General features: G+C 44.1%; 3 protein-coding genes and 1 pseudogene across 3 annotated transcripts in view; 2 read left to right on the top strand and 2 right to left on the bottom strand.

The window, feature by feature from the left end:
• Positions 1 to 1,541: 1,541 nt before the first annotated feature.
• KDSR (3-ketodihydrosphingosine reductase) lies at positions 1,542 to 35,056 on the bottom strand. The gene is made up of 10 exons (XM_037508439.2): positions 34,940 to 35,056; positions 30,270 to 30,359; positions 28,322 to 28,378; positions 23,435 to 23,500; positions 23,147 to 23,242; positions 13,279 to 13,470; positions 7,485 to 7,568; positions 4,515 to 4,598; positions 3,976 to 4,077; positions 1,542 to 1,988 (listed from the first exon to the last, which is right to left on the bottom strand). Exons 1-10 carry the CDS (start codon positions 35,045 to 35,047, stop codon positions 1,869 to 1,871), a joined length of 999 nt encoding a protein of 332 aa, XP_037364336.1. The 5' UTR covers positions 35,048 to 35,056; the 3' UTR covers positions 1,542 to 1,868.
• An 11,500-nt stretch (positions 35,057 to 46,556) lies between these two features.
• VPS4B (vacuolar protein sorting 4 homolog B) lies at positions 46,557 to 74,083 on the bottom strand. Its single transcript, XM_037508438.2, has 11 exons — positions 73,833 to 74,083; positions 67,733 to 67,844; positions 66,822 to 66,978; positions 64,612 to 64,679; positions 61,765 to 61,884; positions 59,092 to 59,248; positions 58,600 to 58,748; positions 58,021 to 58,102; positions 55,897 to 56,116; positions 52,876 to 53,016; positions 46,557 to 51,821 (listed from the first exon to the last, which is right to left on the bottom strand). The coding sequence occupies exons 1-11, from the start codon at positions 73,857 to 73,859 to the stop codon at positions 51,720 to 51,722; spliced, it is 1,335 nt and encodes a 444-aa protein (XP_037364335.1). The 5' UTR covers positions 73,860 to 74,083; the 3' UTR covers positions 46,557 to 51,719.
• LOC119243741 (nucleoside diphosphate kinase homolog 5-like) lies at positions 48,790 to 49,822 on the top strand (annotated as a pseudogene).
• Positions 74,084 to 118,304: 44,221 nt separating the features above from the next.
• Positions 118,305 to 121,896, top strand: part of SERPINB5 (serpin family B member 5) — a 13,955-nt gene continuing 10,363 nt past the window's right edge. The window contains exons 1-3 of the mRNA XM_037509697.1: positions 118,305 to 118,334; positions 118,583 to 118,756; positions 121,192 to 121,329. Of these exons, the coding sequence (XP_037365594.1) occupies positions 118,589 to 118,756; positions 121,192 to 121,329 (306 nt within the window). The 5' untranslated portion in view covers positions 118,305 to 118,334; positions 118,583 to 118,588. The remainder of the gene's footprint in view (positions 118,335 to 118,582; positions 118,757 to 121,191; positions 121,330 to 121,896) is intronic.

Here is a 121,896-nt window from a genome sequence, read left to right as displayed (position 1 = left end):
CCAACATTCAAGCAACGCTTATGAGGAAAGAATAAGATTGGGAAACATCCAGATAATGATGTAACTGTTTTCTGCAACTTAGGGAACTGCAGCCATCACTCCGTGTTGGAGACTGAGACCCCGCGTGGCCAGCAAATGGAGACGAAAGATGCAAGAGACCACGGTGGCATCAACCCATCACATACACTGCCACGAGGTCACTTCGATATGAAGGAACGGCTTCTTGTCTGTTTTTAAAATATGCCGCTCTCAGATCTTGATTAAAGACACCAGGGATTTAAAATCATGAGACACCTTGCTTCTTAAAAATGAAGTCATTTTTAAAGTGAAGAGGTGCAAAGTCTCAAGAGCAAAATGGTTTGGTATCGTTTCTAGGTCTCAGTCTTTTGCAGAATTTTTTTAAACAATAAAAAAGCCCCCTTTTCAAAAGTAGTGTTTTTTTTTTTCTCACCAAAGTGAGCTGGAATGTGCTCCTGTGTCTGGGGGGGTGAGGAAAGGGAGGGTTAAGATAAGGGTGACCGTCCTGAGGCCGTGGGGCACACAGGACAGACGAGAGGACAAAGCAGGTGACAGTGGCTAATGCTCCCGGTAGGCACTTACTGTGGAACCCCACTAACCAAACCACACCCTGTAATCTGGAAACATTTGTGGGGCCAAGAGGACTTCCCCAGCTGTGCTGGGGCTGCAGCGCCCAGAGGATGTCTCGGGTAGGTGGGGGTGTCACAGAAAGAACGGCCAGGGTGGGGGAGTGACCATTTCATTTCAGAAAATGAGCATCTTCAAAATTGACCTGGTCGCCCTACATTTTTCTCACTGAGTAAAATTTAAATAGACTCGTCAACCTTTCCTAAAAGCTACATATATGCTACGAGAAGGTCACACTTTAAAGTTTTTCATTTGTTTAATTCATTCGTGAATTTAAAAAGTCAAAAAAGCAGAATGGGTATTATTTTCTTTTTTCTTTTCTTTTCTTTTTTTTTTTTTACAAAAATATCATAGCAGATAAGCAAAACTAGAATGGAAGAGACGGGGGAAAAAAAACTGGAGATGCCATCAGGGAATGCAGGAGCCTAGCTCGTCATGGCCATGGAAGAAATTGTAAACTTTTAAGCTTCTAAGATTTTATTTCTCTTCAGAAAACATTTTCGGAGGCTGCCTTCCCCCGCGGATGGAAAATAAAAAGTGCCCTAGCGTTTGTGTCTAGAGCAGACAAGAAAGCATTATTCTCTTTCCTCCTGGTGAAGACGTCACTCCCTCCCTCCACGGCTTGCCGCTCTCATCCCCCGGGGAGTTTCATGGGATCAAAGAGAGAGAGAAGACAGGAGGGCCCACCCGAGCCAGGGACATTATTGTGCATTCAGGCTCACTGGTATTGTATTAAACTCATCTGGAATAAAATACACCATGTTTTGTTTTGTTTAAAAAAAAAAAAAAAGCCCAGAAACCCATCAACTGCCTTTCATGGAATGTTAAAAAAAAAAAAAATCCTCAAAACCTCGGATGAGTCATAAAGTGCATTTCTGCACTTGATCTCTGGGGGGGGGGGGGGGGGGTTGTGATATACAGGAATAAATAGCAAAAATCTAAATGACAACTCTGGAATTCTGCTCTTCACCCCGCGCACAAACCATCCTCACGTCTCCGGCTCAGAGCCGAGGACCCCGCGCGCCGTCCGCGTTTGCATAGTGTTAGTGACAGTGTCTGGGAAGGAGCCCCACCCCGCTCGCAGCCAGGTCTCTGCAGAGACTGGTCCCATCTCACGTATTCACAAGTATCACATAAGTGTCTGTAGGTCAAAAAAACTGGGTCCCAGGTAGCAGCAAGCTGTTCAACTTATTTTGACACAGTCTTTCTCCAAGGGATAAGAATTAGGCCGTTTTGTCTGCAATTTCGGATTTTGCTCTCTGCATCATGCAGCGACGGACTATGCTGTCGAAGCTTCCCAGGTAAAACAGGGCGATGGTTCGGAAGAGGCCCATGGTGACCACCTGCAAGACAGACAGACCTTTGAGCTCATGCACCAGCACAATAGTTCGTGTCAAGGGATTTTCGATATGTCTCTCTCTAACAAACAGCTTCTGAGGCAAACTGCTGATCAGCTCTGACGACAAGCATAAGGGAAACTGTCACCATTAACACCGACTCGGAACCTGTTGCTCTGTCCCTCACACACAGAGACCAGACGGGAGGCCGGGGGTCAGTCTGATTCATCGATTCAAATGACACAAGACAGATACTCTTTTTTTTTTTTTTTCCTGTGTAGATGAACTGGGGTGCAGGCCAGAGGTGCGGAGAGCAAGAGGATCCACCAGAGACAGAGTGGGGAGCAGAACAGGCAGATCCACTGAGATACGCTGCTGAGGGGAGCAGCGGGCAAAACAGGAGAGGTCTGCTGCACCCTATGGGGTCAGCTCCCTGGCTGGGGACTGAACCCAGGCCATAGTGGTGATAACGCTGGGACTCAATCCCCAGGTCACCAGGGAGGCCCTGAAGACAGGTATTCATAAGAGACAGGGACACAGCAGGGGAGAAGATGTGCTCCAGCATCTCGAGTACCAAACACCAGTCAAGGCTCTTGGTTTAAAATGAACGTGATCAGATCCTGTAACAGGTGCTAAGAACATGGACGGTCCCGACTCAGATGGTTCGACTGAATGATGTTTTGACTTTACAAGGTGCAAGAGGGACGCTCATTCAGGGGGAACTGAACTTCAGGTTTGGAATGTTGATCATTTCCCAGGCCGACCTGCCCCAGGGGAGGAGGAGCTGGGGCCAGCCGCGCACCAGACCAGGAAGCCGGTTCTGGCGGGAGGTCGGGCGGCTCAGGAGGAACTCCCTGCAGAAGGTGAAGCTGACGGTGTCTGGTATCTCTGAGCAGGGACGAAGACAGTCGTCATTAATAATACATACAATAGGTCGATAATAGTTTCAGGGAGGATAAGAGGGTGCACGAGGAGGAAATATTAATTACGTGTATTACCTCGTTTGGCGGAACAGCACTGAAAGAGCCGTATAATGATCCGCTCGGCTGTGGACCTCGCCCAAACCGCAAGACAACTAAGGAGGAAGGGAGCGTGGAGGGCAGGCGGGAGGAGGGGCAGGAGAGCTGAACCTGCATCTTTCACAGGCGCTGTCATCGCCTGATCCCCAACCCAGCAGAGCCAGCAAAGAGCCTTCTCAGCGTTTCATCCGGCGACGGGAGGCAGGCAGGGGAAACGCTGAGGGCAGAGTGTGCGGCTGCTTCCGAGCAGAGCAGGTGGGACGGGAGGTGGCGCGTGAGGCTGCTGTTTGTGACAACGAGCCTTGGAAACAACCTGATTCTCTGAAACGTGTGCAAGGAGAACTCTGAGAACTGCAAAAGCCTAAGGGAAGGTGGAAAAGACGAAACTCTGGAGGCTGCAGAGAGCTGGGTAACCACCCGCCAGGGCGCGGCAGGAGGCAGGGAGGGATGAACAGCCGAGCACAGGTGAATTTGGGCGCGGTGGACATTCTGGGGCACACAGTACAAGTGGGTACATGTCGCCGCACTTTTGTCTAAACCCACTGGATGGATGACCACCACCAAGGTGGTCTAACATAAGCCACGACCTCAGGGAATAGCGTGTCTCCACTGGCTCTTCAGCAGTGACAACCGGCCATGAGTAGGCAGCGTGATAACAAGAAGTGGGGGAGGTCACACATTGGGGGGACGCCCGTAACCCTAAAGCCACTTAAAAAGAAAAACAAAAGGGGGGGACCTCAAGAGAAAGCAATTATAATGCAGCTTAATGAAGTGCCGACACAGGGTTAGTACAAGGCATTTTACTAACTAATTTTTTAATGCAGTCTTGGCATTTTCTGGAAAAAGCAACACGGAAGGTGAGAGCTATAGGAAGATCAGAAATTGGTCAGAGCGACGCCGGGGCTGGAGGGACACCCATAGCTACAGAGGGAGAGGAGGCGCCCAGGGGCCGAGGGATGCCTGAGCCGGCTTACCTGCTGGAGCCCTTCAGTGATAGAAGTTACTGGAGCCATCCCACAGGTCAGAGCCGAGAGCATGTACCCATCTGAGCCAATAGAACTGTTGAAATTTCCTTGCTGAATAGAAGGAAGAGAAAAGAAAGAGGTAAAGGCAATAATGTGGCGTCAAGTCAACACCCCAGTGAGCGCAGGAGTTTTAGGGGGAACAGGGCTGCAGGGCTCACCAGCTGGCACGGCCCTGGCAGACGGGCTGAACGGCCGGAGGGACCAGGCTCTAAATGTGGGTCCACAAACCCTGGGGGTCCAGAGGCCATTTCAGGTGGTCCAATCTGCTCCTAAGACTAGGAACTATTATTGGTTTTCAGGAGCCTCCAACTTAACAGGGGATCAAGAGCATCCAAGGGAAGAAAAGTAAAATCAAGTATAAGGTGCAACGCATCTGAGGGACGTAACACTGGTCTTTATGTTTGGGAATCAGTCCTGGGACAAATGTCTTTTCAGAAACATGGTGCTACAAGCACGCACCCCGAAAACAAAACAAGGATTGTACTTACTATGGCATCTTTCACAATTTGTTTGGCCACCTGTTCTGGTTTGCAAACAGACGTGGTCTCAGAAATAAGACGAGTCTCCAAAGGCTAAAAGTGGGAAAACATGGACTTATCGGTACCATCATTGATTGTCACATTTAGAAATAAGTAACTCTGACAGCCCCCTCTCGGTTATAAGCAATTCCAGTTTCCATCTTTGAGAAGATGCCTATTTTAGAATCCACCTGGAGTCTAAGTTCATGTCTACCTGGTGACTGTATAAAATGCAGCCCAGCCGCTAACGTGAGGGGCCCTGGCCACTCTGCAGGACGTGGTCCTCCATGGTCTTAGCTCCAGGGAGGCCCAGAGGGCTGGAGTGAGAACACCACACCACCAGCTGAATCCTTGGTGCTGGAGTCACCTGCCTGGGGGTGCTCGCAGACCCCACAGCCTGCCCACACCTGCTGAGCAGGTGCTCTTATGGCCAGGATCTCCAAAGGGGCCTGCAGAGGCCAGGAGAGAGAGAAGGAAGAGGAGACACCAAGAGGGCCCCGGCCCGGCTCCGTGTCTGCTGCAGGCCAAAGCGTCAGACCCCAAATCTGGGCCTTTGTTCTTCAAAAGTTGTCCAAGGTCCCTCTCGGTGGTTACTTAGCTCAAAACGCCTCCCCTGAATGCTGAACTGGCAATAATTTCTCTCTCCCTTCTCTGAACATCCCTGCCTGTCTGCTTATTTGCATTTTATTTGCGCATTTGCTATTTTTTTCTTTTTTCTTTTTTTGCTATTTGCATTTTACTCCTAATGTCTTGGCGGGTGGGGTCTTTCTCCATTTACTTTTGCATCTTCTTGCTGGTGATGTGCACACATGTGCCCCAAAATTCCTGAAGACGGGGTTTCAATGAGAAGTTTCAAAATGAAAGTCTTAAACTGCACAAAACCATACATTTGATTCACCATGTAGGCGTGAAGAAATTAAATGAAATAAAAACCAGAATGTGCTTTCTTAAAATAGAAAAGCAGCACACTTCATAAAAATCAGACCGCTCTTGATGAACCTGAATTAAGAGAAAGGCCCTCTTGAAGGTGCCACCACCTAAGTCTTCCCGAACACCAGCTGGCGCAACGGGACGGGGCCAGACACGCAGCAGACTCAAAAGCCCGTGTGCGCCCCCTATGTGGCTCCCAGACCAAGGCCACCTTCTGTTTACTGGAAGAGTCTCCCACACTTGACTGGAGGGGAAAAACCCAACTCAACAACAGAATGCAGTCCTCGCAGGGAAATCACCCCCTTTGTCAGCTTTGGCTTCTAACTAAAGGACAGCTTAGCAAATGTCATGAGTCTGTGTACCAGATCCCTGCTTACTCCAAGGCAGGACATTTGGCTTAAATTTATTTCTTTGAGACAGCAGTAATTTTAAAAGCGGTCCAGTCAAAGTAAAACAGGAAGGAGGTAAAACTTCCAAGTCACACACATCTCTCTGCAAGCATACAGCCCAGAGCGAATGAAGTCCTGATTCTTACATCACTGTGATTCACAATTATGAAGCAATACTGTCAGAACAAAAGCAATCAAAGCCCGTGCTGGGGGGAGCAAGTTCTGACCCATTCCTTTCTCCCCCACTTCTGTGTCCGTTTGCTCAGACACTACTTGTGACAAGGTAGAAAGGGCCCCTGTGAACAAAGTGCAAAGCTTGTTGGGCTCCGGATGACTGACAACCCCCCCGACATGTAATGTGAAGGTCCAGTGGTGACAAGACCAGGGAGAAAAGGGAAGCCACAGAAGGGGATAGTGAGCAACCGGGCAGTGCTACTGGAGACACAGAGGGCCAGGGGTGTCCTGCGGCGATGTCCAGGCAGAGATGGAAACATGAGCTCGAGGAGCAGAAGGGACGAGACTGAGCAGAAGACATGTGGGCAGGTGGCCACAGGGGACCTTGGACACCTCCAGATGCTGTTCTAAGCCACTTTCTTTGCTTTTTGTTTTTTACTGTCATTTTGAAACTCCTAATTAAGGAATTTTTGAGCACATGTGTGTATGTCACCAGCAAAAAGATGTGAAAGTAAGTGAAAATCTTAGGAAATACAATGCAAATAGCAAAACAGTAGTATTTCCCACAGCAGGACACACAGCCACTACCAATTCGTTTTCAATTAGTTAAAACCGAACATAATTTAATATTCCATGTCTCAGTCCCACTAGCCAGGTTTCCAATGTGGTCACCACATTGGAGAGTACAGAGACAGAATGTTGCTTTCACTCCAGAACATTCTATTGCACTGGTTTTGGGTCTATGGGGGTGTTTTTGTTTTACACAAAAGGGTTTTGACCAGGCAGGTGACATGATCCAACTTAGGCTTTTAAAGGTTCACTAGCTACTTTAGGAAGAAGAGACCCCTGAGGCTGTAAACAAAAGCAGGTCATTTGAAGGCTTCAGTGGTGGTTCAGGTAAAAATACCAGTGACTCTTGCCAGGAGGGTGGTAGTAACACGTGCAGTTAAAGAAATGAAAGGCAGGACTGGAAATGTGTTCTGAGATGGAGCCAGGAAGATCTATAGGTCAGCTGGGTGTGTGGTGTGAGGGATGGGATCAGGACCAGCCTTCAAGGCCTGCTGTCTGGGGTGCCCCTTAAACCACCCAGTGGAGACAATCAACCAGTAGCCAGGTACTTCAGTTCAAGGGAGAGAATGCTATTTTTCAAGAATATCATGGCACTAATTAAAAACTGTACCCTCGATCAGAAAAAAAAAAACCCTAATTAATTAAATAAGGTTTCAATGATAGTAGCAAAAAGCATATTCTTTGAAAATAGGGCTGCATTCCCCAAGATTTCAAATGAATGTTCCAGAAAGTTTAGAGGCCTCCAGTTAGTACACAAATTGACAGGAACTCGGTTGCTGACTTATGAAAAATAAGATGGGCTGGCAGCTGGAAAGACAAATTCAGAAGAGGGGTTCACCATACAGAGACTCAAAATGGGGTGCAGAGGAATGCTCACCTTTGTCTTGTTTTCTTCTGCAAAACCAGGGGTGTCGGTGTCTGGCGGGTAGGCAACTGTGATGTAGACATTATATGGCTTCACCTGCAGTGCAGAAAGGACACGCGCCGCTTCAGTGACAGAGGCAATCCTGCACCCTCCCTTACCAACTTGCACTGGCGGCTGGCATCCCTCATAGACACTGGCCTGGTTTTCTCAAGCGGTAACGAGGCCAATGTGAACCGCCACTGACTGAGTCGGCAAACTCCTGCCCCAGAAGATTATTTAGAAGAAGGCAACAAAGTTCAGCCAGCCTCCACTCCAGAAAACAGCTGACCCCAGGAATGAAATCCCCCTCCTGTGTTTCTCCCACTGCCACTGGCCGGGCGGAGACCCTGGGAGCTGTCCAGGAGGAAAGCAGACAGGGCTTAGGGCCTTCTGTCTCTTTTCCCACCCACTGTGCCCCAGTCGGGTGTTCAGGGCAAAGGGAGGGCCGCCTCTCCACCCTCAGACCATGCATCAAGCTTTTCTGATGATTTTAGCCACGAGTATTGAGATCACCCAACCCCTGCCCCCGCCCTGGCTGTGCCTCCCCAAACCCAGGCACAGAATTACACCTTGCACCAAGATGTCTGCCTATTCTGCAATTCCTTATGGAGCCAATGCCATAGGGAGTCAGGAGAGATTCCTTCTGCAGAACCCACAAACAGGATTCTGCCCCTGGGCCGGAACCCCCAATCACACCACCAGGGAAGCACATCCCCTGCAGACAAACTCAATCCTTATTTACATGGGAAAACTGGCCCCCACCCCCTGCCCCTGCTTCTCTTCACATCTCCCTCCCCTCTCTGGAACTCCACCTGCTTCTCCAAGTGTAAGAACAGGTGCTGAGACCTGTTTACCTCACCACCAGGCCCCACACTTAACTGTCCTGCCATAAACACACCCCCAAGAATTCCATAAGAGTCACCTGCTGATCAACCAAGACACACCACCCTTCCCACGGTCCCCATGTTGGAGCGGCTCTGCTCCCTGCTCTAATCCTGCCCTGATTGCTCACGACACTAAACAGTTGGAAACAACGTAAATGCCCCAAACAGACAAATGGATCAAGAAGACGTGGTATGTTTGCATGGTGGAATATAACTCAGCAATCAAAAAAGATAAAGTCATGCCATTTGTGGCCACATGGATGGCGCTGGGAGGGACTAAGTGAAAGAAGTGAGAAGGAAGAAGAAAAATATCAGATGGTCTCACTTACAGGGGGAATATAGGGAAGCCAAAGGATCACGAAAAAGACAAAACTTGCAGGCAAACTGTAGCTGTGAGGCATTCAGCAGAGGAGGGAGAGCGAGAGGTGTCAAAACAGAGGAGAGACAAGCACAAAATGGTCACAGGTGTTAGGGTGATGGCAAAATTCTGGGGACTACACATGAGGGGAGAAATCAAACACTGTCCAAAAATAAACAATTAAAAAAAAGATTAAAAGCATTATAATTCCTTTTTTAAAAACCCAGGTGTGGACCTGTACCCCCAAATCATATACAGAGTTATAGACCAACGTTACCTCAATTAAAAAAGAAAATACAAGGGGGGAGGGTAAAAAAAAAATACAATAAGATAAGGGAATAAAATCTCTGCCATGACTTTGGTTGGCTATTGGCCTCCTGTTCAGACTCCATGAAGAAGTCCTGGGAGAGGGAAGTGACAGGCAGTGGGGGCACCAAGAGCCGGCAGAGGACTCCTGCTCCCTCACCCACAGCCAGAGTGGCCTGGGCACCCTCGATGACAGCCTTCTCTCCCCAATCCCTCTGGGATGAGCAATTGTGCCCGGGGGGAGGGGTGTCAGAGGCACCTGAGCAGAAGTTCCTGGAAGGTGCACTGCTGTTTGGGGCTGGCGTGAGAGCTCCCCAACTTGGCACCTACGGGCATGTAGCTTCAAGGTCCAGCTCTGCTCATGAACAGCCGGGACTGGGGCCAGGGAGGCTGATGAGCAAGCACTTTCTCTTCCACTTGCTTTTGAGATGGTAACTTTAAAAACTGACCCCCCACCCCCCGACCCCGGCCTGCGCAGCGGTTGAGCGCTGGGTTGCGAAGCTGCCCGCAGCCTCTGTAGCTGGTTCGATCCCCGGCTGCCGGTGAGGGTCCCACATGGCGCGCAGACCTCTCCTGCCGCCTGCTGCTCCCCTCAGCAGTGTACTTCGGTCCTTCTGCCTGCTCTGCTCCCAGCTCTGGCTCTGGTGAATTCTCTCACCCTCCCGCGCTTCTGACTGTACCCAGTGTTTGTATAAATAAATAAATAAATCTTTTAAAAAAGAAACCATCAAAAAAAAAAAAAAAACAGTTCCCCCCATAGGCCTGCCCTCTGTTGTGCAGAGACCCGAGGAAAACAGCAGCAAGAAAAGCCTAAGAGGCCGGCCAGGGGAGGCCTGAGCAGACTCCTCAGACACGGTGGTTTCTGTGCCGCGCCCCTATCCCAGGTCCCCATTAAGTGAGGACTCAGAACAATCTTCTCCTGGGCTGAGAACACAGGCGGTTGGGGTTGGGGTTGGGGGAAACCAGGCTGGGAGCCTCTGTGCAATCATGAACCCAAATAATCATCTCAGCCTATGTTCAGGTGGCCCCAGGTGAGCAGCCTGACCGTCTCAGCTGTTCATCCCAAGACACTTACCCAGGGACTGCGTGTGCCAGTACCCTCCCAAGAATAAAGCAGAAGGAAGTGAACTAAACAGAATCCCCGCCGTCCCGAAGCTTAAGGTCTTTGGAAACTCTTGGCCAAATAATTTGCTGCGATCTAAATACACTAAACTATCTTCACCTTCCTTTAAGCTACCGATCCCCTAACGCCAGAAGAGGAAGCGAGGTTGGCTTCGCCTGTCCTCGCCCAAGACAACGCCGGCTTCCAGCCAGCCCCACTCTCCCGGGGCCATGCGACCCAGGGCTTCCTGCCCTGCCTGCCCCTCGGTGGCCCTGTGGGGCCCATTCTCTGCCCACTCCCTCCCGGTGTCCTCTCCGTCATCTGGCTCGCCCTCAATCAGGAAGATGACCACTGGCTTATGAACTGATCTGTCATCAAAATAACCCCAAGGTAGATGTGTCTTCCTCACCCACTGGACGGGAGGGGGCTGGAGAGCTCAGAGCCGGAGACAGAAGGCTCCCGAATGCAAGCTCTTTCAGACCAAGCTGGGAAAGATGGAGGGGGCGCGGGATCAGGACTGGAGGGGTAGAAAGGAGACCACCGAGTTTTCTTTTGTCTGCGCTACCAAATCTTCAGCAACCACCCACCTCAAAAGTCCACTGTCCAAAATGATTAACTTTAAAATTCTTTTGATGATATAGTTGCACCTAAAAAGCCTCAGCTGAAAAAAAAATGCCAACAAAGCATCCCTTCAAAGTTACTCATTGTACATAACCCGCTTCTAGGGTCCTGCTTGTAGTGCGGGGGCACTGGGTGGGGAAGACAGGAAGACTTAAGAGCTAATTAAACCGAAAAGGATTACGAAAGGGACTTAGCTCTGGAGCAATTCTATTAGCGACTCCATTGTGAAAACACAATCGCTTTGCCCAAACAGACTGGCTTCCCCGGGCTTCAGAAACACAACACCCTCAGCTTGGAGGGAAACAAGGACTGTCGCTTCTACCAAGAACACACTCGACTTTGGTTATTGAATTTACTTGCCCCAAAACCTATTTTTCATGGTTCTTGTTCATTTTAGTTGTTGCTTACAGGGGGACATTTTTAATGGCTGCCGAGCTTGGAGCCACGTCTGGCCGGCCCGGGCTTCCTGCGGCTGCAAATCACCTCGTGACCAGGAGGCTTCGGGGCTGTCTGCACCGGCAGCGCCTTCCCTCCCCTTCTCTGTTAACATCTCTGGTGACCCAAGTGGAGCAGGCCGCCCAGGTCACGCGCTGCGCCCCAACCAGCGACTCCTGAAGTGGTTGTGCAGGATCAGACGCAGGGAGAAAAAAACCCTAATGAGCAGATTTGCCCTTCCCTAAGGACCTCTGGACCGACCAGGTTTTAAGGCCAAAGTGAAGGGCTAGGGCGAGCAGCCAGATGGATCAAGCACATCCTGACCTGAATTAAGGTCACTCCTCGGGCGGCACAAGAGAGGAGCAAGTCGAGGAACTCGTGGAAAACTGAGCTTTATGACCTGCAAGGTGGCATCACAACATCTGCCTCCCATCTCTCGAGTTGTTATAAAAATAAAAATGGCGATGCACATCGGAGCTTTGCAAGGGAAAAATGACAGAAGACACACAGGCGTTCTCATCTGAGATTTCATATCCTTGCCGAGCTGGCTGAGCCCGCCTGGGGTGACCTGCCAGCGAGGAAGACGACGGGCGAGCTGATGGGAAGGACATGTACAGCCGGGTCCTGTCGGGATGAGAAGGTCCCCCGTCTGCCGGTCCCCAGGTGGCACATCAGGAGTCTGCCTCTGGCCTGAGCACCCTCTGGACCCCGAAACTCGCCCAGCATCTGGACAGCTGTGCCAGTGCCACATACCACTGGCGCTTCTCCAGGGGATTTTCAAAAGCAAGGGCAGCAAACTATCGTGCAGAGGCCAAGTCTGGCCATCTACCTGCTTTTTCTTTTTTAATTTTTTTCCCAAGATTTATTTATTTATGCATACAAGAACTGGGGTACAGGCCAGAGGTGTGGGGGGTGAGATGACTCACCAGAGACAGAGTGGGGAACAGAACAGGTGAATCTACTGAAATACACTGCTGAGGGGAGCAGCGGGCAAGGCAGGAGAGGTCTGCTGTGCCGTGTGGGTTGCTCCCTGGCCGGGGATCAAACACATGCTTCAGTGGCTGCGGACAGCTTCATAGGTTGCATCTTAACCCCTTAAGCCACCAGGGAGGCCCTGCTTTTTCTTTTCTTATTAATAAATTTTTCTTGGCGTAATACTGGTCTATAACATAAATTGACATCTGTGCATTCTACAGCATGATCACGCCACCAAGGTCTAGTTCCCATCCATAATGACATGGCGGACCCCTCACCCATCCATCTCTCTCTCTCTCTCTCTCTCTCTCTCTCTCTCTCACACACACACACACACACACACACACACACACATCCTCTTCCTCTCTGGTCGCCTCCCCCGCACAGCCACACAGCCTCACCTGTTCATTTACCTGTGGCATGTGGCCGCCTCCCTGCCACCAGGGGAGTCGTGAGTTATTGTGAGAGACACTGTCTGGCCCTCAAAGACTGAAATATTTACTATTTTCCTTTACAGAAATTTTTTTTTCCTGACCTTTTATCTAAGTCCCCAACAGGACCCCAGACCACACACTTCCCGTAAGACAGATCTTGAACTGAATTCTCTCCTGGGCTTGCAACATCACCGTGCAGTGTCCAGCTTCCCGCAGTGTATACAGCAACTGAAAGAACGTTCCCTTGCCCTTTGCAGCATGTGATTCTGGATACATATGAGGCTCTCTAAGCACCCCCAGTGTGACAAGATGCCCACCTCGCAGCACACGGAGAAAACACCTCTACTGAACAAAGCACCCGGTAAACCTCACGCATACTCACACGGCGTCAGTCCGACAGCACTATGAAGCTACTAACAGCACTTTGTATATTAAACAAGCAAATCCCTCACGACCATTCTGCATCTGTCATAACTATCACCGTTCTACCACGACAAATGGAAACTAAACGCAGAGGGTGGGTCAATTCACTTTCACTAATGTCGAAGCACAAATCTCTGATTTAACACGACACGTGTAAAGGAGCTACCCGCAAAAGAGGCGTCTACTGTCGAGTGGAGAGAAATAAATAAAAAACTGAACAGAGCTTTACCTCCATCTGCAAAGCTTCGGCCAAGCCCCTGATGGCAAACTTGGAGGACGAGTAGGCTGTGAACCCGAACAGCCCCAGCTGCCCTGCCTGGGAGGACACAAACACGATCCGCCCCACTCGGCGCTCCTTCATGGTGGTGATCACGGCCCGGCTGGGGTACACGCTGCCCAGGTAGTTGACGCTCATCAGTCTCTGCAGGGAAAGAAAGGCCACAAGTGTGAGCAAGACCCCAGCCCCGCTCATGGGGATTCTGCTTTCCAGACCTGAGTTCTTCCAAGGAAGCCCCGAACTGCCTGCTCTATGAATCTGAGTGACTGAATGACCACAGGCTCCCAGCAGCACCGTGATGAAGCCTATTTCGTCCTGCATTCTCTGAGGGGCCGTGGTATAGAGATGCTGAAACAGGTCAGAATCAGTTTTCTGCTGCTAAGAAGTATATGTGCATTGCAGAGAATGCTTTTTTGCAAGGCAATTTCCAAATAGTTCCAGTCCTATTTGTTCTAAGCTAAAGAAAGACCACAAAGAGACTAGCACAGCGGTTAACAGCCTTGGCTCCAGCTTTTGCTGTGACACCGATGCCTTATCGAAGACGGGTGCATTCTGAGAAAGGCATGGCTTGGACAACCTCACCCTGTGGGAATGCACACCTAGGCCACCTGGCTGATGGCGCCTGGGTCAAAAGCCTGCACATCCTGTTACTGAACAGTGCGGGCAACTGTAACACAAAGAGATCTGGGTATCGAAACAGATGGAAAAGGCCAGAAGAAAAAAAAAAAAAAGAGTATAAAAGATAAAAATGATGCACCTGTACAGGGCGCTCAACATAAATGAAGCTTATAGAACTGGGCGTTGCTGGGTGAGGGAGAGGGTGAGAAGGCCGAGGACCGGAGTGGACACTACATATTCTATAAACACTGGATACTTAGGCAACACAACTAAAAAGATTTCTTTCTTCAACAACAAATTAACCTTAGCTTACCGTAACTTCTTGTACTTGAGAAACTTCTTACTATTTAAGCCTTCTGACTCTTCTGTAATAACACACAGCTTAAAACACAAACACGTACAGCTTTACAAAAATATTTTTTGTGCATAGCCTTATAGTCTCTAAGTTCTTCCTACTAAAATTATCAGACATTATTTTACTTAATTTTCTGTGTGTTAAAAACTAAGACACCCACACACGCAGCCCAGGCCCACGCAGGGTGGGGTTAATATCACCATGTCCACCTCCACACCTCCTCCTGCGGGAGGGTCTTCTTTGGCAGTAACCTGCATGGAGGTCTCATCACCATGGAAACGAAGCCTTCTTCTGGAACACATCTGAAGGACCTGCCTGAGGCTCTTTTAGAGTCATCATGTTTTCCAGAAGCATATTCATGATGATCTTCTTGGCTAGTTCCTCTTTTTTCATCATACATTTGCTTGTACGCCATGAACATTTTAACTTTTTACTTGTACGCCATGAACATTTTAACTCTATTAAAAAAAAAAAAAACTTTTGGGGGCCTCCCTGGTGGCGCAAGGGGTTAAGCACCTCACTATGAAGCAATCCGTAGCCTCTGCAGCACAAGTTCGATCCCCAGCTGGCCAGGGAGCTACCCATATGGCGCAGCAGAGCTCTTCTGTCTTGCCCGCTGCTCCCCTCAGCAGTGTATTTCAGTCAGTCTGCCGATTCTGCTCCCCACTCTGTCTCTGGTGAATCCAATCACACCCCCACGCCTCTGGCCTGTACCCCAGTTCTTGTATGTATAAATAAATCTTTAAAAAAAAAAAAAAAACTTTTGATGTTAGGGGCCCACATTTCCAGACTTTTTAAGGGACCTGTTGAGGCCTGCAAAGGCTCTGTTAACCCCCTCGCTGTGAATTTTTCTTGGGGTTCTTTCCCTTCCCCTGCATCTGCCTTGGCTCTCGCCTTTCCCTCAGCAATGCCTTCCTGTCCCTCATCGTCTGTTCCCCAGGAACCTCCTGCAGGTGCTCCTCAATGTCCTCCTCACCCCAAGGGGTGGAAGGTGCTTGCTATCTCCGCAGGCCTTGATGATTTCTGCGTCACCCCATCCTCAGCAAACCCTTTGACGTCACGGACAAACACGTTGAGTGTCTTCTCCAGATGTTGTTCCCACACTCATTGGTGAGCTCACCCCAAGTCCAAGCTAGGATCTGGATGCACATGATGATGTCATCCTTCCGGAACTGCATCAGAGTCATCCTCAGCTGCCCAGTAGGCCGGGCAAAGGTCGTCCCAGGTCATAGGCCTTAGCAGTAGCTATCCGTCCTCAAAATGCTCATCATCACTTTCAACAAGGAAGATGAAAGTCAAAACCCCAGGGAGATGGCATCTCACACCCATGAGAATGGTGTTCATTAAAAAGACCTCCAGTAATAAGTGCTGGAGCAGATGCAAAAAAGAGGAGCTTTAACTCAGGCTGGTGGGAATGTGAACTGGAGCAGCCATCTGGCAAAGTGGTCTGGACTTACCTTAAAAAATCTAAAAATGTACAAGAATAAGCTGCAATGCACATGTAAGAACCACCCTCCCTGCCAAACCATTTCCTCTACAGGAAAACACCAATGACATAGTCTAGGTCGCTAAAAAAAATCAGGTCTCCAAGTTTGTTTGTTTTTTTTTTAATCAGACTTTATGGCACACTCTCCCTGTGCTAATTGCAGCCTCCAAGTGTTTGGGTGCCAATTGCTGGAGGCAAAAGCCAGTTCTAGCTATGCGATTTGTGCCTTCATTTTCCTTGTTCTCTCTTCCTCCCAAATGTTGAGCCCTTTGCTTGTGGATGCAAGTCCAGTCCCCATCCAGGTCTCTAAGTTTAATTCAAAGCATCGATGTTGTTGCCATTAAAGCTGATGTTTGCATTTAAAAAATAAAACTAAAAATGGATGTTTGGGGGTGTCTATCTGAGGAATATGCAACCATCTACTCTAAAATGTTTCTGCTCCATGATGCTTACAACAAGCATTAGTTACAACAGGCAGGACGTGGAAGCAACCTACGTACCCACCGACGGGGCTGGGTTAGGAAGGTGTGTCTATCCACACGAGGTGAAGTGACTCAGCTACAAGGAGAATGAGATGTGGCCATTTACGACAAGATGGCAGGAGCTGGAGGGAATGACACGGCGCAGACCAAGTCAGAAAGATGAAGACAGCTACTGGACAAGTTCACGTATCTGAGCAAGGTAAGAAATCAAAGCAGATGGAACTGATAAAGCAAAATAATTATAAACGAGCAGACACTGCAAGGGAAGCAGAGTTTCCGAGTTTAAGAGGCAGGTGGGTAAGTGGTGGAAAGAAATATTTTGAAATTAAACATTAAGATCCCAGACACTTGACACCTGGCCACTTCCCGTGAACAACGGGCCGACCGCACAGAAGCCAGGGTCACGGGGTCACCCCGCCTGATCTCCCCTAGAAACACAGGCGCAGAACAGGAGACTCTGACCTCAGCCTGACTGGGGACTGGAGCTGTGGGTTATTTCCTCTCTCCCAGTCCCACCCTTACCTGCCACCTTTTCTTCACTTGAAAGGTGCCGGATGGGTCTTTGTGTTCTCCTGAGCACCTTTGAGTCCCTGGACCCCAGAGGATTCAGTGGATGGGTGATCCTTTCCAGGGGAACTTGGGGATGGGGAAAGAGGGGGTCTCCAACAGGTCAAGCATCTACACCTTTCTCACGGTATCCTCTTATGGAGGAGGAAAGTGCTGGGTTTTCCTGATTACGTTCCATGTCACTGGCACCTACTGCAGGGTTTATATATTTTAAAAAAGCTGCCATAACTCCTTGTCCATTGGTTGAATCAAAGAGGCAGTGTTTGGAGAAACACTTCTTTCTAATTGGGATGAAGCTCACTGATAAAAAGATGTCCAAGAGCATTATCAATAATAAGCACTACTTTCCGCTCTTCTTTGCTGGCATAGCAATTCAGGAGGGCGTCTCGGAAGGAGCCGGGTCCCCACGACTTGTTACGGCTCCTGCAGTGTGCCGACAGCGGTGCTGACCGACAGGCCTGAAAGCCTCGGGGTTCACTGTACCAGATCCTTTGCAGCCTGCAGTTTTCACCTGCAGCCTGCAACATGGCGCCTGGGCAAGACTGCCCTCCTTAAAGTCTTAAAACCTGGCATTCACTTGATCTTAAGGATGGAAGTCTTTCCAGATATCTCTTTCCTTAACAGGAGGGTTTCATCCATGTTGAAGACTTGTTCTGGCAAGTAATGTCCCTCCACAATCAGTTCATTTAATTTCCCAGAATTTTTCAGGTGCCTTTCCACAGTACTACTAGCAGTGCCACTCACTCTCGTTATGCAGTAATGATTCCCGCATGGTTTAAACCACTCAAAGGTTGCATTAAATTCAACATGGCAGTTGGGTCCAGCCTTCTCTTTCAACATTGAAAACAAACTTCGTGCTTGGTGGTGGTTGTCATGGTGCTGAGGGAGGTGCTTCTGAGTCTAGGCCCACCCAGGCCATTGCAAGTTTCTGCACAGCTGACACAGGCCCTTCTTGCATTTGTGCTTGTTGCTTTGACAGAGGCAGAATCTTTAACAGCTTCCAGCCACTTTGTTCTTGTTCTAAGGGATGACAGCTCTGATGAGAAGGGACATGCTGGGCTTTGAGCCGCACCCTCACTGCTTTTCTACTCCCTAGTCCCTTATCACTTTTAACTTCACTGCCAGGTCAGTCATTCAACCTGCACTCTTACCTGCACAGCAGCACTGGATTTTGTTAGGTTTGGAGGCCACGATGACACAGGTGTTTGAGGCTGCTGGAGTCAAAAGCTCTGACCTCACGGCAGCTATGACATCACCAGGTGGCAGGGACCTGGGGACCACAGTGTCATCTTGGGGCATGTGACTGCATGACCCAGGATGATGCCAAGTGACACACTCTACTCATCTTCAGTTGAAAAGGGTTAACACTGGAGCTCGCACAAGCCTGCAGCAAGGACTGAAACAGGCGAGGCAGGAAACCCAGGCCTCTGACCCACAGCAATTCTCCACCACTGTCGGCTCTCATTTAATGATGGAGAAGAGCTTTTCAGGTGCCAAGGATGTATTTTTCCCTCGCCCTTCATGTTTTCACTTGAACATCCAAGAATCTTTAAAATGTTTATATATTAAAAATCTTGCAAAAGTATTAGCTTGATTTTCATGTAAAACAAACAATTCCTTAAGGACTTTGAGTCAACCATGAAATGTCCATGCACTAGACAGAACATTCAGTGACTTTCAGAAAGGATGATCAGAAATACTAGGAGCAACGGGGAGAAATATTTATCTGAAAATCTAGAAAAAGCAGAGAACACACTGTATTTGTACTATGGTGGAACTATTTCAAATATTAAATCAAAGTACATGTGCACAGGTGCAAAGCCAAGGAAACAGCAAATTGCAAGTGACTGGGCTAGGCTCGGCCATTTATTTTCGAAATGTCTGCTAATCTCATTGTATTCTTTTGATACTAAATAAAAATGCCCTAAAATTTTGAAAAAGGATGGCATGCCAAATGCACACGTTTACCTCAGCTCCCTGCAGAGACCCCCCTCAGTAGAGAAATCATTCCTTAAGTCAACAACCCACAAGAACAAAGAAAATAACAGCATGGACACTTTGGAAATGGAAGAACAGTGCTAATTCTCAGAAAAGCTGAATGCTTAGCAAGAGGCAGAGCAACTGAAAAGCAGGGTTAGAACTCAGAATGCCCCAAAAGCTCAAGTAGCGCCAAGAACCTCTAGGGGCAGGAGGGTGGGCTTGGGCTAACAGCAGGACTGCTGACTAAGAGTCTGTATTAAACAGAGAGACAAATCCAGTTATCATCAGAGGTTCCAATGTCCCCCTTTCAACAATTGCTAGAAAGTGTGAAGACAAAAGCAGCAAGACTGGAGCGGCGCTTCGGTCAGCAAGGTGATGGCACGCACAGGACACTCCACCCCACACAGCAGCTGTCAGGTGTGGTGGGCTGGTTACAGCACAGACCATGTTCTGGGCCGTGAAACAGATCTCAACAGAGTTACAGGGACTCAGCCCCACAAAGTATGCCAGCTCACCCCAACGGTTATTAAATTGGTAATCTATAGGAGAAAGATTTCTGGAAAGTCACCCAAATACTTGAAAATGAAACCACCCAGCTCCCAAAACCCAAGGGTTAAAGCAGAAAATAAAAAGGTGGTAAGTATTTTTAACTGGATGAAACAAAAAGAAAAGAGAAAGAAAACTTCACAAAGATGGCACAGAATGTGAAGGAGGAAGCCCCTACCCTGCCCAAAGCAGAAGCCAAAGCAAAAGCTTTAAAGGCCAAGAAAGTGGTGCTAAAAAATGTAGGAAAAAAGTCTGCATGTCACCCAGCTTCCATCACCCTCTGTCCACCACCCGCCCCTTTCAATGGTGTAAGACACTTAGACTCCAAAGGCAACCCAAGAAGCAGGCTTGACCCCTACACCATCATCAAGGTCCCTCTGGCCACTGCTTAGCCATGGAGAAGACAGAAGACAACAAACTTGTGTTCTTGGTAGAAGTCAAGGCCAACAGGCACCAGACCACACAGGTTGGAGAGAAGCTCCATGACACTCATGTGGCCAAGGTCTTCGCCCCGGTCAGACCTGAAGGCGGCGTGTTCCAGGGCTCCTGACTGGGATGCTCTGGGTGTTACCAACGCAGTCGAGAGCATGTAAACTCAGTCCAGCTGGCTCAGACTAACTGCATTTTTTCACCATTAAAAGAAAACTACAGCGACCACCATACTTACTGGTGAAAGACTGTACGCCCCTCCCTAAACTCGGGAGCAAGACAAGGATGATTGTTTTCAGCAACTCTAGTCAACACCAGACTGCAAAGTCGAGTCTGTGCAATAAGGGCCTCCAGATGGGAACGAAAGAAGCAAAACTTGCAGATGACATGGTCTGGGATGTAGAAAATCCAATGAGCAGTAGCAGATTTAACAGAGTTCAGCAAGATCCAAGGCCCCCAACTCAAATGACTTCTCTGCATGCGCCATGAGCACTGTGCGGTTAAAATGGAAAAAAAAAAAAAGACACTGGCCTCAAAAAATATGAACAAGTGAAAAAAAAGATGTGGGAGCCCCACACACTGAAAACTACACAACACTGGCTGAGAGAAACGCAAGAACAGCTAGGCAAAGGGAGACAGATGTCTGCAGAGCGCCTGCCGTCCCCATCGAAACCGTAAATACCCTCACCAACACCCACGGGAAGACACAAGACGGGGCTCCGGGAGCCGCGGAGAAAGCCATGCTACAGGAAGGGAAGGGCAGCGCGTGCTCGTGACCACGTCTACTGTGGTGAAGGGACACGGGGCGGCTCCACCAGGGCCACAGCTCCGGGTCCAAGCGCAGAGGGAGCCGGCGCCGGGCTCTCCGTGGCCTCACCCTCCTGCGGCCCGACAGGAGACGCGTGGGCCCGGCCAGGCCCTGCCGACCGCATCTTAGGCACGCGTGGACGCTGATGAAAGGAAAATAAGAAACCAATAAAAACACGTAACGGAGGGAAAATCCATTCCAGGCAGAAGCGAGGTCTTCAGGGGACCGGCCCGCAGCCTCCCGGGCGGGCGGACACGCAGATCCCAGACGGGCACGGCGGTCGGAAGGAGAGCTGAGGAGGAGCCGATGAGGAAAGGATGATTTCCCTAAACTGACGCTGCTAGTGAACTGGGAGGAGAAACCATGAGCGCTAAGACGGAAGCAGATTTATTCTCATGCCAAAGTCCGCCTTCCCCTGCCCCGGCCCTCGCTGCCAGAAACAGGGCGAGAGACAGGCTCCGGGGCGCGCCCCGCGGTGCAGAGGCGCTGGCACTGGAGCCAAGGCCACAAACTGAGACTACTTTGATTGCACACGTATGTATTCTGTTAATGAAAGAGAGGACACAGCGTGAATGGGAGACGGAAGGCTGAGAGTAAAGGGAGTTTCTTCAAGATTCCAATTACGCTTCTTCTCTGTTCTGACTTCTTCCTGCATCTCACCTGCCTGGCGTTTTCTCCTCTTAGCAATACTCACATATATTCACCTGCCGTGACATATTTACTTAGTTCCTGTGGTCTGTGCTCACAGTATATGCCCCACAAATCCCTGCTCCCCAAGGTCCTAGCTTGACAACCTTGCATTTACTGATCAGAACATGCAACCACTTGTACCTCATTCCTCTTTGTCCTCCACATTCGGTCAAGGTGAGTCTATCATCTACACACACACAGCGCTATTTTCCTGCCACCCCATTAAGTCATTTATGCATTTCATGCCTAGAATGCTACTATTTTCCCCAATTGATTCTCTACACAAATCACCTCCTTCTGTTACCTAGAGGTGGGCAGGTCAAGACGACACCCCTTTATGTCTGGTTGATAAAGGGTCTGCAGGTACGCAAGGCCCAGGTAAGTCACCATTATTCCATCGACCTCCGTACTCCCCTGGCTTGACCTTAAATTAGTGAAGGGCACTTTCCTACCATCTTCCAAAAGCAAAAAATAAACACAGGTCCAGCAGTCTCCTTTCGCACAACAGAGGCACAGCTGAACTTCACAGAGTCAAACACCAAAAGCCGTGACTACAATAAAGGACCCATCGACCGTAAAGAAACAGATGGTGGAGGCAACACCAACTGAGAAAAAGTGTTTGGTACTTAAAGATTTCAAACCAGATGCCTGTTTCTTTTTCTTTTTAATAGACACACACAATCTTTTCAAATAGTCGTACAACATCCTATTGAAGGGACACATGATAACTTACTTAACCCATCTCCTATTGAGGAGAATTACTGTTTTTATTTTGACTGTCACTGACATCTTGTACGTACAGTCATGAGCAGCTCAAGGACATTTTGACAACGACAGCCCAGGCTGCACCGTAGCCCCGGTGGCAGGTGGCTTCACTACACAGGCTTCCCACAAGATGCAACCACCCTAGGACATTTTCATTTCTTCAGGGCTGAAAAGACTCACAGCAGTTCCACAGCAAACTTGTTTAACAATATAAATACAGGGCCTCCCAGGGTGGCGCGGCGGTTGAGCGCTGGGTTGCGAGGCTGCCCGCAGCCTCTGCAGCGCCGGTTCGATCCCCGGCCACAGGCGAGGGTCCCACAGTAAATAAATAAATAAATACAATATAAATACAATTTATATTGAACAAGAAAACTCTTTGACTTTCTTAGGTTTTTTTGTTTGTTAAAAGTACTAATACTGGACACGAAAACCCAGCATCCCCTGGCTTACAAAAATCTCTCTTAAATTTATTACCTCCGCGGTATCTTACATCTCGGCTCTCTGTCAGACTGGAGAGTTCATTGCCTTTTTTTTTTAACTGATGGGCCACTGGTTCACACTGAGTGTTAGGAGTACAGCTATATACACTCACAACTATATATTCCACACCAAGCCCCCCACCAAAGGGCCTCATCAGAAAGACAAGAAAGAAGTGCCAGAGGTACCAGGTCCAAGGCCAGTGGGACCAGGTGCTCCGCCTGGCGAGCAAGTGGGGAAAGGGGAATCCTCGTTCGTTGGCGGTGGGAAGGCCGACTGGTGAGCTCTCGGTGGAAAACAGTGGGGCGGTTGCTCAAAAAATTAAAAATGGAAATACCATAGGATCCAGCAATTCCACTTCTAGAATCTGCTCAAAGAAGATGGAAGCACTAATCCAACTGATACCAGCCCCGATGGTCACTGAAGCACCACTGGCTCCCATTTTACAGCTGGGGAAATCACAGCCCAGAAGCTGGCATCAACTCCTAGGCTGACTGGCCACAGCACTGGCACCAAAACCTTATCCCATAAGCAGGTTTATAAAGCCTGTGCCCGTGGCCTTATTGTACCGCCAGTGTTATGTTCACCCAACGCACAAGAACCAACTTTTCACTTACTTCAAAACTACTAACTTCGAGGTCTTCAAATTTTCCTGAAACTGACATTCCTGCACAGTTCACAAGCATGTCCACAGGGCCCAGCTTCTCTTGTGCCTGGAAAAATTGATTACAGAAGGCATTAAGAGAGAGAGAAGAAAACTCACTCAGGCAAATGAATGCCAATCAACCAAACCTATAAAATGATCAAACTTACAGGGAAGATTTACCAACGCCAAGGCACACAGCACAATGGTTACGAACCAATCAAAAGGCAGGTGAGCTCCTTGCTGTCAGCCCAGCTCTTACCTGTTTTATGACATTCTCCACTTGGCTGTAGTCTTGCGATATATCGACTGATATGCAGAGCACCACCTGGGAGAGGGAGAACAGTGATTGAAGCCAGATAGGCGCCTAGGACTTTTATGAAAGACTTCCTTTATTTTTTTTTTTAATTAAAGGTATTGTTTCCCATGGATAAGGAATGTGAATTTGGACGTATAGATTAGTTTTAAAAATCTGAGGACAGAGCAATTAGTAGAGTCATTTTTCGACAGTTTTCACAGGAAGCTCCTTTAAGCCAAGTCAAGGGAGTGTTTTAAGAAATGCTGATCAGGGCCTCCCCAGTGGCGCAGCGGTTGAGCGCTGGGTTGAGAAGCTGCCCGCGGCCTCTGCAGTGCCGGTTTGATCCCCGGCTGCTCCCCGGCCACCGGAAGAGGGTCCCGCAAGGCGCGCAGACCTCTCCTGCCGCCCGCTGCTCCCCTCAGCAGTGTGCTTCGGTCCTTCTGCCTGCTCTGCTCCCCGCTCTGGCTCTGGTGAATTCTTTCACCTTCCCATGCTTCTGACTGTACCCAGCGCTTGTCTAAATAAATAAATAAATAAATAGATAAATAAATAAAATAAATAAATAAATAAATCTTAAAAAAAGAAATGCTGATCAAAGGGTAGAAACTTTCAGGTGTAAGATGAGTATATTCTGGGGATCGAAGTGTCCAGCATGGTGACTGTCATCAATAATACCGCACTGTATACTTGAAATTTGTGAAAGGAGTTACCTAGGATCCACCTAAGTGTTTTCCACACCAAACAGAAATGGTTACTAGGTGGGGCGATGAGTATGCTGATCACCTGACTGTGGCAAGCATCCCCAATGCATATATACACTAACCCATCACACTGTACAGCCGAAATACATGTAATTGCCATTTGTCAATTACACCTCCATAAAGCTGCAAAAATGCTCCTTCTGAAATGTCCCTGATCTGTAAGGGCATAAAGAAGATCAAGGATCGTGAGCAGCCGGGGAGAGGGAAGGATGGACTGAGGGGGGCAAAGGCTCCCTGGGGTGATGGAAAAGTTGCTTCTGGATTTTGGTGGTGGTTTCACCATCTCACATATGTCAGAGCCACTGAACTGTAATCTTTAAATGGCTCTGGTTTCCTGCACATAAATTACATCTCAAGTTGTTCAAAAGAATACTTAAATTACATAAAGAACAGACCGATTAGAGCTCAGCTTTGCTAATGCATAAATTCAGCTGTTAAAAAGAATAACAACAAACCTAATAAACACAATTAAAAACTACTCCCCATGGTGTCACGGCAGAGCCGTGACTGTCCTCCCGAGAGTCAGTATCAGTGAGCTAGTGGAGCGGCAAGATAAGCCGGCAGCAGGACTGGCAGAGGAGGCCCCAGGGAGGGCCTCTGCCCTGAGCCAGGTGTGACAGTATCTCACCAGGCCAAGGGGTAATCTTAGATGGGAGCTGAGCCATCAGCCAAGTCACATTCGGATCTCTCTGAGGTTTACCTGTCGTCCCCAATTCTGGACCGAGAGGCCACTCACTGATTCTCCAGATGAGGGGTCACAAGTCCAGCCCAGAGCCCAGCCAGCAGGCACCTGGCCAAGGTCAGGGGTTCACAGCACAGAGCAGGTGGCGTCGAGGCCACAGCCTGTGCTTCACCCCCCAAAACAACTGCATTTAGTCTTGGAAAAGAAAAAAGGAAGGGAAGAAGAAAAAAATGGGGGAAAGCACCTATTTGGGGGCTTAATTTGAGAGATATTTATGAAACAGAACAGTATTATCTTAAAGTTCCTTTTTGGGGTATTGCTCCTAAATCCAGGGCTTGGGCCTCTGACAGAGGAATGTTCTACGTTCCAAGAGAAGCTGCTGAGAGAAAGAGAAAGGTCTTCTCCATTTCTCTGTCTTTCCACCAATTCTGCCCTCCTGGGGCTGGCCCCCAAGTGATGGGGCAGGATGTGTGTATACGAAGCCACGTGAGAAATGAAGCCACAGCATGTGAGGTCAGAGGTTACATAAAAAGATCCCACTGCAGGGCCTCCCTCGTGCGCAGCGGTTGAGCGCTGGGTTGCGAAGCTGCCCTCAGCCTCTGCAGTGCCGGTTCGATCCCCGGCAGCTCCCCGGCCACCGGAGGAGGGTCCCACATGGCGCGCAGACCTCTCCTGCCGCCCGCTGCTCCCCTCAGCAGTGTACTTCGGTCCTTCTGCCTGCTCTGCTCCCCGCTCTGGCTCTGGTGAATTCTCTCACCCTCCTGCGCTTCTGACTGTACCCAGTGCTTGTATAAATATATAAATTAATTTAATAAATCTTTAAAAAAAAAAAAAAAAGATCCCACTGCCCAGAAATTGATGCACAGGGCAGGACGCGTTATCTGAGGCAAGAAGGAAGCCCATGCAAAAGACTGACATTCCTGTGAAATAGAAACCACCCATTCGAACATAACCTGACATTGTCCAGGGTAGGCAGGTTACCTGGGGTTTCCTCCCCACCTCATCAGACAGAAAACATTTTTCAAAGGGAGTAGGAATGACAGGATTCATTTCTGAACATGCCTTTGTATAAAGCAATAAATCATTTACTGTAAATAAAATCTATACCAGGGACAAGCGAAATTTCAAACAAGTCAACACATTACCAGGAAAAAAATGCCACAGGGTTCTGCTCACATGATCCTGGAACCAGCAGGATCAAGCTCCCTCTTGCCCAGCCCCAGCCCAGATTATCTTCCCCTCCCGAGATGCAGATGAAGTTAAGAACTTCCCCCAGGACCTAAAGCCTTTTGCTAGACAAGAGGGGACTGGGGGTTGGGGGTGACGATGGAGGCCAGATGAAATGGAGCTGGTGGCGCGGAACAAAGGATTCAGCCACGGGCATTCAGGCACTGTGGTTCAGACCTTAAGTTACACACACTGGCAGCTTCCCAGTGTTTGTGGATTTCAGAGAACTGAAAGCGTGGCAGAGGCCGTGGTACCAGAGAAAAACTCCCATATGCATGCCAGCAAATGCATGGAGCTGCGCCCTGCAGCACAGAATCAACAGCCACAACTGGAAACTGATGAAGACACTCAGGCGCCAACAGGAACGTAGAACATTTCTCTGTCAGAGGCCCAAACCCTGGATTTAGGAGCAATACCCAGCAGCTTAACACAATGAGGCAGATGTATTTTTATTGACTGGGAAACATCCCTGACATAATCCAGAGAGGAGGGAAAGGAGGCAATTTAAACTATGATGAAAAGCTCTTTAAAACCCAAAGGAAAGGTAAAAATTAGAAAGTCTGCCAATACCAAGTGCTGGCAAGAATGTGGGGGTAACCCAAGTCAAAGTGAGTACCCACTTTGATGAGATGGGAGTTTGGGGTACCCTCACCTCAGATTTTCGCTTTCTGGGATATTATTCCCTTCTTGCCCATGGGCACAGAGACAAGATTTACTAACAGCAAATAAAATAAAATAAAATAAAATAAAATAAAATAAAATAAAATAAAAAGACAAAACAATGAAAACAAAAACCCAAAACTACCTGTGTCCACTTACAATAGAATTGATGAGCAAGAGGAAGTCTATACACATAAGAAAATTCTATGTAGCAGTAAAAAACATAAACTTTATGCAGCAACATGGTGGAATTCTTTTTTTTAATAATTTTTTTTTAAAAATAAATCTTTATTTTTTTTTCAAAGATTTATTTATTTATACAAGCACTGGGTACAGTCAGAAGCGCGGGAGGGTGAGAGAATTCACCAGCGCCAGAGCGGGGAGCAGAGCAGGCAGAAGGACCGAAGCACACTGCTGAGGGGAGCAGCGGGCGGCAGGAGAGGTCTGCGCGCCATGCGGGACCCTCCTCCGGTGGCTGGGGAGCAGCCGGGGATCGAACCGGCGCTGCAGAGGCTGCGGGCAGCTTTGCAACCCAGTGCTCAACCGCTGCGTCACCGGGGAGGCCCGCATGGTGGAATTTTTAAAGAGAGTAAAGAAATCAAGTTGCAGATGAAGGGACAGAGAACTAGACACGGGAGTGGATGGGGGGCTGGGAGCGGAGGGGAGAGGGTGGGGTAAGGGAGGAACTGCCGTTGGCTGTGAACACCCTTTATGAGATGATGAAAATGTTTTAAAACTGATTCTGGGGAGAGCCGTGCAACTCTGGATATACTGAAAACCACTGAACTGTACACTTGAAATAGGTCCACTGGGTGGAATCTGAATTTTATCTCAATAAAGCTGTCCAAAAAAATGATGGCATAAAATTCAAAAAGCAGCAGAAGTAGACAATACAGGAGTTGGGGCTGCATGCATATTTACAGTCAAATTATAAAGAAAAGCAGAAAAATCAGCCTGGGGGCTGTCTCTCGGGTGAGACATGAGATGGGGCTAATGGGGCTCACAGAGGGGGCTCTGGGGACCTGGGGAAAGCCACTGCTTAAGCTGGGTGATAAGTGTGCAAATATTAATTTGTTATTATGCTTTGTACTGAAATACACATTAAATATATATACCATTTTATTCATCAAAAACTTCTATAACCAAAAAAAGAGTTTAATACTGCACTCCCTTGAGTATTTGCATGAAATTAATTTAAATAAATCAGTAAAGCCATTTTCTACTAAAGCAGAAATTTAATTTAGATTTAATTTTAATTTTAATTTAAATAAATCAGTAAAGCCATTTTCTACTCTGTTATTTGATCACTTGTGTGTGGTCTATATATGTAATTTTGTAATAACCTGGACTCCTAGACAATTCAAACCATTTCACCATTTTGAAAACAGTCTAATATGTATTGTAATTAGGAAAATCCTACATGCTTTCAATGAAGGATTCATAGCGGAAGTACTCTTGCTTCCTTGATACAAATACTCTGATTAGTAAGGAAAATATTTTCTGAAAAGACAGTGACTTTACCTGTTTGTCATTAATAGAGTGTTTCTCAATTTCTTTCTTTGCCTGCAGCAGCTTCTCCTAAAAGCAACAGGGAACAATTAGTTCTGGGGATTGTCTATCTGAAGGCTTGTTTGTTTAAAAAGGTAAGAGAAACAATTATTTGCATAAGTATTTATTAAATTCTAAAAACACACAAGACAGCATCTGTATTGCATAGCTGTGGGCCACAGTCTCTGAGAGAAGTTTTAAAGCATGTTAAGTTATGACTAAGAGGAGGCAAATTTTTAAATCCAGTGCAGAGAAAGAAAATGGGAAACTAAATGAACTTCAGATTCTAACCACTAGTACTAATTGCTCGTGATCACATTTTCAATTCTTTTTGGTTTTCTCTTTTTGGTTACTTTTTACTTCTTTACCTTTTCTGTATTTTTTCTTTATTGTTTTTCCCCTATACCTCATCAGCTCTCATAAATGCTTTGATCGGATATTTGACTATAATACAAAACAACAGTCATACGAACATGCAATGCTTCCCAAACTTAAAGGCACATGGGATTCCACGCCCAGAACGCTTTTGATAGAATTCTGCAGACATTTCCTCCTCTACTGTAAAAGCAAATCTAGTAGAAATCACTGTTCAGGTGGACTGGGTAAACCTGGGCCTGACTATTTCCAATAATTAAGACGAGTAAACCCTCCCAGTAATTGAATAATTCCTCCCAGGTCTCAATTTTGCTTGTTTTACTCATTCTGAATGTCTTGATTCACTATAAAAGTTGTAATTTAAATACTTCCTAATGGCAGAAAGCAGAGCGAGTGGGGAAGGATGGAATCCCCCTGGGAGATGGGTCAGTTTTCCAAACAAGAATGTGTCTGTAACAAAATAACACTATTTTTAGTAGCAGACTCGCAACTTGACTTTGTCAAAATGGGAACTAAAACCTTCTATTAGAAAATAAAGGATTTTCTGAGGCCTGAGGCTCGTACGTTCACACACCTGCAGTCACACAAGGACCACAGAATGAGACATCGCGCAGCTGGGACCCTCCCCAGACTCTGTGATCTGTCTCATGGCAAATATGGGCAACGCTTCAATCACACAGGTGCCATTTTCCTGAAGTTGTGTTGTCGATCACATAAGGTGACTGCAATGCCAAAGCAAGTTTGTCACTGGAGAAGCCGGGGTGTAAAGGATACTAAGCAAATCCTGCCTTTCTTGATTTTTAAAAGAAACTAAGGCCATCCAAAGCCAACTCTGTGTCATTATTGAAGCACTTGCTCCCTGCCTCCCACCCCCCAAGACTTCCAGAGACTGCCTTTCCCGCCAGAGCCTGTTAAAACTGTGGGACCCCCAGGCCATTCCCCACACTAATGCCTTCTCTTGCACAGGTGAGTCCCCACTCCCCCAGCGATGATGCCCACATGAAAACAACTTCAGCCATAACATACTCTGAAACACAAGACAAAACATCTTGTGTTGACGGGACACAGAAAAACACATTTTGCAAAACTCTGGAGAGAATGGATTCCTCTCGGGGGTCCAGGTTTCACTGAGACATGTATCTCATCATAAGCAAGTTCCAGCAAAACACCTACACGTCCTGCAGGGTAGGTATCCTGCCACCCACCTCTGCCGGCACCTGGCAGTGGAGGCCCCTCCCCAGCTGCCCACAGTCAGGTGAGCAACTTAACTCTGTCTTCACCAATCCCACCAAGAGTTGCAGGGTCTACATGCCACCTAGGAGTCGCTGGCACTAAATATATATTTGCAGAGCTGACCTGACTTCCAAAGAAGTCTTTGCCTTGATTGTGAGAAATAAGCAGTGAGTGGTTGGGGAACTGCACCCCTAAACCAGAGAGGTGAGCCACTTCCAGCACAGGTACGGAAGCTCGGCCCTGTTGGGGAGTCTGGACCGTGTCTCTGAACAGGTTAAGCGCGCGAGCGAGCGGCCACGTGCCAAGGACTTACCTCGTTGCGCGCCACCAGAGTGATGAACGCGCCCTGTCTGTAGCACTCGATGGCGATGCACTTGCCGATGCCGCTGGAGCCTCCTGTGACCTGAACACGAACACAAGAGAATCGTCTGGCTCGAGGTGTCCCTGCTCTGCGAAGGAAGTTTGCTTCCCCTACAAGCCCACCCACAAGAGCTGCATTTTCAGCTACAAGCACCCGCTTCTCCATGCCAGAGGACCACGGAAAACCACAAATGCCAACGATTATGCCCCGGCTGGGCCTGCTGCTCAGGCTGTTTTCAGACTGAACAAGAAACTGCACTAATATTTTTCTTAGTTCGTGGGGAGGGAAGTGCCCTATCAATCTGGCTGAAAACTAATACATTGGTCAACCTCTGAGTGAAAATCCAAACACGTCTTATTTCCTTGCTGCACACCTCTTATGCACGACCAGCTCTACAAGAGATGAAAAGTCACCAGCATCTACCTTGATATTTTATTTTAAATCACTGCTTATTATAAAAGGAACATCAGAGCCCACGGAAACGCCACAGAGCAAAGCTTCTCTTCATGCCCTCTTCTGTCCCTCCCCAGCAATAGCTCACATACCCAGAGATGCACACCTGGCATCTCTGGGTTACACACTCCCTCCAACCTCAGCCCCTCCAACCTTTTGTACATTCTACTTGCCCTGCCAGGAGCACCTGGTCCCCTCTTTTCATCGAGCTGGTGCCTACTCACCCACTAACTCTGACCAGCACTTCCTCAGGGAAATCTTGACCACCTCTGTCCCCCTATCAACCCACTTTTCAGCCCTGCATCCTTTCATTCTCTATTGGATGGCATTCACCTAATCAAACCACCATGCACTTATCTGCGAGCTGATAGGATTTACAACCATCCTATCACTGCCCCACAAAGTCCATAAAAACACCAACTCTATTTTTGCTTCCCACTCTATTCCTAGCACTTAGCACAGTGTCTGGCATACAGGAAAGACTCAACATATGTTTAATTTAGTAAGACAAATGCAACATTATCTTTCTAGTCATTTTTTTAAAAATATTTATTTATGCATACAAGAGCTGGGGTACAGGCTAGAGATGCGGGGGGGTGAGAGGATCCACCAGAGACAGAGTGGGGAACAGAACAGGCAGAATGAGTGAAATACACTGCTGAGGGGAGCAGCGGGCGAGACAGGAGAGGTCTGCTGCACCATATGGATTGCTCCCTGGCCAGCCAGGGATTGAACTCGTGATGCAGAGGCCTCAGATTGCTTCATAGTGCAGTGCATAAGCCCCTGCGCCACTAGGGAGGCCCTCTTTCTAGTCATTTTCCCTAAGCAAATTATATAACATGGGGTGGGAACCCAGGGGAAGGGCTTGTGGAATTGTGGGAGAGATATCCATCCTTCAGTGGTAATATATACTACTTATAAAAATGGTACCATAATGTGTTATGTCAAAAAACTAGAAGACTTTGCAATAGTGCATTAAACAGCTACACCAAAACTTAGTGAAACATTTCCCTATAGTCGTTTAGATTATGCTAAATATTTTACGGACTATAAATCATTGTGTAATGAACATCTCTGACCCATGCCATGGTTTTAAGATCATCATGATCTATTTCCTTTTGTGCAAATAACTGGGGTGTAGGCCAGAGGCGGGGGTGGGGGTGAGAGGATTCACCAGAGACAGAGTGGGAAGCAGAACAGACGGATCTACTGAAATACACTCCGGAGCAACAGGCAAGACAGGAGAGGTCTGCTGCACCATGTGGGTCAGCTCCCTGGCCGGGGATGGAACTCAGGCGGTAGCACTGACAGGGCTGAGACTTAACCCCTAGGCCACCAGGAAGGCCCCAAGATCATCATGAGCTTTAAGATTGGTGTATAGTGTATCAATCTCCAGGGAACGCTGAGGTATCCAATTTCTCTTTATCTTTAAGGTCCCACCCTTGAATAAAAGTCTTTGGTTGATAATTAACCAATTATCTACAGAAAGTTACTCTAAGAACATACCAGTTGCCTAGGTGAACAGCTGCCATGGAAGAGGTCTTTTTATCTGGATAGCTCACAAATTGAGTAGATTTATTAATTTCCACCAGATATTCCAATTCCATAGCAATAAGCTGGACCCCTCAAAATGCCCCTGGTTATTTCATGATCTTGTTCCTGCTGCCTAGATGTCCCCACACCTCCATTGCATGCGCATTTCCAAGTCCTACCTGTACGACAGAGGCCAATTCCAAAGTCTCCTCTGTCAAAAAGCTTCTCCTGACTCCATCACTCAGTTCTGTCCTTTCCATGTCACCCTCCAGCCAGTGCGTGCAATAGCTCCCCTGCTGAGCCTAAGTTCTTTGAGAATGAGTATCAAGCTCAACATACCGCACTCATTTCCAGCACAGTACCTTGCATTAAGTAGTAGCTACATAAACATTTTCCTTTATTAGTTTGCAAAATGGTGGATGATGCCATCTCTCCAAAAAAAATATGATGCCAAAATAAAAAAAGCTTCCAAGTAAAATTCCCCATTTGTATTAATGGAAGCGAAAGTTGTGAAGTTAATGTGAAAACTTGTATGTTCTGAAGTGCTGTGTAGCTAAAGTAGCTACTGTTATTACTGCTATATTTTTCCTATACTTTGGTAAGCCAGCTGTGTAAATTACTGCTCAGCAAAGAACAAGGTCCAACCCAAGCACTTATAAACTGTGTCCCTAAGAATAAGAGTAAGACTTCAACTGTGAGTCCCTGGTTCCCAGAAAACTAGCCTTCCAGTCAATTCAACTAATTCTCAGGACTCTAAGAATATTTTAAGTCAATTTTAGGCTATGTTATTCTTGAATGTTATAAGAAAATATAACAGGTTTTCACAATGACCTGATAATTCATACACTGCACCTAAACTGGGAACACTAAAGACAACAGGTTAATTTCTTATCTTTATCACTCCCTCCTCCTGTTCACTGCCAACATTGTTTACAGGTTAATATCTCCTTAATCACATCACACACCTCTCACGGAAGGCAAGAGAGTGGGGCTGGCTTGTAGCAACGAGAACAGCTCCCAGCCACCTCCAAAAGGGAAGGACTTGATTTTCCAGTCTCATCAAGTTCATCAGTTTTTTTTTTTTTTTAAAAAGCTAATTTATGTAAGAATACACCCTGTTAGACTTGATGCACAGTTTTACCACTGTGATTACGGAGCTAACACTAGATTTGTTCCTTAAAAGAAAAAAAAAGGAATGCTGCTCATGCTTCCACATAAACAGATAATCTAAACCACAGCGCTCGCTCCCCACATCACCATTCAGCTCTAAGAAAATCTCAAGATAGGTGATTACACCTTCACTCCTCTTACATTAAAAAAGCAGACAGAGAGTGACATCATGTGAATTATTCATGTCACCCTCACATTATTTATAGTGGTGTATTAAAACGGGGTGCTGAAAACAAGGCGTTCTTGGTCGATGGCAGCAGACCTGTTTTATTATTATCTCACCGATGGCTGCAGCATGATGGGGAGGAAGATGCGCTTAAGTAAAACTCCCCTGGAAATACGGAATCAAAATGTTCACGACATCATTTCCCAAGTTATGCTCTGCAACCATAAATGCTGCAAGAATCTGACTTTCAGAGCCAGGGTTTGGTGGCAGAAGTTCACTTACCAATGTGACACTTTCAGAATTTAGCCTGATGGTAAAGAGTAGCTTCTCCCTCTCTTTGTAAAGGAGTTTGCACTCACTGACTTGTCTGCCTTCCACAGCAGGAACAGCAGGAGTCGGAAACAGAGTGAGTCCTACAAAGCAGCTATTAAAGAAAGAACGCTTTGGCACTGACCACCTGTCGTCCAGAAGCTCACCAAGAGAAAGGCCCACCCTCCCCTGTCACAGCTCGCGGGAGGCTCGGACCCCAGCAATGATGGGGTCCCCTGGAGGATGTGTGCAACCAAGTGCAAAACTGACTCTACCTAGAACCTCAGTGTGCCCCAGAGTTGTGCGTCCAGCTGGGCACAGAGGAGGGGAGCAGGAGTCCCCGCACAGGCTGAAGATGGGGCGCAGGTAAGGACCGTGCGCTCCGGCTCCAGAAAGGGCAGTTTTGAGACAGGACCTTCCGGCAAGAACAGCACAGCCGTCCCTTCCCTCCCTCCCCTCGCCCCGGGGCTCCAGCCAGGCGCCGACAGGCTGGCCAAGGGCTGCTCCGAAAGGCCACCAGCCGGGCTCAGGCCGAGCTCAGCGCGCCCAGGAGCAGACCAGGCAGACGCGCCCCCAGCCGCGAGGCAGGGCTACTCGGGGTTCGGCGCAATTCCCCCCAGGGGGGCCCTTCCCGGGTCCTGGGCAGCTGCTCCCTCGGCCACCGCAGGGGTCACCGCGGCGGGTCCCGGGGCCCCGGCCCTCCCCGGCCCCCCGCGCCCCGCCGGCCCCCCCCGCGGCGTCCTCGGCGCAGAAGTTCCCCGGCCTCTCGGCTCCCGGGGCGCCTCCTCGGGAAGACGCGGCGCCCGAACCTCCCGGCGCCGGCGAGGCCCGGTCCCCCGCGGCCCGGCGGAGCCCCTGGCGGCGGCGGCGGGTGCCCGCGGCCTCGGGGGGCGCCGGCCAGGACGCGGCCGGGGGACCCTCCCGGGCGCCGGGGCGCGCGGCCGGCGGGCGGGCGGCGGGGGCGGGGGCGCAGCAACAGGAGGCCACTCACCACCACATGCGCGCCGGGCAGCGCGAGCGGCTTGGGGCTGATGAGCGGCGACACCATGTAGAGCAGCAGCACGAACGCCACGAGGAGGGCGGCCGCCAGCAGCAGCATCGCGGGGGCCCCGCGGGCGGCGGCGCGGGCTCGGGCGCGCGGGGCTCGGCGGCGGCGCGGGGCGGTCACGCGCGGAGCGGGGCTGCTGGGGCCGCGGGCGGGGCGCGGCGAGGGGAAGAGGCGGAGCCGGGAGGGCGCGGGGCGGGCGGCGCTTCCAGGGCGCGGGGCCGGGCGGCGCTTCCAGGGCGCGGGGCCGGGCGGGGCTTCCAGGGCGCGGGGCCGGGCGCGCGGGGCCGGGCGGGGCTTCCAGGGCGCGGGGCCGGGCGGGGCTTCCAGGGCGCGGGGCCGGGCGCGCGGGGCGGGCGGGGCTTCCAGGGCGCGCGGGGCGGGCGGCGCTTCCAGGGCGCGGGGCCGGGCGGGGCTTCCAGGGCGCGGGGCCGGGCGGGGCCTCCAGGGCGCGGGGCCGGGCGCGCGGGGCCGGGCGGGGCTTCCAGGGCGCGGGGCCGGGCGCGCGGGGCCGGGCGGGGCTTCCAGGGCGCGGGGCGGGGCGCGCGGGGCGGGGCTCTGCAGCCTCCTCCCGGGCGCTGGGGCTCCCCTATCGCGCCGCAGGTGGGCCCGGGCGAGGCCCGTGACGCCCCCGGCGGCGGCTCGGGTGCTGCCCAGGCCCGCGGGGAGCACGAACCCCCCCCAACCCCGGGCCCCGGGCCGCGCGTGGGGTCGGAGCCGCCGGCGACTCGGGGTCCCGCCCCCTTCCCGGCCGCGGCGCGCTGGGCAGCCTGAGCGCCGGCCTCGGACCGCCCCGAAGCCCTGCGCTCCCGGCTCCATTTCATATTTTCTTGGCCTGCTTAGAAAATGGGCACGGCCCGCATTCGCCTTTCGGGGGACCAGGGGCGCTTTAACAAGGGGTTTTGTACTGTTTTGTTTTTTAATCCCTTCGAGAATTCAGATTCGTGGCGCGCCAAGTTCACCTTTTTTACCCAGGCGGGGTTAGAAACAGGTGTGTTGAGATCCACTTTCCTCGCCGGGCATGTCACGGCCTTGACATGCTGATAGGTGCGTTTTGGCACAGCCCGTGTGACCCTCTCCACGATCAGTGATAGGCGTGAATACATTTTAATACACGCCCCCCCCTCAGGAAAATCAGGTTCCCTATTAACTCTGCCTACCCATGTCCTCCCAAACCCTGCCCCACGCTAGGCGATCACTGATCTTTCTGTCCCTGCAGATCTGTCTATTCTAGGTATTTAATATATTACATGCAATATGTGGTCGCGGATCTGGCTTCTTTGATTTAGCTTTTTTTTACCCCCACAGGCTCATCCATGTCTACACGATAGCAGAACTTCAGACCTTTTATCCCAGACCTTTTATCCATTCCATTGTGTGGCTATGACACATTTGATGCTTCCGTTCATCATCTGGTGGCTGTTAGGTTATTTCCACATTCTGGCCATTAGAATAATGCCTCTGGGATCCTTCCTGTACAAGTGTGGGGGTGTGTTTTCATTTCTTTCTAGTAAACACGTAGGAGTAGGAGGGCTGGCTCTCACGTAATTTTGTATTTAACCATAGCTACCTGCCTCTGCCAAAGTAGCTGTGCCAGTTTATGTTTCCACCAACAATAGGAACGTAAGTTTCTCCACCTCTTCACCAACACTTATTATCATCCACTTTTTTTTGATTATGTATTATCAATTTTCCTGGAGATGGCATTCATCTATGTGGGCAATGAATTGAGCCTATATACTGAAGCCCTAATAAAAATTCTGAACACACATGAGCTGCCCTGATTGGCAATACTTCTATGCCTACTGTCCTGGGGGATGCGAAATCACATTTTCCTGTGGTTTTGATTTAAGGCACATACTTTTGTTTGCTTGCTTGCTTTTCATTTTTGTTGTTTTTAGAAATTCTAAGACGCTCAGAAATAAAGGACTTGACCTGAGTTATTCTTCTTTCTTCACTTGTTGCCCAGAGCTAGCCAAATTGCAAGGTTCAAGGGCACAGCCCCCAAGATTTTTGACCCAGTTGCAATTTTGAGAGGTTTCCAAACCACCCTCAGGTGGACAATCCATTGGAAGGACTCATACAATTCGTGGAGTGTTGAACTCATGGTTATGGTTTATTACAGGGGAAGGATACAGATAAGGTCAGTCACAGGAAGAGGAACATAAGGCATTCTGGAGGCTATCAAGAGCAAAGCTTGTGTCCTCATTTCCATGGTGACAGATGTGTGACACCCCTCCTGCTCCCCGGCATTGATGAGTGACAGTAGGCATAGAAGTATTGCCAATCAGGGCAGCTCATGTGTGTTCAGAATTTTTATTAGGGCTTCAGTATATAGGCTCAATTCATTGCCCACATAGATGAATGCCATCTCCAGGAAAATTGATAATACATGATACAACACTTCCACTTAATTCACATGGTTATCCCCCACCCTAAAACCCACTTTGGCGATCCCTTATCTAAACAAAGACTATGAGATATGACAGAGGTTACCCTCTTCCCCCACAAGTCAAAGCCAAAGGCCAGACCTTCTCTTTGGAGAAGATCAAATTCCTTACAATCCAAATCACCACCTGGCCTTTGATTAAAGCTCTCCTACAGCAAAGCAAAAATGCCCAACATCTGGAGGAGGCAGTGTGGAATCAGATGGAGGCTTTTAGATCAATTACCCAGTCGATTCAATTATTGTATAATATTAATATAAGTATTGCAATATTGATGATGAGACAATAGCAGTATTATACCACACTGTAGTATGTGTAGTAAACATGATCTGATATGTTCACTGGGAAATATAAGTATTTTACCAGATTGTAAAGAGCAGAGTAAACACAACCTGAAAAATAAGGGACAAGAGATAGTGGCACAATATCAGAGTTCCGTGTACAGGGGAGGGAACGTGGACACACAAGCATTGAACTTTTTCTACTGTTAGGCAAAACTATTAATAGGTAGGGGATGTTTTGCCCAGACACAAAACCCATCCCCATAGTAGATTCACCACTTCACACAGAGATGCAACCACTTCAGAGTCTGTTCAAACATTCCAACTGACATGCAAATTTTGTCCTTAATTCCATCAACCATTGCAGCACCTATGCTACCAGCTAAACAGTCCCTGTCAGTTCTTTGCCAACAAGTTTGGGAACCACAGTGTATGTGTATGGGCGTCCCAGTAATGTCTGTTCTCCATCCCTCTCCATTTTCCCTCCTCATCTGCATATGGCCATGGGTACCTGGAGTTTGGGCCAAGAGACCCAAGTACTGCTTTTAGTCTTTAGCTGGATTAGATTCCAGAATCATCTCCCCAATTGATTGACCATTGTATTTCTCTTTGTCATCTTTGCCTTGTTCCTTTTTATACTGGAATCAATAAAGCAGACGTATTTAGGGTCCTTCAATGTTGGGGAAACAGCATGGGCTTCCACTGGTTGCTGTAAGGACACCATCACTCTCTGCCTTATTCATCCTGTTTTTTTTATGTCCAGACCAAGATTTCTACCCATTCCTCTTTCCTTGCCTTTTGCCACTTCCCTTGGAAATCAGGCTGTGAATTTTCTTTGCTACTGTTTTAGCATAACTTTTCCCTTTGGATGTAGCACTGAGGTTAGGAGCTATTGCTCAAACCAGCCAGGATCCATGCTTGACCCAGCCTCAGGAGCTGCGAACTCTCTCCCTTACTTTCATTTTAGCTATCATAGATATCAATATCAAGTAATCACATATCCGGCTTTTTCTTGGTACTTTGAATTTATTTTGGCATTGAATAAGCCAACTCCCCAGGAGTTAGAGCTATCAATTTTAATTCCTTTGGTAAATCTTGTGTATCATGCTCTTGTATAATAAATAAGCTCTGTGATCAATGGGGGTTTGTTCCAGAGATGCCAGACTAGTTCAATATTTGAAATTCAGTAAGTATAACCCACCATATTAGCAGGCCAAAGCAGATAAAACACATCAGCATATTACTCAATTCAGAAAAAGTATTTGGCAAAATATGACACCTATTCATAATTACCATACTTAGAAAAATAGGAATAGAAGGAAACTTCCTCGACTTGATAAAGGACTACTACCCCCCCAAAAAAATGCAGCAAACATTATACTTGATGGTGGAGGTTGAATAATTTTACCCTAAGACAGAACTAAGGCCCATGCCTGTTTTCACCACTCTTATTCTACATGTACTAAAGTCTATCCAGCACAATAAGGCAAGAAAAGAAACAAAATTATACAGATTAAATAAGCATAAATAAAACAGTTCTTATCTGCAGATAATATGATTGATAAATATAGACAACCCTGGGAGTCTATAAAAAAAAAAAAAAACCCTTTGAAAACAAGTGAGCAGATTGCAGGACCCAAGGTAAACATATAAAAATAAAATGCATTTCTATACAGTTGCCATGAACTTGTGGATATGGAAATTAAAACTATAATCTAAAGTATAATTGCTCAAAAAAAATATTTAAGTGCAAATCTAACAGAAGTAGTACAGAATCTGTATGCAGAAAACTACACAATGCTGATGAAAGAAATAGTAAGTCTCGGGCCTCCCTGGTGGCACAAGAGTTAAGATGCAACCTATGAAACTATCTGCAGCCCCAGCCAGGGAGCTACCCACATGGCACAGCAGACCTCTCCTGACTCACCTGCTGCTCCCTCAGCAGTATATTTCAGTCAATCTGCCTGTTCTGTTCCCCACTCTCTCTGGTGAATCCTCTCAACCCCCCTACACTTCTGGCCTATACCCCGCTCCTGTATGCATAAATAAATAAATCTTAAAAAAATAAAAATAAAAAATAAAAAACTTTGGAAACCTATATAGTCACAAGCAAAAGGATGACGTTTGACCCTTGTCTCATACCATACATAAAAATCAAGTCAAAATGGATTAAAGACTTAAACAATACCTGAAACCACAAAACTCAGAGAGGATAACACAGGGGAAAAGCCATGTGCCACTGTTCTTCACAGTGATTTTTTTGGACCTGACACTAAAAGCATAGACAATAGAAACTAAAAATAATAAATGGGATGACATCAATCTGAAATACCATCATGCTGGGCATTAGGATTTAAGATGAATTTGGGGGGCCAGAAAGATTATAGAGCAACTATAGGAGGAACTTCAACCAGACAAAAGATGAGCAGGGGAAGTAAGGTAAGAGGACGGTCTTTTGAGAGTTTGAGAAATGAGCATATGGAACAGAGCAGGATTAGAGGGGATGAAGGCTCTAAGGAAAAGACAGGTATGCAAATATCACACAGCTGAACAATGTAAGAAATGTCAAGGAACGGGGCCTCCCCTCGTGGCGCAGCAGTTGAGCACTGGGCTGCGAAGCTGCCCGCAGCCTCTGCAGCACCGGCTTGATCCCCGGCCACCAGCGAGGGTCCCACATGGCACGCAGACCTCTCCTGCCGCCCGCGGCTTCCCCTTAGCAGTGTATTTCGTCAGTCTGCCTGTTCTGCTCCCCGCTCCGGTTCTGGTGAGTTTTCTCACCTTCCTGTGCTTCTGCCTGTACCCAGTGCTTGTATAAATAGATAAATTGATTTAAAAAAAAAGAAATGTCAAGGAAAGACTTGGGGAGGGAAGGAGGAAAATATGGGAGGTAGAGTGACATTATGTCATTGTAACTGAGGTCCAAGAATAACATTTAAAGTTGACAAGTCAAGTTGTAAACATTTAACACTCCAAAGCTAAATATTAAATAAATTATTGACTCAGCTGAGTTGGGAAGGAAGAGAAAGATACTGTTTTTTTTTTTTTTTTAAAGATTTATTTATTTATTTATACATGCACTGGGTCCAGTCAGAAGCGCGGGAGGGTGAGAGAATTCACCAGAGCCAGAGCGGGGAACAGAGCAGGCAGAAGGACCGAAGTACACTGCTGAGGGGAGCAGCGGGCGGCAGGAGAGGTCTGCGCGCCATGTGGGACCCTCCTCTGGTGGCCGGGGAGCAGCCGGGGATCGAACTGGCATCGCAGAGGCCGTGGGCAGCTTCGCAACCCAGCGCTCAACTGCTGCGCCACCGGGGAGGCCCAGAGAAAGATACTGTTAAAAAAATAGATAGGGTTTTAAATAAGGTGTCATTATACAGGCAAGCAGAACAATAATACAAACTTTCCTAATGAGTGGTATTTAAAATACAGAAGAGGGCGAGGATGTGGAGAAAAAGAAACCCTCTTACACTGCTGGTAGAAATGGAGACTGGTCCAGTCCCTAATGGAAAACAGTACGGAGGTTTCTCAATGCAGTAAACATATAGCTTCCCTATGATCCAGCAGTTCCATGCCTGGGTATCTATCTGAAAAATGCAAAACATTAATTTGAAGGGACTTATGCCTTCCTGTTCACTGTAGCACCATTTACAATAGCTAAGCTATGGAGACACCCTAAGTGCCCAACACCAGAGGGGTTGGGCAGGAGGATGTGGTATATACACAGCAGCCTTAAAACAGGATGAACTCTTGCCATTTGTTACAATATGGATGCAAGTGGAGGGGTTTATGCTAAGTAAGTCAGAAGGTGAAAGAAACACTGGATGATTTCACTCACAGGTGGAATGTAAAGAAAGCGATGTGCTCTTTTATTGTGACCTTGGCACTCTGTTGAGTGATTGGTCTATATCTCCTGCCCTTGAACACGGATGGCCTTTGTGACTGCCTGACTTATGGCCTGTGGCAAAAGTCACATTTCAGGACTTAACGACAGGACGGCAAAGGCCATGTAGCTTCTTCCTGGTTTTCTTGGGAAACTCAAGACGCTGAAATTAATGCAGTGTCTTTTGAGTAAGATCAATCAGTCTGTGGTGAAGTTCATTTGAAGAAACACTGAGGCAATCAGCACATAATCCCCGTTGAGCTCCCAGTCCATAACTCACACCAACTTATTTGCCAGGTGACTGAGCCATTTTGAAAGTGCATCTTCCAATCCTTATTGCATGATGAGCCACCCTTGATCCCTGATCAAACTGTAGATTCATGACCCAAATAAATGATTGTTGTCTTTTTTTAAAAGAAGATTTATTTATTTATGCATACAAGAACGGGGTACAGACCAGAGGTGTGTGTAGAGGGGGAGGTGAGAGGATTTACTAGAGACACAGCAGAACACGAGGGAACAGGCAGACTGACTGAAATACACTGCTGAGGGGAGCAGCGGGTGAGTCTGGAGAGGTCTGCTGTGCCATGTGGGCCACCTCCCTGGTCGGGGATTGAACTCATGCTGCAGTGACTGTGGATAGCTTCATAGGTTGTGACTTAAGCCCTTGCACCACCAGGGAGGCCCTAAATGGTTGTTATCTTAAGCCACTGAGTTTTGGAGTTAAACTTGTTATTAAGCAACAGACAACTGAAACACTGTTACAATGGTAATGTCATGTTTCTCTTATTTTGCTTTTGTAACCAAAAAAAAAAGTTAACCAACAATTCATTATATTACATGCCTATAATTACACTTTGAATGAACATGTATACGTAGAGTTGTAATTTAGAATTGAGTTTGTTTCTTGTTAATTTATCTCATGTTGGGTTATCAATAATGGAACTCTCAAAGCAATGTAAATGCTTTGTTCGAACATATTCCCACTAAAAATCCCAGGGATTTGGTGCCAGGAAAAGAAGAAATTTTAAAGCAATTTCATAACACTTATTAACTTTATCCAAATGCTTTATTTCAAAATTCATCTTAATCATTCATATGTTATGATTTCCAATGATTTAGTCTGAAGTTATGTTTAAATATAAATTACCTTTCGATGAAATAAATGGATTCCAAATCCATGAATTTCATATGAGAGGGCCTTTGGATGAAAAATAACTTTCAAAACATTCCATCAAGTTCTTAATGGGTTCGATGCTAAGTTTTCACAGAATCGCAGAGTCCCGTTCATCACTCACTTCGCTGGTGACTGGTTCAACTGTAAAATGTATTACAGTTTGTGGACACTCGGTCCTCCCAAGCCTTTCACTTTGGCTTTGCCCCTTCACTGCTCATCAGACCCAGAAAAACACATGGTATACTTACTTCTTGCATGGAAGGTAATTCAGATAATTAAAATTCCAAAGAAATCAGAACAATGGTCAACTTCAGCTGTGCAATTCACAGCTTTTGAAAAATTTGGTCCAAACTGGTTTACAATGTTGACGTTTTTCTTCTCAACAACCATATTTTCTCAGCCTGTGAGAGCGTGCCAAGAAAACTTCCTTGTGGGGAGTTTCAATGTTCCATGCCATCCATTATGGAGAAGTGTGCCCGCCCCCATATTCATACGTTGAAGCCCTAACCTCCAATGTGACTGTACTTGGAGTAAGGACGTAATTAAGGTTGAAGAGGTTTTAATCGTGGGACTCTTGTCTGATAGGATGTGCATCCTTAGAAGAGGAGACACCAGAATTTGCTAGCTCTGCCTCTGCCCCTCCGGCTAACACCCCACTCACCAAATCTCCGACTCCCTTCACAATGTGAGAATGCAGCAAAAACGCAGTCATCTGAAACCCGGGAAAGAGAACTCTCACCAGAAACCGAGTCTGGTGCACCTTGATCTTGGACTTTCCAGCCTCCAGAACTATTGAAATAAATTTCTATTGCTTACATCACTCAATCTATGGCATTTTGTTACGACTGCTGCTCTATCTGACAAAGACGCCATCCAACTAACTCATTTCAAAATTCAATTTATAAACATATTGGGACCCACATATTTTACTGCTCCACTAAGCACATACTTTAGTTCAGTTGGTATTTTTCATAGTCAGAAGGAAGCGATGCATCAATTTACATTTTGGCACAAGCTCCTTAACCAAAGTAACTATTCCAGAATTTTTTCCAGACATTGTAGCTGCCCTATTAGAACACATTCCTGCATAAAACTCAAGCAACAAGCCAAATGTGTTGACAAAGAAATCGTTCATAGTTTCATAAAGCTCAGAGTTGTGTTTGTCAGCAGGGAAATAGAAAATAAAGAATTTTTCCTTCATATCATCATGAAATAAATTGCATATATAAAAAGTTGACATCACTAAAGTCATTTTAAAATAGGGTCAGTGTAAGCCAGTGCAGAAAAAAACTGCTTTACTGGGTCAAATGCCTAGAGTGGGGCCTAACTGCCAACATTTTGAGTCAGTAAGAACAAGAATGTTTAAGAGGATAAAGAGAATTTTTAACTACTTCGGGGGTAGAAAGGGAGGTTACTGGGAAGGCACAAGGCACAGTAGACAAGAGTATGCAGATTTAAGTTCTGCCTTCTCCATTGAAAAGAGAATGAACTTAGGTATCCCAGGGGAGGTCCTTGGACAAATTTACATGCAAGTATCTTTTTCAAACCTTCACCCAGCCTTCAGACTCCTTCTCATGAAACCAACATTTTGCCAAAAGGACTTAATGGGGGGGGGCAGATTTTTGCTCCCCTACACTATCATGTGCACCATCATTTTACAATAAAAGTAGTTTGCTTCACTGGTCCTATGAATTGGAATTGTTTCTTTATATGCTCAGTTGTGTGGGTCACTAGACAACAGCCCTTATCTCTTTTTTTTTTTAAGATTTGCTTTTATTTATTTATGCATACAAGAACTGGGGTACAGATCAGAGGTGCGGGGGCTGAGAGGACTCAAAACAGGCAGATCTGCTGAAATACACTGCTGAGGGAGCAGCGGGTGAGTCAGGAGAGGTCTGCTACAACCATGTAGGTCAGCTCCCTGGCTGGCCGGGGATCAAATTGGCACTGCAGAGGCTGAGGACAGCTTCACAGCGATGTGCCCAACCGCCTGCTGCCACCAGGGAGGCCCCCAAATATTATTAAAGACTGTGTAATGTTAACATATATCCACAAAACTCTTCCCTGCAGAAGATGTAGCTTAATTCCCTCCCTCTTGAGTGCAGACTGTGGAGAGAAAAAATAATTTTACTGTGTGGCTAACCCTGCCAGACACTATCTTAATCGAATGGCCAGTTAATTAACATGACTAAGACTATTGATATCAGGCACCCCCAGATTTGATAGGATGAGCAGCTGTATCACCTATTTTTCCAAAAATTTCATCACCTTAGTCTAATCAAGAGAAGGCATCAGACAAATCGAAACTGAGAGACATTCAACAAGGTATCTGGTCAATACTCTGCAAAGTGTCACAGCTCTTAAAAAAACAAGGGTAAGAAAAAGAGAGAGAACACTGACTGGAGGAGGCTAAGGAGACATGAGAACTAAACACAACGTGGGATCCTGGACTTGGTTACTTGAGTGCTGTGGACGCAAGAAATGTTTATTCAGCAGTTGCACAAGGGGCCTGGGTTTCCATCCCTGCCTGGACCCCACTTGCAGTCCGTGAAATTCTCATTCCCACACACAGCAGCCGCGAAGTTATTTCCCAAGCCTTTTCCTCACTGGCAACTTCATTCCATGTATTTAGGACAACAATGTATTTGGCTGTCTCACTGGGACCTGCCAGATTCTCATCCGGTTAGCAGCAGTGGATGCTGCCATGATCTTATTTCAATGTCTGGACATCACTGTGGCCCTCAAGACTGAAGGACGGGGTGGCAGCACCCCATTAACCAAACAAGGTCAATGGCCTGAGGATATGATGGCGGCTGAGGGATGAAGAAAACTGGGTGCTCCTCACTTTGGTCCCTCAGCGGGAGGCCAGAGGCACACCCCCACCCAGGAAGGGCATTAAATGAACTACACCGCCTGCCCCCCCCATCAGATCTGCTTAATTATTTGATGCATTGCTTCCCCCCCGTAATACCTTTGCTGTTATTTTATCGTGTTTCAGAGGAAGAGCCAAACGCCAAAGATCATCTATCAGTTTTTACCTAGCTCTTCAAAATTTTTTTCAATTTACTTTGCAGAAATTAAAAATATATATTTTTTAAAAGCATCACTTTTTTTTTAAAGATTTATTTATGCATACAAGAGCTGGGGTACAGGTCAGAGATGTGGGGGACGAGAGGATTACCAGAGTGGGGAACAGAACAGGCCGACTGACTGAAATACACTGCTGATGGGAGCAACGGGCGAGACAGGAGAGGTCTCCTGCGCCATGTGGGTAGCTCCCTGGCTGGCCTGGGGATCAAACTCGTGCAGCAGAGGCTGTGGACTGCTTCATAGTGTGGTGCTTAACCCCTTGCACCACTAGGGAGGCCCAGAAATTAAAAATATTTAAAGATTGAAAAAGAAATAAGGAACAAGTATTAATATTTCTATCACCCAGATACAGCCACTGTTATTTTCTTGGTGTATTTATTTGCAATCCTTAGTTTCTTCTTCCTTTAAAATGGTTATAGGGCCTCCCCTGGTGGCGCAGCAGTTGAGCACTGGGCTGCAAAGCTGCCCGCAGCTTCTACAGTGCCGGTTTGATCCCCGGCCACCGGTGAGGGTCCCACATGGCGCGCAGACCTCTCCTGCCACCTGCTGCTCCCCTCAGCAGTGTATTTCATCAGTCTGCCTGTTCTGTCCCCCACTCTGGCTCTGGTGAATTCTCTCACCTTTCCCCGCTTCTGACTGTACCCAGTGCTTTTATAAATAAATAAATCTTAAAAAAAAAAATGGTTATAAATTGGGGGGAAGGGCAAAATTACACGTTCATCGTGAAGTACTCAAACTTAGAAAGAATACAAAGAATCAATCACTCAACAAATATTTATTAAGCACCCATCAGGCACCAGGCACTGTTCTAGATACTGGAGATACAATGACATACAAATTAAGAAAATCTCAACTGTCACAGAATACACAACATGTTAGTGGAAAAAATTATCAGCAAGAAAACTAGTGAATTATAGAGACAGATTACAATAATGCTGCAGAAGAAAATATAGTAGGGAACGGCTACAGGAGCATCAGAAGGGATAATTATTTTAAATAGGGAAGGTCTCACTGAAAGGTGACATCTGAAAATAAACCTGGAGATGAAAGGAGTGAAGAGTTAAAAAAAAACAATCAAGTCTCACTACCCACAAATTACATAATGAACATAAGGTGACAACCATTTGATAGCTTTATCTTTTTATGTCTACGTAGATATTTCTGGAGATTATTGATGGCTGACAGAGAAATGCAGGTAGGAGAAATACAGTTATGAAAATGGATTCAAAGTATGAAAGATTGTTTTTCCGTTGTCAATAATTATTTGCTAAATGTATTTGTATCAACCACACAGCTATGGATATGGGATTGCACTAAATCTAGAAATCAACTTGTTATAGTTGACATTCTAGAGTTAGGTCCTCCAGCTGATGGGCAGGACCCACATCTAGGTATTTAGGTCTGTGCTTTCTTTTAGAAACATTTCAGTCTTCCATATGGCGGTCCTGCCTCTGACTTATTTTGGCATATCTGATGCTTTCTGAAACTACTGTGATTGGTATTGTTTCCATAACAATTTCTAATTGTTTCTAATACAGTAATATACTTTTTATTTATTAAAATTGTATCCTGCAGCTTTGTTAAATTTAGCTGGTAATTTTCTATTAATCTGGATTTTTACATACAACACCAGGGAATGTGTATGTGCACACCAATTTGTTTCCTCCCCCCACTTTTTTAAAAAGATTTATTTATTTATGCATACAAGAACTATGGGGTTATAGGCCAGAGGTGCAGGGGTAAGAGGATTCACCAAGACAGAGCGGGGAACAGAACGGACAGACTGACTGAAATACACTGCTGAGGGGAGCAGCGGGCGAGCCAGGAGAGGTCTGCTGCGCCATGTGGGTTGCTCCCTGGCCGGCCCGGGGATCAAACTTGTGCTGCATAGGCTGCGGATTGCTTCATAGTGCAGTGCTTAACCCCCTGTACCAGGGAGGCCCTGTTTTTTTCCCTTTTAATCCCTAAACCTTTTCCACTGTCTGGACCTTCCTGTAGAAAATTGAAAAGGAGTGGTGATAACAGACACCTTTCTTTTTCCTGACTGCAGGGGAATAGTTTCCAAAAAAATCCATAGTTATGTTGTTTACAAAAGTGGGGTTTTGGTTTTTTTTTTTTATATTCTATTAAATTAAGAAGGTTCCTTCTATTTCTAGTTTTTTCCCATTAAATCATAAATGGGTACTGGATTTTATCAAATGCTTTTCATGAAATCCTTACAGAAAGATAATATAACTTTTCTTCTTTCTGAAATGTAGCAAGTACTATTAATTTTTAAATTTTAAAAGACACAGTTCTCGTATGTCATGGCACTAAGTTAACTACTCTTGCTGATTATGTGCTGTAAATACTCCAGCCAGAGCAGATTTCTAGCCACCTATATGAGGTCGCTGATCACACAGGTGGGAAGTGATGTGTATGTGGCTTCTTGTGAGCCAGTAAGAGTTGGCTCTAGTACACTTCTGATTTTAGTCCCTCAAGACTGAAATCTATCACAAGTTCAATAGCCCGCAAGAACAAAGCCAGTTCAAACGATGTATTTTATAGCCTCAAAGATAATCCATGAAGTTAAGATAAATGAGAATCTAACTCCCTTAGTTAATTTTTACACCTTTATTAAGTACCTCATCTTGTCTAGCACTAGGTTAATTGCCAGGGAAAATGTAACTCCTTGAAGAGCTTACAACTTAATTGATGTAAACAAAATTAATAGAAAGTGCTTGAAACTTGGAGGAAAATCTTAAGACAGTGGTATCCATTTAGTGCTAAAGAAATCTAAAAAGTAGGGTGGGGATAGTTTCAGAAATCTTCCTGGAAATGATTACACAGTTCATGACCCAGGTCTTAATGGAAATAATGGAATTTGGACTAGCAGAGCAAAGAAGAAGGGACACGTTAGAGTAGAAGCGCATGGACACGAAGGCATGGAGGTAGGAAGGAGTGTGAGAGCTCGCGAAGCGGGGCTTGCTCCTGTGGCCATGCGGGCTCCCTTCGGTGCTTCACTTGCAGTGACGTCAAGCGGCATTCATGGCAATGTCCTAACTACACAAATGGCCCCAAGGGTCTAACTGGTACTTCACATCCTCGAAGAGCTACATGTACAACCCAGTGAGCTCAGAAGAAGTAAACATTCTTGCCAAATTGAATTGTTTTGTCCCTGAAAAATTTAAATTGTGAACTTTAAGAACAAAAAAATATTGCTATCAGTAAACAGATTTTCATTGCTTTAATGAGTATGCACGTTTCTCCTACTTTAACAAATACAATAAAAAAAATATTGGCATAGAGGCTGCGGAGGGGCAGGTGCTGAGAAGTGTCAATCCAAGAAACTTAAACTGTACCCTGAAAAGCCAGAGTGGATCTGTCAGTGCCCCACCTCAGATATATGTAGGAAAAACTCTGGCCATCATCAAATCAGATATTGCTGATAAAGAGGAGACGATGCAAGATACTACTCTCAGATCTGGATTCGCCACAGAGAAAACCATAGCTTAGCCCTGAGCACTGTAGTAACATTTATGTAAGACAACATGGGAAACAACTTTACCCCAATTTAAACTCTGCCATGAGTTCTGGGGCACTTGTTGCCCTGATACTAGCTAGATACAAAGAACTTTTGGGACGAAATACCAGCTTGGTAGCTAAGGAGACACAGCAGACGCCTAAGGGTGGACTACGGCACAGACACTAAGGCGTGCACTTCACGTAGTACCGACTGTGCTGCAGCACAAAGAGAAATTCGATTGAGTATTCTGAAGTGACTGTTGAGCCCACTCCAGTTGGACAAGCTACTGAGGACTGTTTAGATTTATATACAACACCGACTGTGCTTAAAGGACTCAAGGAGCTCCTCTGTAAGCCAAGTCCAGCAGATCCTTGTTGGATAGTCAGCTGCTGAAAAATGATTCCAAGACACCTAAACTTTGTCACCATCCAATTGCAGAAGAAACTTATTAAAGTCTTCCAAGAACAGATACAAATGATCCTATCATGAAAGGTATGTGTCTACTTAAAAAACCAAAAATCTTAATTCCTAATGGCTTAAGTACATGTGAAATAAATTATTTCATAAAAAAATAAGTATAGAAGATAATAGATCTACTTTTAAAACTAAATAAAACATAAAAATATAGAGTACCCACTTATCATCAACACTGTATTACATACTATTTGGTCAGATATTCAATCAATTTAAATAGACTACTTCCTCCAACAACTTCTGGATTTACAAAATATTCTGGGTTTCAACTCTAATTATATTTATGGTAATTCTTCAATGGTTCAATGATGTACTTAAAAGCAATACTGTATAATTCTGAGTCTGAAAAAACTCTATAAAAAGTCATCCATGAAGAATTCAGAGTAGTCTTGTTAATTCCCAACCCTCACATAAAAATTGTTCAAAAATAGAATTTTCATGTACATACTCATATAATGATTTCTGTGTATCTCACCAATTTAGCTATTTCCTCTTATATAGAACATCCCCAAACATACAGAGAATTTAGCCAATAGTAGGTTGTATCAATTTACTTCACAGAACAGTATTTTTCAGGCCTATGATTTCCATTTAATAACAAAACAAACTGTACAAAGTCCAAAGGCAACCATGTAGTATAATATGTAAAATGTGCAAATACACTTTAAAATGCAGTTATTTTTATAGCATTTTGCAAGGTAGAACTTTGTCGTAATAAAGGAGTCTACCTTATTCTATCTTTTGCATGTATAGCCAATGCTAACGTACAAGGCACAACTTAGTGTTGATGCTAAAAGTGTGTAACACACACCCTCAGATTTTTTTTATTTGGAGATATTAAAATAACATAATACCAAGTTTGCATTTTATTATTTAAAGAGACATCAGCTCAATTCTAAAGCATGATGAGGCATTACACTGATAACATGAGTGTGGCCAAGACAAACTGTTCCCTGTACTTAAAAGATAAAAGATAAGACCCTTGGTATTCTATATTAAAAAAAAAATTATACATATATATTTACACACACACCCCCAATCACACACGAGCAACTTCCCACAATCCAAAGGGAGGCCATTCCGTTAAGCAAAGGTTCTCATTATAGTATTTCATGACAGAGTTATCTAAAAAGTACACATTTACTTACCACCTCTTTTGGTCACTCTTGCTACAAAAAGACATTGAAATAGACAATTTTCTTCTTCAAGATAAAGACAACGCCTAATTTAGAAAGTCTTTCTCTTGAGATTGCACAGTGAAAGGTGCTATTTAAATATAAAAGCTTGCTGCTTTCAAATAAATGATTTAAATCTAACACAGAAAAATGCCAACCTATCAGAACTCATTAAGAGCCTTGGCTACACCACAAGTCAATATTTCTCAAGCCAATCACATTGTTCTTTGCGTTTTATTGCCCATCCCTGAGAGTAAATATGCTATCACTATAAATTTTAAGTAAATAAATTCTACATTGATGAGGGGGACGCTTGAGTACTTTTCAAATATGAAATTAGCCCTGTTTCACTTTAGTGAAAAACACAAGAGAAATACTCTTTGCAAAGACCACTGATAACAATTTAAAACTTACATCTGAATCAATTTTAATCCTCTTATTTCTGGGTAATTTCTACTTTTTGCTGTTCAGAAATCATTTCGTTATAACCCATTATTTCATCATTTATGTTAACAAGAACATTTCAATAGGCAATGGAGCAAAAGTACATATAAAACTTAAAGACATACAGAAGTGAGATCTGCATTTCCCTGTGGAAAAAGAGTCTTACTGAAAATAATCTGAACGTCATCCAAGAAAGGCCAAAAATACCTATGAAAGAAAGAACACACACGTAAATGTCTTCCTTGTTGTCTTTGGTTTAGCCTTCTTGGCCAAAATCTTCTGTAAACTTCTTTAATTTCAACAAGTCGTGTTCATTCACTGTGGGTTTTGTGCTAGACAAGGACCGTAACATATCCGACTGTCAGGGAAAAGAAGCGGGGGAGGGGTATTAGCAATAGATAGAACCAAATAAAATCCACTGCATTTGTTATTACTACCACTAACTTTCACCAAAGGTTAAATCTGCATATCTGTAAGAGCCAGAAGTTGAAAGGACAGCTTTGATAATAACATTCCTCCGCACAGAAACTTTCAATTGCTTGCTTCGTCCTGATCACAATCTTCCGTGATTCACCACTACTCATTAGAAGTATGATCCTCTAAGCCTACGGGGTCAGGTTCTCCAAAATATATGCACCTAATCTCCTTTTTGGCTTTGTTTTTCTTAAACAAGTGCGACTTAAAAGGAATGAACCTAATCGCCAATACTTATGTGAAACAGAAGACCTTTTAATAAAAATCAACACATCAAAATTTTTATCTATTAGCTAACATTAAGTCAAAATTTTAAGAAAATGTTCATATAAAGCATTCATTCCAAAGTTAGCCTCTAAGCTATGTCTTCTATTAAATAGTATGGACAATGGTCAAAAGGACCAAAACTTAAAAATTATAAGGAACAAACACAAAAGGCTTCTAAATTATTTGTCAAATAATCATTATGGTTAATTAACACAGATGTTTCTCTATTATGATACTTTTGTTTCAGAACTTTTCTGAAAGCACTGCATTATTTAAACTTTCTATGAAGTAAAAGAGAAAAACATCATTATGAATACTATGATAATATGATGCATATTAGGTTTTCTGGATATTATATAAAGTCTGAGATTCAGGGAAAAAAATTTTTACCAGGTCAAATTTAGTTAAGGCTTGACAACACCTTCTGCAATCTCTGCAAGCATTTTGGGGGTGTTATTCCAGCTGCAAGTTATATGTGCTTTTTCAAATTTGCCTTTTTCACTTAAAAAATTTTATGTTCAATTACTCTTTACAATTTCTTGAGTAGGATTAAACATGTTGATGACACTACCATTTTCTAGCTAATCTTATATAAGTGAAAAATTTTATCTTTGGCAAACTACAAAGCATAATGTTTAAACATATTTCGTAAAATTAAAAAAAAGTCCAACCATGCTAACAACTGGCTCCAAAAGTTTATCCCCAGGGACATCCATCCATGTCATTTCAATGGCACCAGGGTCGCCAGGAGAGCAGGGCGTCAACAGATCATCTATGATCTTGTTCGGATCAGCTTGTGATGGCCCCCGAACCTGGAACATACAGTAATCTGGAATATTTATTTGAACAAAATAAATAAGCATTAAGATTTAGGCCACGATCAAGAAATTTGAAAATCTATTTTACATTTTGTTAAATTGTTTACTTCTGAAAAACAGAAGGTTAAACAACAAGAAGTGAGCCCTGGGTCAGGGGACAGATTTTTGTTTGAGTTTAATTTTTTCTTGATGCTTTTCTGTGTTTTGAAATTTTCTACAAGATTACAGGGGAGAAAATGAATTGAAAAAATGAAACAGTGAACTTCGGCTAAGATCATTCTTTTCTCTAGTGCTTATTAAATGGAACTAATCTTACCAGAATAGACATACATAAAGCTTTTAAAGCTAAATTCTCTTAAGTTTCTCTATTCCATAGCTGAGAAACTTCTGAGATACATTGTGAAATTAATTTTTTCTCTCTCAACAAAAACTCCTTAAAACGTAAGTATGAAACTAAATGTTGATCATAATTTCAATGATATTTTATGATTCATAATTGATTCAAAATAAGTTTTAACTTTTTTTTTTTTTTTGCGCGGGAGGGTGAGAGAATTCACCAGAGCCAGAGCGGGGAGCAGAGCAGGCAGAAGGACTGAAGTACACTGCTGAGGGGAGCAGCGGGCGGCAGGAGAGGTCTGCGCGCCATGTGGGACCCTCCTCCTGTGGCCGGGGAGCAGCCGGGCATCGAATCGGGGCCACAGAGGCCGCAGGCAGCTTCGCAACCCAGCGCTCAACCGCTGCGCCACCGGGGAGGCCCCTCAAAATAAGTTTTAGAAAGAATCAGAAAAAGAACCATTGTGGCAGCGTGGCATGAAAGCAGACTTCAATAAATGATGACAATTCTGCATTCAATGGATAGTGCTTCCAAATTCGTTTCACAATGATCAATCTTAAATCTTATCTCAGGATTGAGGGAGATGTGAGAAATGAACCTCCTCACTTAACTTATTGGTACAATTTATTGTCTTTCCTCACAAATATTTCCAGTATGAGGATTTTTGGGCTTTTCTGGGTACTGTAGTTTTGTTTTGAATAAAGATTCTATTTATTCATTCATTCATTCATTCAATTTATTGATGAGTAGAAGAACTGGGGTGTAGGCCAGAGGTGCAGGAGGTGACAGAGTGAGTGGGGAGCAGAACAGGTGGATCTACTGAAATCCACTGCTGAGGGGAGCATCAGGCGAGACTGGAGAGGTCTGCTGTGCCACATGTGGGTTAGCTCCCTGGCCAGGGATCAAACTCAGGCCAAGGCGGTGATAGCACTTGAGACTTAACCTCTAGGTGACCAGGGTGGTACCAGATGCTGTATTTTCTGGGAGTAGATACTTGAGACATTTGGTAAATAAACAGGTAAACGATGCTGAGAATTGAAATGGAACAAAGGATGGAGCCATGGAAAGGTCTACTATAGCTGGTGATAGAAAAGGGCTGACACTAAGACTGATCCGGCTTCTTTGCCTTGATCCTCCTAACAAGGACCCAGGTTCTGGGTCATATAAGGTGTCCCAGTAGAAATACAGAGAAATAAACAGAAAGTTCTGGCTAGGAACGGACTGAGTTTCTAATAATCTATAGCAACTAAATGTCAAAGAAACATTTAAAATAAAATTGACTCTGAGTCTACTGTTTTTCTTAGCAATAAAATAAGCTAAAGAAGGGGAGGAATATGTACTGGGCTAGTCAGCTACCACAATAGGTGTTTTCTGAATATTCTAGTGAGTTCTCACTCAACATCCTAAATAGGTTCTAGGAAACTGGTTTTAAGCAAAGCAACATATAACAGAAATAGATGTCGGGGTCTTCGAATGACATGTCGTTCACTGCTGGCTGGGATTTTTCTTCCTCATCAAGGTTACAATAATGTTGAACTAAACAATGTCATCCGAAGACCTGCTTGACTTCACTTTCTTCTCACAGCAGCACTTTAAAGCAGTGTTACCATCTTCACTTTAGAAATAATAAAAGTGAGCCATAAATAGGTAGCAATTTGATCAAGGAGATCACTGTGGGAGTTACTTTATTTTGGAATGAAATAGACATACGTATGTAACTTAGTCATAACATGTTAATCTTGTCATATATTGGATTGGGTTTGCGCATAGTTTTTCAGGATTTTCACATTCACGCTCATGAGTGATATTGGACATGCTGGACTCAGCAAAAGGCTTGGTGCAAATTACACCCTTCACTGTTACTTAAAGTGGGGATCCCAAAACTGCGGTCTTTTTATCTCAGCGAGAACAGTTCAATTTACATAGACAACACAGTTCTTGGGAAGGACAGGAAAGCAGGGTGGTAGAGACTTCTGAAATGTATCTGAGAAAATCTCCTCTGTTGAGCCCCTCCAGCTGCACCCTGGCAACTGTGTCCATTTTCACCATGTTACCATCTAAATCTCAGATGATTCATCAAGAGGTGGCTATACCGACCTCTTATTGCGTTTTTGTGAAGACCAAATGAAATAGTAAGATAAAGGACAGAATACAGTGCTAAGCACATGAACCTTTACACAACAGTAGCTATTATTACTATTTTTACTTTGTTAGTGAGGTGTAAACATACCAGATTCTGCACAAGGAAAATCTGGTTGCATTTAAGGCAACTGTATACTTAAGTTTCAATATTCATATCCAAATAATAAATACTTCAAAAGTCTGTGCATAGAAAACTTTACAACACTTTGGGATAATTAATAATGGCTATTACTAAACTTTCTGGGAAAACTTTTTTTCATGAAAAGGACATCAGGTCTACGATGTAAATCCACGTATCCATCATATAAAACTGAAAACTGAATAGTCTTTGATGACATATTAATGATGGTCGGGAATATGAATTAAAAACACATGAAAGGATGGGCGAAAGTCTTCACCTTTTTGAAATGAGTGGCCGACTGCACTTTCCTGACCGGCTGCATGAGTGCGTCGCGCACTATGATGCTGATGTCTGCGCCGGAATAGCCGTCTGTCTTCTTCCCGAGCTCTCGGAAGTCTGTTTCTGTTAGACTGTTCTGAGTGGTCCCCAAGTGCAGCTGAAACATTGCTGATCGGGCATGGGCCTCGGGCAAAGGAATATAAATTCGTTTCTCAAATCTTCAAAAGAAAAAATGCATCCCATATTTATTATATTGCATCACATATTTATTGTATTTATTTCATAGATACTTAATTTCAATTGAAAATTAGGATATTTTCAAGAAGAAAACAAGATATTGAGATATTCTCATTTATACAAAGTTGAGTAAGTTAAACAAGTTTGTATTTATCAGAGTATAACATATATGCTTAGGCCAAATAAAGGAAAATTTCCAGAACATTAAAAACAAACAAAATAAAAATAGCCAGGGAACCAGTTTGGATTGGTTTAGTCTATCTCATTGACTTTTGGGTTATTTTGGCCATGGTATTTTGTGTCTGAAATTCATGACATGAATTCCTACATGAGTAACTGCCCATAGAATTATACTCTCAACTGTTGATAAACAGATTAATGGGGCCTCCCTGGTGGTGCAGTGGGTTGAGCGCCACACTGTGATGCTGTCCGCAGCCTCTGCAGCATAGGCTCGATTCCTGGCTGGCCAGGGAGAGACCCACATGGCGCCGCAGACCTCTCCTGCCTCGCCCGCTGCTCCCCTCAGCAGTGTCTGCCTGTTCTGCTCCCCACTCTGTCTCTGGTGAATTCTCTCACCCTCCAGCACCTCTGACTGTACCCCAGTTCTTGTATAAATAAATAAATATTTTTTAAAAATATTTTTTTAAAAAAAGAGAGATTAATGTAAATAACAATTAGAGATATGATGGCAAAAATAATTCTCTAAATTCAAAACATTAAAATTACTTAGAATCTTATGGAATTAACATATTTATTACACAAAATGTCCACTGCATTCTGCTGGGTATATTAGAACAAATAATTCTTTTATATCATAAACAAACACTACGTTTCAGGAAGAATTTTGCTTGCCTTCTTAGAATTTCAGTACTTGCATATAGGGAGGAATAATCAGAGACAATTTAAGTGGTCTGTGAATATATTTTTTCCTCAAGGTAATTCTGTGCAATGAGTATTTGAAGCTTTCATTATCTCTAGGGGTTCAGAATTAGGTCATATAAAAAAAATAACCAGCACATTTCCTTTCTTGGTACTGGACGGTAATCTACCCTGCTGGCAAACCAAATGAATGGGATAAAAGTGGCAAAAACGGAAGAGCTCCTTTTTATCATGTAAGAGGAAAGGAATGGAATAGGGAATTCTGAAGCAGAGGAAAGTGATGTTTTCTCCCGTAGCTCATGTTTCATATTAAATTTAAAAATTAGAGATATAAATTCTTTAACTGAAAATATAACCTAGTATATTTTAAACTGTAAATGTCATTTTGCTACAATTTTACATGAAGTTTTCCATTGAGATCTTAAACTATTCTCTCTCTTTTTTTAAAGGATTTATTTATTTATGCATATAAGAGCTGGGATACAGGCCAGAGGTCTTGGAGGTTAGAGGATTCACCAGAGACAGAGCGGGTAACAGAAAGGCAGATTAACCAAAATACATTGCTGAGGGGAGCAGCAGGCGAGACAGGAGAGGTCTGCTGTGCCGTGAGGGTAGCTCCCTGGAGGGGCTGGGGATCGAACTCGTGCTGCAGAGGCTTCAGATTGCTTTATAGTGTGGTGCTTAATCCCTTGCGCACCAGGGAGGCCCGAGATATTAAACCATTCTTGTAAAACATCTGAAGCATTGGTGTCTACTACTAAGTTTAATCATAACTAAAGGTGGGCATTAGGTAATGCAATGTGAAAGATTCCAGTAAGTGGAAGTCTCACATCTTCAGCAGACAAGTGCCTGGCTCTCTCCACCCAAGTCAGGGGGGCAACAGGGTTAAGGCATATTTCTAAAACTCTGAAAAGCTATTAGAACGTCTCCCCACTAGACAAAAAGGGAATTACTATTTTCTTCAACATTTGTAATTAGAAATAAGAAATTTATTTTATCATCATACCTTCGCCTAATGGCAGAATCCAGAACCCAGGGTATATTTGTAGCTCCCAGAACCAAAATTCCATCATTGTCCACACCAACCCCTGCATCAAATAGGTGACATTTAAAATAATTTGTCATGTTAAAGTTCTTTAAACCTCATCTGTATATTGAAAATGTGGTGCTTTAATGTTTAAGTGCCTCATCTTGAGAGTCTCTCTCTGGAGGAAAAAACTATTTAATAAAATATATTACTAAAATATGATACAAATATCCCCAAGGATCAAATCTCCTTGATTGTGGACAAAAATTATTAATAATTTTCATAATATTTCTTCAAAGACTGCATTTAAAGGCTATCTATTCTTACTATTATTGTTCCTGGTATGGGATAAGTTATGAAATCTCTTCACTATTTAAATCAGTAAGTCCTACAAAATGAGTACAACTAGATTAAAATTATGCACACATGGAAGACCATCAGAATGAAATAAGGCAGAACAAAACACCGAGGCTAAAGAAATTCTTCTTAAGCTTCCCCATTACTGCTGTAAGAATATACAGGACAAATAGGAATTATTTTAAAAACCAGTCATACTACCTTGCATTTGAACGAGAAACTCTGTCTTAATTCTACGTGCAGCTTCACTTTCATTTTCACTTCTTGAACCACACAGAGAATCAATTTCATCAATAAAGATAATGGAAGGTTTGTTTTCTCTGGCAAGTTGGAATAAATTCTTAACTAGCCTAAAAAATAAATAAAAGCTTTCAGCTTCTCATAAATAAATAAATAACACGAGTGACTTAGCGAGAAGACAAAAACAAAGTACATACCAGTATTATAAGAACTCCATGAATTAAAAAGCTTAACCATGTTTTGGTCTAAAAATGAAGACAGCTACAACCGGATAATTCACTTTACAACTTACTGTACATTTATGCTCTTTTTTCCCTATGAAACAAATTCTAGACCAGGGTCAGATCTGACAGAGAAATGAATACCTATTATCATTTCTCTGTGTGACTGTTAAAGATTGGTATAGTAACTATCAGACAAAGTAAAATTAAAAAAATAAAATTTATTACTTACTTTTCACTTTCACCTAGCCACTTAGAGACAAGGTCAGAGGAAGATATTGAAAAAAATGTTGAATTGTTTGCTTCTGTTGCTACAGCTTTGGCTAAATAGGACTTTCCTGTTCCAGGTGGCCCAAATAACAGGATTCCCCTCCAAGGTGTTCTCTTACCTAAAATTTGTATTAGAAAAATAACCTAAGAACTTCAAGATCATTAATTTCAATTACCAGAGACATCATTCTTACTGAAGAATATTGTGAAGAGGTTTCATTCTAAAGCTATGACTAGAATACAAAAATAATTTAAACAATCAATCTAAGGTAAGCATTAAATGCCTTTTACTTGCTTCTTTAGAGATGACTTTGTCAAGAATGTGTTTACAGAAATATAATCCTTCCAACAGGAAGTTCATATGCTTGCTCAAGTCTTCATTCCTTCAGTATGTATCAAAACCATGAGTACAGAAAGAGACCTGCACATACAAAAGGAATTTTGCTCTCTGTGGGCGGACAGGTCAGCCGGAGAACAGAGTTCCGTTAAAAGGCACTTCTTGATCATACACTGTGTGTATTGTTTGCTATCAGAATCTTGTCAGAGAAACTATATCCACAAGAGAACAAATCAACTCTTTGTACCTCAATTTTGCTAGTGAGAAATTATAATGCTGCCTTAGCTAAAACTGACTGGGTTAACCTGGCAATAAGGTATCAAATATAATGTAAGAAAACTGCTAAGTGCAAACTGTGGATGGGTAGACAATGACTGCAGAACAATAAGTAGATGAGCAATGGCAAAGCCAAATATTGTACATTTACTGCTATGAAAGCCTAAACTTTTATTTAAATTGTTTTCGTATTTTACACGTCTGTAATTATAAGTCATGCTTCCGTAAGTGTGGTACATACTCCACTAGTACCACAATGAAGTGCCTTTTAGGTGATAAACAGGTAACTTTTAGTTAAATGTATTACAAGAACACAAATTTTTCCATTTGGAGACTCTAATCAGTCTTTTAAAAAGAAGTTAGTAAGTGAAAATACTAAATGAGATAATTTACAAGTTAATAAAGAAACAAAGCAATCCATGATGTTAGGAGTTAAGAAAGTGCTTGCCTCTGAGAGGCGGAGAGGAACTTCTAGGTTACTGGGTGATCTGGGTGATTACACAGGTGTACTTTGTGATAATTTATGAACTTGAACACTTATGGGCTCCTGTGCGTCTCTGTATATTTAAGTTACACTTTAATAAAATCTTTGCTCTACAGGTGAATGATTTAAAGAAAAAGATTTTTGAAATGACGGTGTACATAAATACAGATACAGATATATAGACAAACTCATAAAGATGAGACTGAAATGACTCACATTTGGGCAACAGTAATATAAATTACATAACATAAAAGGAACTCAATTGTTTCTGTACATTTATAGGGTTGCGATAACAACTTTTATACTGTTAGTTTCAAATTTCTGAATTTAGTCAGACTGTCTTATCTCGAAGCTAGACAGCCAGTGCAGGGCCCACAGGTTCTTTGCTTTTCTCTACTTCTCTATATGACATCACAGTTGGGCCTGCTAAGTTTGAGGTTAAAAGGAAAGACCTGTTTCACTATTAGATTGTGGGTAAAGCAGTATCACCAAAATATACCGTGTAAAGGATTTGGCACAGACAAATCACCTACTGTTGCTGAAGCCATAGCTTCAACTACAGCCAGATGGTGGGTTCACAGTAGCTCGCAATGATGATGCACTGTCCCCTGAAACTGCTGAATAATTCTCACTCCTTTTTTTTTTTTTTAAAAGATTAGTATAAGTCCACTGGAAAAAACTGTGATGAAAGTCAAAAGAAAAAGTAAAAATCACTCCAAATCTTATCTCCTTGGCAAATATTAACATTTTAATGTTAGTAAATCCTCTTAGTATACTAAGAGATATAATTCTTCCAACAGGAAGGTCCTATGCTTTACTTCTTAGCATACAGATTTATTTAACAAGTGTGGGATCATACTAAACATATTTTATATTTTATATGTATATATATGTATTTTTTAATCTTTACAAATAGGTATTTTTTTAAAGATTTATTTATCTATGCATACAAGAACTGGGGTTCAGGCCAGAGGTGTGGGGGGTGTGAGAGGATTCACCAGGGACAGAGTGGGGAGCAGAACAGGCAGACTGACTGAAATGCACTGCTGAGAGGAGCAGTGGGCGAGACAGGAAAGGTCTGCTGCACCATGTGGGTTGCTCCCTGGCTGGCTGGGATCAAACTCATGCTGCTAGGGCTTCGGACAGCCTCATAATGCTGTGCTTAACCCCTTGCACCACCAGGGAGGCCCCAAACAGGTTTTTTTAATGTAAATTACAACATGGATGCAAATTTCTCAATGTAGATGTACAATTATTTCCCTGAGCACACAGTAAATACTCTGCATGTTGGTGACTTACCCTATGCTCATCTAGTTGATATTAGGCTGTTCTGCAATATATTTCTATTATAACATGTACATGTATATAGAGTAAATATCTTTGTGTAAGGTATACCACCACCTTAGGATTTATTTAAGGAAGTAACTTGATATGGTAACAAGAATTCACAATACTTTACCTCAACCATCAATGCATTTTTAAAAAATTTTAAATTTAAAAAAAAAAAAATAGTTCAAAAGATTTAAAAGTCATTTCACCTGTAAAAAGGTGAGGAAATTTAATAGGCAATATCACAGCTTCTTTGAGAGCTTCCTTGGCTCCTTCAAGACCAGCAACATCGCTCCATTTCACATTTGGTCGCTCTATAACAATGGCACCTACAAAAAAATTATGTCACCTTTAAATTATTCCATCAAATTGAGAAGAAAATATGAAACGCTGATGCTAAGGAACTACAACACAGAATTGTCTGGAAAAGTATTTAAAAACGTTCTTGGAATGAGGGACTAGTTGTCAGGGAGGAGTCAGGAGTCAAACCTGAGGTGGACGGTCAGAAAATATGGGGTAAGCCACACTGTTTTCTATTTCCACTTTCCATTGTGAAATGCGATTATTACCACCAATTCACACTAATCAGTTTAGTGACAGGATCAATTGACATAACAAGCATTAGAGAGCTTGGAAAAGCACCAAACATTATTTAAAGTAGTGATAATGTTTGAATACTGATTCTGGAGCATCAACAGTACTTATTCAATGAGGACTGACTTAACCATTTCTTCTTATAAACAAAAGTTATGGTGATCTAATGCTCCCCTTAACCACAGAAAGAAAACAATCTTACTGAAGGTTGACAGAAATAGACACAAATGGAAAGACAGAAGTGAGAAGGGAGAGGGAAGGGAGAAGAAGCAGCGGAAGGGAAGGGAATGATGGAGAAGAGAGGGAAAATGTGCGCCAGTGCATTTGTAATACTTTCCTGAGACTTGCAAATTTTTTAACTTTAGCTATAGATTAGAATTAAATGAAACCCTAACCACTTAGCATTCTAAAAGTTCAAACTGAGTATAAATTAAGAAAAAATTCAAATCACTTTAATTCAAATCACTTCAAAAACTCACTAAATGTCAAAAGTAGCCAAAAGAGGGCCTCCCTGGTGGCGCAGGGGTTAAGACGCAACCTATGAAGCAATCCGCAGCCACTGGAGCATGAGTTTGATTCCCGGTCTGCCAGGGAGAAACCCACATGGTGGGACAGACCTCTCTTGTCTTGCCCGCTGCTCCCCTTCAGCAGTGTGTTTCAGTATATCTGCCTGTTCTGTTCCCTGCTCTGTCTCTGGTGAATCCTCTCACCCCCCACATCTCTGGTCTTACCCCAATTCTTGTATAAAAATAAATAAAACTTTAAAAAAAAAAAAAAAAAGTAGCCAAAAGAAAAATAATAAAGTTTTGGCAATCCTAGTAATTAAATATTACATTTAATAAGGCTCTAACAGAAATAAAAGGTTTAAAATATTATTTCACGAAAAAAGAATAAAGATTCAAAAAAAGATATGACACAATAAAATCAATTAGCAAGCCATCAAACAACAGATGGGCGGATGCACTCTCATGTAGCAAAGATTAGGAAGCCTTTCACATTGTTTCATCCTGCAATTCCAATAACCTTTCTCACTTACATTTATTTTAAGCATTTGTATTCTTATGCATCTCTGGTCCTTATAAAGACAAGGAAGTCAAAGAAAAAAACTTCCCTATTAAAATCAGTTATATCTTTTTCAAAATTAAAGATAGAAGCCAATTTCTACTTTGGGGAGAGGGTGGGGACATAAGAAGGGGAACAAAACTCAAACCAAAGACCACACAGAAAAAAGCTGTTTGTCTTACAACTAAAGTAAGGCCTCTTGGCAAGGTCCACTGCGTGGCTCAGCAAAACTGGTACTAGTGTACTAGTGAGTCCACTGCTCTGGAAAGTGGGGGGCAGCAGGGGACACTCAGTTTTTGTCCTTGGACCTCATCCATCTTTGAAGTTCTCAGCAAATAAAAATATCCTCATTAACCAGAATATTAATCAAGATACCATCTTTATAGCATTCTCTATGTATCACAGCAGTTAAGGCAGAAGTGAAGTCCAGTACAAAATGAAGTCCAGTGCAACAAGGTCTGGCCAAGCTAGGATTTGTCACCACTCACTAACCAAAGCTGAGTCTATATAGAGGAAATTCTTCCCAGTTACTCATTCTATTTGGTTAAGATTCAAATAAAGAAAATACATATACCATTGGAATGAGCATAAAATTCAGTTGAACAATCACTAGTTAACATGTCAAAGAATAAGCAAATCTCAGTAACTGAAGTCAGTAAGGAAAAAGATGCCTTTTAGACACACACAGCATTTACGGAGCCTCTAGACTCTGTCAAGATATAGTATTAGGCAGCTTTTACTCTGTCACTGATCTTTTAATATCCCCCAAACAAAAGCATTATGACTTTGCATCTAAAAGCTAGGGTCTCAGACTCTGAGAGGTTAGGGAACTTGCCCAGGATTAGACAATTTTTAGGCAGCTGTGCCCTCACCACCAAGCTGCACAGGGACAGCAGCAGAGAAGGAAAGGTGTGGAAGGTAACGGAGAGCTGAGCGATAAAGGTCATTGCACACAATTAAACAAGACAAATAAGCAAGTAGGAAACATGAAATAAAAATATCAATGAATCAGCGACAGCAATGACAATTGAAGCCAGGTGGGAAACCCCAATTCATTCTCCTCCTCTGATAGAAAATTTTAATACCGTCAGATTTTGCAGGGTGCTATTAATATAAATGCTACCTTTTCTAAAAGGGAGCAAATAAGACAAAGATGAAGTACCTAAGTTGACTGACAGGTCTTTAAAGGGAGATATAAAGTTAAATACTGTTTTTACTGTATGAAAAATGCCCCACTAGAGGCCCAAGAGAGCAAATCCCAGGACAGGTGCTCTGAACAGAGCCAGAATGTGACATGGGAACCAAGGTCAGCATGGAGGAAAAAACAATTTAAATAGATAATTCACTATGAGTTGTTAAAAAATAAAGATAGTAAATTTAAAAAGGAAATGAAAAGCAACCTTGAAGCTGATTCTGCAGTTTCTTTTTTTCAGGATCGTCAGATTCTGCTTCCCCATCACTGTCATTCCTAATAAAAAGAATTTAATATAGTCACAGATCACTCAGTGCCATCAAAATAAGGTAAAAATGAAGAAAAGATTAACCTGAAATATTTGTAATTTAAGCAGCAAAATAAGATACTGATATTAAAAGTTGTGCTCATTTTATTACTTTCAAGAAAGTGTGAAATGAAAGAGTAAGCAGGCATGTTATCCATTAAAATGGAATCACGAACAGGAAAGGGGCAAAAAAAGAACAGTCAAGGCAGGAACCAGCTCCCCATTCCAGTGCGATGTGCATGTATTAATTTATAAATACATGCCCCAGACCTCATCCACAACAGATTTAAAATGAATTACAGGAGAGTTGTTAAAAAAAAAAAAAAATTAAAAGCATCAGGGTCAGGCAAACTATACATTAGAACAAGAAGCGGTAAATAGGAGGAAAACATGCAGAATATTAATTATATAAGGTATAGAATTCTATAATCTTAATCTGGAAGTTCCAAAGTATGGATGGAGCATCTGATGAAAACGAATTGAGGCCAAAGGACATGCAGGTAAACCCAGATGCTTCACATCTAGGAATTCATCCTGAGGAAACAATTTAAAACGAGTTCAAGGATTTGATTATAAGGATAATCATGCATACACTGTGCTTAAGAAGGAAAAAATCAGAAATGTATTTTCAATTATAGGGATCTGCATATGATAGAATATATTGCAATTTTTAAAAATAATATTGCAGAAATAGTTTATTGGAAAGATGTTCACAATACAATGTTGAATGGAAAAGAGAGCAAAAATATGGCATCCCATCATTTTAAAAATATAGCATGTAAAAAGGTTAAAATGCTTGACAGGTCATACCCTCAGGTGGATGGCTTTAGTTTTTGGGACAGTGGGGTGGTGGGGGAAGTGGAGCATGCCAACAGACCTGAGACTCACTCCAACTATGCTCTCGAGTCCAGTACAGGCTGTTCATCAACATGCCTGCCTACGTGGCCTGGCAGGTGTGCTCCTCCAGGCAAGTAGTACAGGCCTCTGAGGTAGGGGCTGCAGGCAAAAACGCTGGCTCTGCATGAGAGAACCAAGGTCCTACTGCCCACGCCCTGGCATCAGAAGTGCGTGGCGGAGAGATGGCAGCAGGGGGATCGTGACCAAACAATCTATAAGTGATATATCCCCCAGTTAAATGGTTTTTTCAAATGAACTGACAAAAAATGAAACCGGAACAAACCCTAGAAATATGACTGCAGAATTGAGTCAACTAGAGGCGAGGAGAGGGTGGGAGTGGGAACAAAAGGGGGAGACTGTCCAATGGCCTTGGCTAACAGACTTTGATGGTGGGGGACGGTGTGAGGAGGTGTGAACCTATAACCCTAAATCATAATGCTGTTGTAAACCAATGTTACCTCAATAAAGACATAAAAGTGGGCCTTCCTATGGTGCAAGGGGCTGAGCACAGCACTGTGAAGCTGTCCACAGCCTCTGCAGCAAAAGTTCGATCCCCTGCTGGCCAGGGAGCTGCCCACATGGTGCAGCAGACCTCTCCTGTCTCGCCCGCTGCTTCCCTCAGCAGTGTGTTTCACTCAGTCTGCCTGTTCTGCTCCCCACTCTGTCTCTGGTGAATCCTCTCACCCCCTGCACCTTTGGCCTGCACCCCAGCTCTTGTATGCATAAATAAATAAATCTTTAAAGAAAATTTTTTAAAAAAGAAAGAGATAAAAGCAAAGATTTAATTCTCAGACAACTCCTATAATTTTCAACTTCAATATTACGTCATGACTCGACGTAAGTTGAGTATCATCCCTACATTTTCCCCAACTACCACCAAGTAGTCAGGGAGTTATTTGAGGTAAATTATAACCTAAGCTTGGTACACTAGAGGATGGCAAACTTTTACTGTAAAGGCTGAAACTGTAAATATTTTTGGTTTTGTGGGCCACATTGTCTCTCTGACAATACTCAACTTTGCCGGAGCATCAGAGAAGCAGCCCGGGACAGACTGACTGATTGGGTGGGGTTAAGTTCCAACAAAAGCTCATTAACATAAACAGGCAACAGGACAGATCTGACCCATGATTTGCCAACACAAGGTTTCAACAAAATAAATGTATTTCACAATTTAAAAGATATAATAAAGTCTGACACTACCAGAAAATACATACCCCTTGTCCTCGGCTGGGCTCGGCTGTCCCTCTTTTACTGGCTTCTGCGGTTTTTTCTCTTTCTTTTTCAGGTACTCTTTCAGTTTTTCTGCTCTATCAAGATACTCTGTACACTTTGCTCTGATACTTTGCTTGGCTTTATCACCCTGTGCTTCATCTATTGAAGGGAAATGAGATTTTCTCATTAGTCATCTATACAGAAAGGTTTAAACTCTTAGGTATGTTTTTTAAACAAGGAAAATCCATTTTGGGGAATAGCAGATCATCTTCAGCTCATTGTAACCAATTATGATCAATTCTGTTCTACTCCTTTCAGCCAGTGTGAATAAGATGTCTCCTAACCAATTATTTAAAAAGTATTTTCAAACAGATGATTGAAAAATCAGATTACGTAATTTGGGTATAGTACTGAGAAAAACATTATTTCCATTCTCTACATGACATTTTAATGTTTAGGTATACAAAGTAATAACTCGGGCCTCCCTGGTGGCCCAAGGGGTTAAGATACAACCTATGAAGCTATCCATTGCCTCTGTAGCATGAGTTTGATCCCCAGCCAGGGAGCAACCCACATGGCACAGCAGACCTCTCCTGACTCACCCACTGCTCTCCTCAGCAGTGTATTTCATTCAGTCTGTCTGTTCTGTTCCCCACTTTGTCTCTGGTGGATCCTCTCAACCCCCACATTTCTGGCCTGCACCCCAGTTCTTGTATGCATAAATAATTAAATCTTTTAAAAAAAAAGTAATAACTGATGTTTGTGCACACTCATTGGCTGAGTAGTAGAATTTTATTTTTTTTTTTTTTGCAAATTGATGGTTTAGAAATTTCTGGCATTGTATTTTAATTTTTATAAATAACAGAATTTTTCCTTTTCATGTTTTTAAATAAAAAACAAACTATGGCCTTACATTTAACTACGTGGAGGAAATATTGTACAGCGTGCTGGTAGAGTTGAAGAGCTTCCTCATAGTTCCCAGCTTTGTCTTCCTGGGCTGCTTTGCTTGCAATATCTATTGCTTTCTGTTTAAAGAGTCACAAAAACCACACCATCAAGATCAAAGCATAAGTTTGAAGTAAATAATCATGTTGAAGAAATATTTTTAAAAAACAACCTTAAAACAAACCCGACCTTTCCTCCTAGACCACAACTGCATTTTATTATAATTGTAGCTATTTATAAACTGTTTATTACACTTGTACATGGATAAATGCTATCTGAACACCATTTTATGCGGTACCAATCACTTAGATTCTCACATAATTTCACTCAAGGAAAGTCAAATGTAGGGCTAGTAAGGGACAATCCAATAATCTGAAAATTCATGTTAAAAGCATAAGGGAAATCCTCAAATAAAATGCAAAAGGGTTAAGACTGCTTCAGAAGCAATGGGGCATTCAAATATCAAAAATCTCAGAAATAGCCAAATCTTTTAAACTAATAATTAGCTAAAGGGTTAGAGAGCACAGACAGTAACCAGAGAAGTCTTTGAAACAACAAAAAAAGCTTTAGGAACTTACATTTTAGACAGCAACAAGATGCCACTAAGCAGATTATAGGGTCATTAAAACAGTATTAAGAAACAGCTAAACAACATGGAAAGTATTTCTAATGTCAGCTTTTTAAAAGCAGATTCTTAGCTTGAGCCCAACTATTTGTAACAACTCCTGCTCCCCAAGAACAGGACGGTGGAGAGGAAATGTAACAGTTTAGTAAGACTTATTTTTTTATTTTCTACTTTCACATCTTCTAAAAATGGCCATAATGAATTACCTTGGCACTATTAACAAAACCCCCCAAAAACAAAAAACCTCCCATAAACAGATCCATAGACATATGTCCGGCTGATTTTTTTTTTTAAGGGAACCTTTTTTTTTTTTTTTAAAGATTTATTTATTTATATAAGCACTAGGTACAGTCAGAAGCGCGGGAGGGCAAGAGAATTCACGAGAGCCAGAGCCGGGAGCAGAGCAGGCAGAAGGACCGAAGTACACTGCTGAGGGGAGCAGCGGGCGGCAGGAGAGGTCTGCGCGCCACGTGGGACCCTCCTCTGGTGGCCGGGGAGCAGCTGGGGATTGAACCGGCGCCGCAGGGGCTGCGGGCAGCTTCGCAACCCAGCGCTCAACCACTGCGCCACCGGGGAGGCCCTGTCCGGCTGATTTTTGACAAAGATGCAAGAGCAAGTCAATGGGGAAAGGCTGGGCTTTCTAAGAAAAGGTTCTGGAGCAAGTGAACAGAGAGAGGGAGGGTGGAGGAGAAAGAAACTTGACGGAAACTTCATAGTTGGTACCAAAATCAACTTAAACTATCGACAGATCATGACCTTGAATATAAAATGTAAAACTAAAATCTTCAGAAGACACATAGAAAACCTTTAGCAGCTAGGGCTAGTCAAAGTTCTTAGTCTTAGACTTGACTTTAACACACTATATAAAAGGGAAAAATGGGAAATTGAAAAATTGTACTTTAAAAGTGTTTTGTTAAAGAAAATTCTATTAAAAGGATGAAATGATGAGCTACAGACTGGGAGAACTATCTGGAAGCCACATACCCAGCAAAGGGCTAGTTCAAAATCCTTCCAGTAATTTGTTTCTGTGCCTCTGGGTTGGTTTGGTTTGGGGTGTGCCTGTCCTCTCCCCCTAGAATACCCACTCCATGCGGCCAGGAGTTAGGTGTGCTGTTCCACGTTTTATATTCCCGTGTCTGGCACAGTAGCTGGCGCAGGCTAGAGGAACTCACTATTACCCCAGGGTCCGGCAGTCAGGCGCTTGTTGTCAACACGGAAGTGTGAAAGCAGGGAATATCTGGGGCTGTGCCTTCCAGATCAGGAGAGTCTGACATACTAGAAAATCCTTGGGAAATGGGTAAGTTCCAGAATCATCTGTCTCAGGAAAAGACGTCCCTGGCTCCTGCTAGCCAAGGCAAACTCTCTCCTCTATATTCTGGTGCCCATGGACACCTACTCCATCAATTAAATGCTTTTCTACAGTTTCCATAAAACCTAACCTTTCTCTTCTATGCTGGCTCCTTCCTCAGCATAAAAATGTATGTTAAGTCGGGCCTTCCTGCTGGTGCAAGGGGTTAAGTCTCAGCACTATGGAGTAATCGAAAGCCACTGCAGCATGAGTTCAATCCCTGCCAGGGAGACTAACCCACATGGCCCAGCAGACCTCTCCTGTCTCTCCTGCTGCTCCCCTCAGCAGTGTATTTCAGTCAGTCTGCCTGTTCTGCTCCCCACTCTGTCTCTAGGAATCCTCTCACCTCCCCCCTGCCCCACCTCTGGCCTGCACCCCAGCTCTTGTATGAATAAAGAAAACAAATCTTTTTTAAAAAATGTCTGCAAGTCCTACACAGACTCATTTCTGCAAAACCCAAACTAAAATACACCAGCGCTCCCCAGTCCCTGGGTTCCCTTCTAACTACCTCTTGCTTACCTCTTCATTTCAACAGCAAAGTCTCAAAGAGAACCCCAACTTCATCTCGATGTCTTGAGCTTTCTGTTTCCACTGCCAAATCTTACACTCACTACCTCCCTCTTGGCAGCGCTTACCCTAATTAACAAACACCTTGACACAGCCTCCTCCTCTGGCTTCATTCCTTTGACTGTGTAACTGTAACTTGCCAGGTGCCCCTTCCTCTCTCGTTAGGTGCATATATTCCATAGGGTTTCCACCTTGATTTTTACTTTTCCACATTCTAAAACTCTCCAAGATGCCCACCACCTCTGCTGTCATCTATATGCTAACAGCTCCTAAATCCTTGTTTCTGGCCTAGCGCTCTCTTGCGTCCTCCAACAGTTCGCATCCAACCATTTCTGTTGAATTGTCCCCACAGGCCATTCAAACTAAAAAAATTCATATCTACCCTGGCTCCAAACACGCCCCATTTTCTAGTAATCCCAGAAGTGATTCCTACCCATTCAGCTATGCACCCCAGGAATCTGGGAGAAAGCCCAGACTCCTCCTCCCTCACTTTCTTAAATGAAGATCCAAATCTGATTATTCTTCCACTGTGTCTCCGATAATCCTTTCCTCTTCACTCTAAGAGGCACTGTCCTACTCTGTCCCGCACATCTCCCATCACACAGCCTGGCCTAGCTGGTCTCCCTGCTTCCTTTGGACACACAGGACAGCTCTGTTCTAAAACAAAAACCTGAGCATATCACCTTCAATGACTTCTCATCGATGGCAGGATGGGGTCAGTCATCTCTGGATGGGATATGACCTAACCAGGCTTGTCCTCCCACACCCTGTGCCAGTCATCCCAAACTACCGGACTACCTAGGTGACTCAGCCCGCACGTGTTTGCATACAGTGTCCTTGCCACCTGGGCAGCCCTATCCCACTGACTCCCTGTCAAACTTCAGTTTCTCCAAGACCAGCAGTCACAGCCCTTGTGCTACAAAGCCTTCCCAACACCCCAAGATGGATGAGCCTCTGCTTCCTCCAGATGGCCACTGCTGCTTATGCAAACCTCCAACGATCACACCCATCCTGCTGGTCACTACATAAGTCCATTTCACATCAGAAATGGACTTTTGAAGACTTAGAAAACCATGGCTCGGTAGGCACTTAAAAACATTTAGGACTGAATAAGCTTTGACTTTAATGCACACTGCATCCCTTGCAATTTCTCCCAACCCTTGCCAAGATTTATTCCACTTCTAGACTGCAGCACATGTTTTCCTCTTCCTGGAATGCATCCCACTTTGTGCAAGGAGGCATAATGCTAGTAAAAAAACAGTACAAACTTGTAAGCAGACAGAGCTGGATTCAAAATTATCTTCAGTGCTGATTAACAGTGCTATATTTTGGGACAAGTCATAACCTTACTAACCTTCAGTTTCTTCACTTGAAGAGTTGTTTTGCAGATTAAATAATATCCTATCAAACACCAGGCAGACAATCAGTGCAAGCATCTTTCACTCTGGCTAAGCTCACATGGCCTCTTCTGTGGAACATTTCTCATTTGTCCTTAAAGAACTAAATACACCGTTCCTTTCTGTTTCCCCCCCATGAAACTCTACTCTAGCATTTATCCATTACTTGTGACTCTGATTTTTAGCTATGTGTATTCCTCCATTAGATTACATGCATTTTGCTAGGAGGATTTTTGCCTCACTTGGTGTGGAAGTTATTTGTTATTTGAGCATTGTCATCCAATTTTCCTAGGTTAGGTTAAAAGTTTAAATGAGAAAGCACAACTGTGAACAAAGCACTAATAAAATAACCCACAGCTTAACACTAGCAACTACGCCTTAACGGTTGCTCCTAGCTGATTAGCTGAAGAACATACAACAACCCAAATGAAATACAATGAAAACTGATTATAGGCCTCCCTGGTGGCGCAAGGGGTTAAGCACCACGCTATGAAGCAATCCGCAGCCTCTGCAGCACGAGTTCGATCCCTGCCCCCCCCCCCAGAAACCCACATGGAACAGCAGACCTCTCCTGACTTTGCCCGCTGCTCCCCTCAGCAGTGTATTTCATCAGTCCGCCTGTTCTGCTCCCCACACTCTGTCTCTGGTGAATCCTCTCGCCACCCCCACCCCATCTCTGGCCTGTACCCTAGCGCTTGTATGCATAAATAAATAAATAAATAAAAACTGATTATAGAATGAAGCTGCAAATCTTGTCAATGGAAAAAAGATACCAGTAGATGTATGAAAGTTATACTGTAGAATGCAATAAAACTAGTTAGATAAAATAAGGATAAAATGAGCACTCAAAAAGAAATCACTTTTGACACTTGAGGGAACCAACTTTTATTAAATGACCAACCCTTTTTCCTATTACTTTTACCAACAGCACCTTTTACAAAAAAAGTGAAGTGAAAATGTTGATGTTAGTTTAATGTAATCTTGTAATCTCTTGTTGTAAAAACAAATACACAAATCAACCCTTGACTTAAATCTTTATTCTAAAAATAAGTCAAAGTAGCAACTATGTTATTTCAGGAAAGATGTAAAACATTTATTTCCATAATCTTTTGGGTCAATATGCAAGATTGCAGAACCAAGTAAACCCTTCCCCTTCACTCTTACTTTGGGGGAAATTTTCATCTTTATTCAAGTGGGTCTACCCTGTGGCCTTTCATCGACATGAATGATCTTGGGTGAACAAGATCCTCTATGATTCTTGGTGCCTGTGCAGGCACTCAACAAATGCCTATTCAACAATCAAGTAAGACAAGTAAGACAAGGGTTCAGTACAGGTATTTCACGTACTATTCTGTCCCAAACTGACCGAATGGAATGAGCGACCCTGAGGGTAAGTCAGTCTCTTTACTAAAGCCCCAGATCCATCTCGGGGATGGGAGACAATGTTTCGGAAATGTCTCTTCTCTATAAATTCCAATCCACAGATTTAAGTCTAAAATCTTAGGATTCCATGATATACACAAAACCTATAGTTCACTGCTGTCGGGAGGGCAGGTAGGGCCGCAAAGAACTTTAATACTCGCTGATCTTACACACTACATTTTGGGGTGCAGGGGAGTGGGCCCATAAAGTCATGTGCTCAATGAATTTTGCAGATTCCAAGACCGTCCTCACAGCCACACTCCCTGGGAGCTCGAACAGCCGCGCTGTTATAAATGTGGGGAACTGCGAGCTCCGGGCACACCCCACTTAAAACCGACCAGAGCTCCAGGCACACCCCATTTAAAACCCACCCAGGGCAGGGCCCGGCCAACATCACGTCCCCTACGCGGACCGGGGCGTCAGGGCTTCCCGTTCGGAGTCTCCCGCCCGGCTCGGCCTCCACTCGGCGGGGGCGGGGAGCCTCAACCCCAGTCAGGCGCCCCACAAAGGAGACGGGCTCGGGGGACCCCGGAAGCGGGCTCGGGGGACCCCGGAAGTGGGCCCGGGGCCCGGACCCTCCCAGCTGCGCCCGACGCGGACGCGCCCTCCCGGCCAGCGCCTCCCTCCGGGCGCGGTCGCCGCCCCCGCCCCCCTCCCCGAACCCCCACCCTCCCGGGGGGGGCTCGGCTCTCGGGCGGGGAGGCCCTACCTGCAGGTTGGATGTGGTGGATGCCATGGCGGAGACCGAGGCGGCTCCCTCGGGGAGGAGCGAGGGGAGAGGCGGAACGACGTCTAGTCGCAGGCGGGGTGGCCCCAAGGTGCGCTGGGTGGGGCTCTGGGACCCCGCGCGGCGACCCCGCTTCAGGAATCTGCTCCGGAGCAACACGACGTTCCGGGGCCTCCAGACCCTCCGCACAAAACTTCCGCAATCCCAAGCCCCTCCGGGATCTCGTCCCGCCTCTGACCACAGAGCTTCCGCTTTCGTCATCATCACGCGCGCCTCCCAGTCCGGCGAGGAGGCCTGAAGCCCGCGAGGCCTGGAGGAAGTAGGGCGACGCGCAGGCGCACCGCGGCTCAGGCCTGCACCCGGGAGGCCTCCTCCCAACAAGGGCTGTTCCCTTTTGTGTTTTTTTCTGGTGCTTTTATGCTTTGAGTTGAGGCTCTGGCTCCTTTTCCTTCGGGTCTTGGAGCGTGCGCTGTCGCTCTGTGACTTTTGAGTGAAAAAACACAAATCCTGTCCAGTCCCCACCAGTTGGGGCCTTTGTACCCATTAACTGTACCTCACTTACTCCTCTTCCTCCTCTGTAAAATGGGGGTGATTACGGTACCCACCACAGGACTGTAAAGAATACACGCTTCAGGGCCTACGGCATGGTGACTGGTGAAGAAAAGGTCTCAGTGCGCTTTGGTGCTTGTCATTGCTCACACCTTACACATCATCAAAAGTATTTTTTGAATGGTGTGACTTTAAGAGACCCCCGAGAATGTTGATAAAAATAAGATAAGTAAGCCACTGCCCTCTAGGAACTTTTGGTCTGATGAGGAGGCAGGCTTCTGAACCCAGTGGGTCTTGATACCAGTTACAGTTAGAAGGAAAGTTAATAGCTTGGGCAATAAAGTGCTTTATGCGAGATAATAGGGATTAAATTAAGGATTAGTGGCAGAACCAAAAGACGATCTTTTCTCAGTTTATCTATGGTTTGCAGCTTCTCAATCATGGCTCCATTTGCTTTGCCCCTCTCTGTAATTCTTTCCACTCATCTGGCATCTCCTAACTATTACCCCTCCCCTCTGTGGAACCAAGCATAAGTATTCTTAGCCATTGCTTTGTGTAACTGCCATTTTAGAATTTTAGGTTTTGCCGGGAAAAGACTGCATTCCAGAGATAGTTTGGACCCTCACTCCACCCTTACTCTCTGGTCACCAATGAGGGTGAACTTGCTGTAATTGGAGCTGCAGGTTGGAGCTTCATCTTGGCCTGGCCAGTCAGCTTAGAATGATAGCCGGGCAAAGTTGGAGAACGCATCCTTGTAGCCAATGAGTAACTGCCATCATATATTAACCTTATTAAAAGACCCCTGCTTCCTTTGTTCGGGGCTCTCAGTATCTGCCACTGCGTTGGTAGGTGCCGTGAACACGGACTCGAGTCTGAAATAAACTCCCTTTTGTGTTTGCATCAGCTGTCTTTGGGTTCTTGGAGGCTATGCTCGCCGAGTCTGCTGACCTTGAGCACAACCCCCTCAACACCCAATTTGGTATTACCATCTACCCAGTTGTTGAAAAATGTCCAATATATTGTCTTAATATTTTTTATCGCCTTCATTATCTCCCCTCTAAGTGTCGAATTTCGTCCAGTCTGATATCTTCTAACTCTTCAAATCTATATCTCTAGACTTACCCTGTCCTTTGTACTACATTTACAACAACCTCCAAGAAAACTCCAAACCCACGGAGTTTTCCCACAAGACAAATTCAACAAATGTAAAGTCAAATTAACTATCTTCTATTAGAACTTTCATTCTCTGGTCTTGTAACTGAGGCTAGATGGTTAAACTGCTTTCAATCTAAAGCTCAGAAGTAAAAAAAAAAAAAAAAAAAAACACCAAGCTTATCGAAACGTTTCTCTGAGAGTTGTTTTTGCACAAACAGCTGAACCTGGAGGGTTGACTAACCTTGAGCTGAGCTCTACGACCTCTTGAAGTTGTAAGATACAAACCCAGAGGTAAAGTCATAAAAGACAAGAAAAGACTGAGAAACTGTCACAAATTGCAGGGGAATAAGGAGACATTGTTACAGGATATGTCACATTGAAAGGAAGAGGAATGTTATCCATGTGCCTGCAGAAACCAGTGCCATTTTTCCCATTCCGACTTTTTTTATAAAGATTTATTTTATTTATACAAGAGCTGGCGTACAGGGCAGAGGCGCAGGAGGGTGAGAGAATTCACCAGAGAGAGTGGGGAACAGAACAGGCACATGGACCAAAGACACTGCTGAGGGGAACAGTGGGCGAGGCAGGAGAGGTTGGCGTGCCATGTGGGTTGCTCCCTGGCCAGCCGGGAATCGAACCCACACTGCAGAGGCTGAGGACAGCTTCACAGCTCTGCGCTCAATCCGCTGTGCCACCAGGGAGGCCCCCCATTACCACTTTTATGTGTTAAAATCTCAGACATCTTAGACTACAACTCCCAGGATGCCATGAACCAGACTTTCTGGACAGGTGGGCAGCTGGGAATGAGGAATAAAAAAGGTGGATTGATAGATTGAGGTGGAGCAAAGGAGAGTGTGACACTTGGAGAGGCTGCTCCTGGGACTTCAGTGCTTTGGCAGGCAGCCAGGATGATGGCAGCTGTTGTGTTGATCTTATGGGGATTATATGCACTTTGTGAATATTAGGTCTCTCCTGTCCCCTTTCTCTGGGACCTGCCTAACCCCTTCCTTGGGGTTCCCTGACAGGAAGTGACTTTGACTCCTTTCAAGCTTTTAGACCCAACCTCCCTGCCCAGCCTATACTGGGCAATTTACCCATGAGGGGATGGGTGGTTTTGGAGTTTGATTAGAAGTCTCTTATTTGAATTCTTTCTTCACTCTCTCTGCCCCTTGATCTTCACACCAATTTAAGACCTTTGAGCACACTGAATCTGCTTTCTTTGCTTTCATACAAGTACATGGCCAGACGCTGGGAATGGTCAAAGTGAAATTTTTTTCCCTTAGCAGTTTGAAGTTCTTGGGTGCCCATAGTTTTGCCTGGTTTCAGTTTGGTTCCCTGACCCAGATGAGCCTCCTGGTTACAACATGACAACTAAGGCAAATGGGATTCTGGGTTGGATCTGGAACAGAAAAAAGACATTAGTGGTAAAACCTAAAAAAAATGAGTAAAGGCTGCAATTTAACTAATCCTAATATACCATTGCTAATTTCTTAGTTTTGATAAATATACCATGGTTATTTAAGATGTTAACTGCAGGCTAAGTTAGATGGAGAGTGTATGAGAAGTCTCTATATATGTTTACAATTCTTTTTTTTTTGAAAGATTTATTTATTTAGTTATTTAGACAAGCACTGGGTACAGTCAGAAGTGCGGGAGGGTGAGAGAATTCACCAGAGCCGGAGCGGGGAACAGAACAGGCAGACTATCGAAATACACTGTGAGGGGAGCAGCGGGCGGCAGGAGAGGTCTGTCGTGCCATGTGGGACAATTCTTGAAAATATTTTAAAATTCTTATACTTTGGGAGCTTACATTCTAGTGCATATAGATTTTCAGCCTTTCAGACGTTTAAAAATGTAAATGTACACTACATGTACAATTTTTTTTAAGATTATTTATTTATTTATACAAGCACTGGGTACAGTCAGAAGCACGGGAGGGTGAGAGAATTCACCAGAGCCAGAGCGGGGAACAGAACAGGCAGACTGACGAAATACACTGTGAGGGGAGCAGCGGGCGGCAGGAGAGGTCTGCGCACCATGTGGGACCCTTGCCCGGAGGCCAGGGATCGAACTGGTGCTGCAGAGGCTGCGGGTAGCTTTGCAACCCAGCGCTCAACCGCCGTGCCACCTGGGAGGCCCTACATGTACAATTATTTATAAAGTACCTTATTACCTTATTTCTTAATTCTGTGAGGTAGGTCTAAATGATCGCATTTTACAAATGAGGAAATTACCTGGGAGTTGGGGGTGTTGGGGGGAGAGAGAGCGAGAGAGAGAGAGAGAGAGAGAGAGAGAGAGAGAGAGAGAGAGAGAGAGAGAGAGGGAGGAGAGATGGACAATGACAAGTGCTAGAACAGAGACATTTGCACTAGGGTGGGCAGAAAAGACCGAAGCTTAATTTGGAATGAGTGGTTAGGAGTTTCTCCCGGAAGGTGTCAGTTAAACTCAATTTTAGAATCTTGGACTGAATTTGACAGGCTAAACCATTTCAGGCAGAAGAAACAACATGAACAAGCATGTCTGAGGGATGCCTGGAATGTAGGAAGCAGGAGAGCCGTAGGGGGAGAAGTAATAGGAGAGGAAGCTAAAATGCACCAGTTGGCACTGTCTGGGTCTCAAGACTGAGGATAAGGTGTTTGGATTCTCTTCTGTAACGAGTAACGAGTTATTGGATGATCTGCCTCCCTGCATCTGCCCTCCCTCCCTCTCTTCCAATAGAAGAAGAGTAGATAGTAGATTCCTGATTTAGTCTGATGCTGGTTCTAGGAAGCTGGATTTGTAGAATGGACCAGGGAGAGAGGACCCGGGAAGAACCCACAGGAGGCTACTATAGCAGTGTTATCTGTTAGAAAACAGGTGGTCTATTCCTCTGGCATAGGCCTCACTAGGTTGTTCACGAATGCATCCGCTCTTCCTCAATTGTTGTCACCAATTCAGTCTGTTAAAATCCTACCTGCTCTCCAAGTACTAGCTCCAAAGTCACTTGCTTTGAACTCTTATGGCTCTTTGGACCTTGGATTGTTCTGAGATAATGGTCTGAGTGTCTGGAGCCTTGTGGATACTCAATAATTATTAGCTTCACTCCATAGTGTTCTTTCTACAGTATAAAACCACCAGGAGTAAGACTTCATTGTATTTATTTTTATAATCCCTTTACCTCTACCTCCTCCATCCCCACACGGAGTTTGTACTTAAATAATTAATGTTTGTTGATCAAAATGAAGTCTCCTAGCTCAAAATCAAGGACTGGAGATTAGAACGTCAGTTGGCTGCCAGGTGGCTTTGTGGATTCAGTCTTCAACAGGGTCTCCAGTCCAGCCTTTCTCAGACAGACCCACTTCATCCAGACCCTCTTAAAGGAAAACATACAACATTAGACCCTCACAGCCTGCCCTGCGTAGCACTCACATCCACCCAGAAGTCAGGCCTCTGCTTGTAGAACCTGCACTTCTCTCCTTCACCTGGAACAGAGCTAGAAGAAAGGCAAAGTTTTGACAGGGAGGCTCATGGGAAAGAAGTGACTCAGGCAGTTCTCAGGTGGAAACCTGTTGGCCATTTCAACAGCACCAAAGTGTTCGGTAACCCAGGAGACCCGGTCCTTTCTTACCATTCCCACTCATGTTATTCTCTTTGGTCTGATAAAACTTCTAGATTGATAAGTGGATTTGGAAACCAACCCAGCGACTCACTCAGCCTTGTGATGAGGAAGGGTGTGTCTTCCAAGCAGCCATTCATCACTGTTGATTGCCTGGGGCAAATATGATTTAAGCCTTTAGCATGAAGAAGAGATGAGGTGCTTACCCTCAGGAAGATTGCTAGCAATGTAACCCAGATCCCGAGGCCTCTGGGAGCCGCAGGGCTTGCCGGCTTTGTTGGGGCTTACCCTGACCCGGGAGTGCCTCTGCTCACCACCTGTGGGCAGTCTCCTCCCCCCATTGCAACATGGCAGTTTCGGCCAAGGCTCCCTGCACCCTGCAGGGGAAATGTCCCGCGGCACAGTTTGAGCACTCTTTTAAAGTCTTTACACTGTTTCAGTAACACTAACATCTCCAAACGGACTATATGGATGGTGAGTGAAACAATCCACACTTGTTCAACCCAATAGTCTTTTCCTGGACGCCCCTCCAAGAATGCCCCTTTACTCTTGTGCTACATTCAGTATGTCGGCAAGTGTGAATGGTAGTGTTCTACTTGTTGAAGAACGGTGCAAAATACTGGATCTTTTTTCAAAACTCCCTATTTCCTGCTCAGACAGTATCAGATATTGTAATGTTATAGGACAGGGAGAGGGGCGGCCCAAACCACGCAAACCTGCCTATTCTAAATGGGTTCTGCCATCCGCCGCATCAACACAAAACATAGGAGACTTTAATGGGAAGGAACTTTAATACAACTAGGAAACAATACAGGAAAGGCAAAGAGTCTAGTTTCTAAATGAAACACCTAAAGTTACCCATTCCCTCGTGGGTAAAAGTCCATCCAAATGGGACTGGCCCAGAGAAAGGCCCCAAAGCCTGCCACAAGTCTAAAGCACCTTCCAGTGGGGACCCACAGAAAAGGGTCAGAAACTGTTATAGAACAGGGAGAGGGGCAGCCCAAAACCCCGCAAACCTGCCTATTCTATGTAGATTGTAACAGGGTGGTCCCCAGGAAAGGGGGAAGTTCCAGGTTCCCTGCCCCACCCAAGGGAGGGTGGAGCTGAGCAGGAAGAGGAGAAGCTGCATTAGAGACTGAGGAAGGAAGCAGGATGGAGCCAGGAGACCTGGAGGAGGCGCGTGGAGCTTAGAGACATGTGAAGAAACTGCACTTGTCTTTTGGTCGTGGACTGGGTGACACAGATGTGGGTGAGACCCGAGGGGAGGTGACCATGGCAGCTTTTATCTTAATGTTGATTTTGCTCTTTTCCTTCGGGGCTTGTCTGGTTGTTTCTGGCCCTTTTCTGTGGGTCCCCACTGGAAGATGCTTTAGACTTGTGGCAGGCTTTGGGGCCTTGCTCTGGGCCAATCCCATTTGGATGGAGTTTTACCCACGAGGGGACGGGTAACTTTGGGTGCTTCATTTAGAAACTAGACTTTGCCTTTCCTGTATTGTTTCCTAGTTTTATTAAAGTTCCTTCCCATTAAAGTCTCCTATGTTTTGTATTGATGCGGCGGATGGCAGAACCCTACATAGAATAGGCAGGTTTGTGGGGTTTTGGGCCGCCCCTCTCCCTGTTCTATAACAGTAACAGGGGGGTCCCCAGGAAAGGGGAAGCTTCCAGGTTTCCTGCCCCACCCAAAAGGAGGGTGGAGTTGAGCAGAGAGAGAAGAAGCTGCAGAAGAGACTGAGGAAAGAAGCAGGATGGAGCCAGAAGGAGACCTGGAGGGGCCACATGGAGCAGAGAGACACATGAAGAAACTGCACTTGCCTTATGGTCATGGACTGGGTGACACAGATGTGGGTGAGACCCGTGGGGAGGTGACAAGGCGGTTTTTGTCTTGCTTTTGATTTTGCTCTTTTCCCTTCAGACTTGTTTGGTTGTTTCTGACCCTTTTCTGTGGGTCCCCACTGGAAGGTGCTTTAGACTTGTGGCAGGCTTTGGGGCCTTGCTCTGGGCCAATCCCATTTGGATGGACTTTTACCCTCGAGGGGACGGGTAACTTTGGGTGCTTAATTTAGAGACTATATTCTTTGCCTTTCCTGTATTGTTTCCTAATTGTATTAAAATTCCATCCCATTAAAGTCTCATATGTTTTGTGTTGATGCAGCTGATGGCAGAACCTATTTTGAGCAGGCAGGTTTGTGGGGTCTGGGCTGCCCCTCTCCCTGCCCTGTAACAGTATGAGCTATCTATATATTTTTTAGTTTTCTCCCTCTGTCAAGGCTTGCATTTCTATTAATTCTAATTGACATTTACTAATCCAATGGGACAGTAACACTTTGCATTCTTACATGTACTGTCTAATACATTAACAGATAAAATTACTTTCTTCATAGTAATGAAGTGTGAGGGTAGATGAGTTGGGATGTATGCTCTGTGTGTGTGTGTTATGGTGAAATAAGTGGTTGTGAGTTGATGGTTTAATGACTGTTGTAGCTGAGAATTGGTATAGGATGGATGTTCATTGAACCAATCCCCTAACTTTTCTATATATTTGAAATCCTCTGCCATAAGGGGTAAGGGGAGTTTGCAAAAATCCCCTGTGCCACATTTGTGTTGAGCTCTGTTCAAATTCTTTATTCAATTTTTATTATTTAATCTTTTCATCTTTCTTTTGATTTATCAAAGTCTTTTGTATGTTAAAGAATTTCTTTTGTTATATGTGTTGGAATGATTTTCCCACTTTATACCTTTATTACCTTTTCTGGTCACAAAAATGTAAGCTTTAATATGGTCACATTTATCACTCATTTTAAATTTTGTTATGGTTAGAAAGTATTTACCCCCTACTAGATTATTTAAAACAACAATATCCCTAATCTCGCAAGATTTCACTGTTGCATTAAAATTTTTTGCATCTCTGGATATGTGTGTATATATGTGTGTGTGCATGTGTGTGTGTGTAACATTTAAGGTTAAGGTCTAGCTTTGTTGGTTTACTTTTATTTACTCTGAATAGGTAGTCAACTGTCTTAGTATTATTTATTTATATTTTCTCCACTCATTGAAAGGCTACCTTTCCTTTTATATCAATTTCTTAGAAGGATTTGTCTGAAATCTTGATGATGTTTTAATTATTACTTTTTACCATTTCTTTTTATGCTAGCAAAACTGGTTTCCTACTGTGGTTTTTAGTACATTTCAATATATTGTGGCACTGTCTAACTCATTGCAAGCACAACGGAAAACTAGTTAAGAGCTTGAGTAAGAATACTAGGTTCAGATGCTGGCTCTGACTGAGTTAGGCTATTACATAATCCCGAGAAATTACTGCTTCTGCATTAACAAAATGTAGATAGTTGACATCTACTAGTTGTTAACTATCAATAAGTTTCAGGATAGATAAGATTTTCATAACATCAACTTTAGTCTCATTTTGTCACGTTCCACCTAAAAGATCTGATTTATTTTGGAATTCTATTGATTGTATTAATTTTAGGTTGGATGAACATTTTTTCTTAGGATATAAAACCTAAGAATAGGTTTTACCCTTAGGATATAAAACCACATTATGTCTTATTCAAGTCTTCTTGTATGCTTCTTAGTAGAAGTTAACTTTTTCTTCATATGGTTCCTGAACATTTCTTGTAGGTTTACTTCAGGGTATTTTACTGTTGCTATTGTAAGAAACATAGTATCTATTCTTGTGATTTCTAGCTGGTTATGGTTATATGCAGAAAACCATAAACATATGTAGGTTTAACTTAGTGGAACATTGTTTTTAATAGATTATCAACATATTCTTTTGGGGTTTCTAGGAAAATGATGAAAACATCTGCAACAGTGACACTTTTGCTTCTTTCCCTTAAAATGTTGAAAGTATATCAAACCTTGTTATTCTTATTTTCCTAACTTTAAAGGTAAAACTGTAGTGTTTCATGAATAATAATTTTAGATGTAATTGTGTTAGTTTTCTATTGCTACATAACAAAATGCTATAAACTTAGCAGCTTAAAACAACACACTTTTATTATCTTGCAGATTCTGTGGGTCAGGTGTCTAGGCATGGCCTAGCTAGGTTGCCTGCTCAGGATTTCAATGAAATTCAGGTGTAAACTGGACTATATTCTCATCAGGAGGTTTAACCGGGGAAGGGTCTACTTCCATGCGCCTTCAGACTGGTGGCAGGATTCATTTCCATGTGTCTGGAGAATGCAAGATAGCCTGCTTCATCAAAGCCAAGAATCCAGGAAAACACACACATACACACACACACACACACACGCCCCTGTTGACTCATATCTCTAACTTCAGCAAAGGCTCAGATTCTCCTTTATAGGACTCACCTAATTATGTCAGCCCCATTGACATAATGAGATGATTAAACTCATCTCAACTAGTTATAGTCCCCTCATCTTTGTCATATACCATTGGTTTGAAGGAAGAGACAGGTTTTATCTGGACTCAAAGAAGGGGACCATATAAGAACATGACTCACTGAGAATTTCTTAGAGTGTATCTGTTATAGAGCAACCCCGATATTAAACGGGTTCCTGGCTGTGGGTCCTCACCAGCGCGCTTTAAAGGGACTTATGAATACTCTACTACAGACACACGCAAAAGGGTTAATAAAAGGTTTATTTACAAGAGAAAAAGAAATAAGGAAAATGTACAACTCAGGGAGAAAATAGGGAAATAAAGTCTTTAATGCGTCCTACCCGATCCGACGACCTGGAAACCCAAAGTCACTCTCAGAGCTGGCCGGACGCTGCGAGCTGGTGGAGAGCCAAAATGGGGGATCCCCAAAGCCCACGTGTCTGCCTTTTGTATCCACCTGGCTGCTTAACCCCACCCTCAGGTCCCAGCCACCTTCCCTTTGGTGGTGATGGGATGTGGAGTTCCCAGTGTCTTTGGCTTTGACCTGGGGTGGGGGTGGAGTCCACAAAGCCTATATGGAATTTGCTTTGGGACATCCTTTTCCCCCTAACATATCTACCACAGAAATATTTTATTTTTTTTATATTTTATTTTTTTGTGGGACCCTCGCTGGCGGCCGGGGAACGAACTGGCGTTGCAGAGGCTGCTGGCAGCCTCTTAGCCCAGTGCTCAACCACTGTGCCACCAGGGGAGGCCCCACAGAAATATTTTAGATGACATCTCTATAAAGTAGATATGAGAAATTAATATTCTGCTCTTAAACACAAGACAAATTTGTAAGACTTCGTATTGTAAGTGCTGTATTCACCAGCAATTATAAAATTTTTGTTGGTGTTCTGTGTGAAGGTATATAGTCTTTGTATATATGCAAACATGTATATCTACATTTACAAGTATACTTTATGTTTTATGGGACTAAGTATTAATATTCATGAAGAAAACAAAAAATAGATAATAATAAATGGAGAACTAAAGCCATGTGCTTATAAAAAAAGATTTCCTGATGAATTGCTGCCTTTGGAAACTACATAGAGTAGAAGAATTTACTTTAGAAAGGGGAACTGTTTCTCTTTACCCTCACAATAAGCTGGTCAATGCATCTTCTAGGAGAAAAACTGGCTTGAACATAGAAGCATGTATTATCCGCTGAAAGCTCCCTCTTCAGAGTGACTCATTCCAGCTGTCTTTTGCAAAATTTCCAAGGCTGCTTCTACAAATCAACATAGATATCTGGAGCGAGAGCACTGGGGTGGAATGGTTTTTAATTCAAAAATCAACCTCCATTTACTTCTCATGGATTCGTTTCAGTAGAAGGATTTAGGAGAATTTAGATTCATCCCAGAACAGCTCCCAGCACCAAAGAGCATAATCTCCCAAGAAGCCACAATGCCATCATCAAGCTAATGATGGTCTACATTAGCAAAGGAATTTTGCATTTTGTTTTCTAAGTGAACATTTCCCCAGGAATTCTAGTCTAAATTAGTTGCTCATTGTCCCGCTTGATTGCTAAATTAAGTCAACTCAACAACAAGATTAAGCAGAAATAAAATGAATACACCATAAGAGTAGCAATTATGTGTTGTGCCAGAGAGGGTTGGAACATGATGTCTGTTTAGTAGTGTTTTTTTCCTTCTGAAAATACTTTAATGCTCTCTCCACATTGTCAGAAGCTCTTTAGTATCAATTTCACGCAAATCTTTGTTGAAATCTTAAACTTTTCTTCCATCTTCCTTTTCGAAGTATGTAGACATATCTGCAAGCATTTTCAAAAAGGTAATTGTCAGGAAAAAAATAAATTGGTGTGGTTTTTTGTAGAACACATAGAGAAGCCTTGTGATTTAAAAGTCTCTGCGTAAGGAATAAGGGTGATTCTTGAGGTTGAGGTGGTTAAAGGCAGGATTGGGGACCCCAAGTAAAAGGTCAACCTGATTTTAAATTGGACAACTTTCGTCTTTGTGATATACCAGTTTCCATGGGTCATATTTAAAAACAGATTGGAAAATGATAATTAAAGGCAATATTTTCACAAGATAAAACATTTAATATGCCTGTTCCTACTGTATTTGTCGTTAGATTGGACTTTGGACTCCAAGTCCTGGGGGTGAGATTATTCCATCCTGTCTTAGAGTCCCATCTACACACACACGTGAATTCCACCCTATCGGCTTTGATTCCAAAGTTCAACACAATGACAAATAGAGTAAGAATTCCATCCTTATGTGTGTGTATATGTAGATGGGCCTCTAAGACAGGATGGGATTGGTCACACCGATGCCTGCACCAAGGATACTTCCCCCTCTGCCACACACGCCCGCTGAGCTGTGGTCAGGTGCGCAGCACTTGACTGATGTTTCAATGAACCCAAGTGTCAAACCTGGCCCTTATTCTTCGGACTTAAATACAGTTGAAAAAAAAAAAAAAGCCATTACTAGCAGAAAGCAGTCTATTGGGACAAAAATACAATGGACGCCGCAGGTTGAAGCAAGCGGTGGGCGAAGTGGGCCTTGGGGATCACAAGAAAGGTGGGTCTGCTTTGTGCCCAGAGGAGGGGCTTCAGTGAGGTGGGGGGGTTTACATGCGTTCACATAAAGACACTCTGTGCTACTGAGGATCATTGTCCTTTCACATTATTCCCATTATAATTACAAAATGGAAGTCTTGAGTGCTCAAGTGTTTATTCGTAATCTTGGCCAAACGCCACCTTGGAAGAGAAAGGGTAGGTTAAAAACCACAGCCAGTTCAATTATTTAATTTCACTGTATTAAAGCTCAAGGTTGCCAAATGATCTCATTATCGAATTATATCCTAAGGTCATGCTGGGAAAATAAGCAATTCTATGCCAGACAAACTACTCCCAAGGGCAGCTCCTGGCCAATGGTATTTTTGAAGTTGCAAAATGGCTGTGTTTTTCATTGGAAAATTCCATTTTCCGCCCCTGGTTCCTCAGTTCCCCTCACCTAGTGCAGCAAAGCATCAGGTCAAACAGTCACCATGTAAAAGACACTCAGGGCCTTGTGACGGAAGACAAGCAGCAGTCTGAAAAGCAATTTTGTAAGATTTTTTTTCAAAGCGGCAACACGGGTCTATAAAAATCGTGTAAGAAAGCAGCCAATTACAGGGCTGATGACAAGCGCCTTCCATATATTGTTATGGTTAGACAGTCACAGGTTGTTAAAACACCGCAGTGAGTGATGTTGTGCTTGGGCAAATTACAAATACAGTTGGGAAATGTCTGCCACGCTTAGCTTTCATTCTTTCTGTTGGGAGGGTCTGTTTTTAAAATGGTGAGACTTTGTAGAAGCAAAGAGTTCAGTTTCCCTCTTAACAGAGAAAGTACACTACCTCTTTCCAGGCAAGGAATACCCCCAAATGAAGTAGTTGTACTGTGCTAATGAAAAATTCCAGAGAAGGGATATTATAAGAGCCCCAAAGGGGTAGATTTAGGTCAGGGGAAATATATACCTTGGAGGGAGAGGGAAACATTAACTTATTTAGAAGTTGCTTTTCAAAGACCCTGGAGTGTAAAGTATCATGTAATTGAGCCAAGTGGACAATATGTCAGTCAACAAATCTAAATTGAGTTGACTATTATGTGTAAGGCATCTAACCCTCCAAGCGCCTTCTACAGTTCCCAGATGAAAAAGGCCAGCATTGTACATTGACTGGGCAACTAATGGGTATCACAACGCAAATATATTTCAGAGGTGCCAACAGCAATGCTGTGATGTCACTGTGCTGTCTTTGCATGTGGGAGCGTGGTGGAAGAGCTCTCTCCACGCTTAGGGTCCTGAAGTCCTAGGATCGAATCCTGACTTCTTCTCATCAGTGCCATGGACTGCCATGTAGAGTTGGGAGATGGGCTGTGTTAAAGGGAGTGCGATTTAATCAGAAGATCCCAGCTCTATACTCAGCCATGTCAAAATTGCTTTTTTACAAAATTGCTTTTCAAACTGCTGCTTGTCTTTAGTCACAAGGTCCTGGTTACTGTTTGACCTGATGCTTTGAGAAGGTCATTAGTTTTCTCTTGTCTTCGTGTTTACTTGTCTGGGACGTGAATGAGATAAATCATCTCTGAAATCTCCCACTGCTTCAAACCAATCCCTTGAAACTCAACATCATTATAGTACTAGAAATTACTACCAGGGTGTAGAATTGCACCTCTGCTTTTATGTCAGATGGTTAAGATGCTGTGGTATAACAGAAAGTATTAAAGATATTGGATACGAGGTCCAAGGACTGGCACTTAACTCTGAAACTTAGTTTTCTTATCTGTAAACCTGGACTAATGATTCCTACTTTGTAAGGTTACTGCCAAGATGAGATATCATGAGCAGCAATGTCTGGCCCATAGGGAGTGTTCAATAAAAGGTGCTTTTTATATTTACCTCTGCGAACTGCTTGGTGCCAAGATGTAGCTTGATTCCTGTGGGAAAATAGAATAGACTTTATGACAATCTACAGTTTCTAGGGCATTGCTGTGGTGCAGAATGCTGTTTTTTTTTTGTGATTAGATGCAGATCAGGTATGAAATTTTAGGACAGCTTACTAGGGTCACCGGTAAGGGTTCATTTCTCTACAGAGGTACTGGGTCTTACCTTTCTAATGTCTTTTACTCAGAACTTACAGTTAATTCTGAGACCTTAAGCCCAGCATTTCCACAGGTGGTAAGGCCAGCCCCAAAGCCCCTCCAGCCCCTCTTAACCTGTCTGTGAGACAGACTGGATGCAGCTTCTTCTCAGCTTGGTATGTCCCCACTGCTCTGCACTTCTGCATTTGGATACTGTTGGCTGCTTCCTTCTTCTTTCAGGCAAACACTGAACAACACAGGCTTCTGTCAACCTCAGCCCCTTCTCTTCACCCCCCGTGTCCCAATAGTGACCATTATAAAGCTTTAAACCCTCTAGATGTTGCACAACAATGCTTGATTCTGGAATCAACTTGCAATTAGTTAATTTATCCCATGTCGGTGTAACTGTCATTCTTTATTCTTGGACCTGGAACATTTTGTTGGCGCTCACAAGTGAACATTAACTTGCAGTAGTGACTGAATTCTGGGTTCTTCAGTTCTCCAAGAAATAGAAATAGTGGAAAGTCTACTCTTGCAGGTACCGAGGAAGGATTTCTTCAAGCTTGTGTGGTTCAGCACGAGGGAGTCAGTCAGGGACAGGGTCTAGAGCTGCTCCCTGAGAATCAGGTGAAGTTCCATTCATGCAGTTTTTTTTTTTTTTAATAGAGGCATGTTTTATTTATTTATTTATTTATTTATTTATTTATTTATTTATTTATTTATTTGTTTGTTTGTTTGTTTTGTTTATACATGCACTGGGTACAGTCAGAAGCGCGGGAGGGCGAGAGAATTCACCAGAGCCAGAGCGGGGAGCAGAGCAGGCAGAAGGACCGAAGTACACTGCTGAGGGGAGCAGCGGGCGGCAGGAGAGGTCTGCGCGCCATGCGGGACCCTCCTCCGGTGGCTGGGGAGCAGCTGGGAATCGAAACTGTGCCACAGAGGCCGCAGGAAGCTTCGCAACCCAGCGCTCAACCGCTGCGCCACCGGGGAGGCCCTCCATTCATGCAGTTTTAAGCCAGTATAATTAAAGGGCTGGGGTCCTGTCTCTGTTCTTCTTTCCACGACATCGTTCCATCTCTCCTACTCGTGATCTCCCGTTTACATAGAAACATCTATTATCTTCCACCAGCCTTCAGAGAACCCCTTCCATGAAACCAAATTTGCCAAAAAATCAGATTTGTGCTCCTCTACTCCTGGTCGCTCCCTGCAAGGTTCCATCCCTGCTCTCAAATTGTTCACAATCTGTTCCCATATGGACTTTGATCAGTGTGAGCTGAGTGTGAGCAGCAGGAATAAGAGACTGCTCTGGGCTGGGCTGAGCTGGTTACCAAGAGGAACCAGCCATTGAGTTGATTCTCCATGGGAGGGGAGAGACAGGACACTGCCAAGCTTGTGGTCCATGCAGATTCTGCACAGAAGGTTCTTATTTCCCAGTCAGCTCATGGACTCCCCCTGCTGTGGACATCCATTTTAGCCACACAGGGAAAAAAACAAGTACAGGATGCATGAGCTTGGTTAGACCACATGTCTGGGTTAAGTCCAATGTCCTCAACTGCTACACCAATATCAAGGGTTATTGTGACAATGAGATGCAATCCGTGGTGTTGGGAGAGAGCAGGCCCTGGACAAATGTGGGGTACCCAGTCTCTGTCCCACGTAAGTATTTATGTGACAGTTGGGAGTGAGTCACGTTATCTTTAGAATTCATTATTTTTACATAAGAATTTATTCACAAGTGAATTCACATATTCATATGAATAAACCCAGCTACGGTAGACCTGCAGATTTCCTGGCCTTTGCTTGTTTCTGAAATATTTCTGGGTAGACTGAGAGAATTAAAAAAAAAATTTAAAAAGTCTTATCAAACGAATCAACACAAAAACAGGAGAGTGTGTCTGGGGTCTTGGTTGCCCAGCTTCCAAACCATCCTTTCTTGTTTCGGGGACCCCCGGAGTGTTAGTGACAGGGCGGCTGTCACAAAGCACACCACACTGGGTGTCCTCAAGCAACAGAATGTGCTCTCTCGCCTGTGTGGGGCTGGACGCCTGAAGCTGGACACCTGGAATCACGCTCTGACTGATCCATCCGAGGGCGGTGAGGGATGCACTTCTGCTGCCTCTCCAGGATTCTGTGCCCTTGACATTCCCAGGTTAGTGGATGGTCTCTCCAATCTGCCGCCGCCATCACATTGCGCCCTCGTAGTTCCTTTTCTTTTAAGGATGGCAACCTCTTGGAGGTTGTCCAGATCCAGTGAGACCTCATCTTAACTTGCTTACATCTTCAAGGACTCTTTCTAATAAGGTCACCTTCAAGGGCACTGGGGCTTAGGACTTGAAGACACCTGATTTTGGAGGACACAGTGCAGTCCATAATCCCTGGAGTTAGAGGAGGGAGGCAGAGCCTGCTTCTCAGAGAGGTGGCCGAGGGCGGCTGGGAGGGACAGTCTCTCTGATGGACAGAGCATGAACTCATGGCCACACTTTGGAAGTTTGAAACTTGAGAGCCTCAAAGCTCCCCAGACAGTGGTTAGCAGTTCTGTGTGTGGCGGTGGGTCTGGGAGGGCGAGTGGAGAGGTTTCCGGCCTTTGGTTCTTGCTTCATTCCTGAATTTGGTTTTCTGACCTCCCTTCAGGGCTGGGATCATGCTTTCATCGAATTCCCTCTCATTTGCTTAAATTCCACAGTTAGTCTTTCTTGTTGGCAAGCAAGAATTCTGAGAAATGGCAATAGCAAATTTAACTTATTCGAATATTACCGGAAAGTTCCAAGGGGAAGCCAAACCCAGGGAAACTCAGCTTCAAAAGAGTAACTGCCATTAAGAATGTTAGTTATGGCAGGACATAAAATATTGACTACCAAGTCACCCCTTTGCCATGAATATTTTATACCAATGACAAAAGATAAAGCTCCTTTATAAATAATTACATCAGGAAATTGAGGAATTTTACTCGACAGTGCCTAGAAGTCTGAAAGATGAATTCAAGTTACTTTTAAAATTACCATTCAAAGGTTTCTGTAAAAAAATTAAATGAAGAGGCATTCAATATTATTGCTCCTTTTAATTATTTTTGGCTACTGGACCAGTACCCTAATTCAGGTCTATCTGTAAATTTTAAAGAAGTTCACGCAATATGAATTCATTTATTTTCTTGGTTCAATCGATTTATTTGTTAATCAGCTGGCCACCAGGAATTTATACTCTAAAAAGAATTTATGCTCCAACAGTAAGACGTGTTTACAGCCCTACGTGTGGCGAGAGCGCCCCCTACTGGTTGCTTAGAAAAACTACAGTTTCCTACCTTCGTGGTAACAGGAATTCAAAATTAGGAGTTTATCTTTTGTTTTGTTCTCTCTTCTTGAAAATTGTCAGAGGTGGTAGCCTCAGGGCAGGAGCGAGGAAAGGCACAGATTAGGAAACCATCTGTGAAGTTAATCTTGGCCTCCAGCCTCTTTGGTTTGAAATGAAAAATGCTTCTCCACAGAGCAACGCTGTTCAATAGAAAAACAAGTAAGCCACAAGGGCCATTTAAATTTTTCTAGTGGTCACATTTAAAAAGGTAAAAGGAAACAAGCAGGATTAATTTTGATAATGCATTTTATTTAACCCATTGTATCCCAAATATTGTCACTTCAGCGTGCAGTCAATATTAAAAAAATCAACGAGCTATTTCACATTCTTTTGTTGTACTAAGTCTTTGAAATCTGGGGTGTACATTCCATAGGTCACACACCCCCAGTTTGGACTAGCCACATTTCAGCTGCTCCATGGGGGCCAGTGGAGGTTAGTTACGCTCTGGACCAAGCGACGCTCTAACAGAAGGGCAGGAACTCAAGGGCTGTGGAATTAGCTGTTTCATAATTCACAGTTCAGAGCTCAGGGTAACATCTCACAATGCATCTGAAATCAGTGCAGCGAAGTAACATCAAACATGAATAAATTGACTTGCAAGAGCCTAGAAGCTCGTGCTTTCTTTGTATCATTGCTGGTGGAACATAAAGTTGTATAATGGCTTTGGGGAGGGGTTGACCTTGAGGAATGAGAGCTTTCAAACATTCAGACCTTCTGGACCAGCCCTCACACCTATAGACATGGGGGCAGGGGCATCTGGGCTCCATCTTAGCTGTGGGTGCCCCAGTTCCATTGCACAGTTGATCGTGGCTCTTTTCTTTACTGTTAAGTAATATCACAGGTAGAGATGGGGTTTCTTTGCGGAAGTGTGACCCCAGCAGCAATCTCTCGAGACAGAGTGGACTGCATTCCAAGAAAAACCACCTGTTTATTTAACTGTAAAGTAACTATATTTATAGTGGAGAAGGGAGTCCTCACTCTCTCGACTAATAGTTTGGTGATAAGATTTGATGTTCTTTTCCCTTCCAGAGGAGGGTCCATATATCTGCGTAGGTTGGCAGTTGCAAATATGTAAGTAGCAGATCTACCAGGTTCTACTAAGTAACCTGGTACAGGTACCACACTGGACTCGGGCTGGGCATGTCAAAACAACATAGATCATATAGTCCAGTTGTTGAGATGGTCACAAATGATTGTAAGTACAGTAAGTGTGGTGATGAATGCTTTAGATGGGGGAGTGATGGAAATCCTCCTTGAAGGACAAGCAGTCAAAATGCACCTTTTAGCTGTGTGGAGATTCCTCAACCTACTAAAGATGAAGCTTCCATAGGATCCAGCAATTCCACTCCTAGGTATTTACCCAAAAGGCACAAAACATTAATTCCAAAGAACACCTGCACCCCTATGTTTATAGCAGCACTGTTTACAATAGCTAAGCTTTGGAAACAACCCAAATGCCCAAAAGAGATGACTGGATCAAGAAGATGTGGTCCATATATACCATGGAATATTACTCAGCAATCAAAAAAGATAAACACATGCAGTTTGCAGCAACATGGATGGCGCTGGAAGGGATCATGCTCAGTGAAATAAGCCAGAAAGAATAAGAAAAATACCAGATGGTCTCACTCATAGCAGGAATCTAGAAAACCTAAATAAGAGACCAGGAAAAAGAATAATTAGAATAAAGTAAAAATCAAAATCAACAGGAAACTATAAACCAGAGACACACTATGGGGGGGGGGAAGGAGGGATTGGGGCCAAAATAAGGGGGGTGCAATTGTATGAGGAATATAAAAATAAAATAAATACATAAAAATAAAATAGTCAAAAAGGTCCTCATATAAAAAGAAAAAAAATGCACCTTTTAGAGAAAATTTTAAGAGTAGCATCCATGGGAGAAAAGTTAAAGTGCAAGTAGTTTGTTGTTTGGAGGTAGGAAGATAATAAGGAAATGTTTGAAGACAGAGCATAAATTATGCATGTAACATAATGAACTTTCAGAAAGCAGACACAAAAAAGGTAACTTTTTGATAACTGAATTTAGTTCTAATATAGAAATAAGTGATACAGAACTAAATTACAGAGCGGAGAGAAGACTCTGGCTATCTCTCAGTTGCTTCAGTTACACACAGTGATTGGGAGGCCGCATGGCTGACTTACCCTCAGTCACACGCCGAGCAAACTCAACCACGTCTGGGATTATCATTCTGGACACTTTTTCTTTGCCCGAGATAGCTCTGGGAATCTGATGGCTTGCTTCCAGGGGCATGAGGACGAAGGAGGTGGTGCCTGTGGCGGGCTCAGATACCCTCCTGTGCCCCCACACGGGCCATTCCCCTGTAGAAAGTGCCAATCCTGGAAGAAGGTCTTGGTGGAGCTTGCTGTCCCCGAGGCCTCCAGCCTGTGAGGTCCAGATCCTGCCTGTTCTTTATCTTTATCAACAGGTGCTCTTGCTTCTCCTCCAGTCTCTGATCCCGTTTGCCAATGGATAGTCCCTCGTGTGGCTCCCTTCTTGCTTTCTGCCCAAACCTTCCTCCTCCTCCATCCCACATGAGAGGGTCTTTTACTGGAATGCGCCTAAGAGACTGCACCTACTCTACCAGACTTCCTTTCACATCCTTTCTGCTTCTTCCTTTCATCATCTCTCGCCATGCAGCCGTGGCGGGGCTGGGGGAGCGCCTGAGTGCAGATGAAAGATGCCTCGAGAGCGAGGACGCCGCGTGCAGTGGCAGCTCACAAAACACCCTCCGTGTCCCCAAGAGAATGGGGATTCTCAAGTGGCCCACGTGGAGGGGGGTGGATGAGGGTGATGTGGGTCTTGGGGAGAGCTAAAGCTAAGTGGGACAGAGACTCAAGCCTGCGATGAAATTGGTTCAGAGGTTTGCATCGAGAGCCGGAGATAGCAGGGATTGGAATTACGGGGCATTAAGTCAAGAGAATAGGGATGGAGGAATTGAGAATAGAGAGAACCTAACCTTTGTTCTATGAACCATTTGTACCTTGGTTCTAAAAGAATTATTCCTTATTACTTTTTTATTTATTCAACTGAATGAGTGCAATGGTTGGAAACATTTATTGCTTTTTTAATTTCTTGGGTACTGAAACTTATTTTCTTTAACTCTTTTTTATGATTTATTTATTTATGTATACAAGAGTTGGGGTGCAGGCCAGAGATGCGGGAGGTGAGAGGACTTACCAGAGACAGAGCAGGGAGCAGAACAGGTGGATCTACTGGAATCCACTGCGGAGGGGAGCAGCGGGCGAGTCAGGAGAGGTCTGCTGTGCCATGTGGGTAGCTCCCTGGCTGGAGATTGAACTCATGCTGCAGTGGCTGCAGACAGCTTCACAGCGCTGTGTCTCAACCCCTTGCACCACCAAGGAGACCCTCTTTCACACTTGAGTAAAAAATGCAAGACATTTGAAAATAGGTTAAAGGCATGTGGTGGCTTCTAGAAACACACAAGCGCACACACACACGCACACACCTAGTGTGTCTCTGTCAGTTGAGTCTCTTCAAAATGTACTGTCTGAATGAGGTGTGGGTGACGTCATTTACTGGCAGCTAACCCAAGGAGCCATCACTGGGGCTGACAGAACGTTAGAAAAATGAATCCCCAGGGAAACACGTTGCTCTAGTTTCTTGATATGTAAATATGTCTCTGGAAAAGCATACATACACCTTGTCACCACAGAACATTTTCCCCTGGGGTGGCGTGACTGTCATGATGGGTGGGTGTCCTCAGCATTCAATCCTTCAGGAACCCCACTCCTGGGGTAACCCAGGACATGAAATGCAAACCTTTGTTAACCAACTCCCACCCCCTCCCCCAGATCTATCCCTCACTCCCTCAAGCCATGACTTCATTGCGCAGGGCCCAGTTCAGTACAGACAGGGCTTGCCCATGCCCCAGTGGAACATTCTTCTTGCATGTGTAACAGAAATACATTCATTCCTAGAAACTGGAGCCGGAGTCTCTCTTGTGGGGGCCTGTCCGGGAGCTCTTCTGTTAGGGCAACTCCCACTGGGAGTCGTGCCCGGTCCCTGGGCAGAGAACATGCCCAATCACATGGGCATCCAGAGCCAAAATGCCTCTTCTTATGAGGTTCTCTGGAGGTTGTGTGGGAGCAGTAGAGGGATGGGTTTGAGGGAGACTTGCAGAAAGAGAGGAGCAGCTCCTCATTGGTTAAGAGGTATTAGGGGAAAAATCAAGTTTGAATGAGGGAAAATTCTGTATTATGGACTATTTGAAACAATTTATTATTTTATTTTATTATATAATGAAGTGTATTACGTGTATAATAAAGTAAAATACTTGTGCTTATCAGTCAATGGAATGAAAAGGTTTACTTTTTAAAGTCTCATATCTTATACTACTATGTCATCAATATAAAAAAGACAAATTATTTTGCACTTTTAAGAAAATACAAATCCCAGTACTATGTTTGTGAGAGAGAAAACCTCCAGTTAGTGAAGTCAGACCCCATGGTGATGCTTGACTTCTTACTAACATCAAAGTAATTATTGCTTAATCCTTAAAACAATCACCCCTCTCAGGTTTCTGACAGGGCATGGGAGAGGTGTTCCCCTGGCGGGGGGAGTAATGTGAGAATCTGTGAGGATAGACTAGTGGTTTGCTCTTGGGCCTGAAGCCACACCCAAGGATGCTTCTGGGAAGGAGCTTCTGATCCAGTGGTAGGGAAGAGCCCTGAGCTCCCTGGGCTGGTGAGTTGTGACGTAAGGCTGAAGTGCAGGGTGTGATCTCTGCCTGGGGGAAGCCCACATGCAGCAGGAGAGGCCAGCGGGCAGACAGAAGCAGAGGTGGGAGGCAGGAGGTAAACCTGCAAGGGGTTGAATCCTGGTCTATTCCTCTCCTACTCACCATTGGTTCCATGGCCTGTATTGTCCCCTTTTTGGTTTAGGCAAATCTACGTTTCTGTCACTTACAGCCAAAAGAAACTTAACACCAGGGGCCTTCATTTCCCACCTGCAAGCTCTAGGATCTAATGTTAAGGAGTGTTAAATTTCGGTGGTGCCCCCTAGCACCTCGTTAGGGCTCCTCCCGCCATCTTCTCTCACTGCTCTTTGTTGTGAAGACTTTGCTGATGGTGACTTGATGTGGTCTCCAAAGGCCTGTTGTGAAACGGAGCTGGGCCAGTGCAAGGCTGCCTTTACTTAGCTCGAAGGGCCATCCTGTCACCTGCACAGGTGCCCAATTCTGGTTTAAGCGGTGTGCTCCCTAAAAGCAGAGAGAGACCCGAACTTTTCATGTTTGTATCCCCAATGCCTACAGCTTCCTGCTGGCTCACGGGAGCCCAGTAAAGGTTGAATTTCCTTTCTCCAACTCGAGGTGCCACCCCAACCTGCTTTATGCTGGAGATCCTGAGCACGCACTTCCCTCCACAGACTGTTGCATCAGCTTTTGCAGCGAGTCCACTTTGCTGATCTTTGCACGCACTCCGGGTCGCAGCCCCGTGGAGGGGCTCATGTACCCTACAGTGGAGATTTCCCATATACCCTGCCCTAAATATGAGTAGGTGTTCAGCCCCAGAGGGAGGGGAAAGGAAGTGTTGCAGGTGCAGTGGCAGAAATAGCACAGAGGTAGGGAAATAAATGGTTTATTCGGGGAATAAGGCTTTCCTCTGAATCAGAATAGGGGCTTTGGGTCAATTTGTTGAATGTCTGCTCACTGGACAGTCAATTCACTAAAGGAAGATTCTTGAATAAATTCAGTAACTCTAACTATGAGTTACATGTATGAGTATATATGTACATATAGGAACATATATGTGGGTATATATATTATATATATACACACACATATATATATAGTCATGAATATGCAATTCTAGTGGCTCGCTTGGCCCAATATAATGTCTTGATTAAATGTTATGTCCTTTCTTTCCTCGAAGCTGGGGAGGTGGAAGAAGTTCAGAAGAGGAGATGGAAGGTGGGGAACCCCAGCATATTATTAACTTACATTCCTTCTTAATTGAATAGCCAGTGTGTCTGCTGCCTGTCCTTTCAAGTTGTGTAAGTACTGCCACTAACAGGTGGCGCCGCTGGAGCTCCTGTGCTTTTAATTTGAGATGTGCTAGTTAATCGGTTTAGGAATGCCCTCGTCCTGAATATAGATTTTGGATCCTATCATATAGTTGGTCCTTTAGATCTGAATGATAGAACTGGTAGAAGTCTGGATGAGAGGTCCCCGAACCTCAAACTCCTGAAGGTCTATCTATCTATCTATATACCTGTCACCTATTTTTGGGGTGGGGCACAGAGAAGTTCTTTTGCAGTCAGAGTTAGGAAGCAAATGCCTCCTTTCCTTCTGATCTTGGATTTTAGTATACATCCTAAAAATCTGAAGTGTTAACAGTGGTGATTTGGGGGATCCTCCCAGGAATTCTGGCTTAGTAGGTCTAGGTTGGTGTGGCCCTAGAAGCCTCATTCACAATCAGCTCTGGTGATCCTGCTGAAGCTGTCTCCTAGATCACAGTTTGAGAACGTTCCCATCCAGCGACTCTGAACCCTGGTTATGTAGAGTTCCCCAGGAGCTTTTTAAACGTGCTGTTGCCTGGGCCCCACCCCAAATCAATTACACTAGGCTTTCTGGGGGTGAAGGTTGGGAACCGTCTTTGTTAAAAGCTCCCAGGATCATTCTAACTAGCAGCTGGAGCGAGGAGGCTGGCCGGACAACAGTGTCCATGCAGAAGTGGTCCCTGGGTTGCCCCCTTGGAGAGAATGGGGTTTGCTTACAATTGAAGGCATCTGTTTAAGCCACACAATGGTTCTTTGAGTTTGATATAATTTCTCCACTTATAGATGAAGAAACAGAAGGTCAGAAAAAATGTGTAATTAGTCCAGGAGCATAAGTCCTATGAGTGCTGGAACCAGCTTTGTGTCTGGGGCCAAAGACCTCTTCTAATGTATCTTGTAGCTCCTTCCACTAAAAAAGGCTGTGGACAACAAAAGCAAATGCTTGGTCAGTTTTGGAGTTCAGTTCAACTGACGACCAGATGTCTTTGTAAGGCACAGATAACGCTTTATAAGCTGAGGTGGGTCACGTGCATGGAACGTGAGGTGAGGGATGACTCATCTGCGCGACACATCGGTGGTTCCTGACTTAGAGGAAGCTTCAGCACCTGCGAGAGTGACTTGCCTTCCTGCAGCTGAGACGCCTTCCCCAAAGACAGTTACTTCCTCTTGGGCAGGGAGCACCAGCACGATTGTCTTCTGCTTTTCTCAGGTTGATGGTTGTTGTGAATCTCGGTGGAACACTCATTCATGTTGAATATGGAAAGAGACTCCTTCGTCCCTTACCTCCTTGGCAGTGTTTCACTTTGGATGTGACGCGGCCTCCGTGGAGAGGTGTGGCCTCAGTGTCTTCCACCTCCACCTCGACTGGAGTATCTCTGGCTGGTCAGTTCATTGGGCTTTCAGCCTATTCCCTCTGACTCCCCCAGAGCTCCCAGTAGCCCAGGGCTGTCTGGACAACGTCATTATGGACCCCACCCACTGCTCCTTTCATCCAAGTGTGAAGGGGGACGGGCTCTCTCTACTGTGCTCCCACATAGGATTCCTTTAAAATAGAAGAAACTTTGGGGGGAGAATTTATGTGACTACTCGATTTATAAATGTTTAAGTTTGAAAATCTGGAATAAACTATTCTGTAAGTTTTTTTAACTTCCAAAAAGTATATAGGTGTCACATATTTTCTGCATTTATATAAGGTTTCACATTTTTGTCTGCAGATCACAAGACAAAAGCTTTTATTTTGAAAGTGGACTTTGGGTTTGAAAGAGGGACCACCTGTGCAGGTTTCTCATGTCCCACTAGACCTCAGCAATGATAACCAGAGGTGCTGGGCAGTGTCACTGTGTGTGCTGTGAAGTTGCAGAAGAGCCAGGACCCCAGGTAGCCACCCCCCTGGAGTCTCCCATTCCTTCTATTGCTCCTGCTGCACACTTCTCCACCTGACCCTTCTCCAGGTAATGGTCTCCAGCATCCTTTCCTTGTCTCATTTTTGTCTTCTCTCCTCAGCCTTGAAACCAGCCCCAGATCCTATCCAGGAGGGTCCAGCAAAGCAAAATTTCTTCCAACCTGCAACTGACTCATTTTGAGTATTTATATGTTACTCCGAATTGCCCCATGGAATTCTTTCTTAAATGACAGCGTTATTGAGATATAATTCACATATCATAAACCCACTCTTTCAAAGTCTGCAATTCAATATATAAAGGTGTATTGACAGAGTTGTGCAGCTATCACCACCACCTAATTTTGGACATTCTAACATCACCCCTAAAAGAATTCCTGTACCCATGAACAGCCATGCCTCATTTCACACCAACTCAACCCTACAACTTCACAAAATAAGATTTGCTTACTCTGGAATGTCATATAAACAGAACCACATAGTATATGACCCCTTGTACTTGACTTTCACTTAGCATATGTTTTCAAGGTTCATCCATGCTCTGGCAGGTAGCACTACTTTAGTATTATGGCTAAATAATACTCTATTATATGAATAGCCACAATTGCATTCACCCATTCATCAGGGGACTGGTGTCTAGGTTGTGTTTATTTCTGGCTATTTTGAATAATGCTACTATGAACGTTGAAGGGGGGCATGGAGAGAGGGAGAGTTACGGGGTCATGTGTTTTCCAAAGCAGCTCTGTCATGTCTATTCTAACCAGAAATGTCTTTGGACTCCAATTTCTCTGCATCTTCAAAACTTCCATTTTCTCTCTTTTTTGATAATTGCCATCTTAGTGGGTGTGAAGTAATATCTTGTATTTCTTTTCTGGTTCATGACTCAATACAGGATCACACATTCATCTAGTTAGTTGATAGATTTTTAGAAATCAACTCTATTGAGGTATAATGTACAGGTAATAAAATGCACGTACTTCATTTAAGTATTTCATTTAATAAGTTTAGCAAAGGCATGTTGCAAACATCCTTTCCTTTTCATTTTTTTTAAATAATAAATCTGCATTATGGAATAAAAAAAGAAAAAAAGAAATACACACTGTCTGATCCAAGCATTGGTGCCATTGGTGACCATGACCTAGATTTGTTAATTTAGGGATGATAAATGATGTTCTAATTCTATTATTTTTTTTCTTTATTCATTAACTGGAGAATATTTAGAGAGAGAAAAAAATTTTTAGCAACTATTTGGATATCTGAGATTCACATAGGAGAGGGAAAATCATCTTTGTTTTTTTCTTTTCTTGTATCTGCTTTCAAAAGAGTAAACTGTTTAGGAGAACGGATGCTTCACAACAGTGAAGAATGGACCCACAGACCATTTTTGTTCGTTTCCTAAGAACTCACCAAGCAAACTCTTTTAGTAAAGTCTCATCTTTGGTTTTTCCTGAAGAACATGCCAGTGCAAATGGAAACTCTGGCATCTTATGCCAGACAACAAACACAAAAATAATGTAGTGCTTCTCATCTTCAAAGCATTTCAGGGTTAATTATTTCTCCCATCTCCCCGAGAAGCAGGTGTAATTAACCTCATTTTAGAGATAAGAAAATGGAGACTTGAAGAAGATATGAGGGCTGCTTGCCCCCAGCGAAGATGGCGTCACCATGAAAGATGAGAATATAATTTATGTATGACTTAATTTTAGAGTTCATACTGTGGAAGGAAGAACAGGATGAGCCAGAGAGACACCTGAATGGGGCAACATCCAGAAATCCTTGCCCGCTCTGTGCTTTGGGAGTATCCAGAAGAATTTGATGCTGTAACATCCGGTACATGGTAGCTCATGAGTAAATGTTCATCAGACCTTGACAAACAAATAATGTGGCATGTTTGCCACTGTGGGTATTGTGGTAGTTAGCTTCAGACTCCTCTTTTTTTTTAAAGATTTATTTATTTATACAAGAACTGGGGTGCAGGCCAGATGTGTAGGAGGGTGAGAGGATTCACCAGAGACAGAGTGGGGAACAGAACAGGCAGACTGACTGAAATACCCTGCTGAGGGGAGCAGCAGGTGAGACAGGAGAGGTCTGCTGTGCCATGTGGGACTCTCGCCTGCCAGCCGGGTGGAACATGTGCTGCAGAGTCTGCAGACAGCTTCACAGTGTGGTGCTCAACTGACTGCACTACCAGGGAGGTCCCAGACTCCTCATTTATGGTGCACCAGGAAGCTGGAAGATGACAGCTGTTTTTTTTTCTTGAAGTTAGAACTATCGTGGGTATGCTTCGCATATAAAGATAGTTTCTGTATTCAACTTTGAACCTACTCAGCTTCTGCCAACAGAGCACATGGGTTTGTGAACCTGGAATAAACTATACACACACACACACACACACACACACACACATAGTTCTTAGGCTCAGTCTTGTCAGCATCAGGCTTGGCTCTTGGCTTATTTACAGTGAAGATGTTGAAGTTCAAGCAATCTCAGTGCTTTGGTGCTGAAATGTACAAAATTTGTGTTCTCCACCCACCAGACTAATTGTTCCAACGGCTCATAATTGTTTAGACCTGGGGTGAGTTTGCCTCCTCAGCACAAATGCCACTGTCAGTGGTGTAAGAGCGAGGAAAACACAAGGCGTGTTTCAAAAAAGAAGAAACCAGAAAGCCAGAAGCTTCTTTCTGGGTCATCCAAAGCACCTAACTTAACCTAGCACCTCCTCACCTAAAAGCTCTGTGGTGAGTTTATGATGATGTGACTATCTTCTCCTTGAAAAGAATCATTAATACCTTCCCTCTGTGGTAGACTTCTAAGTCACAAATCAAATACCTCATGGTTGACTTGGTGGAAGAGTAATCTCTGCTTCATTTGCAACTCATGTTGTTACTTCCACTTAATTTTTAAGTTTTGTGTCAATAAACCGATTTATTGACTTTTTTAAGGGACTGCACTCCTGCTGAGCTTTTGTCTTTGCCTAACTTAAAGACGGCTTTGATGTGGCCTGTCAGCTCTCTAAAGACATCCTTATAATCATTCAGACAGGTAAAGAAGAGGGATGAAGGGTCTTACACAGCCTCTTCCTACTCCAAATCTCCTCAAAGACTTCCTCAGGCGCCTGCTGATATCTTCCTGTGATATCACACTGGTAATAGAGGGTAGACATTAGATGCTCATCAAATTCTGGAATACCATGAACTTGAAAAGAATAGATTGACGATTAGTATCAAGGATGCATTATTTTACATTAAGAGAACAACTCAATCATTATAATATTAACAAATGGCGAAGCTGACAGTACAATTTGGTTTAAAGGTGCACAAGAATCATGGCTCCCTAACAGTGAGGTGTGTGGGGATATCTATCATGGGGGGAAGCCATGCCTCTCTGGCCAAGAATGGTACTTAGCACATGGGACAGTACAGAGCTTACTTCTAAATAAATCTGCATGGGGGTTTATGGTACTTTATGGTGGAAATAACACTGTCAATGTAGAGGGAATTAACCTTGATTCATTGATTTTCTTTCATCCTTGAGCTATAATTAGGACTCCATAATTATTCCTTGAAGTTTCAAATGTATTTTGTTTCTTCAATCAGGCCATACTTTACCGTGTTTCTCCTTAGAATCAGTTGAGTTGGTTTGGAAATCATTCAGTGTTACACAGCTTTGGGGGCACTCTGTCACAGGGAACAAGTTCCCTTCTACTCCAATCTGTGCTGCTGCCTACGTCCATAGCTGCTGGAAAGCAGCTCTCCTAGAGAACACTATGTCGCCATATTTGTTATGGAAATCAGGTGTCCAATGCACTGGCTTGCCATTGTTTGCTGAATGCTTCTGATGTGGAGACTAGTCAGTGTGTTTCTGGCCAAGGGAAACATCGTGAAGTTGAAGACAGACAGGCTGTAGCAACTGCAGCTGCTGGTTTGGAGCAACTTTGCCTCCAGAACCCTGGCATAGAGCCTACTATCATCACCATCATCATTTTTTAAATCAGTTTTTCTCTTGCTTTCTTTCTTTTAATCATGGGTGGGTAGTGTGGTATTTGTACAGGCTTGGACTTTGAAGTTTGGGTTCTGGGTGTGAACTTGACTCAATCCGGCAGTTACTTGAATTTCTAAAATCACTTTCCTCATTTGTAAAATTGGAATCATGGTAAATAACTAACTTTGAAAGAGATGATATAGATAAAATTGTTTTGGGGGAAAGGCTGGATGTACAATAAAAAGGTATAACCTCAAAGCCCCATTGCAAGAATTGTCATAATGACAGTAAGATAAATATCCACTTTTTAATATGGAATTTAATAAAAAAAAGTTAAATGAATACTCCCCTTTTCAAAGCTTTAACTCTCTCACTACTCACTCTCACCCCCCCACTGCACCTCTGGCCTGTACCGCCGTTTTTGTATGTACAAATAAATAAATCTTTAAAAAAATTTCACTTTTATTCTTGTTTTTCTTACTCTTTTACCGTTGCTCTTCACTGTTAATAAGACATCCAGAATTAAATGAAGAACGCAAAAACTTCACAGATTGTGTGTGTGTGTGTCTGTCCCTGGAAGGGACTAGGCTGAAATGTACATAATATGCAGGTGTGAGTGAATGAATACAGGTACAGAATGAGGTCTGGGGAAGATATAGATTTTTTAAATGTCTATATTGGAAGGACCTGGAGCTACAAAAAGCAAGTCCCTGAGTCTTGCAGGTCTGGGGAAAGAGGACAGTGGATAGGCAGAGTCACCCTTAAATTCCATGTTAGGAGGGCACTTAGTAAAATCTAGAACTTACAGTTCTCCAAAGAGTTCACCCTGGGCCTGCCATATTATAGAGTACAGGTTGATTCAAAGATTTCTCCCTTGGAGACTTCTTGGAAATTCCTTGGAGACTTCTTGGAAAATGCCCTTCTTGGGCCTCCCCTGGTGGCGCAGCAGTTCAGCGCTGGGCTGTGAAGCTGCCCACAGCCTCTGCAGCACCGGTTCAAGCCCCGGCCACTGGCAAGGGTCCCACATGGCACGCAGACCTCTCCTGCCGCCCGCTGCTCCCCTCAGCAGTGTACTTCATCAGTCTGCCTGCTCTGCTCTCCGCTCTGACTTTGGTGAATTCTCTCACCCTCCTGCGCTTCTGACTGTACCCAGTGCTTGCATAAATAAATAAATAAAGCTTAAAAAAAAAAAAAAGAAAATGCCCTTCTTTTCCAAGTTTAACAAGTTGTCTTCTTGCTGCTGAGGTCAGTAGCCTCCTGCATTCTCTCGGTCATTCAGTCTTGTTATCACCTAGAAGCTTATTGGAGCAGTGCTTCTTAGAATCCACACAATACGTCCCATAGTCCACATGAGTGGGTCCATTTGATCTCAGATGAAACCCACGAGTATGGTGTTTGACGAGTGTAAGTTAAGAACACTGTCTGAATTTTAACCTGGTTCTACCATTTACTAACGTGACCTGGGGGACTTTCTCAATAGCCCTGTGCCTCTCTGCTTTTTATCTATTCACTTATAACATTAAATCAAAATAGAACTTAAGTACAATGGTTATTGTAAGGCAGGTAGTGCCTTATAATATAAAGTATTTAAAATTTAAAAAATGCACACACAGAGCACTATGGGCTTAAGTCTCAAGTTTGCAGGGAAACTTTGGACTTAGTGATGCACATCTCTAAGAGTCGAACATCGACTGACTCCTTCTTGATATGCTTTATTGCATCATGGGACAAGGCAGAGATCACCCCTGTGAGTCAGCACATTGGCTGATGCTGCAGAGGAGGAAGGAGGAGGCAGCTGCAGGGGCAGGCCTGTTCCCACTTGCTCACCCCACCTGGGGCGGGGATCCTCCTGCAGGTGCCCCTGTGCCCCAGTGCCTTGGGCTCCTTTCATCCTTGTTCTGGGTGATCTCTGGAGGGGTCAGGGCTCGTGGCTCATCAGGGGTGTGGACCAGCTTCTGTGGGACTGCTGAAGGCCCCCAGTCTGCCTCCAGGGATGTTCTCGAATTTCTACTACTTCTTTTTTATTTTTGAATGTCTACTTCTTAAGAAACATTTTTTTTTTTTAAGTTAGGTAGCCCTCTGTTAGCAACTAAAGTGGAAAATATTTATTGTACTGCACATAGTGATTGTCTATCAAGAGATTTATTATGCAAAAGCCAATTTGTAGCAGATAGCTTTTTGAAAATGCTTTGCAGAGTTATCACTTTTCAATCATAAGAAAGGATACATGATGGAAGATACAGAAAACTAAAAAAAATTAATCATCTTTAATTTCAACAATGAGAAATAACTGTTGAAATTATTCTTTGCATTTACTTTATGTCGTCTAAGTAAACGCACATAATGTAATTTTTTAATTATAAAATGCAATAACAGCAAGAAATAATATCCCTAAATATATAGATAGGTTTTTTAACCTATCCTTCTACAACTTAATATTATGAACATTATTCTTTGGAAACATATTTTTAGTTATTTCCTTATTGATGGGTTTCTAATTTTTCTGTTAAAATTACTGAGGCTATTTTTGTTCATTAATCATTGACTTCAGGTATAATTCTTTCCTTAAAAAAGATTTCTAAAAACTGTATTGTTGTGTTATAGGATATGGATGTTATAATAAAGGTAACATATTATCAAACTATTTGATAATATGAGTTGACCAACTGACATTTAAACAGTTGTATTGAAGTTCTTTCTACTGTATATTATGTATTTTGATTCTTAGACTTGTTGCTTGAGTCCTATAAGGATTATGTATGAAAAAAGATTATGAAATCTTTTATTCATTTGAAATAATTTAACAAATGAATGTGCAGTCACCCCATCATATGTCTCTATTACCAATGAGTTAAAATTCAGTCATTAAAGAACCTTATGTTTAATTTTCATTTCATTTTTATGTCACCTCCAAATGCATTCCTATTATTAATTTTTAGGAGTAATTGAGTTCTTTTAGGTTAGGTGAAAGTAGACTCGAAATTTTACATCTGAAATGAGTATAAGGACCAGGCGTTCAATCCTCACATCTTTTTACTTGGATTCTGAGGCCCAGCAAAGGATGATTAATGCCTATTCAGCGGTGGAGGATGGCTCAGAATGGACTGCAAGACAAAAAGTCTCTTTCCCACACTGTCACTTCCCTCTTCTCTACATCCAAAAACTGAATCCAAGTGATTTGATGTGAATTTTCTTCTTGGATATGCTTTTACTCAGTGAGGATTAGTAAGGATTAAGGATTAAGGATTCAAGATTCTAAAGGCAAATTGTGCCTATTCGCAGTGTCTGGTGATCTGTGGCTTAATTACGTAGTCCTGCTATTTATTTATTTTTTTTACTGTGTAGCTGGGTTTAGCTGTTTTAGTTTATTTTTTCTTTCTTCAGTCTGCTTCTTAGTAGAAGACTTTATGTAAGTTATTTTCCATTATAGGCTATCATTGAATACGAATTTCTACACAGAATTTTAGGCTTTTCAAACACTAAAAGTTGATGTCTAAAAGCACGTTAAGCTGTCAACTCTCTAAATGGAAGTAAAAGAAAGGATTATAAATCTGGGGCCTTGAAAAAAATTTTCTTCTGTCTCAGAAATTCTAAGGTAGACTCATTTATCTTTCCTGACTCAGTTTCTCCACATGTGAAAAGGAGATAATAGCTCTCAGTGACTAGGCGGGACTCTCTATTGTGCAATTTTGTGAGTTGTTGGAAATGTGCCAGGTTATCATTACTATTCTGTTGTAGGGGAGAGGTGTCATATGCATGGATGGCAATCACACTTAGCAGTGGGGGATAATTTGTAGGTATCTGGAAAGAGTGCTTAACAGTTTGTGGTTGAAACTGAACTTCTTAGAAAAGGTGTGTGTGTGTGTGTGTGAGAGAGAGAGAGAGAGAGAAAGAGAGAGAGAGAGAGAGAGAGAGAGAGAGAGAGAGAGAGAGAGAGAAAGAATGAATGACTGTGGACATGCTATAACAAAGCTCCTTTGAACTGTCCCGGGAGTGGCTGGGTGTGTCAAGCCATGCCTCAGTCAGAATGCTGAGTAATCAAGGTATAATGTTTGTGATGTTTCAACCTATAGGTAAGAAAAAGCACCCACAAAATAGTCTCCTAGGTTATTAAATATTTGGGATGACTATTACTTTTGTTGAACTAGAGGAAATCATTGTTTGATAAAATTATATGATGAATTCATTCTTGTAGCTATATTTCTTTCTTCCAAAAAAAATCTATCCTTTCTATTCTTTTTAATATATTGGTCAGTAATATGCTTTTTGTGGCAACGAAAATGGAAAGAAGATTCTAGATTATTTTTGGAATCATGTAACAAATACTTTTTACAAGAAGCAAGTATATCATTTCCTACTAAATATTTTTGAAGAAACATTTATTTTACAGATGGAAAGTAAAATGAATCAGTTACAGGGATCTTGAGTATCTACAGAGAGAAGTGGATGAAACAGCTGATATTCAAGGCAATGTCAGGCTGATTTCCAAAGCAAAATTATGCCTTCTGCTTCATTCTCAGGTAAGGTTATTTCTCACTTTTTTGTTATGTAGATATTTTATTGAGCATTTACAATCTGCCAGGTATTATTCTAATTTCATTGATACGTCACTCAGAAAACCATAAAAATTCCCAACTGAGATTCGAGTTGTGAGGGCAATAAACAAATATAAAACTATACTGTACGGACAGCTATAAAATCTGGTCTTATGTTTGCTTTCTATAGGTTCAAACTTCATCAAAAGGAAGATCAAATTGTTCTAGAGTTGACTTGTCATAAGACTGCAAACTGTGCATAACCATAATAAAACTATTTTGATATCGTTGCCCTTTAAACTATTAGCATGACCAGAGTCTGTTGCTTGCGAATCCATGGATCAGTGTAACTGACAACATTGTTCTTTCCAGGCATGTGCTTCAAGATGTGTATTATTTATTTATTTAGAGATCTGACTGGTTTTATCAACCAATTCATGAATCAGGCAGCCTTCCATCTCGGACCTAATAGGATGTGTATCTTTTATACTTTCATGATTATTATAGAATCTCAGATTAATAGAAATTTAAAGCTCAGTTATAGTCTCCACCAAACCCAAAGCTGGGTCTTATTCTTCTTGATATCTGTTCCAGGGTCTGACAAAATCAACAAATCAATCACAGACTCCAATCCATGTGTCCAAATGAAGTGAGAAAACAGAATAATATCAATACATTGCTAGTCGAAGAAATTCTTGAGGTCATTCTCTCCTCAAATCAACTAGCTGTCATGCTTTCCAGAAACTAGAATGTGAACTACTTATATAACTCCACTGGCTTCCTCTTTTCTGTTTTCCATGCTTTTAGGTGGCATTTGAAAGGACTTAGCTTTGTGACCACCATGGAGAAGAGCACTTCTGAAATAGTTCATTGCAGTCAAACAGAATCAGTTTTAATATCTTACCACTGAATGGGAATCTCTGTTTTGCTTCAGCCACTAGTTTATCTTTGTCAATGATGGTACGCTTGAGACTTGTAGCTCCTGTTTGATGAAAAGAAAATAGCATGGTTTTACTTTCTCCAGAGACACCGCAACAAGAATGTTTCTTTTAAAAAATGCTTTAAAATCAACATTGGTTCATAATTTAATTTTGCTTATTTATGTCATATTTAATTTTGCTTATTATTTATTTTGCTTATTTATGTCATTTATTAAATCAATATGTTACTGCTGTTATCAACATCAATACAAACATTTAAGGGAGGATTTGGATACATTATTCATCATCTTCACTAAGTTTCTTTTGATTATAAGTTAAATACCATTTGGTCCAGAATGAAGGTTTTTTTTTTTATAGTAATATTTTTTTTTTAAGATTTTATTTATTTATTTATACAGGCACTGGGTACAGTCAGAAGCGCAGGAGGGTGAGAGAATTCACCAGAGCCAGAGCGGGGAGCAGAGCAGGCAGAAGGACCGAAGTACACTGCTGAGGGGAGCAGCGGGCGGCAGGAGAGGTCTGCGCGCCATGTGGGACCCTCCTCCGGTGGCCGGGGAGCAGCCGGGGATCGAACCGGCGCCACAGAGGCCGCGGGCAGCTTCGCAACCCAGCGCTCAACCGCTGCGCCACCGGGGACGCCCCCAGAATGAAGTTTTATAAGTGCAAAAATATAAATGGTGCAAAAACCTCCATATTTTTCCAAACAACCAATGCATTTGGGCTATGATCTTCATATTGCTTAAGTGATGTTTTCCTTCCTATAATTTTGAATGCATGCAGTAGTGTCTTGCAGGAAAAGTCAATCCTAAGAATAAACGTGGTTTCTATTATCTACCACTCATTTTACATACTATTTTTAATATTGTATTTTTTTTTTTTATTGAGGTAACATTGGCTTACAGCACTGTTATGATTTAGGGACTCAAGTTACACCTCTTCAGGTGTATGTTTCCACACCAAACCCACCACCAAAGCTCCAGTCCTCCATCATAGTCCATTGGGCTATGCTCACCTAGCATGTTGGACTGTCCTCCTCACCCCAATTCTACAGTCAGATTTCTAGGGTATGTTTTGTTTTAGTTTTGCCTGTGCCTTTGTTTTGTTTCTTTATATAACAAGAATTCTTTTGATACGGATGCTCTACTTAACCTTTTTAGGACTGTACCATATCTGTCCAATAGATCTTGTGTCACCCTAGTGATGAAATTTCATCATGCTTTGCTCTCAGCCCGAAGGGTCTCCTGATGTCAACTGATGCTTCCTCCAGGAAGCCTTCCTCAATTTTCCCAGACCCAAGGATCTCACTCATCTCTGCACTTTTCCCCAAAAATCTCTCTAATATCACCTACCAACCTGAATTCCTTTAGCTCTTATGTTCCCATTGGACTAATTGTAAATTCTTTGGGGAGAAGGAGTCTGTCTTATACCCACAGTTGAATGGTGCTTCTGACTTTAAAACATTCAGAATTATAGTCTGGGTTCTTTGGGCGTTGCTGAGTTTCTGTCACTGGGAGTGTTTCTGCCCTGGTTAGACAAATATTGACAGGATTACTGTAGGGGAAATTCAAACACCTAAAGGCAGAATGGAAAACACTCTCTGATTGCAAGTCTCTTGAAATCTTTGGGCCATAGCAGCAGGCATGGAGTAGGTGTCCAGTAAATGAGTAAGTGAATAAGATGTGAATTTCATGCCTTAGTCTTGTGGCCATTATCACTATTTCCAGTCTGCACCTGCCTGAGGAATCAGCAAGGTGGGGATAATAGCCAGCATTATTGGAGCTTTATTGTCAAAACACACACACACACACACACACACGTCTCATATTACTGATGAGGATGGTCAGGTCAGAGAGTTGAAGCTCTAGGTCTAGGATTTCTTGAGCAATGAATGGTAGACTCAATTTCAAATTTACGACTCCTCCCCTAAATCCACATTTCCTGCTAGAACCAAACAGTGCCATTTTTGACAGCTCTTCTGCCCACATCACCCTCCTCTTGCCTCCACTTGCTCACTGATGGCTGCAATCACACTTTTGGAGCCGAACTTGTTTAGCTTATGACTTTGATCCTGGTTAATAATAAAATATCCAAGACATGGCAGAGAGGGGAACTACCAGTCATTGCACAGCGAGATGAGTTACTTGCATTCCTTTCGTCCTAAGCATTCATTGAATGCGCACTGTCTCGCAAGTCCCTGCAGCCTTGGCATTACATAAGTGAAGGGGGCTTGGTCCTGACCTTTAATAATGGAGACTGCAGACTAATATATTATTATGACAGGATAGGCTAAGTGAACAATAGGAGGTGCTAGGTGAGCACAGCCAAGGCACTTTTGCTGGGGTGAGGTCCTTTCCTGAGAACAGATTGGGATGGAAGGGGGTGGGTCTCAATGACTAAAGGGGCTGCAAGAAGGCAGAAAACTGAAATATACAAAGAGCAGGCAGAGAGAGGTCAGAGCAACTTCGTGTGATCCTGATCACTATTTTTATTGGGAAGACCATCAAGCAATTTTGCCTGTCAATTTGGGATCTCTCTCTCTCTCTCTCTCTCTCTCTCACACACACACACACACACACACACACGCACACACACACTCAAACACATGCCAATTTCCTTCTTTTTTAACCACCTTTACCCCCATTTTATTTTTTTAATTTATACATATTTTTACATCATTGTTCATTTTTAAACAATGTTTGCTTCCCCCCACCCCCTCAGGTGCAGTCCCCATAGAGTTTCCTCCACCAGGTCACCCGTGCAGTGCACCATCACCTCAGTCCCCTGTGCTGCTCCCTCCCTCCCTCTGATCCCTCTCCAGCCTCCTCCCCTGCAGGATGGCTCTGGTTTATAATTGTCTGTTTTTGTTGTGTTGTGCTGTGTTTTGTATTGTTATTATTTTTTTCCCCTAATGTCTTATTTGGTTCCCCTATGTTCCTCCTGTCTTTTCATAGGTAATGACCTCTTTGGCCTCCAGCACAACAAGCTCCTACAGCAGTTGGCCTGGGAAGGGTGGAGGTTGGTGGAAGGGGGGGTCCTCTGTGGCCTGGTCATTTTTGAGCAGTATGGATTATTCTTGCATCACATATTCTTTCAGATTCATACACTATTTCACCTTTTGGTCCCACGTGGGCCACTAGGGCTGCCCTTATTTCTGTGTTTGTGTGTATGCCTGTAGCCCAGGGCAGGCTCTGCGCACAGCGCTTCCTGCCCGAGCCTGTCCGAGGCCCTCAGAAGCTGTGCAGACAACAGCAGCTTCAGTCTGAATCACAGCTGAGCAGCCAAGAGGTGTGAGTAAGAGCTGAGAGTGCAGAAGTGGGAAGGACAGAGGGAGGCTGGGAGTGGCCACGGTGGGAGTGGCGGGGGTGTTCAGGTGAGGCCGCTGCTGCTTCTGCCCCACAGAGGGCTGCTCTGGTCTAGGTCCTTCTACACCTCGGTTTCCTTTTCCCTGGCTGTGCATTTCCCAGGATTACTGTAAATCCAGGTAAGCAAAGTGGGAGTGGAGGGCTGGAGAATTCCCTTTTTGGGCAGTTCTTAAAACAGCAGCGTTCTTCGGGCAGGTTGGAGATGGGGGACAAAGTGGGTGCAGGTGGGCGGTGGGCGGTGGGCTGTGGCCCGTAGCTCACTGGCGGGGGCTTGTACCTCCTGGTCCTGCGGGAGCCAGCATGCCAGGGGGGCAGCTGCAGAGTGGGGAAGTGAAGACAGAACCTGTTAGAAGGGTTAGGTGTGTTGGGAGTTGGTGGGGGGGGGTCACGTGGGGGGACAGGATAGTGCTGATTCCTGGAGGAGAGGAATTTGTGAGGCCATTTTCAGGCTACCTTGGGCTTCAGAATGCATGGGGTGTTGCTAGTTTCAGAAAGGGAGTTCCTCAGCTCCTGGAGAGAGCAGGGGAGCGGTTAGTGTCTGGCTCGCTTCCTGGTTGGCCTTGCGGGGCTGAGATTCAGACTCAGGAAAGGGTCTGTTTCTGGCATTTTGAAGCTTCCAGCTAGTGTCACTGTCTCATGCTCGAGTTCCTCTACGCGGAAGGCTTTCTCTCTCCCCCTTTCCAAGGTTCAGGACCCGGGGAACGAGTCATGGCTCCGAAATGTGTGTTCTTGGGCTACTTTCAAATGGGTTGCCTCACAGGCTCTTCCACTGTTTTTTATGGCTTCAATGAAACATGTCAGACTAATGACCTGCCTCCCCTGTCAGGCTGTTTCAGGGACTTGGTCAGATCCGGTTGGGGTGGTACAGCTGAGGGGGTCCTCGTGTGTGTCAGTCAGCCCCTCAGTGTGCAGCTGGGCACGGAGGCTCACAGAGGAGACGTGTCCCAAGGAGTGTAGTGTGGACGAGGCAAGGTAGAGGAGGACCCAGGCCCTCACGCTTACTCAGGGCATTTCTACCATGCTGTGGGCACTGTTGGCAAGTTTGCACCCTCTCCACAACCTGAGCAGACCTGAATAGAATTAGGTGGACCCCAGACCTCAGATGCACCAAGACATGCCAGTGTTTGATGGGTGGGGAGACGGGAGCCTGCCCGAAGAAAGGGTTCTCCAAGGCTATGACTCAGCAGCTTTAAAGTGTTGCTTCCTAACGCCGAGAACCGCACCACATCAACCCCTCAGGGGCGTTGGCTACTGGGGAGGGGGTCAGCCCCCCATCTCTGTCCTTCTGGTGTGGCAGGTCTGACTCTCCTGTCCCGCTGGGTCCAGTCTACAGAAAGGGGAGCAGATCTGACACCTCAGAATATCTGAGCAGAGAGGAGGCTCCTGTACCACCAGAAATGAAGCAATTGACCTTATTACTAACAACTGCTTCATCCTTCTTGCTAACAAAGCACTTTCATATCCATTCACTCATTTCATCACTCTAGGAACCCTCCATGATGCGCCTTTACCACAGAAATGCCAAGAGCTCCGATTTTCTTAATCTGGCCCTGACATTCCCGTCCTCATGACATTAGCATGTGCACAGCAGAGGCTGTGTTTTCAGCTCTTTCATTGAGTTACTATAATGGCAACATTTCTCAAGACCTTACCTAAGGGCTGGCTGCTACAAATACTTAGAGATTTTCTATCACCTTTTGCTTTATCTGTAAAACAAGGCAGATGAGGCCAAACAATGCCCATGATAACCTGGCACAGTGAACAATTAGTCAAGGAAGGAAAACGACGCATTTCACAGCTGTGCCCGCCCACGCGTGTGGGTGTCCATGTAGATGGGAGTGGTGGGTGGCCTGTAGGAAGTGGCGGTGCCTGCTTGAAGCCCAGCCTGTCTGAGAGTGGAGGAGGCGCTGCAGCTGATGTGGGGACAGCAGACAGAATCCAGGACTGTCCCAGGCAAAGCCGGACCCATGGTCAACCTGCCCTAGACCTTAACCTCAGCCCAGCGGTCTCCAGATGAGAAGTTTGACGACCTTTTGCTTTGATGCATCAGACACTTTGGAGATCTTCACACAGGGGCTGAGAGACGCTGTGAGTCCAGGGAAGGTGCTCCCTGGCCCCTCCCCATCCCAGAGTTTTCATCCTAGCCCTGGCCCCTCCATTTGGGACAGTGTGCAGGATTGGCTGTGCCAGCTCTCTTTGGCACACGTTACTGTGCAGGGCTAACTCCCACTTGCTCTTTAGGACTTAACTAGATGACGGAGACATGGCTGAGGCTCCTGCCATGAGTAACAGTCTCTCCTGAGGCTCACTTGGTCACTTGTGCCCTCTCCCACCTCCCTCCATGAGAACACCCCTCACACTGACCACCTTATCACACATGTCACACCAATGGCTCCTTAAAGACAAGGGCCCTGTGGTCACCTTTGATTTCTTATTATCATGCTCAGAGCACCAGCACTTGGTTGACACTTCTGAAGGCCAGCAACATAGTGTTGACCCTCCCGCAAAGCAGGTTTGGACTGAGAGCTTCCGTTTATACTCGGAAATACTCGTGCGTGGACAGCGTAAACTTACTCTGTTGAAGAACACTGTATAGAATCCTAAATGCTCTTTTCTCTTCCTAATGATTTTCATGGTAACATTTTATATTCTGTAGTTTTTTTTTTTTTTTAAAACGTTTTCTTTTAAAGATTTATTTATTTATTTATTCATTTATTTATTTATACAAGCACTGGGTACAGTCAGAAGCGCGGGAGGGTGAGAGAACTCACCAGAGCCAGAGCAGGGAGCAGAGCAGGCAGAAGGACCGAAGTACACTGCTGAGGGGAGCAGCGGGCGGCAGGAGAGGTCTGCGCGCCATGTGGGACCCTCCTCCGGTGGCCGGGGAGCAGCCGGGAATCGAACCGGCGCTGCAGAGGCTGCGGGCAGCCCCGCAACCCAGCGCTCAACCGCTGCATATATTCTGTAGTTTACTTTATAGTAAGAACACAGTATGTGATACACGTAACATACAAAATATGGCTTCCTCAGCTGTTTATGTTTTGGTAAGGCAGCGGGTCCATGCCAGGCTATCAGGAGCTGAGTTTGGGGGTGGGGGTGTCAAAAGTGATACTCTGATTGGAGTTTGCAATGGCAGATACGCAACAAGAACTTCTTAAATTAAGAAAAACAGGAAAAAAGGGGTATTTTTGGTATCTCTCAAGGGGTAACTCAGGACTTGAATTTTTTCTCAATACTTTTTTTTTAAAACAAATGCCAGCGAAGATGCAGCCACAGCAAAGGGAGGTGCTAAGGTGTGGTCAGGAAGGGCTCTGCTGGGAGCTGGAAGGTTCTGGGTCTGGTTTTACTACTCTCACTGCGTGTGGGTGGCCTGGGAGAATGTCTTCACTGCATTGGCTTCACTTTCCTCAATGAAGGGGTGGGGCCACGCCAGTTCCATTGTCAGATCTTACCCCACCTGAAAGTTTGTGTGATTTTAGGTCATAATCCAATAATCACGCAACTTTACAAAAACCTTTTTTTTTCTTTTTACTTTAAGGAAAGCTTTATTACTTGACACATCCCAGGGATGTATTATCAATGGAGAAAGAGCTATATAAAATTTAAAGCCTTTTCAATACGAAGCAACTAAAGAGGATTAAACTATGATACTGTTTGACAAAAGAGAACTCAAACTAATTTTTTTTTTGCATTTAGTTTGCTGTTAATCCTAAAAGAAGCCCACATTTCAAGTTATAAACTTAGCTCATGGTTTTGCAATGTGAAATGTTTTGAGGCAACAGGAGCAGACACACCACAGATAGGCGCTAGCTGGGGTGTAACTGGCTGCATCAACAACATTTGCAAGGTAGTTGGGTGGTTGCCATTTTAAGATAACATTATTTCTTCTTTTTCTCCTCCTCCCCCTTCCACCTCCCCTTCCCCCCTCCCTCTCTACTTCCTCTCTCCCTCCTCCTATTCTTCTCAAATAGTTTAGGGGCACATGTGAAATGCAGTAAGACCACTGGATCAGACTCTCATCCAGTGAACCTCTGTGACAGCCTTTACTGGAAGGAGTGCAATGAATTCTTACAATGACACTTGTTATTACTGCTTAAACTTCTATGTCCCTTCTCTCTCACTAAAATAGAAGTCTCTTAAACTTTCAAGTGGCTGGGCCTCCCTGGTGGCGCAAGGGGTTAAGCACAGCACCATGAAGCAATGCAGCCATTTCCACAGCCACTGCAGCACGAGTTCAATCCCCGGCCGGCCAGGGAGCAACCCACATGGTGCAGCAGACCTCTCCTGTCTCCCCGCTGCTCCCCTCAGCAGTGTATTTCAGTACATCTGCCTGTTCTGCTCCCCACTCTGTCTCTGGTGAATCCCCTCACCCTCCGCAACTCTAGCCTGTACCCCAGCCTTTGTGTGCATAAATAAATAAATCTTTAAAAAAACAACAACAAAAAACTTTCAAGTGGCTAAAAGTTGTAGTGTTTTTAAGTTGGAGTGGTACAGTTTCTCTTTGTTATAATTATTAAAAGACTTTCATGAATGAAAGAAGTTCTCTCTGTGACAAAGTGATAAGGAAATAACAAAAGTCTGCAGCAACATCAGCACTCTGAACACAAATCATTAGATGTGAAATTTACTATGTGGGAGTTGCTAATCTCTCGTTGCCATAATTTTTATAGCACTTGCTCATGCAAAGCAGTCCCTGCAGAATGTGAGACAATCTCCTGGGCGTGAATTGACCATATGCTGAGATTTGTTTAAATGTTTTGACTGTCTTGCAGCCAAGCCATTCCTTAAGCTACCTCAGACCAGATAAGTTTTCCAGTGTTTTGAGGTCACTTAGGAACAATGGTTGAGCACCGACCTGACTGATGACCTGGTGTCATCGACCCTGATCCATTTCCACAGACAGACCTTTCTGATACCTTTGTCAAACATCAAAAGCGTTGTTGTCGGGACCTCAGATATTAAGGGCTCCAGGACATTTCCCAACCTGAAAGAGAATTTTCTGAGAAGTATTGAGTCAGCACCCGGATGGGAAGTCAGACCTGTTTAGACTCATGTGGACTCTCACGCAAAGGAAGGGACTCAGAAAGGGAGGATCCCGTGGACGGGAAAGCCTCAGATGTCAGCTGTGCGCTGATTTACAGTCTCTAGCAGAGACCTAAGCCTTGAGTTGCAACAAAGGTTAATTATATCGTGCAATTAACTACACCCAAAACCACCATAATCTTGCACTCACACAGCCATTTAGACTCTGTGGATCTCAACACATTAAAATGAATGAATGAACAATGCTTTGGTTGAAAGAATGGTAAGACAAAGAATCCCTCAGCTGCTTCCAAGACTGAATTCTATGTGTTTGTGGTCAATTTCCCTCAGCGGAAGCCTCCAAGGTCTTAAACACAGTTTTCCTATGCAAAGGAAACCCAACCTCTAAAGTATGGACTGTTAGGCAAAATTATTTTAATTTCTTTTCCTGGAAGGTAGAACCACTTGTATTTACAAAAGCACAGTTAATACGTTTTTCCATAGTTGTTAGAGGGGCTAGGCCTCCAGTTGTTGAAGCTTTGAGAAGGCTGCAGGGGATTAAGCTTCTTTATTTGGTAGAGAATTAGCTCACGGTATATTCGTGTTGTAGGGGAACTCAGCACTATCAATGTGAAATTGGCTATTGAAGAAACTAAGACTTCTTGTTCTGAATGTTACATATATTCCTTAGTCCTTTTGTGAGGTTATAAAAAGACTTCCCCAGTGTGGGCGCACTGGCCAAAACACCCCCCAGGCTCCCCTCCCTGTGGCCTTGGGCTCTGCACGCCCAGTGCTGGTCTGCTACCCCTGGGGAGGTGATGTTCTCTGGGACCTGGGACCTTTCACCCCACCCTGGAGGAGGGGAAATCAGCGAGTGGGCCTTAAAGAAATGTAAGCTGCCTGCCCCTGACTTCAGGCTCCATAATGAGCACACTGCCCTGGCTGCGCAGGGATGTAAAATAAAGAAGGAAGAGCCAGTGCGATGAGCAATGAAATGAACCAAGGGTCAGAAACACACAGTTCGCTAAGGATGCTACATGGCCAAGTAGACCTGACTTGGGAGATTCCAGGTAGAACCGAGCATAGTCCTGTGTGTGTGGTCCATTTCAAACGTTCTGAACTGCCTGGACCATTAGGACCTTTGCCAAGAGGCTTCTTTGCCACTGACTCTTCAAATTATGTTTACTGAAAGTCCCTTCCTCTCTCTACCGAAGACAAACTCTTCTGTTTCAATAGAATTCCTATTGTGTTGGGAGAATGCAATGGGGAACACCTTAAAGATGCTTTAGGAATGACCCAGGCTTGTCCTCTGTTCCAGGCCACAATGGATGCTCTGCGACTGGCAAATTCGGCTTTTGCAGTTGACCTGTTCAAAAAACTGTGTGAAGAGGAGCCGGCTGGCAACGTCCTCTTCTCTCCAATCTGTCTCTCCACCTCCCTGTCACTTGCTCAAGTGGGAGCCAAGGGTGACACAGCAAATGAAATTGGACAGGTGAGCCCGGGTTCCACTGTGAGTGGGAATAGAACCGTTAGACAGGTAGGCAGTGCCCACGGAGAAACAGATGGGACTCTGGTCGGACTGGCTCAGGACTGAGAGCTGTGCCATTTCCAGAACACTCTTGAAGCATTTTTTAAATGTTAAAGCTCATTTATCTGTCCTGCAATCTGTATTTTGAATAGGTACCATATTGTCCTGAAGAAACTGGGGATCTGCTAAGTGGTAATCACAAGTGGCCACACACACACACACACACACACACACACCCCTACTAATATACACATGCGTGCTGTATGTACGTGTAACTTCATCTTAGTCTGTTCTTCTCAAAAGGGAGCCTCAGGTCCCGGGGTGTATTCTATAACATAAGTAATCACAATTCACATTTATCCCCTAAGAAGTGACCTTCAGTAAGTTGACTACATCTTTCCACCTGTTAGATTGTGAAGAAATCAAGATGGTGTTTATTAAACGCTCCTCTGTAAGTATCTCTACTAGAAAGACTATACCTTTACACTCTCTGCATGCAGTTTATTTACAGCATCATGCTTTATTCTAAGGTGCAGCTTTAAAGGCATTCAGCCATATAATATATCTGTATTGGTTAGATATAATATATTCACACTTAGTTCATGGAAATAACATTTAAAATTATCTACATTGAAGTAACAAGGATACAGATGGATTGTGCTTGCTTATATTTTAAGAATTTCTCTGGGACTTGAGGATCTCATTAGAAAGAAATGGACTAAGATGGTGTTATGTGTGTGTGTATGTGTATATATATGTGTGTGTGTGTTTGTGTGTGTGTATATGTGTTTATATATATATATATGCATATGTATATTCTGAAGCTAGAGAGTCAACTGTAGCCAAAAAGAAATTCTATATATTTAAGAGTTTCTTTTTGACTGTGGTTGACTCTCTAGCTTTGTAAAGTTTTTAGACTTTCAAATGAGATAATTTTCCAGATGATTACATTGTAAGTCCCTTTTTACAACTGGTTAGCAGGTGAATGCCTTTCCATTATTATTCTTATGCTGATCATTATAGATTCAGAGAATCTTTCTCATAGCATTTTAAAAGGGAACATCTTCACATCCATAAATTGCCCGATATATGACCCACGAAATGTTATGTGAGTCAGCACGAACAATTTACACATGAAATAGACTTAGACTTGAAAAGGAAACTTCGCGGTTGTGGGAAGAGTTGCTGTGTTTTCTCCTTTATCTTCCTCTCTCAACTCCCCACTTCATCTCCCATTTTTCATCTCCCAGTAGAGAAGGGACAGAAAAGAACTTTCTGGCCGATTTAAAAGGTCTTCTGAGTGCATGACAATTGGTTCCCTCTGCAGTAGTTACCCGGGTGCTGTAATTTTCTGTCTTGTTACCTGTCATTAGACATGAGAGTTATGCACCCCTTTGGACCAGTCACTTTGACCTTGCAGTGCTTGGGCTGTGACTTATTGGTGCAACTGTCCATTTAGTGATGTGACTCTGGGCAGCACCAGGTTATTATGAGTGAGAAGTGAGGAGAGAATCACCTCATGCTGACATCGTGTTTTGCGGCAGCATGAAGAAAAGTCGATGGTGGGCTATTGGTTGGAACAAAAGAAAAGTTAGGAACAAAAGGATTTAAGTCCTCCAGAAGATAGCCCCTTAGGTGGTGGAGACTGTTGCAAAAGAATAAATATTAATTTGAACCCATATGATATTTTCTGTGTAATATCTGTAATTCTCATGACAACTCTGGAAAGTTGGCATCCTTGGTCCATTTCCGGGGGGAAAACAAGACATGAAGAACAACCAGAATTGTTACATTTCCAGCAGGCCAGCCGAACATTTGTGTAGCTGCCTGATTTAGTGATGCATCTGTTCTATTGGCATTTGCTCAGCTACTAAACAGACCAGTTAGACCCTGTCTATTCTGGAATTAGCTACCTGCCAAATGGTGGACTCTTTCGGTATTTGTCTCTCTCTTCTTGTCTCTAAGTTGGGCAGAAATTCTCATGCAGCTGCGTGCTCTTCCAAGTTTGGAAAATCTTCCAGATGAGCATCTAAATCAGGAGGAGAGTATCTTTGTGGCACTGCTTCTCAACTGGGGGTCCATTTGCCCTCCCTGCTCCCCTAACTTGGGACCTGCGGCAATGACTGGAGACGTTTTTGGTTGTCATGAATAGAGGAAGGAGTGTTACTAGGACCCAGTAGGTCAGGGATGCTGCTATGCATCCTGCTGTAGCCAGGACAGTCCCCAGCCCTCCAGTAAAGAATTACCCAGCCCAACATCAATAGGGCAGAGCTTGAGAAGCTTTGTTGTATGGGAACAATTCATCAGGGAAACACTGGATCCCCTGAAGAGGTTGACTGTTTTTGTGTATTTACCCCAGGGGCAATGCATCATGGGTAACAGATCTTTTCTCTTCACAGGTCTTTCATTTTGAAAATGTCAAAGATGTGCCCTTTGGTTTTCAAACAGTAACATCGGACGTAAACAAACTTAGCTCCTTCTACTCACTGAAGCTAATCAAGCGGCTCTATGTAGACAAATCCTTGAATCCTTCTACAGTAAGTGGTTCACAGCAATTAGCAAGCTTTAGCTCCTTACAAGTGGTGATGTTTTCACCTAGTAAAGCCACAATTTTTTGTCCCAGTGAAATTCACTTTTCATATGCTCATTTGTGAGTTGAGGCTTATTAAAATAAAGCAGTTCTATTTTGAATGCTGAGTAATATTCCATGGTGTATATGGACCACATCTTCTTGATCCAGTCATCTATTTTTGGGCATTTGGGTTGTTTCCAAAGCTTAGCTATTGTAAACAGTGCTGCTATAAACATAGGGGTGCAGGTGCTCTTTGGAGTTGATGTTTCTGTGTCCTTTGGGTAAATACCTAGGAGTGGAATTGCTGGATCATATGATTACTCAGCATTCAAAAAAGATAAACACATGCAATTTGCAGCAACACGGATGGCGCTGGAAGGGATCATGCTCAGCGAAATAAGCCAGAAAGAAAAAGAAAAATACCGGATGGTCTCACTCATAGCAGGAATTTAGAAAACCTAAATAAGGGACCAGGAAAAAGAATAACTATAAGAAAGAAAATATCAAAATTGACAAACAACTATGAACCAGA

This window comes from Talpa occidentalis, unplaced genomic scaffold, assembly GCF_014898055.3.
Source record: "Talpa occidentalis isolate TD23 unplaced genomic scaffold, MPIMG_talOcc4v2.1 talOcc4.13, whole genome shotgun sequence".
Classification (NCBI taxonomy): Eukaryota; Metazoa; Chordata; class Mammalia; order Eulipotyphla; family Talpidae; genus Talpa; species Talpa occidentalis.
Note: the sequence above shows the minus strand (reverse complement) of the source record. Positions and strands in the feature narration are given on the sequence as shown.

Bases quoted from the DNA above. Each gene is read 5' to 3' on its own strand.
- KDSR (XM_037508439.2), bottom strand. From the start codon at position 35,047: ATGCTGCTGCTGGCGGCCGCCCTCCTCGTGGCGTTCGTGCTGCTGCTC. The intron at 30,360-34,939 runs GTGAGTGGCCTC...GTTCGTGTTCAG, and splicing joins TGCCCGGCGCGCATGTGGTG to GTCACAGGAGGCTCCAGCGG. The intron at 4,599-7,484 runs GTGAGCATTCCT...TCCCACTTTTAG, and splicing joins CAGAAGAAAACAAGACAAAG to CCTTTGGAGACTCGTCTTAT.
- VPS4B (XM_037508438.2), bottom strand. From the start codon at position 73,859: ATGGCATCCACCACATCCAACCTGCAG. The intron at 61,885-64,611 runs GTTGCTTTTCAT...ATTTTTTTGTAG, and splicing joins ACTGCAGAATCAGCTTCAAG to GTGCCATTGTTATAGAGCGA. The intron at 59,249-61,764 runs GTGAAATGACTT...TACAAATTTTAG, and splicing joins ATTTCCTCACCTTTTTACAG to GTAAGAGAACACCTTGGAGG.